The sequence below is a fragment of the Oryza brachyantha genome, chromosome 8 (genome assembly GCF_000231095.2).
Source record: "Oryza brachyantha chromosome 8, ObraRS2, whole genome shotgun sequence".
In the NCBI taxonomy this organism is placed as follows: Eukaryota; Viridiplantae; Streptophyta; class Magnoliopsida; order Poales; family Poaceae; genus Oryza; species Oryza brachyantha.
The window spans coordinates 350740-471646 of NC_023170.2; the positions used below are offsets into that span (position 1 = coordinate 350740).

At 39.8% G+C, this 120907-nt stretch overlaps 16 protein-coding genes and 1 long non-coding RNA gene across 22 annotated transcripts; 9 read left to right on the forward strand and 8 right to left on the reverse strand.

The window, feature by feature from the left end:
* The first annotated feature begins 4028 nt into the window (after window positions 1-4028).
* LOC102712653 (probable polygalacturonase) lies at window positions 4029-7658 on the forward strand. The gene is made up of 5 exons (XM_006659681.3): window positions 4029-4526; window positions 5943-6063; window positions 6360-6534; window positions 6625-6695; window positions 7003-7658. The coding sequence occupies exons 1-5, from the start codon at window positions 4074-4076 to the stop codon at window positions 7632-7634; spliced, it is 1452 nt and encodes a 483-aa protein (XP_006659744.2). The 5' UTR covers window positions 4029-4073; the 3' UTR covers window positions 7635-7658.
* Window positions 7659-7868: 210 nt separating this feature from the next.
* On the reverse strand, window positions 7869-13313 carry LOC102712926 (GDP-mannose transporter GONST1). Its single transcript, XM_006659682.3, has 10 exons — window positions 13282-13313; window positions 11672-11836; window positions 11137-11362; window positions 10862-11001; window positions 10169-10298; window positions 9881-9979; window positions 9580-9734; window positions 9011-9127; window positions 8819-8916; window positions 7869-8742 (listed from the first exon to the last, which is right to left on the reverse strand). The coding sequence occupies exons 1-10, from the start codon at window positions 13290-13292 to the stop codon at window positions 8684-8686; spliced, it is 1200 nt and encodes a 399-aa protein (XP_006659745.1). The 5' UTR covers window positions 13293-13313; the 3' UTR covers window positions 7869-8683.
* A 608-nt stretch (window positions 13314-13921) lies between these two features.
* LOC102713204 lies at window positions 13922-15550 on the forward strand. The gene is made up of 2 exons (XM_006659683.3): window positions 13922-13938; window positions 14308-15550. Exons 1-2 carry the CDS (start codon window positions 13922-13924, stop codon window positions 15518-15520), a joined length of 1230 nt encoding a protein of 409 aa, XP_006659746.1. The 3' UTR covers window positions 15521-15550.
* A 1557-nt stretch (window positions 15551-17107) lies between these two features.
* On the reverse strand, window positions 17108-19180 carry LOC107304848 (protein Rf1, mitochondrial-like). The gene is made up of 2 exons (XM_015840640.2): window positions 17272-19180; window positions 17108-17195 (listed from the first exon to the last, which is right to left on the reverse strand). The coding sequence occupies exons 1-2, from the start codon at window positions 18875-18877 to the stop codon at window positions 17191-17193; spliced, it is 1611 nt and encodes a 536-aa protein (XP_015696126.1). The 5' UTR covers window positions 18878-19180; the 3' UTR covers window positions 17108-17190.
* Window positions 19181-23547: 4367 nt separating this feature from the next.
* Window positions 23548-24632, reverse strand: LOC102713485 (pectinesterase inhibitor 28-like). Its single transcript, XM_006659684.3, has one exon. The coding sequence runs from the start codon at window positions 24492-24494 to the stop codon at window positions 23847-23849; it is 648 nt and encodes a 215-aa protein (XP_006659747.2). The 5' UTR covers window positions 24495-24632; the 3' UTR covers window positions 23548-23846.
* A 6401-nt stretch (window positions 24633-31033) lies between these two features.
* Window positions 31034-36375, forward strand: LOC102710426 (chromatin assembly factor 1 subunit FAS2 homolog). The gene is made up of 13 exons (XM_006658969.3): window positions 31034-31229; window positions 31501-31612; window positions 31862-31888; window positions 32137-32209; window positions 32301-32404; window positions 32481-32695; window positions 32772-32871; window positions 33086-33152; window positions 34268-34356; window positions 34456-34594; window positions 34671-34771; window positions 35517-35684; window positions 35911-36375. Exons 1-13 carry the CDS (start codon window positions 31116-31118, stop codon window positions 36105-36107), a joined length of 1506 nt encoding a protein of 501 aa, XP_006659032.1. The 5' UTR covers window positions 31034-31115; the 3' UTR covers window positions 36108-36375.
* On the reverse strand, window positions 36283-37716 carry LOC102710718 (leucine-rich repeat extensin-like protein 3). Its single transcript, XM_040526532.1, has one exon. The coding sequence runs from the start codon at window positions 37671-37673 to the stop codon at window positions 36624-36626; it is 1050 nt and encodes a 349-aa protein (XP_040382466.1). The 5' UTR covers window positions 37674-37716; the 3' UTR covers window positions 36283-36623.
* A 17326-nt stretch (window positions 37717-55042) lies between these two features.
* LOC102711004 (transcription factor HEC3-like) lies at window positions 55043-56177 on the reverse strand. The gene has a single exon (XM_015840436.2). The coding sequence runs from the start codon at window positions 56175-56177 to the stop codon at window positions 55257-55259; it is 921 nt and encodes a 306-aa protein (XP_015695922.2). The 3' UTR covers window positions 55043-55256.
* A 14198-nt stretch (window positions 56178-70375) lies between these two features.
* On the reverse strand, window positions 70376-72408 carry LOC102711281 (glycolipid transfer protein 2-like). Its single transcript, XM_006658971.3, has 6 exons — window positions 72098-72408; window positions 71450-71505; window positions 71205-71335; window positions 70969-71107; window positions 70721-70864; window positions 70376-70637 (listed from the first exon to the last, which is right to left on the reverse strand). The coding sequence occupies exons 1-6, from the start codon at window positions 72267-72269 to the stop codon at window positions 70602-70604; spliced, it is 678 nt and encodes a 225-aa protein (XP_006659034.1). The 5' UTR covers window positions 72270-72408; the 3' UTR covers window positions 70376-70601.
* Window positions 72409-72939: 531 nt separating this feature from the next.
* Window positions 72940-73809, reverse strand: LOC107304826. The gene is made up of 3 exons (XR_001550874.1): window positions 73724-73809; window positions 73186-73291; window positions 72940-73031 (listed from the first exon to the last, which is right to left on the reverse strand). It is a non-coding gene; the product is annotated as an uncharacterized LOC107304826 (long non-coding RNA).
* A 2538-nt stretch (window positions 73810-76347) lies between these two features.
* Window positions 76348-80736, forward strand: LOC102711551 (TOM1-like protein 5). Its single transcript, XM_006658972.3, has 10 exons — window positions 76348-76484; window positions 76683-76862; window positions 77177-77255; window positions 77640-77738; window positions 77814-77927; window positions 78446-78609; window positions 79440-79515; window positions 79707-79792; window positions 79949-80104; window positions 80177-80736. The coding sequence occupies exons 2-10, from the start codon at window positions 76762-76764 to the stop codon at window positions 80508-80510; spliced, it is 1209 nt and encodes a 402-aa protein (XP_006659035.1). The 5' UTR covers window positions 76348-76484; window positions 76683-76761; the 3' UTR covers window positions 80511-80736.
* A 1843-nt stretch (window positions 80737-82579) lies between these two features.
* Window positions 82580-89655, forward strand: LOC102711822 (phosphatidylinositol-3-phosphatase SAC1). Its single transcript, XM_006658973.3, has 16 exons — window positions 82580-82719; window positions 82838-83042; window positions 83351-83516; window positions 83649-83871; window positions 84565-84641; window positions 84950-85137; window positions 85386-85483; window positions 85736-85869; window positions 85954-86088; window positions 87018-87387; window positions 87662-87783; window positions 87912-88031; window positions 88168-88380; window positions 88460-88648; window positions 88743-88854; window positions 88960-89655. The coding sequence occupies exons 1-16, from the start codon at window positions 82648-82650 to the stop codon at window positions 89209-89211; spliced, it is 2676 nt and encodes an 891-aa protein (XP_006659036.2). The 5' UTR covers window positions 82580-82647; the 3' UTR covers window positions 89212-89655.
* A 1655-nt stretch (window positions 89656-91310) lies between these two features.
* Window positions 91311-93965, forward strand: LOC102712280 (alcohol dehydrogenase). Its single transcript, XM_006658975.3, has 8 exons — window positions 91311-91614; window positions 91763-91898; window positions 92058-92127; window positions 92217-92310; window positions 92401-92614; window positions 92728-92869; window positions 93055-93225; window positions 93618-93965. Exons 1-8 carry the CDS (start codon window positions 91368-91370, stop codon window positions 93807-93809), a joined length of 1266 nt encoding a protein of 421 aa, XP_006659038.3. The 5' UTR covers window positions 91311-91367; the 3' UTR covers window positions 93810-93965.
* A 288-nt stretch (window positions 93966-94253) lies between these two features.
* LOC102712558 (probable adenylate kinase 2, chloroplastic) lies at window positions 94254-97266 on the reverse strand. The gene is made up of 7 exons (XM_006658976.3): window positions 96937-97266; window positions 96466-96561; window positions 96097-96225; window positions 95877-96011; window positions 95313-95459; window positions 94720-94794; window positions 94254-94614 (listed from the first exon to the last, which is right to left on the reverse strand). Exons 1-7 carry the CDS (start codon window positions 97129-97131, stop codon window positions 94516-94518), a joined length of 876 nt encoding a protein of 291 aa, XP_006659039.1. The 5' UTR covers window positions 97132-97266; the 3' UTR covers window positions 94254-94515.
* Window positions 97267-100611: 3345 nt separating this feature from the next.
* Window positions 100612-106068, forward strand: LOC102712835 (auxin-responsive protein IAA25-like). Of its 4 annotated transcripts, none has more exons than XM_015840669.2 (10): window positions 100612-100703; window positions 100788-101199; window positions 101307-101498; window positions 102553-102641; window positions 103025-103134; window positions 103622-103919; window positions 104741-105039; window positions 105138-105264; window positions 105395-105472; window positions 105608-106068. In XM_015840669.2, the coding sequence occupies exons 3-9, from the start codon at window positions 101352-101354 to the stop codon at window positions 105465-105467; spliced, it is 1143 nt and encodes a 380-aa protein (XP_015696155.1). In that variant the 5' UTR covers window positions 100612-100703; window positions 100788-101199; window positions 101307-101351; the 3' UTR covers window positions 105468-105472; window positions 105608-106068. The 4 variants fall into 4 exon arrangements, with proteins under 4 accessions (XP_015696155.1, XP_006659040.1, XP_040382663.1 ...); XM_006658977.3 differs by having other exon boundaries at window positions 100788-101183; XM_040526729.1 differs by having other exon boundaries at window positions 100788-101498.
* Window positions 106069-106779: 711 nt separating this feature from the next.
* On the forward strand, window positions 106780-112534 carry LOC102713482 (bromodomain-containing factor 1). 3 transcript variants are annotated; one of them, XM_015840708.2, is made up of 8 exons: window positions 106780-106900; window positions 107281-108055; window positions 108169-108246; window positions 108786-109023; window positions 109868-109946; window positions 110625-110766; window positions 111185-111448; window positions 111934-112534. In XM_015840708.2, the coding sequence occupies exons 2-8, from the start codon at window positions 107330-107332 to the stop codon at window positions 112147-112149; spliced, it is 1743 nt and encodes a 580-aa protein (XP_015696194.1). In that variant the 5' UTR covers window positions 106780-106900; window positions 107281-107329; the 3' UTR covers window positions 112150-112534. The 3 variants fall into 3 exon arrangements, with proteins under 3 accessions (XP_015696194.1, XP_006659043.1, XP_015696195.1); XM_006658980.3 differs by lacking the exon at window positions 106780-106900 and adding an exon at window positions 106954-107193; XM_015840709.2 differs by lacking the exon at window positions 106780-106900 and adding an exon at window positions 106954-107151.
* A 4030-nt stretch (window positions 112535-116564) lies between these two features.
* Window positions 116565-119568, forward strand: LOC102713762 (serine/threonine-protein kinase-like protein CCR4). Its single transcript, XM_040526531.1, has one exon. The coding sequence runs from the start codon at window positions 116714-116716 to the stop codon at window positions 119228-119230; it is 2517 nt and encodes an 838-aa protein (XP_040382465.1). The 5' UTR covers window positions 116565-116713; the 3' UTR covers window positions 119231-119568.
* Window positions 119569-120907: the final 1339 nt, after the last annotated feature.

Sequence of the window (120907 nt, forward strand, 5' to 3'; positions counted from 1 at the left end):
CTTTTATCTGTTCACTTCTGCTTATACTTATAATGCTTGTACTTATAAGTCAAAAATTAAATTTGAATCACTAAGAATCTGTTAATTTTGAGGTTTTCATAGTTTACTTTTTAGCCTTGGTTTTCGGTATCACGTATTCGAATATAAAAGTTTTATTTATAAATTATTTTTTATTTATAAATATATCGACTTATTTCATACAGACATAAAAGATGGCCCCTAACACTCCTTCATTACATTTGTTAATGTTAAAATATTAGGTGGCGGTAGGCATGTTGCTATATTGTGATGTGCATCTAGTCGTGGCCCACGTTGGGTTTGCAATACAGAAAATGCTCAATTGGTCCCGATGGAGACACGCTGGATGACGGATTTGAGTATCCAACCAATCAAGGAGACTCGACAGAGAGAAACGTGTCTCTTACTCCGGCCCAACGGAACGGGACTTCAATTTCAATTTTGGACTCCCTTACCCACCCCCCCACCCCCCTCTCTCTCTATATATATCTATGTATATATATATATATACACTAGTAAAATGTCCGTGCGTTGCAACAGACTTAAACAAAAGTTGAAAAAAATGTAAAAATGCTCGATTTGACCAATGTTTGTTTAAAGATTACAGCTAACATGTAATGTCTCTTTTTGATTTTGTATTCGAGCTTGAATTTTTCAACATGAAAAATGGTCAGTTTCAAATATAGAGATAAAAAATATAAGAAGGTTGGGCTCTTATAGTGGCCATGTCCTCTCTCTCGCTCTCCTTGACGAGGAAAAACGGGAAACCTCATCCAAGAAAAATAAAAAAGGAAAGAACATTCTCATATTGTAATTCAAGCAAAAAGTATTCATCCCATATTTCCTATCTTAAGTGAATTTAAGCTAAAACTTACTCTCTCAATTTCTTTCAAAGAATTTAGTTCGAAGACATGGGAGCAACATGAATTTATAAAAAAATAGTTAATCTTTACTATTATAGAATAAGGATTCTACCGATCCATCGTCCGTCGTCCGTAGCTAGATAGGTCAGCCCACGATACAACGGCAACAACAAAATGAATTGACGTGCTCTTGCCCAAGTGGTAATCGGCAATGACTCCGAATACAGCCCACGCAAGTTCTATCTTTTCCGAGCACACATCTTTTTTCTTTTTTTTATGGTGCTTTAGTTTTTCTTGCTTTTTTACAGATATTTTTTTACAGTCCTGTGGTTTTTCATGTTGTTTTTTAAAGATAGTTGTTTTTTTTTACAGTACCATGCTATAGTTTTTCATAGTGTTTTCCAGTGATAGTTTTTTTAAAGTATCATACTATAGCTTTTCACTCTTTTTTTGCTTTTTGCATATGTTTATAAGAGAAAATTCACATCTTCAATCTTACATTTGGAGTTAATTTTGAGATTTTTTATCGTAGTTTATTTATTTTCTAGCCTTGTTTCTTAGATCGCTATGAACACTTTACTCGTAAATTATTTTCTTTTGTTTATTTTAATTTTTAAATTACCGTAATATAGTTTTTAAGTTTCCCAGTACAATACTATCGCCAATATATTCAAACAATTCTGGAAAAATGCTAAAAATTGTTATAAATTTTTAAAGATGTGTCTCAACATATCTATGGTATAAAATGCATCGCGGCTTTTACATGGACAATAAAGAAAAATAATCTACTAAAGTAAACTTAGCTCATCCGGTTAGGTTACTTTCGATCGATCTAGCCTATATGGCCCATCTGAGTTGACTATATTAGTTCGCAGAGCCATCCTTTTTGTCACACGAAGGAGTGCGTGGAATTCTTCGCTTGGTGATAATCGCTTTCATTATTATTTAAGCTGATGTTAAAATTATGAATTAATTTATATTTCTCCCGTTGCAACGCACATGCATTTTTCAACACGCCAAGAAGAAGAGTGTATTGTACTATACTGTTGCTGCTGTTGTAGTCCATAAAGAAGAAATAGCACTCGCCGTTATCATCGACAGTGCAACGTTGATGAGGTGAAAGGAAAGGAAGCAAAGAAAGAAAGAAAAAAGTTGTGTTGCATCCGTCACTCGCCCCGCTGTGTGGATGAGACGCAGAGGTCCACACGTGGCATGGTCGGACCACCCCCGCGCGCCTTCCGCTTCGTCCCACGCAGCAGCCAACGAGCGAGTGAGAGCGCGCGCCATTGGTCAGCCCAGCATGACGGCCCACACGCGGCCGCAGCCAGCCAGCGAGCAAGAGCGCCATTGGTCGGCCCATGACGACGGCCCACGCGCGGCCTGGTCGGCCCAAGGGACTGACGGACGAAAAACGCTGGTAGAATCCGTTTTTTATAATAGTATAGATATGACGATCTGATTAGTAATATTTTACCATAAAACCAGATATAATGATCACCTTAACTCATAAAATCATCTAAAATAATTCCTTCCCTGGACGATTTTCACTGACGTTAAAGTCAAGATGTCGCGTTGACAAAAAAAAACGCTCTTTTAAATAGTTGAGTAAGTTATTTTATATGGTTTTGATAGTTATTACATCTGTTTCGCATTATAAGATTTTTCTTTCATCCCTCCCTAAGAGAGTTATTATATCAAGTATGTGGTTAAGGGATATGTCTAGTCCTACCTATATGTGAGGGAGTTACATTGGACTTACTCCACCCAGACCCTACTATATATACTATGTGATAGGCCGGCCCATCACTAGAATTGCTAGAACCAGGCCAATATTTTTGTTGGGCTGAAGGCGAGTTGGGTGGGCCTGAAGGCGAGTTGGGTGGGCCTGAAGGCCGAGGAAGCCCACCCTGTCACTTGTTAATTAATTAATTTATCTTATTTTTGGTCTGCTTCTAACAAACTCAGACAATAACTGAAGTGAACACAATTAAGCACATGAATATACTGTATGTGATACACTTTGTTTTCTTCTCTTTTTCGTTCTCCTCCGTCTTTTTCAATCGCTTTCTTCTCCATCCTTTGATCGATGACTTCAGTTCTCTCGCAACACAAGGTGGTTGCTTGGTTACACACTACATACATACATACATACATACATATCATTATTTCAATAGAATATATTCAGTGATCTTTTTTCTGTTCTAACAAATGCCACCATATATATACTCATCCTTTGTTAATTTATGGACATATATCAATCCAGAGCTTAGGAATCTTGAAAGCAACTACCCACTGGCCGATTAATCAATTAATTATACTCATATCGTAGCAGCCCCACACACACACACGATCGAGCCGCGTGTCCAAGAATAAATAAGATGGCCACGATCGAGGAGCAGAGCATGGATCCCCATTCCAACCATACCCCTTTTTCTTTCTAATTGCAACTTCCTTCAATTTCTTCTCCTCTCGAGACACCGATCCAAAATGTGCTCCACGAGACATGAGGTTACCTTGAAGAATAATATAATATGAGGTTATCTTGCCCTAAAATCTTACAAAAACACCATAAATATAATCTAGTTCTAATTGTTTGACATAACAAAAGAAATATATAAAGTTTGTAATGCATATGTTTGTTTTTGTAAAATCCAAAAACAAAATCAATTCCATACACGCCTTATCCATGAAAAATGTCTCATGGTTCAATATGGTCCTTGGATCCACTAAAATCACCGCATAAACCTGCTATCGCATCATGCCATTCACAATGATTTTAATATGTTTTTCCATGCAATAATTTATGGCAAAATCTTTATTTATATATTATTTTTTATCCATGCAATAAAATCTTTATTTATATATTATTTTTTATTTATAAATATGTCGTTTGACTTTTCTAAAAAAAACTCAAATAATATCCCCTGTGTATGCTAGATCTTTCGTGTAAGAAAATTCTCCATGTGATTCAGATCCCGACAAATTCCTCTAAAAATTCAAAATAGCTTTGTTTCAAAATTCGACAGAAGGCAGAATCTTCCATTATGGCATAATCCATTTTACTTTTTTTTTTAAAAAAAAGATAGTTATTTTGGTATCCTTCCCCTTCCCCTACGATTAGCTTTCTCTCTCTCTCCGCCTCAGCGCGCGCGCTCGCGCTCACCACATGCGCGTCGCCATTGATGCGACGCGATGCTTCCTCGCGCCAACGCCAACGCCAACGCCCATGAACCCACGCCGCGCCCGTGCCGCGTCCCCGTCGCCGCCGCCGCCGCCCTCCTCATCGCGTCCTCCTACCTCGCCCTCACCTACCTCGCCGCCGCCGCGCCGCTCGCCGCGCTGATCGGCCATGGCGCCGCCCCTGCAAGCCGGGACAGCAGAAGCAGCTGCGCCGGGTTCTACCGCGGCGGGTCGTCGGGGCGGCGCGCGGTGTCGGCGTCGGTGGAGGAGTTCGGGGCCGTGGGGGATGGGGTCACGTCCAACACGGCGGCGTTCCGGCGCGCGGTGGCCGTGCTCGACGCGAGGGCCGCGGGCCGCGGCGCCAGGCTGGAGGTGCCGCCGGGGAGGTGGGTCACGGGGAGCTTTAACCTCACCAGCCGCTTCACGCTCTTCCTGCACCACGGTGCAATCCTCCTTGGCTCCCAGGTGAGGTGATCCATCAATTCACCCTCCCCTTTTTCTTTCTCTGATTTCTTGATTTTGATAATATATATTGTGCTATTTTGTTTATGATCCATGGCTTCTTGTTGCAACAAGAGTTCGTTAACTAAAGATAATAACATATATGAAAATCAAATCCTGATTTTTGTTCAGTTCATTGATAGTACTGTAAAAAGATGGAATTGCTTTGCGTTCATTCATCAAGAAAGTATTTTCTACTGTGGAAAAACCTGCACCTTAGTACTAGTAGTACAGAAATTAGGAATATCAGTTGCTGTTCTTGCTGGAAAGTATTCTTTGGCATTGTGAGACCGGCTTCAGCGGTTGTGTGTTGTCACATCTCACATGTCAATGGCTCATTCAAACACACGAGAGAGAGAAGAGCAGAGCAGAAGGGAACAGAGAGGGCATGGTGGGTTGGAATCACATGCTTGGACGGTCTGGTTTCTTGTGGCTTCTGCTACCACTACCAGGCAGCCTACCAAATGCTATTCTACTCTCATCATGTGCCTTTGCTTTGTCCTTACCGCTGCTTTGGACTGACCACACCTGATTCTGCTAATGTACTTTGCTTCTTCTGCCGTCTTATCTGCTTATGCTAAAAGATTAGTAGCACAGAAATCTGCAGTGCTAATCTGGAGCTTCCTACAGGAACTAATAGTTCCATTCAACCTCTTTTTGTTGGTGGCTGCAATGTTCATGCTATGTGTTGCTACAGTTATTCTGTAGATTTTGCTCCCCTCGTTGAGGGTACAGAGTGCTGCATTCATGTATGAGGTAGAAAGTTGTTGAGACAGAAGCCATAAATTAGTGACCGTAATTATGGGCTTTAATTAGATGCTACGCCTTTGACATGCCGCCACTTGCACTTACAATGGAATCACTTCAATATTCTAAGACAATCATGGCCAAGTATTCTTTTTTTTTTTGCATAAAAGAGTAAACAAACCATTCAATAGCTTGCTTTAGAATTAATAACAAACAATATGTCAAGAATTGGTCAGTTTCATTGTGTGAACCAACTGAAAATTGCAGACAGAAATTTATAGGGCTACTGAGCCACCTAGCATTTTACTTCACTCTAATGCCAGTTCCCAAACCACTGCATCATAGTTTGTTATGAGAGTTGGATGAAACCAAAGGGAAGAGGCAAACGAATGATCATCAATCAAACAGAAGACAGAGTTGCATGACTAAAAAAGTGGTGTACAACTTCTATCCATTATGGTACTAACATGACAACAGGGGGAAACAATCAATCTTCAAGGGGACCGCACCCAGATTCTTGATTAAATAATCTGTATTGGTATTTATGAAGAAGAGTCTACAGCACTTCATAGTTGTATATGTTGAATGGAAATCTGCATAGCATTGACTAGTGCTTTGGGCTGTAATGTGCAGGATCCAGAAGAATGGCCTCTCATAGCCCCGTTGCCATCGTATGGGCGTGGACGGGAAAGATTAGGACCACGCCACATCAGCCTAATCCATGGAGAGGGCCTAAATGATGTTGTTATTACTGGTACATAAGTTGTTTCAGCTATATATAATTCAATTTTGATCAATTAGTAAAATTGTGCATGGCTTGTGCTGAAGCAATTCTTTTTTAGGAATATGCAAAAGATTTATGTATTATTCCATTAAGACAAAGTATGATGCAATTTGTTATTAACAATTAAAAAACACTTCATTACTTTGTGGGGCAAATGATGACGAAAAACTTCGTGGGGTTCATATGAAGAACTAGCATTGACTTGTAACTTGCAAGTGTCCCCCTTTACATGTTAGGTAATCAGTTTTTCAAAAAACTCATGTTAGGTGACAATGGGACCATAGATGGCCAAGGCAGGATTTGGTGGGACCTATGGTGGAATCGAACGTTGAACCACACAAGAGGCCATCTTATTGAGCTAGTTAATTCAACCAACATCATGATCTCCAATATCACTCTACGAAACTCCCCATTTTGGACAGTGCACCCCGTCTACTGCAGGTCAGATTATAATATAGATGGACCTCTTTAGCTTCTTTATTTTAGAACCATATAAATTACTTTTCTCTTCCTAACTATTTGATTTATCAGGAACGTGGTGATAAGGAATTTAACTGTACTGGCCCCCTTGAACGCTCCAAACACTGATGGCATTGATCCAGGTTTGCGCTCTTAGACCCTTCCTCTTTTACAACATCATAGTTCCAACTCTGGACTATCACTGCTTTTTCATTTTTGTACATCATATGGTAAATAAGATAGTGGTCCTATTTTGTTAGTTCTTGAAGAGTTTACCTATTTAGATTCTACTGCTCTATCACCATTTTTAGCATAAGATATTTGAAATAGGATACATGATTCTGCGCTGGTGATGACCTTTTTTTACCCACTAATCTTAAACTTGCTCTGCGAGCAAGGAGCATACCTATCCAGTACCCATTACAGTTTCTATCGATAAAATAATGACAGACTCGAGCTCAGAAGTTTGTATTGAAGACTGTTACATTGAAAGTGGAGATGATCTAGTTGCTATCAAGAGTGGCTGGGATCAGTACGGCATCTCAGTAGGGAAACCCAGCTCAAACATCATCATCCAGAGGGTCTCAGGCACAACTCCAACATGCTCAGGCGTGGGTTTGGGGAGCGAGATGTCCGGTGGAATATCCAATGTCATTGTTCGCGACCTGCACATATGGAATTCCGCGCAAGCGGTGAGGATAAAATCCGACGTAGGGCGTGGTGGGTACATAACCAACATCACCATTGAGAATATCAGCATGGAGAAGGTCAAGGTACCCATAAGATTCAGCCGCGGTGCAGATGATCATTCAGACGACAGGTATGACCGAAGTGCGCTGCCAAGAATCAGCGACGTCCGCATCAGAAACGTCGTCGGTGTGGATCTGCAGCGCGCACCGATTCTGGAGGCGGTCCACGGTGCAGTGTATGAAGGAATCTGCTTCAGAAATGTTAGCTTGAGGGTGATAAGGCGTCAGGATAGATGGCAATGTGAGTCTGTGTATGGAGAGGCGCATGATGTTTTTCCAGCGCCGTGTGAAGAGTTCAGGAGAAATGGCTCGTCTTGGTGTGGCCATTCTTGAGAAAGTGTACAGAAGCCAGAAGTTTTTTTGTTGCTTAACACTGGAATTCTTGAGATGGGGTGTCTACTTTTTGCTTCTTTTTTTTTCTTAGGATTATAAGATAAGAGGATTTCAGGATCATACAGTCAGATTCAACAGCATAGTTGTATGCTTTAGTTTATCAGGGTATAGGTAGGCACTAATTTCAGATTTTGTCCATTGTAAAAGGAGATCACAGATTATAAAAAAAATGAGTTTACCGAATCATTTTCACTACATGTGAATTAGTGTTGTACATACGTGCTGCCGTGTATCCCGTAACCGACGAGTGTTAATTCTCTGTTTAAGCTTAAATCCTCTAGCTTTCTGTTCATTTCTGCAATTCTGCTTTAACTCCAGGGTCTTGAGATTTTCAAATGTAAGTAACAGTAAATTTGCAAAGCAGAAATACCAGGTCAATAATAGCATGGATCAGAGGAAATTCCTGACGAAGCAGATCAGTCCAAATTCTGCACTATCACTGTATTCCAAGAATTCTGCACATGTGGAGGTTGAGCATTTTCCTTCTAACAGGACCCAAAAACTGGAATGCCCTGAGTCCTACAGACTCAAGTGTGGAAGAAGAATACAAGACACAGAACACCACAAAATTAAACTGCACAAGTATATACAGTATGCCCAACACAGCAGCATCCGTGCAGCACTGAAAAACACCAGTCCCGTTTCCACGCAGCCGCCACAAATCACAAAAATTACAAATGTGTCGATCCACCATCGTTTTTCCTAAACTGCCTGCATTTGAGTAGTATCTGACTTTTGATCTTAAAGTGCAAGTGAGGACGTATACCACCACAAGAGCAACAAGGGGTCCATGCCGATTTCGACGAAAAAAATAACTGCAGCTCGATGGCCCCATAGTAACAACTGTGTTGTCAATCTCTTGCCTTGTTAACTGGAGGATCTTTACATCTGCACAAATTTCCCAGGAATTTCATCTGAGGGAGGGACCATCCTGTTCTGGTCGATTAGAACAAGTCTGCCGTGTGTAATCTATAAAGCTTGGCCTACGACTATGAGTGAGAGTTGTTGCGTAACTTGGCACTGGCGAAAAATACTCCTGCCAATAGACCTGCAGTACAAAGGCTATATTCTGTTAGTGAAATGTGATACCCACAGTACCTTTTTCCTTGTCATAAAAAACCTACCAAACAGAATGCTGAAAGAATTCTCCATGCTCGTCCGCACTTTGAAGAGAAGGATTCCAGCAATAGAGAGAGGGATCTTATTAAGGGAGCCCACAAGGCTGTATTAGGAACAATATTAGCATTAGAAGTTCATAAAGACAGAGCGCATGCAGAATAGAAATGTTTGAAAAGCCACCCTAATTCGCTCAATACCTATATGTTGTGGCACTTGTCTGGTGAAGAAACCACATAGAAGTAAAGCTGATAGCAAGGCCCAAAATTCCACTAGAAGTAATGACTATCCAAAACATGGGCATCCTTAGGAGAGGGCTGAAAATTTTCACATGTAAATGCATTATCCCACAATGCAGAATAAATACTTGTAAATACTAGTTTTATCAGGAGATATGGCTGCAACAATAAGATGGCTCAGTTTGCATGTAATTCAGAAGGAGTCTAAGTATTAATCCATTACTAGCTGATAACCTATTTAATCCTGTACATCACTTTTTGTTTTTTTATGCCCAGGACATGTTTTATTGGCATGTGTGGAGGCCAAGGCCATTACCATCATTGATTCTGTTAGACACCATTAATTTCCATTGACATGCCTGAAACTGACTCGTAAGCACAGAAAGAAAACTTTCATGAAAGATGGTTCTTGTTACAAATATGGAGGTTCCACAGCTCCTGTGTAGTCTATTAGGTTCATGATATGAACCTTGGCACACCAGTAAGTATATTAGGTTCACATCAGAACAAACGGGCTGAAGTTTGCTTACGTTTCCAAAAGGTAATCCACTTCATTAAAACCAAGCACAAGGATAATTCCCAGTGGCACTGAAAGAATATTATTCAGTAAAACCATTGATAACTCGTTCAAATTCCCGGATTTGGTGGCTTGCTTAGCACTGTCCATTACATGCCGCAATGTAAGCTGAAAAAACAGGTCATTTGTTAAAATAACTGTGGAGCACCTCAGAAACGAAGATACTGAATACTGGCCATATCATGGTTTAGGAATTCAAAACATTTGGGAGTAACAATTCAAACAGGTTTTATTAGGATGAACAAAAACAATACCGAATATGATGCCGTTAGAAAGCAGTTCAAGATCTGCCACGTATAACCAACCGCGTGAAAAGACAGATCTGTTATTCCTCCTGCAATTGCTGAAATTATCTACAAAAACAGATAGGTGAGTCAGCCCATGAAGGATAATACACTTACTTTAAACCAATGTTTCATGAACACCTATAGTTTAATATTATCAAACAAATCAACTAGGAGCTATTGGCAATGAAGTGAAAAATAATCCCAGAAAGCATTTAACTCAAGTCCAAACATTGTTGGCTTCTATAGGTGACATACCATCAATGTGAGAGAAATCCAAACTTGTCTATCATGCTGCTTTTTAAAGAAGTAGGTTTCCCCAGAAGCAGTGATCACATTGGCAACATTCTTCAATATAGTCAGCATTGCAACATTAATGTACTTCAAACTGAAAGGAGAGAAGGAAAGGGAAATGATTCTTTGTCAGAGACTGCCAGTTGCCCAGTTTCAATCCAGAAGATCCATATTAGAAGTTGAGCCATAATTATCATATGAAAAGCCTCAGTTCCAAATGTTCAGATAGCCTAGAAGATAATTAATTTGCCGCTTCCAAAACAACTAACTGACAAATAGAGATGACAAAAGGCAAGTGACAATAGATATTCATAACAAATTTTAACACCCACAAAATATCAGTACAAGCAAACAGTTTCCCTGAATTAACTTTTTAAACTGACAGTAAGTTTATGAAACATCGATACTTATTTTTATAATAAGCTTTAACATCTACTACTCCTCAGTCAAGTTCTCTTACTTTATGCATAGATCCTAGAGTGGGAAGCCAGGAATATACCAAGGTATTCATATATATGAATACACAGATAAATATAAAATATTTTTAATTTCAGTAAATGCTCCATGCTCATCTGCCAAAATGATCAATCTACAGAGCAACGTGAACTGCACCCAAAAAGTATTCAGATGAAAACAATCTGAATGTCTGGTACATACCTAAACATGCTTGTAATTAGCATTCCGACAAAGATGATATTCACAGGCAACCAAACTTTAATAAGCTTCCAAGTTAGTGGTTCAGTTGGGATAACACCAGAGAGGGATAGAGTGGACACAATGGTCACAGATACAATGTTCTGCAGAGAAAGGGTAAAAGACCATGAAGAGATTATAAATGGGTACAGAAAGTACCAGAACGGCAGAGCCAAGCCAACACAAAAATAAACATAATATGTTGCTTGAGAGGCAAACAATCAGAAAGTGAAATATACCTGGTAAAGCATCAGAAATATTCCAGCACCGAAACCATAGCCAGATAAGATATATTTATTAACTAGAATCATGCTGCAGGATGATATGCAGTAAGCAAGACCAGATACAAGTGCCTGATTCTGTATCTTTGGGAGACTGAGGAAGTGTGAAGGCCTATCTCTGTCTTTTGGCACCTTACCATCTTCCAAGTCAGCGTCATCAATGCAGAAGGATCTAGTAATAGATCTGGAGAAAATACAATCCAGAAGGCACAACGTAGTGTGTCAGATTCCACAATTCTTGCTTCCAAAACATTTTCATTCAAACAGACAAGAATAATGTTTTCACATGATATTTTCAGAATCTTTTTTTCCTTGCTGAATTGGCATGTCATATGATTATGTGAGGCAAACAAGAATAATTTCATTTGTATATGAAAAGATTACAAGTAATTTGGGGATGGCATAATTTCAATTGATGTAAAATCCACTTTATACTTCAAACCCTATGGTCACATGTGGATAAAAGAACACCAGTCAAGGGAAGCTTACATGCCTGTTCCCAACTTCTCTCCTCAAAGGACTTCCAAGTACACTGTATCCTCTAACCTGATCCTGGAATATACTCTTTTCACCATTTACAAGAGGACTTGTTGCAGCCTCTGATGTATTTTTCCTAGGAGAGGCATCTGACTCCACAGAAATGGCTAAGGGAGGAATTCTACAAGATAAAAGAGAATGTGGTTACAACAATCTAATTATCTAAGAGATAAATAGCATTTTTCCTTGTTTACATCATGCTATGTTCTATTGAGTTTCATCTTATGATACATCTCAAATTGAATTGAACCTAATGATCCAGCAAGCAAATGAAACATATGAAACAATAGGATAAATTGACAACCGCGTGTATTTCCCAAGGAGTCAAACTTCTGTTCTAGAAATAATACGAATAAGATCACTACTGACAATTGGCACAATTAAATTCTTATCACTGCATCACATATTTTTCCAAATTAATGGTTGAAACCAAGCCCAGTTCAGACATCAATCAGCTAAATTTTGAATCGCCAGTAAACGTTCACACAAATGGCTGTGGTATGAGATCTACTTGCTTGTGCCTCTTTGCTCTGAGCCAGAGAAATTCTCTATCACATTGAACTGTCATGATTTGGGAAGCAACTCAGAGTTACTGTGATAAAGTAAAACAGTCAAATAAAGTCTGGTTATCACATTCTTCTTACAGACTATGGCTACTTTGCTGAACATTCAATATGCTTAACTCTGCAGAAAGTGTACAACCAAAGTAATGCTACACTGTATAGCTAACAATTATGGATTACTAATTAATCAATCATGTGGGGATACACTGGGTAAATTAATGAGAACAAGCAAGTTCCGAAGAGACCACTGTTTCACTTTCAATCATTTCCTTCTATTCTGGCTAACAATGAACCTGCCCTCTAAACATTAATGAACTCTTGACAAGATAGGGAACCGAGGTCAGCAGAAGAATGTGAATCTAGCACTAGTAATATGGAAACAATTTCATTACATCAGGTATAAGTATTAATGAACCACACGCCCTGTTATTCACAAAAATAGTGACTCGACGCCATCAGCCAGATGACAACACTGTGCGATCAAACCATTAGACAACTGCAGGCACTATCAAAATTGGAAAATCTCAACACATTGCTCAGCTGCAAGCCATTCCTGTTTAGGTGGAACTTGGGAGGAGTTAAAAACTGCGCAGAAAGAAACTATTAACCAGCTGAGGCAGATGATTCCACATGCTTATATTACACGCCTCCAAATTACAGAAAATATTTTAAAAAAACTCCAGAGAGATGTAGCTATTGCACCGAGGCATTCCTGATGAAATCCGTAGCTCTCCACGCCGAAATGGATCAGCAAATGAAAAAAAATATATTTTTTTAAAAAAAACTTCCCAAAACGAAGCGAGGGGAACTCGAGAGCAATCGAGCCGCCTTCCCTAATAGGAATCCGAGCTAGCAATCAACCTCCGCCTTGTTCGAAGGGAGCTGACCGCTGCCGCCGCCACCGGAGCTGGAGCGCGGGGGGGGGGGGGGGGGCTGAAAAGCTGTTCCGTACGAGTGGAGGAGGAGGAGGAGGGAGGGAGGGAGAGCTCGATCGGAGGCTTACCTGGAGGCCATGTCGCCGCCGGCCCCGACGGAGACGCGCGGCGGAGGAATTCGGGAGGAAGCGAGGCGACGACGACTCGGGAGTAACGGAGGAGGAGGAGGAGGAGGGGGATTCGCTTTAAAATATCCGGCGGGCTCTCTCTCTCGCTGACGAGTGGGCCCCACCTGTCGGGGGCTGCTTCGCTGTGGCTTCCTTTCCTCGGCCGCGCCGAGCCGCCTGCCCTTCCAGACACTGGCCCGCCGGCCCCACAAGATCGCGGGCCCCACGTGGCGGTGACCGGAGACTCGACTCCGCGTGGGGCGTGGTGTTGACCAGGCAACGTCCACGTTGGTTCCCTTCTCTTCTCTATTGGCAGGCCAGCGGCCAGCCGGAGCCGGTTTCTGGGGTTTGACTTTGAATTTGTTAGCTTCAGATTTAGATCACCTACGGACATCTCTCGTCTACAATTATTATCTTGCGTCACATTATGAATTACTAATCCTGTATAATTTAGTTTTCGATCACTCTCAAGTTTAAAACAAGTGCAAATTTAGTTATTACTATAAACAGACAGGAATCTTTGGAGCTTGACTTAGGATTTGCATGCAAAGGACAAGATGAATAACCAGCCTACGGCCTACCACAGAGCAGAGAAGCTCCTATGCCGTGTGGAGCCAGGTACTCCAATCTTGAAAAAAAAAAAGAATAAGTCTACTTTGCCAATTTCACTATTGCAGATTCCGGACACCCCCTACCGGAGACGATGATTCCCCAAACGAAAGTGAGCCTATACGAGGAAGAGAGAGATTAACTAATTGTTGAGCAAACTGGAATAGTCGCGCGCAAAATTGAAACAAAAACTTTCGCGCGCTAAATTGCAAACGAAGAGCTCGCGCGGAACGGAAGGAAGAAACTCCCGCCTCCAAACCAAAAAAAAAAAGGCAAAACCTTCCGCCATCGCCGTCACCGGTCGAGACGATGCCGATCGAGCTGCCGCGGGGGCTGCCCTTCGCCGTGGACACGTGGACGCCGGCCTCCGCCCTGAAGCGGCACCGCTTCCTCACCCAAGAAGAAGCCGGCACTGACGGAGCCAATCCGCGACGAGTTCGGGGTGTGGCATGTCTGCTTCTCGATGCATTCGTCCCGCCATGAGCTGGAGCAGGCACTGCGGATCATCCACCCCAGATGGGTCATCTCCACAACCCCTCCTTCCATGGCACTGGAGCTCTCCTATGTCAAGAAGCACTGCCTCGCGTCCCGGTTACGCGCTGATGATCCCCTCTGGAAGCTGCTCAGGTTGGCTGATGGAAATCCTACAGTTTCTTCCGGATCGCCGCAGCCTGTAGCAGCTGTAGAAATAATCATCAAGAAAAGTGAGGAGGAAGAGGTCACCTATTCTGCTGATGGGTCTTTCGGTGACGATAGACTCAGGATGCAGGATAAAGAACCAACTCTGGAAGACTTTGAAATCAACGTGGAGCTGCCTGTGACGCTTTTTGGGATGGCAAGGTTTGGACTGCCACATGAACCTGAACTGTGGAAGGATGAAGGTGAGAGTGTCCAAGTCATTGAGGAAGATGAGCTTCAGGTGCAAGTGGAGAGTTCAGCTACAGAATGTGAGCAGCGGAAGGATGGGAAATCTGACATGCCCGCTGAAGCAATTGATTCAGTTGAAGTTTTGCCAGAAGAGCAGAACTCGGCAATAGAATCGGAACAGTCGAAAGATTGTGAACCTAAAGATGGCATCAAAGCAATCGATTTAACTGAAGTCGAAGTGAATGAGCAAACATCATGTACAGAATCTGTACTTTGGAAGAAGCACGGAGGTAATGAGTGTGTGTCAGCAACGGAGAGAGGTGATTTGGATGCTCAAGAACAAAAGTTCACGGCCAGATATCAGTTGTGGAAAGTACGCAAGCCCAAGGGGATGGAGAGTGTCGAATCGATTGTACAAGGTGAAAACAGGGCAGAAACAATTGATCAGGTTTTGGAAGTGGATCCTCTAGCCTCCTCACAAGAAAGAAATAAAGAGAGAACAAAAAAGGACACTGTTCCACAGGAAACTGATCACGAGAACTCTGAAGTTACTGACAATGCAAGCAGTGACTCGAATGCTATTGGATCATCAAAAGGTCTGAATGCTAACCTGAGGAAGCTGTACAGGTCGATGAACGTGCCGGTTCCTCGCCCCCTGCCCTCATTAGTTGAGCTCATGGCAACCTCAAAGCGACCAAGGGTTTCCCCTGCTGTGCAGCTATAGGATCATCCATAGTTTCATCTGTTTTTTCAACCTCAGTGCTTCTACTTTCAGTCATTATTTGAGTTAGACCTGTCATTCAGGAATTGATGCAAGGCTATATACTTCCATTGTAACAACTAACAACGATGCAATAGCATAATATTTCTCTGTTTTAGGTTATAAAATATGTTAACTTTAATTAAATTCATACATACATACATGCAATCTTATAATCTAGATATGGCTAAAATATCTTATAATCTAAAACAAAGAGAGTAATATATAACTGTTATTAATAGTTTGGAACAAAATACCAAGCTTACAAACTTGCAACCTTCAGTAACTCAGGCAGTAAACTCGCAATACCTTCGGACCTACCACTGAAAGAATTCAGGACCTTCTTCATCCTATGCTTCTGGAGAATTTGGTCTCATCGAGATGAAGTTATTTTCGACAGAATGCAACCATCTCCCAGCAGACTGTTGCGCCAATGAATCCAGGATATAACTCTTTGGTCCGAAAGATTTAGGCTAGATGACAGGGTCATCCCTAGTATTTGGAAGGAGGTTCTAAGTTCTAACCTCTGCCATCGCGCGCTTGTAAACGCCAACTTCCCTGGGCTTATTCTGTAACATGAACTGTACTACGTCTCGCTCTTTCAGTTTCTTCAAAGAAAGTATTCAGGTGGGGAAGCTCCTGATACATAATGTCCTAGTTGTGATACATAATGTCCTGGTCTGTGCCCCTGCAATGATTGAGCACGACTGGCATCAACTTGGCCAACGACAACAAAAAAAAAATCCCAGTTTTATTTATCTGCAAAACCACAATCAAGATGCATGTATCTAGATAGGTGAAATCATATTCAGTTGGCAACATAGTGTGGGAGAGAGCAATGGAAACTATATGAGTCATCAAAGGGTCTGTCCGAATGAAAACCTGAGGAGGTTATACAGGTCTATATATGAACGTGCTGGTTTCTTGCACTATGCGTTCATTAGTTGAGCTCATCAGAGCCTTAAAGAAACCAAGGATTTCCCCTGCTGTGAAGCTATAGGCTAATAATAGGTTCATCTATTATTTCCAGACTCTACTTCCAGTCACTATTTGAGTTAGATGACTTAGATCTGTCATTCAAGAACAAGATGCCAGGTGATCTACTTCTATTATAACAATGATGCTATAGCACAATGATATAGAAATGTTCTTATTACTAGTTATGAACAAAATACCATGATTGAAAACTTGCAACCTTCAGGAACACCAAGAAGTTCCTATTTCGAGCCTTCTGCCTTTTGGTAACATATAATGATTTCACAATATAGCAGCATCATGAATTATTTTCTTGACACAGAACTTGACTACGAGTAAATAATATTCAACAGGGAAGATGTTCTGGCATGCCAAGAGAGCAGAAAACAAATCCCATCTTCATCATTTCTAGTCTCAATCTGGAAATCCACCAAACATGGTTCTGAACCATTCAGAGGCCATCACTCGTGCAATTATTTTGGCAAAGTCCAAGAAGAATTATGTTGCATGTGCTAATTTCAAACTGTACCCCACTTAATCATCTTCTGTAGCTGCAGTTCTTCCAGCCTGAAATAACCCTTGCAGCATCATGTCATATGTAACAATGCCAGGATTCACACCCTTGCTCGCCATCTCTCTCAAAAGAGTTAACCCATCCTCTATCCTACCATTTTTAGAGTAACCATTAATAATGGTATTATAGGTAACATCACTAGGTTTTGCTCCATTAAACACCATACCTTCAAATAGTTTCATTGCTTCATCCATCTTACCATCTAAGCAATATCCATTGATGAGTGTATTGTATGTAATGACATTAGGCTCAATACCTATGTGCACCATCAAGTCAAATAAGTTTTTGGCTTCTATAACCTTTCCTTTTTTGCATAGGCTGTCCATTATTGCATTGAAGAAAACTGTGTCCAGGCAGATGCCACGATCGATCATTTCAAAAGCTAGCTCCTCAACCTTGTCCCATTTAGCACAGGTACACAGGCCATGAATTAGGGTGGTAAAAACAACAATGTTAGGTGCTAGTCCTTCAGATTTGAGCCTATCAAATTCGGACATAGCATCATCCATTCTGCCTACCGTACAAAGTATGTCTATTACTGTTCCATAGTTTACTATATCAGGCTTCAATCCTTGCTGCCTCATTTTGCTGAATACAAGCAAGGCCTCATCTACTTTTTCATATTTACCATATGTGCCTATTATCATGTTAACGATGTGATGATTAGGTTGCATACCTTTCTGTATCATCGAATCCAAAAGATCATGTATCTCAACAAGAGCTCCTTCAGTAGCATAACCATGAAGCAGAGTACCATAGGTAGTACTATCAGGCTTGTGTCCCCTCTTGACTAAAGAATCGAAAATCTTTCTACCTTCTGAGGATTTCCCATTCTTGCAGAGATAATCCATTAACGAGGTATATGTAACAACATCTGGTTCAACACCAGCTCCGCACATCTTTTTGAAAATCCCAATAGCCTCCATTGGCTTTCCTGAAGAGCAATATCCATGCACAAGACTAGTATACGTGATGCAATCAGGCATAACACCGTTCTTGATCATCCTAGTAAAGACCTCTGTGGCCTTGTCCATTGCTCGAGCCTTTGATAGGGCAGCGATAATCGAGCTGTAAGTCATAACATCTGGAGACGTCCCCCGATCCAGCATTGTATCAAGTAGGCAATAAGCTTTGTCCAGCTGACCCTCTCTGAGCAAGCCATTGATGACAGTGGTATACGACACCACGTCGGGTGGGCAGCTTCCTCTACGATCAGCCATGATATGGAGCAGGTCGAGAGCTTGTTGACTGTTTCTTTCATGGCAGAGACCCTTGAGAAGGATGGTGTAGGAGAAGACATCTGGCTTGCAACCTAGCTCGGGCATCCGTCGCAGCGCAATGTCCATTGCCTCGCTCGTCCTCTTGCGGTCACAGAGACCCTTGAGAAGAGGACTGAAGAGGATCGGGCACATCCTCAGTCCCGTCGTGATGAGACGGGCGAAGGTGGCGAAAGCAAGGTCCAAGCGGCCGACGCGGCGGCAGCAACCGATGACGATGCCGTAGGTCCATAAGTTGGCGTTGGCTCGGGGCATGCGGTTGAAGAGGGAGATGGCGACGGCGGGGCTGTGGGGCGCGACGTCGGAGAGGACGCGGTTGAGGCGGTAGGTGGAATTGCGGCCGCTTCTCTGAAGCAATCTGTCGAACGCTTGGTGGGCATCCTCGGGATTGGTGGCTGAACGCTTCGTACCACCTTGCTTCTTCTTCTTCTTGCGCTTCAAGCCGGAGGCCCCATCGCGTACCAGTGCGCTGCCGCCGCTGCGGCGGGACGACATGGCCGCCCCCCTCCTCTCCCTTTGCTCGCCTGAAGGACAGAGAGGGGAGGGGGGGGCTCCTGGGAGTCTGCGAGAGCGGAGAGAGCGTGCGCGTGGGGCGGAGGGAGAATGCGTGGGACGAGACAGGCAAGCTATCTCGGGTTTTCTGCGGCGGCGCCGGCGAATCCGGCGAGTGCGGCCGCCGCCGGCAGCCGCGTCTCGAGGGAGATAGAGAAGAATGGGTGGGGTCTTGTGTTGGGCCTAGCCTAGTCTGTCTTGTGTTGGGTCGAGAGCCTTGCCTTGCAATATGACTGGCTGGGCCTAGTGTTGTGTTGGGCCGGACAAAGATATCACTGTCATTTCCCTTCCTATTACTTACGGCCCAAGTAATTTTTGAGGGAATTATTATTATTGTTATTATTATTTGTGTTGTTGTTGTTGCTGTGGCGACGGCGGCGACTGCTCCGAAGAGTGAAAGGGGAAAGGAAAGTGAGATGGGGTATACTGTTAGATGGGTCATGGACTCATTTGAAAACAAAAGCTTGGATGTGATTCATTCTTGAAATATTTTGTATGCACAGGGGATCTACATGTTCATGTCTTGGATGTACATATGGTAAACTATTTGTTGGGTTGATAGAAAGGCATCTATATTTGATACATGTCTAAGTGACATTCTCTTAGTTCAGTTAGGTTAGGCATGTTTAAAGGTAAAGTCTAGCATTGACTTCTATCTCATCCAAGTCAACAATCCTAACTTATTTTATTACCTTTCTTCCTTTTAATCTATCACATAAGTCGTTGTCATGTATAACGATCATTTTTTTCTCTTCCCTCCATGCTATTATATTTGTTTGTATGAATAGAGAGACAGCTAATAATCACCTCGTACATGTCCTTATATAATCTATAGAGGAATAGCAGTAACACCTCTATCTGTGCTGGCAATGAGCCACGTTGCTGCCTGAACTCAATAATGAATTTTGTTTGTATTATCAAAGCAATCAATCTGAGAAAGCAAGGCAAATAAAGGCACATCTTGCCTTGCCTTGCCTGGCATTGTATCTTTTCTAAAAGTTGAATGGTCTCTTAAGATCAATGATGCCAGGATTTTCTGGAGGTATTGGGACCATCCCTCCCCCATTAACCAAAAGGATGACCAGGTTTTTACCAACCTCCTTTGCATCAATCACTGAAGCTTAATTAAATCCATCATACGAATTACTCTATCTGTGTGTCTTCAGGAATCAAATTATTGTTTAATAAAGACGCTAAATAACGCAGCCAGAAACTCAGATTTGGACAGGTAACACATAATGGTAGCCTCATAGTTATGATCCCAGTATCTGTTTGAGTCTATTTCTCTGCTTTCGATTGCGCAACAATCAAAATCTCTAGGGAAGGGCTGTAATCTGTAAGAACAAACTGTTTACGTGGAACAGCATGATTTAAACAATAATAAACTATTCCCAAATATCAGGTAGGTTCTCGGCAGCCATGCATCAGGTAGTTTTTTATCAGAACTAAACAGGAGCAGTTTTCAAAAAACATACTGCTGAAATGATCTCCTAATAATTGCAAAATAATATTAGGCACTGTTATTCAAGAAGCTATTGCAAAATAATCATTTATCTATAATGTCCTGACTATCTTAATAAATCAGCGTCAACACAGCTGAAGTCTTATTCTCAAATGTAAGTCTTATTCTCAAATGTACCTACCTGAGATAGTGCAATTAGATGTTTGAAATGTCTGAAAAGAATGATTACTTTCGTTCAGGTTAAGACTAACAGCAATTGCCCTTCTTCAATGGACTAATTTATTGATATTACCAACCTTATATAAATGACTCTGGATGACAACGCAACAATGTTCTATTGCTGTCAATTAGTAGAAATTGTGGGTTCACTGGAGTTCCATAGAGATACTACAAGATGCAGACTCACGACCTCTCATATGTCCTTAGCATGTCCAGTCACTTGTTTTAGGAAATAATTATGTTTTGTAAACATCTACTGAGGGAGTGATTGCTGCATCTGATTTTGTAAGATGTTTTAAAATAATTCTGCCCAACATCTGATGGCATTCATATTGTTCTCAATAATTACACACATTCATGATTTGATACCTGTAGCTAAAAAATGGAAAAAAAATACAAGCTGACAGCCTTAACTCTATGCCGGGTTTGCTAGGTGGCATTCTATGGTCCATCCTTAATTTTCTGTTGATCACTGGACATCTGTAAGACCATATTATGAACTGTACGTCACAGTTAAGGAACTGTTAGCAGTGACATCTGTAAGATGTAAGATGGTTTCTTCAAAAGCATGCAATGAGTTCGATCTTCTCGTGTCCTGGTTTGCTTTAACTTCGTATTTTCGTTTGGGTGTCTTTTCGGTGTGTTTTACTGGTAGTATTATACTAACAATAGAACTAATCTCAACCATTGATTAAAAAGAATATTATTGTACTTTGTTAATTAATTGATTAGTAGTATTTTGTAATTTTGTTTTTTCGTAATAAAGATCACAATAAAAAGAATGATATTGCTTCTTCGAATTTCTACTGCACCTAATATTGTTGGTACTATAATTTAATTACAATCGTCCAATAAAATAGATTAATGGTGTCGATTAAATTCTACGGTCAATAGAATGCACCGGAGATGGACCTTGCTTCGGCAAAGTATGGCAATCCACCAACTAAACCTATTCCTAACAACTTATAATATTTTTATCTGCAGGATCTGAAGTGCTTCATATTTTCACTCATCAATCTCCACTTCAAGATCAAGCCCATTCAATCTTGAGCTCCTTTCGGTTTCTTAATTGTGTTAATGGTCACTTTTACGTATTATCACCCTGTGAGTTAACCCTGATGACTTTTGGGTGGTTAATTTGTGGACACTGAGGGTGGAATCTTCAGACTTTTGTTACCTGGGGTTATTGGTGGGTAGTGCAAACTTGGGTGCTCATTACTCAAGTAGTGACACTTATGCTTATGTATTTCCCCCCTAATCCTAGGGTTATCCCTGAAGTAGCATTACTGTTTACATCCTTTTGTTCGTTTGAGCTGAACCTCCAGCGCCTTCGTGTCAGTATCTATCACTAGTAATTTTTATCCATAAGATTCAACGGTGATTGTTTTAATCTGGCCCAACTGCACTGCTGAGAATGGGAGGTATTGTGGCACAAAGTTGGGTGCTTTCAAGATGGAAAGTGCACTTTCATACTCTACTACTATTTGTTGTATTGCACACTTGCTCTTGGGGATAATATCTGATCTCCCTCCCCACACTTGATCCACTAGTAAAATCATCTCTTCCTAAACAAGAGGAGACCCTACAGTCTGAAGAACCCTTTTTTTTTTTAATCAGTGCAAAGCAGAACAGTGCGATTAAAGGCTCAAACTGGGCCTATGAAGTTGTAATCTTTAATCTGATGCCCATTGTCTGCTTAATGGCATCTCAGGAGTAATGTTGGTTGGGTAGGCAGCCTTATTTCTTCTCTTTTTGGTAGCTTTGTAGATTCCTGTACCCTAGCTTACACAGGAGGAGAGCTTTACTCCATGATAATCCATAGGAACCTGGTGACTTTGATGCAAAGAGAGAGGGAGAGGAAAAAAAAAAGTAAGGATCATGTGTAAACACATAAACATGATTATGCTCTCTTCCATCATTTCTCATGGAGCATGCTACTGTTTGCTATCCATCTCTGCTCTTGAACAAAACAGTAACCATGCTGCAATGGTCACAGATACAGCTAACAGCAGTTAAAACTTAAAAGTTAAAGGCAAAATCATAGGAACTTGAAAAAAAAAAAGAGCATCACAAAAGAAGACAAGGAAAAGAAAGAAGAAGTTGACACTGTATTACCAAAAGGTGATCAGGCCAGACATTCATGGAGGGACAAAGGCAAGAACAGGATGATGAAATCTGGGGCTCAGGTGCACCCAGGAATACAATCAAGGGAAAACAAAGCCCAGGAAAACATGCAAACATGCCTGTTTTTTTTTCTAAGTATAACCCCACATGAACTGGTCAGGAGGACATGACCATGTTACCTGGGCAATTCATCAGCTAAAGCTTTACCCTTCTTTTCTTCAATTCCAATCTCACATAGCACAGGATGGTCCATGGCATGGACTCAGCCAAGCAACTGTTGATGAAAGAACACAATATGCCAATTATCTCAAAAGGATACAAGATGCCGAGGTAGGGCTTTCTTTCATGTGCTATACATGCATCATCTTTACTAACTTTATAACAACCTTAACTAGTACTAGTAGCATCATTTTTGGACCACTAAAGTTGTCTTCCAAACTTCCCCAAGTGAAATTGAAAAGGGGAACAAGGTAGTAATTCCTGTGTGATTGCATTACAAAACTAATTGCCTAAACATTGATAGAAAGCAAAGTTGGGTATATGCAGGGGATTACATCAAGCCACTTGAGCACTTCTCACTTTATGGGATTGTAAAAATTAATTAATACAGTTGTCAGGGGTTTAAACTGTTTGATTTCCAACATAAACACAAGAAAAAAAAGTGAGATGATGATCTTCGTTGAATAGTCCCACATTAGTTGTGGAGGGGCAATGAATCTAGGATATAAATGAAGGAGTCCCTCACCTTATTGGCTAGCTTTTGAAGTGAGAAAGACTCTTTCCGATCCTACAATCTTAATTCAACAAATATGAATAGTCACTATTATTAATTACTGAAACCAAAGTGAAGTACAAGTTGCAGCATGCTAAGCTTCTCCAGCTGCAGTAACTCCTCTATTCTTAATACTAATATAATAATACAATTAATACAACAAAATACCAAGTGGATCCTCCTCAGGTACACAGGGTGCATGATAATAAATAAGTAGAGCACACGGATGGAATTAATTAAACTAAATACATGTCATTACACGTATTTAGCACGAACTGTACGCAGCACTAGTAATATTGGAGTATACATATATTTATTTATACGATTAAATTAAATTAGCTGTTGTTGGATGGAGAGCTGAGGAGGGCGATGATGTCGAGCGCGACGGAGCAGAGCTTGCCGAGCGCGTCCTCCTTGGCGGCGAGCTCCGGCGGGTAGTCGTTGGGCCTCTGCCGCCGGAACAGCGCCTTGCACACCTGCGGGTACTCGGCGGCGGCGCTCACGTGGACGGACGCGAAGTCGTAGTCCTGCTGCGCGATCGACTCCTTGGCGGCGGCGAGCGCGTCGCGGGCGTCGCCGTACTTGGCGGCGCAGGTGCGGAGCAGCCCCTGGACGGTGCCGTCGGCGAGGGCCGCCGTGCCGGTCGAGTTGGCCAGCGCCGCGGCCGCCTGCGCGGCGCCGGACGCGTTGGCGGCGGCGACGGAGACAGCGATGGCGGACAGGCCGCGCACGTCGGCGGTGCTGCTCGACGGGTCGGCGGCGAGCGCCGCGACGCAGACGTCGTAGTAGGCGGTGGAGTTGCACGTGGCGCGCACCAGCGCCGCGGGCGGCGGAGACGCCGGCGACGGCGGCGGCGCGCGCTTGGCGTGGCCGCCGTGGCCGTGCTTGGAGGAGGGCCCTGAGCGGGAGCACAGAGCGGTGGGCATCATGACAAGCGCCAGGAGGAGGATCAGGGTCACCGCTGCTGGCGCCATTGATGCCATTGCAGTTCTTGATCCAGCTACTTCTTGTGGCTCTCTCTTTCTCTCGTGAATGAAGAGAGAGATTGATGGTGAGTGAAGTGATGAGCTTGATCTGGTTTTAGTTTGTTGGAGTGATGGATGGATGAGAAGGCAGGAAGCCATTGGGCATGTATATATAGAGCTGAGCTGAGCTGAGCCGAGCAATGGATCAGTGAAGTGGCTGAGAAATTTGACTAGCTGGTCAAGTGGAGAGGAGAGGATTAGCTACCTAATAATAAGCTACTATTCCACTACTAGTACTAAGCATGCATGCAATTATCGTCTTATATATCTTTTCGCTTCTATTTATATTTATAAGCTAAAATTTAATTTTTGATTTTAGTTTAGTTTTTTAACGTAGTTTATTTTTTAGTATTTGTTTTTAGATTGCTAATAACACGTATGTAAAAAGTTATTTACGAATTATTTTTTATTTGCAAATATATCATTACAACTATAACGATCCTGTATATCTTGTATTTATTTAACGGTTAGTGCGTTGTTAATTACTAGAAGCTAGCTACTCATAGGAATAGAATAGTAGATACAGCTTTAGTTTAGGCGAAATCAACTTACTTGGATACTCCATTATTTTTGTTGCTTCTCTCGATCTCTCCCGCGTACGTACGTTTTCCTTCCTCCTCCCTTCCTTCTGCTGCCTGCCGACTTAATTTTGGCAGATTCGATTAATTAATTAATTAGTTCGTCAATTTTCATCGTATGAATTTCAATTTATGAGTGTACGTTAACACTTACATTTCTTACAAATATACTGTACCTCCATGTATAATTGCCGCGCAGTGAATATATAAATTGTAGAGTTAATTAATTGGCTTCTATTTTGATTAAGAGATTCAGAACACTGTAAGTGCGCGCACCTTTCTTGCCTAGATAGCTTTCCTGTTTGTTTTCTTAACATTGATCGATTAGATCGCCTCATGTTTCTCGTGCGGATACATGTATTTTTTTTCTTTAAAAAACTAGTCTCTCTACGTCTACCAAATATATAGTCACTGATAGGATACTCGGGGTTTATGATTAATTACTTATAGTTGCTAAGGGCTAGCTGTGTTTAGCCGCCGGTGTCGTCACCTTTGGAGACCTGTTAGGAGCGTAGAGTGGTCTTTCCTCTTCCCTCTCCTAGTGTTGCGCTTTGTTCTTAGTCACGCGTATGGTTTAGTCGCTCTGTTTTTTTTCCCGGGTCTGAGCCTACAGTCTATCAGGTTTCTAGGCGTGTTATACCAAAACTCTTTTCTACTAATATATCGACGTATAAATCTTATGCGCGCTCGAGAACGATTGCTTGTAATCGACGCTTAGTTTCCAATGTGGATACATGTCTCCACTATTATCGTCTCTGCTTATAAAGAATTTTTGATACTTGTGTAGGAAAATAAGTTTTTCAGAGACACAGTGAAAGTCTTGATAAATACGTAACTCAGTGAGTTAATTAATTAGCAGGAGAGTACTACTATTTGTCTGTGCGTGAGATGTTGTCGGTTTTAGTTATGTAGTAATTAAATTACTTTTTTGGCATCTAACATAGCAAAAAAAATTCTGCCGAACTGGTCAATGCTAAGAAGTAATTAAGGACCTAATTAGTTATAGTCGCAGAACAGACGTTGACGAAATTTTAGTCAGTGTGTTGGCTGCTGTTTGCGACGGACGACCTAGCTGAGAATATGCAATAATAATATATATATAATCTTGCAGCAATCTGACAAGAAACACTCGTAGCTTTACAGCTCCAAAGAAGAAACAGCACCTAATTAATTGAGTTTGATCTCCTTAATTTAATCTTGTTTAATTCTTCGCCTGTCCATGCATTGACCGGCGCCGTGCTGACGCCTCCATGAAAGTATATGCACTGGCGACCGCGTGTATACGACGTGTGGAATGAACTAATAAAGCATGCATCATCAGCTAGCTAGTTAATTAGTCAGCAGAATTTAATTCAGAGCAAGCAGCTACTCTAGGGAGCTTAGCTTGCATTACATGGTTGCTTCCGACCCGCTTCACTGAATGGAGCACTAGCTAAACAAGTGTTTGACTACTGCTAGCTGCTTGATTATTCCATCAGTTGTTGCTTCCTTCTATTGCAATTTAATATTTGCAAGTGGTCTCTGTCTGTATAGCTATTCAGAAGGAAAGGAGGAAGGCAGCTTGAGGCTTCAGATAGTGGAATCCGATCCGACAAAACGCGTCCTGTTGCCGGACAAGACCTGCCTGCTGCTAACTCTGAATTTCTGAACGAGTTGTTGCTGCTGCTGCAAGTCCATGTGTGTCTGGCAAATTCCGGTAGCTCTCCTCAAGCATGCAACGGCGACGGATCCCCATTATATATCTAAAAGAAATCAACAACGACTTCTGAATTTCTGTCAACCAGCAGCTGTTTGTGCACATACATATCATATGCTAGAACAAGGACCACCAAAATCGATGCCTCTGTGGCTTCTCCTTCGTCGCTCCATCGCCGTCGTCTTCGACAGTAACAGTAGCATCATCATCATGGTGTCCTACAACCATTCTGACTTTTATTAGCTTTGCATAAAGAAAGACAGAAACAAAGAAAGAAGGAAAACGATGTCTAAAAGCTAGCGAGCACAAATGACCATGATTTATCAAAATTTCCGGCAGAGATGAGTCGATTTGTTGGGTACATTTCCTCGATCAGACCAGGGATAGGCCGCAAGAAACGAATTGAAATCTCTGGAGCTGACTGACGTACGTGCGTGCATATGCATGTGCTAAGAAAGCTAAGCTAGCTAAATGACTGATTAATTAGTCGATCTGATGCTTAAACTATTAGGTTAGGCGCCACTTAGCAGCATCAACAACTTCTCGATCGAACACTTTTGACTCCATATATATCGATCGATTAAATACGTAGATGCCTAGCTGTACGTGCTCTCTATGATCGATCTTTTAGTTTGCTTTCCAACTGCAGATAGACAGAAGGATTGAGATGCATGCGTGGAGATGCTACTAAGTACGTCGATTCGTTCAACCAACGGCTGTATCTGTTCATCAAAACATGCAGCAGCAGCTGGAATCGATCCATGGCCTGATCAATGATCAATCGCACGTTCGATCCATCGTGTACGAACGCTATTGTTTTGTCTGAACTAACTAATAATTAATCAAAATCGAAGGAATTCAGTGACTAGTTAATCGAGAAAAGAATGTAAGCTTGTTTTCTATTCAGAGCTGCCTAAAGGCTAGTTGCAGGTGAGAGTAGCTTCATGGAGGGCTGAATTAACATATCGATCAACGTGTACATTAATTTATCACACAATCTTGGTCTTCGTAGTGTTAATGTTTCGGCTATTAATAAGTGCTCTCCGTGGTGTTAATGTTTCGACTTAGGTTTTCAACCTATTATGGATATAGTAGTGATGTTATATATTAATTATCATACGTGGCATTGTATATTAACTTAAGAAAAACATAGTCGATATTTCTTCGTTCGTGTACTACTCACACATGTGCTCCCAAGCTACATGATATTTTTTAGAAAAAAAACTCTTTTCATTGATTGCATACAACAAATACAAAACATAAAAAATATATTAAATATGGTACAGACAACTAAATAGATAATTTATTGTATATCTTATCTGTTTAGCTATCTGTATTATTATGTTAAATAGACAATACTGGTCTACATCGCTGTAGGTGCCCCGTTTTTATGGCTGTTTCTTTCGATCCAAATGGTGTCAAAGCCTATCATTCGGGGACTGATGCTCAGGCGCTCAGCCACTGGCACTGAGACCCTAGAATTGGTGCGACTTCAGTCTCCAGGCAACCGATGATGAGGTGATTTATTGTCTCATCCGGGTGATAGCGTAGGACGCACTAATCTAGATGCAAAAAGACCTTGTCTAAGTCTTTCCATGGTCCAACATCTGTTAGTGGGCAACCAGCCATAAGAAGTACACGTGGGGTGATATTTCATCACATATAAAATAGATGTTTCATTGTCCAGTCAAAAGTATTTCAACTATAAAAATAATAAAACACAATTAAATCACACTTTGAAATATTTTTGTTTGATGATATGAAAGATTTAGTTTCCAGAGATGAAACATCGAATCTAGTTAAACCAGGAATTGAATCATTTGGCTTTCACCTATGATAAATCGTTCCCTAACCGATTGAAATATCAATATATTTGTATGAATTTAAAGACAAAGCTATGAAACAATGCCAAAAAACCCCGTACAATATTTTGAAATAACCTAGTGAAACATTAAAATGCTTATCAAAACATTTGTATGAATCACTAAAAAATCCCTTGCAAAAAAACACTAGAATATAATAGTTTTATAAGAACCTAACCATATAAGATTTTGTTGTAAAGAATTAATAATAACAAACATGAAAACACGATAATATAATTGGATCAGGATACATACATAGTTTATTAGAAAATTATGTTTAAAAATTTACTGATATGTTGTGTATGGTTGCTAGAGCAGAGAAGCGTAAGGGTGTAGCCTATGCATGCACTTCACACTTATCAACGTGTACAGGATTGGCGACATGGAGAGTAGGACTTTTGTGTGAAAGCATTCTGGGCGTCACAGTTCTTTCAACAACACTGCATATGCTGCCTTAATGGGATGTTGCCTTGACCCTCGAAAATAAACGTTTCATACCTTTAACTACTTATATAATCCCTACATCACATAACGTTTATGGTTTGTTCTAAGTTTTTCTTTTACAAATTTATTAAAAAACCCCCAAAAAATAAATTTTCAGAACAAAACAATATATGCTATAAAATATATTTAACAGTGGATTCAGTGAACCTAATTGATGTATTAGGTGTTGCTATATATGTTTTTCTTTTTATAAATTTGGTCAGTACCTAAGTAAGTTTAATTTAGAATAAACTGAAAGCGTGTTATATGAGATCGAGGGGGTAATTAAATCACAGATAATCTGCACGTGTGATCGATGTTAATGATTAAACTAGTGAGTGGATGTGTGAGTATGTACTGACGAGTTAATGCAGCCGCGTTTTGCACTGAAGATTTCTTTTATTAATCGATCGTTAACTCATAGCATCTGTTTTATTTCCAGGTGATCACCTATATAGATTTCCATAATAATGTGCGATATATAGATGCTATGGTTATTAGTGGGTGCATTTTGGAGCCGCTTGAAGTGTGTTGTTATCCATTGTTCCCCCACTTAATTTCACTTTGCCTCACTTTCTGCCTATTTTATTACGCTTTTTCTTCATCCTACTGTTGTAGACCAAATATATACATTAGCCGCTATCTTAGCCATTTTCCAGCGTGCAAAGATTTGCAGGTCTTAATGCATGCATAAAGATTATCTCTCTCATCTTTTCGCCTTTGCTTATGCTTATAAACTAAAATTTTGATTGTTCAAACTTACGTTTAGATTTGATTTTAAAGTTTTTTTATCATATTTTATTTTATAGCCTTTGCTTGTAAACCGTTAAGAATATATATATATAAATTTTATTTGTAAAATAGTTTTTCGTTTACAAATATACCCTTTGTTTTTCTAAAAAAATCGAAAGATGGCAGCCTAATTAACCTGATATCACAATGTTACAAGTGCTATTGATCATTATCCAAAACATCTCACTACACAGGATTAAGCCAATATACGAATAACAGCAACATTATTACACCTTATCCTATAATCAGCCCACTTGCAGGCACCACTATGGGTCCTCTAGCTGTAGCCGATATCACGAGCCACTATCTAAAAATCCATCTATACTCTACTAGTGCCTGCACATTTCATAATCTTCTCACAAATGTACTATATTTTTTTAAGACAAAAGAATCTAACCTAGCATAACATCTGTCTCCCATTTATTTCTTTTTAGATGGATGTATATCTACCACTGTCTGCACATTTGATCGTAATATCTCGAAAAGTATTTTTTAGGAACAAAAAAAACAATTATGTCTAAATTAAATGTTACCGGTCTCGTGGACCGAGCGTAGCTGGGTTGGTTAGAGGTTGGCTGTGTTCTTATAAAATGTATTTTTATGTAAAGTTTATGTGTATAATTTTTTTCTATGTACAAAGTTGAAGACATTTATTTTTTATGTATAGAGTTTGTTTGTATAAAGATTGCATATTTTATATACAAAGTTTAAATTTTATATGTAGAAAGATGTTATTTTTCATGTACAAAGTTTATATGCATAAATATTTTAGTTTTCATGTATCAAGTTTGTGTGACTACAATTTTCCTACAGTAATATAAAGTTATTGTGGACTACGTTAATTGTAGTTACAAAGCTTTTTAAATGCACGAACAATAACTAATAATACTACATTTTCAACCCCCCAAACCTATTATTTTAATCTTGTTTTTGGATGATGCTTCGTGGGTTGATTTTGGGCCGTATATAGCAAAGCCCATAATTTGTGGGCCGTATTTTGGGCCGATATAGCAAAGCCCATAATTGGCTCCCTCCACCTCCACCGACCTGGCCATCGTCTTCTTCAGTCGACGCGCGCGCGCGCCCATTCCCCCTCCCATTTCCCGCCTTCCCCAAAATCTCCCAAACCCTAGTCGACTCCGGAGGCGGAGGCGGAGCCGGAGTTGAGATGCGGGGCGGGACGGTGCAGATCAACTGGCACGACCAGCAGCCGGTGCTCACCCTCGACTTCCACCCCGTCTCCCGCCGCCTCGCTACCGGCGGCAGCGACCACGATATCAAGGTTTGTGCTTTCCCCCCTCTCTTTCCATGTCCTCCCTTCACCCCTGCCGATGCGTCCGGAGGCCTCTCGATTTGGTGCTGATGCTTCAGATTCTTCTGGTCCGGTTTGTGTGTTTCTGCTCCTATTCCCAAAAAAAAACAGTTCATTTTTTTGCTTTTCCGGAGGGGAGGGCGATGGATTTGTGCGTTTTGAGATCTCGATTTCTCGTTTTGGTTTCGATGGTTTGCTGTTTTTCGCTGGCATTTCATCATCATCGACTATTGGCTTGCAGATCTGGGTGATAGCGTCGGATGATTCGAACAAGAAGCTCCCTACTGCCACCTACCACAGCAGCCTCTCCTCCCACAGCTCCGCGGTGAACGTTCTTCGCTTCTCGCCTTCTGGTAAGCGCCAGCACAGCTCGAAATCTATTCTATGATAGACTTTAACACTGTCAAATGCTATCTATATGTTGAGAGTTTATACATACCTAACCATGCACATCTTTCTATGTTATGATATAGTTTAGCACTGCCAAATTTGTGAAAGAAATACTCAAAATACAGAGATCATTTCTTTGTTTAATACGTAATGATATGTTGAGCATTTTGACACACCTAACTAAGAACATCTTTCCATTTGGTTGTTTGCAGGTGAAAATCTAGCGTCCGGTGCCGATGGTACGTTTAGTTTGCTAGTTAGTATCTAAATCATTTTTAAAATCATACCGAAAGCAGGAACACTGAATTCAATTAAGGAAATGATTTAGTAGTACTACCACAGTGTTTGAATGTCACTAAACTAACCGATAGAAAAGGCTAACCGTGCTAAACTATCATGGCCCGCAAAACCTTCTTAATTTTATATAGAAAATCAAGTAGATTTGTTGTGTCCTGGCTATGAACTTTGGCTACTATGTAATTGACAGGTGGTGGTATTATCCTCTGGAAGTTGCATTCCACCGAGGATGGCGAGGCTTGGAAAGTACACAAGACATTATTGTAAGATCTACCTCTGGAAAATGGAATTATTTGAAACAGCACATAAATTGTTGACACTTGCTTAGTTTTAATCTCATGTCTTATTGTATAGGTTCCATCACAAGGATGTTCTTGACCTGCAATGGTCCCAAGATGGTGCATTCCTTGTTTCTGCTTCGGTTGATAACAGTTGCATTATATGGGACGCTATTAAAGGTAACCCTTAAAACACTGATCCTACATATGCAGCCATGTTCCTCCCTATGTGGTTTATATGCAATGCATTTCTCAGGTTCAGTGCAACAAAAGTTGGAGGGTCATTTGCATTATGTTCAAGGTGTGGCGTGGGATCCTCTGGGTCAATATGTTGCTTCACTGAGCTCTGACAGAACCTGTAGAATATATGCAAATAAGCCCCAAGGCAAGTCAAAGAACGTAGAGAAGATGAACTTTGTTTGCCAGCATACGCTGGTGAAGGCAGAACATCAAAGTCCTGATGAGTCCAAGGTCTGTTTAATCTACTCTAACTGTGGCATTCTTTCCATTATGCATTGTTTGAAATTAGCTAACCTTTATCTTGCAGCCACCAACTAGAGTTCATTTGTTTCATGACGAAACATTACCATCTTTCTTCCGAAGATTAGCGTGGTCGCCTGATGGATCTTTTCTGGTATTGCCAGCAGGTATAGAAATTTTCTACTAGTGCTAGACTTCTATTTTGCAATAGCTAGTGCTCTCTTATTTCTATTACTCCGTACATGAAATAGATTGCTATAAAGTGCAACATTTATATGCTCTTTCTGCATGTAATGTTTATCTGAAGTCAGTCTCTGTCATCGTTACTCACTCTTATCCCATTAACAGATCTGTTTCCCTAATTCACCTTTTATTGACCAGGTTTATGCAAATATTCTTCTGAAGTGATCAATACTGCTTATATTATGTCAAGGAGAGACCTATCAAGGTAGCAGTGCATTTAATGCTTGCAATAACAATTACCTTGCTTTATAAAAGAATGGCTCCATCCCAAAGATAATATGAAAACGAAGCATCAGATAATATTTGAATCACTCTTTTTACATTTCAACCATCATTAGAGGCAACACTTGAAGTTTTTCGGATGTTTCGCAATTTAGAAACTCGAGGTATTCTCTGAAAGTTAAATCAGAGAACTTCAGCCAGAAGATACTTGTAAGAGCTAACCTAAGCTCTAACCTTCTTCAAAACACATGTAGACACAACAAACTTTATTGCTACTTTTATTTTTATAAGAGGGTACTATAGAAAAACCATGGCACAAGAAGCAGGAACCAGCAACCTCAGTGGTTCAGTTTGCTTCGAGGACCATTCACACAATTAGACTGTGAAACATGGGTGAACCGAATGGTTCCTTGTGAAACCGGTGAAACAGGATATCCTAAGCTGGGCCGCTGTTGCGCAGCAGCAGAAGATATTGGTCGCTAAAGGCCCAAATGGTTGAACTCTTGTTTTAACGCCCATTTGCTTCAGTTGTACATGAAAAATGGCTGGAGTGCGTGATCGTCTGTGGCTGGCAGGGGCGAAATCTCTGTTCAGTGACCATCCACATAGATAGGTTATTCTGTCAGAATAGGAATATTAAGCATAATTTAGAATCGTTTTGCTGCAGTTTAACATGGCCCACCTGACTGGTAAACTGCAAACTCGAGCATTCAATGGCCAGTCCAACATTTTTCTACTATAATAAATACATGCTTTTTCCTGCACTGTTCCACAGGAACTTAGGATATTTGTTTTATGCCTCTTTATTTTCAGCATTGCCTTAGCTATATGTTAGACATAACATATTCTAAAAAAATGTCAATCAAAGGGGAAGGACGTCCCCCTAGCTTTAAGGATCAACGAGACCTTGCACAGGGAGGTAGGCACAAATGCTGCACCAGGATTCGAGCCCTGGGTGGGTGGCACCTCTACTGGGTGCTCTACCACTGAGCTACATGTTTATCTGCAGAAATCATATATTCTTCAGAATATAACTTGTAGTACCATATATATATTATGCGGTTATTTTAGGATACCAACCTTGTTTTGGTGCTACAGGCCTGCAATACAACTCCCTGGTGCAAGTAAAGCAATAGTGGCAGTGCGCTTTTGCCCTGTTCTCTTTAGGCTGCGTGGTTCTCAATCAGGTAGCTCATTTTCTTTTCAGCTTTGCCTCACTTCAAACTTCTCACGGTTTACTCTTTACCGATCTCTTAAAATGATGCCAAACTATTGAACTGTTGCAGATGGTTTCTTCAAGCTTCCTTACAGAGTTATTTTTGCTGTTGCTACTTTGAACTCCCTGTATGTTTATGACACTGAGAGTGTTGCTCCTATACTAATACATGCTGGTCTTCACTATGCTGCCATTACTGATATTGCATGGTGAGTACTGGAAGTCTGGAACTAAAATTTCACCTTTTCTGCTTAAACAATAAATTCACTTTTTCATTTTTTTTAGGTCTTCTGATGCCAAGAACCTGGCAGTGTCATCACGAGATTGTTTCTGTACTATCATTGAGTTTGAGAAGGAGGAATTGGGGCAGCCCTATAGTCTCTCTGGTATCTCTTTTTATTCTCATTTTTCTTTTGTTGTGTGTAACATACATGTTAGTTTCCAAAAAACTGAATCAAGATAATACTAAGTTGAAGGAGGCTGCATGCTATTGCTAAGTACTATCAAATAATATTGGTGCCTGTGTTGTCTGGAGCAGATGGATGGTTTTCCAATTTGTTTTTCTTACCATGTTTTGTGAAGATGCTCTATGCCAGTCAGCATATAAATTGTTTTCATTATATATCTTAAATGGACTCGCCTGTTAATATCAAATTGATATTTGGTACTATGTTCACCTCATGAAATATTGTTAATATCTTTAGTCAGGCTATTAGAGCAGACTTCTTTACGAGCCTGGCCACTATTTTCACCATTCTGCCGTTGACTTCTAGTGGCATTTTCAATTGCTGTGATGCAACCTCCTGGGTTTCTTTGTTTTCTGATGTAACTCAAAGCAAGCAATGCGTTGCTAAGTAGGATGATCTCTTTGAATGCATTAGGATATGATAGTTTTCTGTTCCTGGTACTAATTCAAAGCTACAATTGTAGTATGCATACCGAATCTTGAACCTGCATATTAGATCAATTGCCTGTATTGTCCTGCTCCTTTCAGATATATGCTTTTTCAAGACATTTTTTTTTTCAATTAATAGCCGAAGGCTGTTTGCCAGCTATCACCATTTTTTTTTCTATTTTATTGTTTTATTACATGACACAGCTTTAACATGGTTCAATTCTTGAAATCTCTAGGAACAAAGGAACTTGCTGAAAGGAATGCTAATTGTGAGAACACGAAGCAATTAAAGGTGGACAGTATGGAAGTTGATGCTGGTGCCAGCAAAGCTAAGGCGGAAGCCAGTTCTGCCGCAGCCGTTGAAGTGACACCACCACCAGTGGTGGCCCAGAACAATATATTGAGTAAGCCTAAGAGTATTAAGAAATTAGTTACTCCTGGCCTCCTGCATTAATTTTGACATCTGCAGTGATCCACAAGTAGTGAAAGGTGCTTTTAAGTCACTCAGTAGATAAATTTAGTTTTTGGCATAATCTGCTTCTTGGATGTGCTCGCAATCTTTGTTTACTTACAGCATACAATTTCCTCAAGACATTTCCCTTACATGGTTTATTATTCGGAAACTCCCAGTGACAAAGAACTCTGCTGAAGGAAATGTGACATGTGAAAACAAGGTGGACGGCATGGAAGTTGATGTTGCCGCAAGCGAAGCTAAAACGGAGGCCACTCCTGTGGTTGTACAAGTGACAACGCCACCAGTATCGACCAAGAACAGTGCATCAAGTAAGCCTACTAAGAAGCGAATTACTCCTATTGCAATTAACTAAATAATTCAAGTAGTTAGGACCTAGAATTATGAAATCTGCTGTAGTGATAGCAAGTACAAGAATCTACACTTAGGCCACCCTGTAAAGAAACTTATTTTGCAACCTGTGTTCAACTTCTGGCCTACCCCCCAGAAATTCCGGTTATGCTAATAGCACATAGTGAAGCATTTATATGAACAGAAATCTTGTGTCAGTGAGTACATTTGGTTATGACTTGACTTGCAGCCGCCAGATGCCTATTTGACAGTCGTTTCTTTTTACCAATTCCATTAAAGAATTCCATTTCATTTACATATGCTGATAGCAATAGTTACACTTTCCATTCAACCAAATGGTGTCTCTGACTCCCTTATTTCGTTCACACCAAAGAACATACAATCTTATCAAAATAATCAAATAACACAAGTGTAGGTATACCGTTACTGTCTCAGCTGAAGGCTCTTTCCGTAGAGCTGTAGTAACACTTGGGCATGCAGAGATTGCAGACTGTGGGGCATCTCATGTTAGCTTGTCAGGTCAGGTCTTGATGATGCGAGTATTTGATCTTTCAGCTCCTTTTTCCTTCCTGCCTGCCTCTTCAAACCTGATATCTTCATCTTCTGAAAGGATCTCAATCTTCTGGCCGTGAGGCCCTGCCACTATCTTCTCGTCGGCATGGATGTGCTCCGTGACATTGATGACCTCTGCCTTGTGCTCTGTTCTGCCTTCCTGCTTCCTGTGCCATGACCAAGGGGCATGATGGCTCCCTGCTCCGGCGGCGCTTGACGCCTCGCCGGCGACCTCCTGGAATTTGAGGTCCTCGTCGACTGACAGCACGGTGGCCTTGGCACCGTCGGGGCCTGTCGCTGTTGCCTTGTTGACATGGACATGGCCGCTCAAGTTGTGGATCTCCGCTTTCCTCTCCGTCTTCCTCCCCCTCTTCTTGTGCCAGCAGAAGAGTGCGAGACATGCTAGTAACAGGAGGCCACCGAATGAGATGAAGACGACGATGATGACAATGTGGTGTGGCGGGCCAGGTGGCGGCGGCACGGGTGTGGGCGGGCTGATGTGAGGAGGTGGCGGGGCCAGTGGGCGAGGCGGCGGCGGCGCGTGGGGGTGAGGAGTTGGTGGTGGTGGCGGTCGGATGGGTGGTGATGGTGGGGGTGGAGCGCGCCGAGGTGATGGTGGGGGTGTCGCCGGTGGGGGTGGGGCACGGCGGGGAGGTGGCGGTGGTAGCGTGGGTGGTGGTGGAGCACGACGAGGAGGTGGCGGTGGTAGTGTGGGTGGTGGTGGAGCACGGCGGGGTGGCGGTGGGGCTTGGGCAGGTGGTGGTGGAGCGCGGCTTGGAGGCGGTGGGGGACGGATTGGTGGTGAAGGTGGTGGCGGAGCGCGGCCTGGAGGTGGTGGGGGTCGGATGGGAGGGGAAGGTGGTGGTGGGAAGCGTTGCGGAGGTGGTGGGGCTTGAGGGCGCGGTGGCATTGATGACGGTTTTGGGGCATAGGGGTTTAGGGGAGCATAAGGGTTAGGGTTAGGAGGATTGAAGGGGAATGGGAAGCCAAAGCCCGGAGAACCAGGGTTGAAAGCCATTGCTGCTGCTGCTGCTGCTGTAGTGAGAGGAGTGAAGAGCTGTGGTGGTGAGCATGCAGGACTATGGTGGTGTTATATATATATGGTATGGAAGGAAGGTTGCGTTTGTAAGGGAAGCAAGTGATGGAGTTGGCTCATATGCTACGGTTTGGTCTTGTCTGGAGCTTGGGGAAGAAGAGCTCCATGTTGCTTCCAATCAATGTGTTCCTTGGCATCAAAGCCCTTGCTAGCTAGCTACTCCCATTTCTCTTGCTCTTTTGTGTTACTTGGGATGGATGCATTGCCAACAATGCCCGCCAGCTCTTCTTCTGTTGCAGATGGATGCCATGCATCTCCTGTAGCAGTATTAGCTTAGCTGCGACAGGTAGCTAGTACTGGCTTGTAAGCGATCGATCGAGTAGCCTGGTGAGCAGCTGCATCCACACTTGGTGTTTCTTTTCTTTCTTTTTGTGTGTTGCAAGGCCATTCTCTGGCTAATAGCTCTCCTGTGTGTGTGTCACTAATCTCGGTGAAAAATCCCATGGATGGATCCAATCTCTAGAAAGATTTCATTAATCATTTGCACCAACTTTTTTCTGAGCAACCATTTACACTAACTTGATGTATGTTTACACTAGACACATGTATAATAAGAAGATGAATCAATCGAGAGAGGATCCATCTCCAACGTAGGAGTAGCTCGTAAGATAAGCAAGTGCACGCACGCTAACTTGCGAACAACATACATGCTGGACCTCCTCCATCCATCTCCGTCTCTCCCACTTTTTTTTTTTGTCCTTTTCATCTATTACTATGGCCGTGGTTTTCTGGCTGATGAAAGATTATTTAATTTTTAATAACTATTTAATTATATAAACGGAAAAAAAATTAACAATCTACTCTACAAGACGATGGGTTTATATATATATATATATTAAAAAATACATCATTTAATAGCTTGAGAAATACATGTACAAAAGCCGAGTAATAATCTGGTACAAAAGAACATAATGTAGGGATAACCAAACCAATCGATTCTCATGAAACTGAACTGGCTTGTTTTTGTAAAATCGGCTATTGGTAGTTTACAAAAAACTGGTCGGTTTTAGCTGTTTTTTTATACAAAGTTGACCGAAACCTTTTTGCTCGGTATTTATTTTGGGGGAAAGAGGTTTTCACTCAAAAAAGTGAAAAGGTAAACCCTAACAATCGAACAATTTTGTCTGGCCGGCCCGGCCCGGCCCGACCCAACCAAAGAGGCCTATTATGAAAGGGCCGAGGCCGGAAAATGAGACAGATCCAACTACCCTCAACCGCGATTATCATCTCTGAATGTTTCGCTATTTTCGATTTAATGTTTCTGATCTTCAATACATACTATCATTGCATTCTCTAGCTACAGCTCTTCAAATCTAGCGATCACCTCTGCACAAAGAGAGATAGATACTCAGCAAATCGTATTATAGGAAAAAGGAAAAAAACACACACAGTCTAGATTTATTAGTGTCAATATGAATCTAAACAAGACTAGAAAATCTTAAATTATGAAACGGAGGGAGTAGTCAACAGTAAAAAATAAACCATGGAAAATCAACTATTTAAAATTTAAATTTGGCAGCTCAAACGTCGATTAGCCAAAAATAAAAGGAATGCCAAAAAAGGTATAAATTCCACATGACCAACGGGAACACCCCTGACTAAGACTGATCCCTTTATCCAAAAAAATATATAGTCACTCCTATCTTTTAGCTATGTATCCGGAGTTCTGGACCATATATAGCAAGAAAAGAAATTGTCATACACTACTAGTACATATATATTGCCAGTTGTGTGGTGCAGCACAGTGCTAGGAAAGGAGAAATATTAATTGAATGGCCTATGAGTGTATATAAATACATATGGATTGATTGGTACAAATTAAGCGGCAGGCATGTACATTGTTCTTCTTCAGCTAGCTTCATGTGTGGCAGCACTACTGTGGAGCACTTTCCAAGCTCACTATCTACAGTCGACTGATTGAACAACGGTATGCTATGTATGTACCTTGTTCTATCAATGCAAAAGCAGGCATGCATTTTTGGACTCTCCCAAAGTTAAGGCCACAAAAGGTACATGTACACTTCTCTCTCAACTTGGCTACATACATGGATGCATAGTCCTATATATATTCTATGTATATATGGGCACAGTGGTATGGGCTGATGCAGGAAATTATGCCAATCTACCGGTCTAGGAAAAGTGAGAGAGCACATCCAGAAAATGTGTGAGAGAGAATACGTAGTTAGGCCATGTTTGATGAGCTTTTGGTAGCACACCCAGCTTCCTCAAACAGTCAATATATATTCTCGCTCCGTTTTAAAATATAGAAACATAGTATTAGATGACATCCAGTATATTTTATAATATTATATTTAGATTCATAGTACTATTATATATACGTCACATCCAATCATTTTTGTAGTTCTATATATTGGCACAGATTGGGAGAGAGAGAGTACATTCCAAAAATTAGTAACTACAAAATGTTCATCTCCAATCAACAAATAGCAAGAAATTAGAAAACCCATTTTTTAGATTTTCACTATAGGCATGCTATTTCTCAAAATATATGTTTATATATACTAATAAAAAATTACACGATGATTATATTTTAGAGTGGGTACCTAGCTAGCAAAGCTTGTGATCGAGTACACTATGAATATTGAAATGGAATGATCGGTTGCTAGCGGTGGCAGCCGGCCTGCAGGGAAATTAAGTGCTCAGTGCCATTGCCACATCATGCAGATATATAGGTGTATAGACCCCATTTTTTTTATTGTGCTTATTCTTATAATCTAAAATTTAAATTTTTAACCCTAAATTTGGATTTTGTTTAGGGGTTCACCAAAGTTTATTTTTTAGTCTTGACTTTTCAATCGCTAAAAATACATATATAACAATTCACAAATCATTTTTTATTTGCAAATATGCCGTTTGGCTTTTTCCAAGAAAAACAAAACAATCACCTCATATATATATATATATATATATATATATATATATATATATATATATATATATATATATATTCTCTTGTTAGTTGCTCGATCTCTTGCCTTCCTTTTCTGCCCAAACCATGCGTGCCACGCTATATATAGCTGCTACTACCACACATCGGCCTTCTCTTCCGGGAGCATCGTATTGCCCTTTAATTTGCTAGCTTAATTTACAGGTTTCACTGCATAAACCAATTGATCATTTTTTTTCTTCTCTAGCTTCCTCCTTGCTATATAACTATAGTACTGTGTACTCCCTTCGTTAATTTTTTTTAATTATAGCTATATATGAATATAAACAAGTGTAAGGTTCTAACGATAAACTTATGCTCCCAACGACATTTATATCATGTATTAATGCTATATGGATCACAGGAAGGATGAACACATCTTATATATATGTATAATGGCTGGATTAAATTGCATTATCGTAAATAAAAAAAACTGGAGGAGTCAACATAAAGCATAGGAGGTTTATCACCAACATGTCTACTTCAATTAACATTATGAAAAGAAAGGTTAGTTCAATTAATTAATTAATACTACTACTATATATCATATATACATGTTTCTCATGCATAAAGTCAGATAGATCAGGAGCATATTTTACATGTATGTATATGCATGGCTGGTACGGTGTAATGTAGACACAGATCGAGAGCCGAATTGAAACTGGACGATCGGAGGCAGGGCAGGGCAGGACATGGCGACATTAATTAATTAATGGATGAGAGCTATATCGCTAGAATATCCAATAAAGTACGTGCTCTGCATGCTGACCTCCATCGATATATCCATGATGGATGCATTGCAGCCGTATATATATATATGTCTGCTCGCTCGCCCCATACACCTACCTTACGTACGTACATATATCACCACTGTCGTTTATATATGTCCACGAGATATCGTCCAACACCATATATATTTATATATAGGGTTAATTAGATCTATGCCATCATAAATTTGCTAGTTTTAAAATATATCATTATAATTTGACTAATTGTAAGGATGCTATTATAATTTCAGAACTATTAGAAATAAGCCATTCCATATCCTTTCGGTGTATTTTTTTTAAAAAATAAGACCATATTACCCATGTGCTGTTTACTACGTCATTAGCATGTGCAAAGGGCAATTTGGTCTAAAAATAATATATCTAAAATAGTTTTAAAATTATAGTGACGTCTTTACAATTAGTCAAATTGTAATGTTATATTTCAAAACTGGCAAATTTATAATTGCAGGATCTAATTAACCCTTATATATATGTCTCAGGTGTACATCTTATATACATGTCGAAGTAAAATTTAAACATAGCTAAAACATTTTACATTATGAACTGGAGAGAGTATATATATGATAGATCTCGATCACTACACTCTTAAAGTCTATAAATTAATTAAATAATCCTTCAGAATGAAGGGTGTACAAAGATACACGCGCCGCAGCGAGGAAAATACGCAGTACGTGGTATTATATACTTATACGGATGCTGCATGCGCGCGCGTGACACAGACAGGACCACACACACACATGCATATATATTCTTACGTTACGTATAAACATACACATGAGTGGGTGATCGACGCCCATGCCTAGCATTCAAAGTTTTTTTACTGAGAAAGTGAACTAATTTTTATTTGTTATGAACTTAAATCTCGTTTATGCGTTGCAATATAATTTTATTTAAAAAAATCATTAGCATGTTATTAAAATAGAGTTAATAAAAGTTGTTTGATATATACGTCCTCAGTTATTTTTCCTTTTGAAAAATAGGAGGGAGTTGGTGGTAGGATAGATGACAGATTCAACGCCAACCACCATCACTAGTCCTCTTTATAGGAGTATAGATACTCTTTTTGATGAACTAAGTCTAGCTAGTTAGGTTTTATGTGTTACTATCCTAGATTCTTACATCTGTAACAAATCATCTGTAACAAATCAAAGAAAACCATTACAGATAATCGAAGCTGTAATAGGTGAGCTTGGCAACCATTAGAGATAACCAAAGTGGGTAACACCCTTAACTGATATGCACATCATATAAAAACAGCTCATAAGGAGTCATGATAGATGCTCATCTAGTTATCCGTAATGGCTCCCTACCCATTTTCGTCTTTGATGCTTTCTCTTTCTCACCAACCCCATCATGATAGATGCTCATCTAGTTATTCATAACGGCTTCCTACCATTTTCGTCGTTGATGCTTCCCCTTTCTCACCAACCCCGTCACCGATACTTTCATTGTCCCCTCCTTCAAGAGCCCTGCCATCGGCCGCCTAAACATTTTCGACAATGTGGCGTGGGTGTACGAGCAGGTGCGACTTCAACGATGATAAGATGTGGCATGTTGATTGTGCCACAAGGATAAGCACACGTTTTCTACACAAATATAGAAAGTAAATGTGGAGAGTCTGTTAAAGATGTTGGAGTTTTCAAATTTTGGATAGTGGCAACTAGACATTAGTCATGCTCTTGAAGATACTCTTATCTACTCGTATCCCCGGGTACGGGTCCATATTTAGGTGTTTAATTATTTGAATCCATAGGGTGTAGATGAGCTTGTTGGAAAAAGTTTTAGTAGTTTGTGTTGATTTCTGTAACTTTGCAACACCGCATGTCGTTACAAAATTCTTTTCATGTTGGAAAACTGAGCGTAAACGACTGTTCAAGTTTGCAAGACAACAACAGCTAGGAACAGCGAGCACATCAACGACACCGTTAATGTAACGATGGGCAAATTAAAGAGCCGTGTTATATATACTCATTTATGACGGGTCGTCATTTCGATCCTTTACAGATGATTTAGTATTGTTACACGAGCCTTTATTTAGTTTTTAGCAAATTACACCTGGTCCATATTTTATCAATCAAGTTTATTTCATTTTGAACGACCCTTAAACCTGTCTTTTAATTTAGTATTGTTGCGGTTTGGACTATCCCAAACTATTTTTTCAATAGACATCAATAACTCAAACACATCGTCTTTCATACACCACAACCTTAAATCTATATGCACTTCACATATTTATTAAAGAAAGGTTAGAGAAGGCGTACGTTCAAGGTGGTCCAATCTACAACAATTATAAATTTAAAGTTGGTTTAAAGTGAAACATGGTAAGAAAAGGTCGCATAAAAGTGCAAAGTGATGTCTCAATTGATGACAAGACAACTAAGACGACTTCATCGATCTTATCTACATCTTTTCGTTTTAACTTATACTTATAAGCCAAAATTTCAATTTCAACTTTAAATTTAGAGTTGACTTTAGGGGGTTTTTATTGAAGTTTATTTGGTAGTATTGGCTTTTAGATCGCAAAGAATACATATATAAAATTTTCATTCATAAATTATTTTTTATTTATAAATATATCGTTTGGCTTTTTTCGTGAAAAAACTAAACAATCACCTCTTAGGAGGGTGGTCGTGTTTCTTAAATAATCCAACAACTTTTCTTGTTTTAAATGTAAATATTTTTCCTTTAATTACGTATAAATGTAGAACACATATTTATTTGAGGGAAAAAAAACAATGGCTACAAAGTCAAAAGGAAGGATGCAGTTAAGGGTAGTTTAGGTGTTCAGTGATCGTCCCCAATTTTGCTCCACAGGCCCTCTACGTTAGTTTTATATTTGTATTTACTTTAAACTATATAAGTGTATACTCTTATAGTTTAACTATTTTGATATGTAATATCTAATTGTGGCATATAAAAGTTTTCGTTAAGTTATATGCCAAGATTAGATGTTACATATCAAAATAGCTGGAGAAAGAGCCGTGCATAGCATATATAACAGCCAACACGTAGGCTTGACGATATTAACGAATAAACGAGGATCATATATATCAGATCTGACTAGCTAGAGAAACATACAAACATCCTAGTTCCACGGGGCCCCACCCTGCCTGCCAGTGTGGGCCCACCTTGATTAATTATATTGTAACACTACATGTATGCACACAATAGTTTATATATTGCACTTTTTGCCAGATGCTGGGCTACTTCGGCCCCATCTCGACCGTCTCCATGCATGCTTGGTGATTTTTCTTTTACACACTGCAAAATTTAAATTATTTTTAATATCTGAATCGGCTTTATCCTATATTCCTATGTGGTATGATCAAATATACTACTATCGTGTGGTACTAATCAGTTATTAGACTGACATGCCCAAAATAATTACACATATGAAAATAGAATTTATTGAACTATTGTTTTAAAATTAAAAGTAGTAAAATGTTTAAAAAATTCACATATTTCAAACAGTGTGCATATTCTGTACTTGTCCATATTTCATGCAAGCACTTAATTAATTTAAATTATATGTGCAGACAATTTCATTTTGATCACCCATCTTGTATATATATACTCCTAACCATCTGCGTAATAATCAAATTGAGGGTGGGTATAGTTCACGAAAAGAAAATTTTTTGAGTGTCACGTTGAATATTTGATTGTTATCGGAGGGGGTTTTCATACACGGTTATACGAATAAAAAATCAAATTTCATAGCTCGACTGGAAACTGCGAGACAAATTTTTTGAGGCTAATTAATCCGTCATTAGTATATATAGGTTACTGTAGCACCTATGACTAATCATAGACTAATTAGGATCAAAAGATTCGTCTAATAATTTCTCCCATAACTATATAATTAGTTTTTCAACTATGTTTAAATCTTCATTTAGGTGTCCAGACATTCATGTTTTTGAGAAAAACTCCTGATTACACGAGTGCAAAGAAGACTAATAACATCCTAGCTAGCTGGAGTAGCTGGCCGATCTCTCTCTCCCGCCTTTAATTAATTTAGTATTATCTAATTGCTCAAAGTCCCTTGGCCAGCTGGCCCTCTCCTGCATCATGCATGCATGACACATGGCAGCTTGTCTTTTATCTCATTTCACCTTCTTTTCTCATCCTTAAAATTAAATATTCGTATATCATAGCATAATCTGCTAGCACGTCCTCGATCGAGAAAAAAAGTTAGGAGTGAAAAAAAATACTTTTATATAATATCATTGATTAAATTAATGCTATTTACTGTATTTTAGGCTCTATTTAAATATGCATTTAGTTTGATATATAGGCTGTAAAAACCCTAGTCAAATATTTATGGGATAAATTTTAAAGGTAAAATAAAACAAAATATTCCTGAATGGATACAGTAATCGACGTGGATATCATGATTGAACTAAAATAAAGGATTATTTATAATTAATTAATAATACATATAATACGTCCCAAAGACAAGAAAAATGTATTCCACATCACTAAAACCAGACTTAATATATACTCCCTATCCAGTAAAAAATATTTAAAGATTTGGCGCTGGGAGAGATAAAACCAATTCTTCCACGGACAAATAAATTTAAATAAATATAATATTAATTCATAAATTGTTAATTTCTCAGTCTTAAACATAGCACTTCTATGATTCAAAGTTGTTTCAAAATGCAACTTTTCAATTACCTTCTCACCTCAACCAATTACGATCTTCTTACATATAATTTCTTTACATACTCTTTTATTTCAACCTTTTACTATTATTTTTTGTTTTAATTTTAGTAAAAAATAATTATATGTTTGATAGATGGAGTATATGTACGAATAATCCATACGGATGATGCCGGGCTAGATCTGTACCGTCAGTACGTACCTATGACAATACTCTTAATTTATACATATATCTATCGATTGCTAGCTCCTGTACGTTTTGTGTACAGATGAAAATAAACAATTAAACATGCATGCCCGGTATTGGCACTACGGAAGGTGACTGCTCAACGGTATAGTACTGTTTAATTAGCTAAGCTTACACACATGTATAATGTATATTCATGTACATTTATATATTTAATAATTATATTAATGCGACATGCTTCGCCAATAATGGAATGATCGATCGAGATGTGGACCAGCTTGCATTTTGCATTGCTGTAAAGTTGCTTCTGCAGCTTACATGCATCTGCGAAACATATACTACTCAACATGTTTTATATTGCAAGATTTATTAGCTATAACTGGATTTATCTATTAACTAATATATATTGTTTATACATATATTAGATTCATTAGCACTTATACAAATATAAGGAATTTCAGAAAGTCTCATGAATGTGTAAGACTTTCTAGCATTAATTGACTAGATTTATCTATTAATAAATATATATACTAATTTACATATATGCTACTAATGAATCTAGCCGAGATAAGAAAGTCTCGCATTATCAAACCGATAGAGTGCTAAACTATACTCCCTAAAAAGCTTGGGCATATATTATTAATTAGAGCTTAGCTTTGTTTGCAGGCCGTACAATACACTGTTCTCAGATCGATCAATCGCCATCGGTATACCTATTTGCCACCGTAGGATCGAACGAAATCTAGCTAGCAAGCAAGCTGGTCCGACAATGCCAAATTGCCAATTATATTGCCAGTTGATCAGCCCGGCCCTCTGATCCATATATATTTCAAAACTATAGGTATACTCCTTCAAAAAAAGAAGTTGCAATGAATCTGTCAATCCACTGATATCGTATTCATTCTACAAATTATCACTCGAGTTTGTTAATATTAAAAACAATCAAATAGTTATATATGCATGTTTAAAATAAAATTAAGAAATGAATATTATATATACAGCAAAATGTGGGTAAATATTTTTTTATCATAATATATTATAGTATTTCCTTTTATCCATATGAAAGAATGGACATTTACCTAGCATGAGTGATGGTAATATTCACTGGCAAATCCTTGCTTATGCCATCAATAAATTAAATCCATTTTAAGAATATACCATTATGCATGTATCGATCTTCCAACTGTTTTTAAGCATAAAACGTTGTTGGTGTGTGGACATGATGTTTGACCATTTATATTAATTATTTTTTTTGAAAAACTACATAAGTATATCATTTTTCTATGACTACTTTAAACCTCACATATGCTTTTGTATATGTACAATAAATTTTTGAAATACTCATGGTCAAATGTACATATATATAATTAATAGTCACCAACATCATGTACTTACTCTGTTTCAAAATGTAACCATTTTTATGATTTGAATCTTGTATTAAAACATAAACATTTATGATATTATTCACGTTAGTACTTGTCCTATTGATCATTTTTTTATTCAGAGTTTCTCTCATTTTATCCTCAACTACTCTCTTATCCTCATTCATTTCTCATTTATTAAGGGACACACCATAGTCTTTTCTTCTTAATCTTAATTACTTCATACTAAACAACATCGATATTCTTGCATTTTAGGATGAAGATAATATTCAAGAGTGAAGGGAGTATAAAATACCATACATTTACGTACATGGCCCCTAAAGATGAGTTTATGTGATTTGATGTGGTGGCCGCAGGGGTGGATTTAGCACGAGGGCGGTGGGGCTCGAGCTCCCGTTACTCCCGTTTAAGCCATTGGAGCCCTCACGAAGACCTTCCTAAAATTTTATAGCAAAAATCAATGGAAAGATGAACTAAAACTCTATCTAATTTGTTCAGACCCCTCTAAACTTATTGGCAAGATCCGCCGCTGGGTGGCCGAGCTATCTAATATCTAAAATACATGCATGGTCTATGTATAAGTTTAATTTGACCCCATCCAATCTGCATGCTGTATATTATGCATTTTTAAAAGATAATGGAAGTACGGTAGTCTTCTAAACCAACGTAATGGTACATACAGCTATATTTATGGAGAACAAAGTTTTAATCGATCCCAATAAATGGACACCATATCAATGCTGCTTCCTAAAAGGAAGCGATCACATGACATGATGACACAATAGGCTGATGACCAGAGCAAAGTTTTCCAAGAGCAAAGTGAATGAATTGATCTATTAAATTGTATTAATCCATGGGTAGAGATAGATGCTCGATTCTTTTGTGCAACTTACTTTTGGTGCTACATATCTGACATGCATATATATAATTGATCATAAGGCCCCAGCAGTTAACTACTAAATTCTAACGATACAGTACTTTGAAGTTGTCAAGAAGCTACGTATCCAATAAGTTTATTAATTCGTTGGTGCATGCGACGAATATATATGCACTGCTAGTACATGTCCAGCTGTGAAGAATTGGGGACGATCGATATGAATTGAACCGTAGCTGCATGCATGATTGGCTGGACCGATCGTGCATGTATTCGATCGTGTCAGTTGCATGAGGAGTCAGTGCTCCCCACCCAGGCCGGCCACCGTAGATCAGAGATAACCTTTTCTATTCAGCTATATAGATCATATATACATGCCCTTCCAGCTTCCTTTAATAAGTACTTTGTTTCCTTCTCTCTAATCAATTAACTTCTTCTTTTCTAGTCGTCACGTAATAGCATCTTCAATAAGTTGGTCATTTAGCTTCCCAAGTTAACATTTGTTAATTTTGATAAAAATCCGTCTGTCAACCGGATGGCAAGCCATTTGATTGGTCAAACTAGTCCTCCGTACTTACCAAGTCAACCCAAACTTATCACATATAGTCCCCACACTGCATCTCTCCCATCCTCCTCCTCCCAGCCGCTCCTAGAGCCTGCTCGTCCTGCTCCACGCGCGTGCCGTGAAGGCCGTCACTGCAGCCGTCCGCGCCATGGATCCAAGAGAGGAAGAGGAGGGGAAAAAGAAAGAAGAATGTGTATAGATGCTGATATATAAGTCTCGCTATTTTTATGACTCAAAATAGAGATATGGATATAGAGATTATTAGAGTAAACAATGAATTTGACTTGACAAATAAAATAAAGAGTTGGTTAAATAAATATTTAGAGAGTCGACTTTAGAAAGCCTGTTAGAGATGGTTCAAATATTAAATCAAACAAGCTAGCTAGCTTAATTTGAATATAACTATATAAGGGCATGTACTACGACCTACGTTCTGCAATATAAGAAATTTTAACTAAGTATGCTGATTACAGAGGCTTACTGCTGGCCTTTTCAAGTACCCAAAAAAGGCAAAGCAAAAGCTAGATCGCTCAACCTACCCACAGCATTTGCACCATTTTGTTTTTAATCTCTCTCTCTCTCTCTCTTTCTCTCTCTCTAAACGATTTGAACACATGCATGCATGTACGGCACACCTGTATGCATATATGGATCCCTTTGTTTTCTTGGTCATACACTGTAGATGAACAGTCTTCTAACAATTAATTAATCACCATGTACAACATATTTCGATTGATCATGACACTGGCCAGCTTGCTGAGCAGTGAGCAAAATTTTAAATGATTGAGCATGCATAGACCTTTTTTTTTCTTTTTTGCTTTTGACGCATCTGCTAACCTAACAAATCTAATAGACAAGGGCCTATACAAATCTTTTGCTGAGAGGCCACATAATGCACACTTTGCATGTGTATAGATTGTAGCCAATAAAAATCGTGCTAATTACTACCAAGGTTCTTGCTCAACGTTAACACATGTGCGATCGATCTTCAGGCTAAGGCATATATACAAAGTTTTTTTAGATAATAGAAATCGGCTATATCTTTAATTGGTTTCTGTCTTTATACTCTTGTGAGGTAATCCTTGTTGATTTTTGCAATATATATTTGTATCTGTTTTTGGCCATAAAGAAAGAGATGGATCCTGGAGTGTTAGGCACACATTCATACATATTACCATTTAGCTTGACGCATTTATTGGAACCATAAATTATCATATATATACACATCCATTGATGTGACCGGCTAACTTTGCTGAAAAATGCATGCCTGGTATTCTATCATGAAAAAATTTATGGTACTCCATATTCATACTAGAATCAGTCTAGACGTGCGTATTTTTCCCCAAAATTGAATGGACCATATATATCTATTAATATTTATAATACCACCTCAATTCTTTTCTATTGTTGGTGGAACTTAATTATAAATAAACGGCTTATATCGCTTATATTGGTGTACTCATATTATATGTTGATGCATGCACTATGTATGAAGCGAAATTATTGCTTCGTGGCGTTCTTGGGAAATTAAGAAAATAGATTTTTGAAGTGCACGCATGCGATATGAAATTGAAGAAAATCATTGCTTTATGGCACGCGACATATGTACGTAGCACAACAGAGCGAGGAATCCCTTGCAGTACACACACTTGTATTTTATTGTTGGATACTGCAGTATGCATGCGTATATATATAGTATGCATATAAGGAGACTGAAACACTGTGCGAATACTGCCGTGCTGAGGGAGCACAAAGATAAATTTCATAACATATTTGAGGGTATACATATATACATACATACATACATACATACATACATATATGTGTATATATATATATATGTATATATGTATGTATATGTATATACATGCATGCTCCCTCTATTCTACCATGTAAGACTTTTTAACATGTCTATATATATAAATTTCGATATATGTATATACAAGCCATATACATTGATCGAAGGCGATTTTTTAACATGTCTAAATTTGATCATATAAATATTAATTAATTTAGATCTATGTATATATAAACCATATACATGGATCGAAGGCTAGCTGAATTAATCTAGACAATGGGAGAGGGAGTATATTGTTTTGGTGATGAGATATATATACTTATATACATATACATATGGTATCAAAAATTCAGAAGTGTGATACCGTGCCTGACTCGATCAATTATATAAGATGCATAGGTGTAGTGCATAGTTTAGAAAAAAAAACTGTTACGCATGCGACATAAACATGTATAAATTTATATATAACCAAAGCATTTATTAATCCATCTTATATACACCTTTATTATTTTAATTATATATAAATGGTGAGAGTTATAATTGTAAGAGTTTTCTTTTAGAATTTCTGTATTTGAAATTAGAGGTGTCAGCAGAATTAGGAATGTGATATAACTGGTTTATGGTAGCCAAGGTTTCATATCAAAGTTTGCTATGCTTGATCTAATGCTACTGTGATTTACTGAATTTTATATTTTTAAGTGGAAAACATTCTTGATACTATAGTAATTATTTAATACTTCATCCATATTGAATACTAGAGGACGTACGCCATTGACCCTCTTCCAATTTTGATTATTCATCTTATTCAAAAAAATATGCAAATATATGAAAAATGTAGGCAATAATTAAAATATATTTAGTAATAAATCCAAGCAAAACCAGTAAATAATAATTACACAAGTTTTTTTAATAAAATAAATACTCAAACATGTGACAAAAAAGTCGATGATGATACCTATTAAAATACGAGGAGTTGTGTAAATATGCAAGTTCTATAGCGAAGTGTTTCATTCTTCTTCTTTTTTTTTACTTTTATGCCGGACTCCTGGATTAAGTCCATGAGTTAATTAACTAAAATAAAGGCATGGGAACGAATTGGTAAAACCATGCAAGAAGAGTCGTAGACAGTTACTAATATCTTCTGATGAGGATTATTTGAGAACAAACTAGTTCTAATTCACCTGATAGAAAATAATTAAGGATTTACATGAAAAAATAAAACTAATGTGTAGTCCCATGTGGAACATGGAACATGTGAATTTTGAAATAGTTTTGGCAAGAACAGGGAAAATTCCGTGACTCTCATCGTCTGCTTGTTAGATCATTAATTAGCTGAAGCTAAAATTATAATTTGAACCTTAATTTAATTGAGAGATTTTAGAAATCTTTTACTCTACTCTATTTTATGAAATTGGCTTTCTAAATCAATAATAACAAAAATATAAAAGTTGTGTCCATAAATTGTTTTTTACTTCATTTATTTTTCTACAGCTTATATATAAGGCGCCGCTCAATCAAACTATCAGAACCTAAACGTACTCTGGAGCCTTATCGAATTTATTTCTTCTGGTTGGTGCCGTACTTAATGGTTTCCCTGAAGTTCAATTTCATGATTCATGAATGAAAGTGCTCAAATAAATGTAGATCCACTGTTATACTGTAGCTAGCTTTAATTTGAACTGAACTTTTCACATGTACAACAAGCGAAGGTTATTATAATTAAATGTTCTAACATATATGTACTCCATTAACTTCCGCATGTCGATCCATTCTGGATGTTACTAAATTTTTTTTACTTGGTGAGGTCAGATGCGTGTGTGTCTATATATATACACACTTTTGATTAATTATAAATCATGGGAGTTTTAGAGAGGAAAATTTTGGTTATCATAACCATAATATTTAGTAATTTGAGACCAACTCCTCCTGAGCAATGGCTACCGAGATTGACTTATACACATACCACCAATTAATCCTCTCTGGAGATATAACATTAATTCACAATAAACAGTAAATTAAGTACTTTGAACCATAGTTTAACATTAAAAAATGACCAAGCATAGCACGCTTGAATGGTCTGGTTACAATGTAACATTTTCTTCAGAACATAATTTTGCAATATCCTTCTCCTTTAGCCATAATATGCTTATATGCATATGCTGATTCATTATAAGTTTGAATATCAAATTTATTATATGGTATACCAAATTTTGTTGATATCTTACTATTTAATTTTATTTATAAAAAAGGGGGTCGGCATACAAGTCTGGCATCAGGGAGCATGGTTATTATTTAAGCTAAATTAATTTAACAACATATGGCTCAAGATTCACCCAAAATACAATGTCTCTTGCCTCCATATGTTTTTTGCACATCAATTAGGCTTTCGTCCTTCCTTTGCCAAAAGGTTTAGCTTAAGAAATTAAAGGAAACATATATTTTAAGTCAACAAGGATCAAACACTACTAAAAATCAATGTAAATTGATATTGTTATTAAAGAGGTGGTGGTACAATTAAGTACCTAAAGGGGCAAAAAATTGTAAGAAATATTTGATAATAGCTATTTGCAGTCAATTATTTATATGAAAACAAGAATCACAAATTTCCGACATAGCTTGAGCAAACACTATAAAAAAGAAAAGAAAAGCAGAATTGACTTAATTAATATAACTTATTTACCAGTATGCATGTTCAAGTCCAAGAAAACAAATGCTTAATTCATGCGTAAGCATATTGTGTTAAGCATGGACTTAACTGTATGTTAAAAATTAATCAAAATTGGGGGGAGTACGGCGAGAGTATATTGATCCTCAAAATAGTAACAGAAATGACAAGGGGAGAAACCACATTTTCCTCGACAACAAAAACATGCATTTAGTAAACACTCAAATTGTAGTACAAAGCAGCAATTCCATCAACAGTTCTGCATCACAATTAATTAATTTACATAAAATACCATTCACTGCGGCTAATGGAATTTTTTGGAGGAGTTAAGTTCGTGCACGACAAAAAAAAAGAATATATCTTTCAGTAATCCCGAATTATCACACATCCATCAATTACTAGCTTAGAGTGAATATGAAATTTTGCCAGGAAGGACGAATTAATTATAAAACCTCTGGTCCAATAATACAAGGAAACAAAACATAAGAGATCGAAAAACCAGGAGCCGTACACCACTGCAGGTCATATGCAGGTAAGCTAGAAATGCTCATGCGTGTATCGATCAAGTGAAAAATAGCTAGCAATATATAGGTAGGAGAACGTAAGCAATATGTAAGCTAGAAAAGACGCTATATACTCCAGCTTTCCAATGGCTGTCCTCCCTGGGAACTCTCCAACTGAAATCCAACCTCTCCTTTCTCTAGATGCATGGAATTCAGCACCTCTCCACTCATCACTGATCATGGCACTGAATACCTTGCACCAATAATTCCCACCTTTTTCTAGCTAGCAAGGATATATTTGTAGTATCTCATCAAGACAAAAATATAAAGTGAAGCAAAAGATTTACTACTAAATCTTTTCTCTAGTTAGCTCTTTGGATCTCCAAACAAACAAAAAGAAGAGAGTGAAATTTAGCAGTGGTGGTTTATTAACTGATTAAGGTTGCATGATCGATCTTGTAATGACAAGCTAGCTAGCTGCAAAGAAAACAATGTGTTAAATAAACAAATGTATCCGGTCTCTGATCCTCTCTTGTGATGCCATGCTCAACCAGTCATAGTCATAGTCAACATGCATGCATGCTACTACTAGCTTCCATCGGCTGCCACCATGACACAACACGCAAGTTAGCTACCAGAACATCATGGACAATTATTCTATTGCAGCATCCAGATTTTGTTAGTTAGTTACTACTCAATTTGGTCCCTTGAACTTTTTTTCCTCAATCAGTTAATGAAAACACAGCGAGATTATTAAAAATTCTATGCAGATTTTGGTAATTTGGTCCCTAGCTTCATTGGAATCAATATCCCACAAAAGAAAATTCAGAAAGAGGAGAGATTAATTAATTACCAGATGAGTTGGAGGAAGGGTAATCACATGCATGGAAAATCGGCAGATGGTGATAGAATGCAAACCCTAGCTAATCTTATTAATTAATTGTACTTTGAGAAACATCAAGGGAAGCAGCTGGCTAGCTATACTATAGTAGAGTAGCTTAGCCTGAGCCAACAAACAAGAGCAAATTAATTAATAAAAACCAAAACCAAAATTACCTCTCTAGTCCACCAATCCATGCTTCCCTAGCTTAGTTAATCTCAGCTATATAGCCCCATCTCAATTTCATCATCCATCGATCAGTGCATCCCATGGCTGCTCTGGCCGCCGCCGCCGCCGAAGCCGAACCCTAGGGCGCCGCCCATCGACGACGAGGACGACGACGAGGTCGGCCCGTGGATGTCCACCGGCCTGGTGAGGCCGACCCAGTCGATCATGGGCCCGGCGCCGCCCAGCGGCATGAATGGCCGGCCCGGTGGGCCGACGGCGGAGGTGCTTGGTCCGGCGGTGTACTGTGGCGGCGGCGGCAGCTGTGTCGGGCCGCCCGGCTGGTGCTGGAGCTCCTGCACCTGGCGCTTGAGGAACTTGATGTAGCGGATGGCCTCGTCGAGCATGGAGGCGGTGTCCATCTTGGTGCCCCCCGGGACGAGGCGCTGCAGGATGCGGATGCGCTCGCTGATCCGCTCCCGGCGGTGGCGGGCGGCCACGCTCTGGGGGTCGTCGCTGATGCGGACGTTGCGGCGGCGGGGCTTCTTGATGGTGGCCGGGTCGATGTCCACCGGCTGCATGGCGGCGATCCGGTACATCATCTCCTTCATGGCGCCCAGTTCCTCGTCGGCTTCCTCCCCGCCGACGTCCTGCCCCCCACCTCCGGCCGCCTCCTGCTGCAGCCGCAGCTCCTCCTGCTCCCCTTGCTCATGGCCGCCGCCGCCGCCACCACCATACTCATGGGCACCACGCCGCTGGTCTAAGTCGAGAGGATGAAGGCCATGGTGATGATGGTGGTGGTGGTGGTGCGGCGGAGGAGGGAAGAGAGAAGAAGAAGGAGAAGGATCTAGCGGGTGGTGGTGGAGGTCGAAGGGTAATGGCGGCGGCGGCGGAGGGGGCGGCGGAGGAGGCTGTGCAGGGTGGTCGAAGAGGAGGGGATGGTGGTGGCTGCCGAGGCTCATGTCCAAATCCCATGAGCTGCTGCTGCTCGAGTTGTGGGTCATGTTGTCCATGGTATGTCGTCGTCGATGCCACCACCTCGACCGATCTGCACTGACGACAAACACAGATCGATCAATCACCAGCTGATCGATCGATGACGATGCCAGCTAGATCGATCGATTCATCAGCTGATTGCTAGCTGCTAGCTCGATCAGCTCCACTCTCCGGCCGGCTGGCCACTCCCAAGCGCATGCAGTAACTGGCGACCTAGCTAGCATACATGCATGCAGCAACTTAGCTGCTAGAAGGGAGATGGAGATGGAGATGGAGATGGAGATGGGGAGAGGGAGAGGGAGAGGGAGAGGGAGAGCCCATGAGTGGTCACATAAAAGATGGCTTTATAGGGGAATGGAGGAGAAGGGGAAGGTGAAGGAGTATAGCTTAACTTAGCTTGAGGTGTACTACTGTGTGTCTAGATGTGTATTATTATTCCTATTAGTATGTTGGTGTGTAAGTGTGAGGTAAGCAGATAGTTAGCTTAGGATTAAGCAAGGACAGATACCTAGTCAAAAGACTGGATGAGGAAACCGTAAACTATAATACTTGTCAAGTTGTCACGATAATTTTATAGTTCTTAAGATGATATCTAAAGATAGAGTCCATAAAATTACCTATTTGTCAACCCTCTTTGAAGAGTTTTACTCCTGTAACTGGTACTCTGTAATGAATCAAAATTTGGAATCTCAGTGTGTCGTCTGTTTCGATCTCCTCTTGCCTCATCCCTCTCTTTTGTTTGTCTTGGCTCCTCTGTGCTCTCTTTAGACTTTAGTCGCAAATATGGCTAATTTGGTATTTTCGGCATTGACACACATGTCCTCCAGAATTCAACTTTCACTAGTACTTTTATTATCATATTTACCAAATGATAGCTTCCACTGGTATTTTCGTCGTTGACATGCATTAATTTTTCACAGAAAATTCATATATGTATAATAGTAGAGTATTTTTTTAGAAGTACATGCACATGATGTTATTGAATCTAATATATATATATATATATATATATATATATATATATATATATATATATATATATATATATATATATATATAAAAGAAAGCTAGCATAGTCAAAAGGTTGGACTTTCATAATCATAAAACCTAATCCCAAAACATCACCTTTAGTTGTCGCCTAGTAGTCTATTTATTCTAAAATAATTAAGTCCAAAATGATACTGATATTGAAATATTTATCGTATGCTCAATTAATCTTTGAAAAATATCATTTTGCTGACAAACCTTGCTTTTGGTGTGACTAGCAAATTTTTAGCCATACTTGTGCATAAGATTTGTCAAAGAGAAAAAAAAAACATGGCTATGTGTAGATATTATCCAAATATGCCTCGAACTGAATCATTAATTAGTCGAATATCCGATATTAAGAATTGATTTTTTTGATCCATGTGTTAACGTCTTAGTTCTCGATTATTACTGATGAAATAACTGGATTGTGTAAAATGCACCGCGTATATTCTTTTACCAATGACATATACATGTATTCCCCTGGTCGTTCGCTGTGTTTTAAATTATAAATACTTTTATCATATTTTATGTCGAAAATACAAATATTTCTGATGGTATAGCTTGGTCATGCCTAGCAAGGTTGTTGCTGCTGGGAGAAGAGAGACGAGATCTGGTAGAATTTATTGCAGAATCGGTAGATGATGGGATGAGGTGGCAATAAGGAGTAAGGTGTAACCACGCGCGGGGATGTGTGGGGTCAACTCATGATGGCCACCGGGGTTACTAAATCCGGCAACGATGATCGATGAGAGAGCAGCGGCAGGCATGCAGGTAGCTACAGCAGCATGATGAACAAGCTAGCTAGCTGAGGAAGAAGAAGGAGAAGGAGAAGGAGAAGAAGGAGGCAGTATTCATGATATATGATGCCCCTCATGCGTATGCAAGAGATCGGCCACAGTCATCCTCCATTGATGATGTTCTCTCTACTCTCCTCTCCTACTATGCAAATATTTGTGTATGTGTATGTGTACTAGTATACTCTTGCTTCTCTCTCCTGCAGCTTCCTGCTCTGCTCTCCTCTCCTCTGCTCTAGTAGTGTCCAGGGGAAAGAAAGAAAGAGAGGAGAGAGAGATACTGCAGCTAGCAAGCTGTGCCACCCCTCGTGAAGGCCCTGCAGCCTTTAATTTCACACATCCCTAGGCTCAATCTATCTCTCTCCTAATTCTCCTTCCTTTAATGGTCGTCTCTCTCCTTCTGTTATAATTTCTTATTATTTATAATAAGTACTGCATGTAACTTATTATTAGATGTAATCGGTTATTGCTCAATCTTACTATAGTTATTACCCATTGTTAATATATAATAGAGATCTAAATATTATGTTCAGAGATAGAGCCAGCAACAACGTCACTCAAGCAACTAATAGAGTTTTTCGATGATCAGCATTCTTGGGACCTCGACAGTGGATTTTAGTGAAGACGACAAGAATTAACGGAGCCTGGGTAGCCATCTGACCTACCCAAGAGCTTGGCGCCACCATTGATTGTGTTCTTTTATCTTTACTCCTATAAACATTTCCAATACTAATGGCTAATAGCAGTGAATCTGTCAACCCATCAACTCTAAAAGTTGACTTTAGACCTACCATTAACTCTATTTTTTCATGTGAAGAAAAAAATATGTGATGAATAGAGCCAAATATCAGTACCAAATGTATGCAGTAATTAAGAGATAATATATGAAAAAATAATATTAATAACATAACATGCTAATAATATGTTTTAATAGAATTACATTGCAATGCATATGCAATATGCTAGTAAATCATAAAGCATTCTGGGTTACCCAAGTATTCGGTCAAAATCTTACATTTTTGTTTGATCCTATACAGATATTAATCAAAAGATTCCCACTTGTAATTCTAGAAGTTTAGATATTCAATATGCTAGAAGTTCATATTTCTACTCGTAACTCATGTTGCAACGCATGTGCAATATGCTAGAAGCTCATATTCCCACTTGTAATTCGCCATAGCATCCTTTGCGTGAAAATGGTTTATCAATTGCTCCATTTATACAATTTTGCATGCCCTTATGTATACCCCGGCCCCTCCTTAGCTCCTCTCCCATCATGAAGGAATGCCATATATATTTTGATTAGAAAGCGTGCAACCAACTCTCGAAATCTTCACTCTCTAATATATATAAAAGATCGATTTAATTAGTACATGAAGAAATACACTTCATTTGTTGATGCAACAAGTTTTTTTTAAAAAAATACATGAGTACATTTACAGTTGCATGTGTATACTGAATCCTTGTGTCCCCCTTAATTCTTCCTAATTATCTCACCCCTTCTCCTCCAAACCCAGTAACCATGATCTTGCAAGAGGGAGTAGGCATGCATCACTACATATAGTGGCCATTACCGGCAGGAAGGAGGAAGAGAAGAGGATCTTGGTTATATATATCTTTGGAGAGAAGGAGGAAGGAGAAGAAGTAAAATTAAGGAGGGGTAATATGGGACATGTTAGCTCATGCATGCTCCCTCCTCGATCATGGGACACATAAACATGCATGTTAGCTTTGATTAATTACTAATAGCTCATTATTTACAAAGGTGAACTAACTACCAGTAGGACATGGAGTCCAACTTGACTGATATCTTGTCAGAATTTAATAGGAACTTGAGCTCCCATAGTCCCATGGATGTTTCTTCTCTAGACATGCTAGATGAGGTGATGCACCTGATCTCTCTCTCTCTCTCTCTCTCTCTCTGGACCTGTGTGTGTGTTGTACATTGTAGGTTTGTATGTGTGATGAGTTGTGTGACGAATGCAAGCATTGAATTCCTAGGTTTCCTGCTGCAGCCAATGTATACCTTCCCTCCCCGAGTGGACAAGAAGGACTTGTTGCCTATACATAGCCCTCCTGTCCTGCATGCAGCTCATCTGTCTTAATATAATTAATATGTCTTCCATGCGTGCATTATATATTAATTAATCTTAGTACTGGCCACAATCTTGCTATATAGATTCTGTTCATGGACACTGTTGTTGTGTGACTTAGGGGTTGTTTAGATGAGGCTAAAGTTTTTAGTGACATGATGTTTGGACACTAATTTGAAGTATTAAATATAGATTAATAAAAAAACTAATTTCATAAATGAGTGGTAATCCACGAGACGAAATTTTTAAGCCTAATTAATCCATAATTAGAGCATGTTTACTGTAGCATCACATAGGCTAATCGTGGATTAATTAGGCTCAATAGATTCGTCTCGCGAATTAGCCTAAGATTATAAATGGATTTTATTAATAGTTAACGTTTACTATTTATAATAAGCGTCCAAATATTCGATGGGACAAAGGAATAAAAATAAGACCCTTGTCTCAAACATCACCTTAGATTCTTCCCCATTCCCCTGTAGCATTCATATTGCTGCTTCTGCATCGATCTCAAGTGTGTTCTCAATCCAACGCTGATCGTCCGACAAGAACCTATGTCATCGCTTTGCTTTCCACATATATGCTGCTGCTTCGATCAGTGTTTCCTCAGCTGAAAACAAGGATTAGATCATTATTGATTAAATATAAAACTTTAAGATATAGTAGTAGATAGATACTCCAGGCTGTTGTTAAGGTGTGAAAAGAAATGAAAAGATATATATGCTTTTGATAAACTGAATGATCCCCTTTAGCTAGCTACTTGGCCTTTGAGCCAAGATGCAGTATATTAAATTAATTGCTAGTAGCGTATATTGCAGCACGATGCAGGTATAGCAATAGTAACTTACAAACATGTAGTTTCAAAGTGTTGGAGCAATTTGGAATCAAGACAAACATGTCCATCACACCTCACTTCTCTAAGCTGATCAGAGACAATGCATGCGTATATATACTAATTAATCGATCCTGGCATATGCATGCATGCATGCCTGCCATATAGGAGTAGAAAATTAGTTACCACACTGCCCCTGCTGCATCGTTGCATTAGTTTAATCTTCTTGAAACCTGTATGCACTGGTCTGTACGAAGGTGTATGGTCAAGTCAACAGGGACAGCGCGCATGTCGTTGGATTAATTCACGGCTCTTAATAACCAAAAATACAATTCAGGTTAATTATTTACTGTGTTTTAGTTAGTTTTGCTATAGCATGAAGCAGGCCTTAAACATACATATGCTTTCTCGCATGAAAGCTCTTTCTCTGTATATACTTTTACTTTGACATTGCAAATGATCGAGCTTTCTCTAAAAGAAGGGTTCCTAAAAATTCTTATTTAAATTTACCTCTTTTAAGGCGAGTAGTAGTAGTAGTGTTCTTTAATTTGAGCAAAGTAGTCCGGCCGGTGTGGAACCCTAGCTAGTTGCATGCATATGCCCTAGGACTTCCCTTTTCTTAATTTCCTCTCTTCTTCTTTTTTACTTTCTCAGTTTCAGCTTGTAGAAAGCAGCTGGATCTGAACAGCTCCATTTATGATCACACTAAATTGCTTCATTCAATTTTGCCGATGCAGAGGTATCTATCATGCATGGTATACATAGCAAAAATGTTGCTACATGTCCATACCTAGATAGAAGTATACATGCACATACAGAATAAAATTTGTATCCAATTGTGATTGTACATGTTACACACCCAAATGTGTGGATCGATGGTATATTCCTTTTTTTTTTCTCCTTTTTGTTGATCTGATGAATTAGTATAAATATTGCTTTTAAAAACTAGCGGCCGAATTGCGATGCAAGTTGGAATCTAGGAAACACAATTCCAATCAAGTTAAGGCATCACATGGCACCCAGCATGTAGTATTATATGTACTGTCCAGCTAGATATAAGCTGCTGCTAGATTGTGCATGCAAGACTGTATACATGTCTATACATGGGCAGCTTGCTCAGATTTGTGTGGATATCTCTGCACATGCATGTATAAAATACAGAGAGGGGAAGCAGAAAGACAGTATATATAATTTACTTTAGTACAGAAGAAGATATATAAGATATTGATAATATATTCAGCTGGGGATGCAAAATTTTAATTAAGAGGACATGCATCTATCATCGAGTTGGCTGCCATGCATGCACTAATAAGAGGATATTGATAACATATGAAGCTAGGTAGCTTGCCTTACCTCCTGACATGGATGCATCCTTGCCAACCAACTCGCCCTACAGATGCCACTTGCTATGCATTCTGCTGCTTCTCAATTAATTTAACTACTAGCTATTAGGCTAGTCTCAATGCTCAGTTTTACTGTATAATTTTTAAAATAGCTAACTCGATAAAACGATGCATGAAACAGCTACTCACAGTGCAACATTTCATTATACCATTTCCAAAGCTAAATAAATCATTTAATTACTGCTAATAGTTTGATTGTATAGAGAGTGTTTGATTGCATGAAATACATCAAGCCCCTCAATATAAGTTTCACTTCATTACCGAGGATTTGGTAACAATGCCCAAAGAGATTTCATGGTCATTAACTAATTCCCTCTGCCTTCTCATAGTTTCATACTAATATTTTCTTTTGTGCTGATATGTCACCTAATTAATATGCATGACCGACCTTTCCATGAAACCCCATTGAGATTGCCTTAGCACAAGCACAAGGTAAAATTAATTAATCAATTAAAGTACTAATTAAGCATGCATACATTATATTGTGCAGCAACTTTTCCATAGGTCAAACATGCTGCTTGAAAGCTAATAGTTTAATTCTTTAATTAATCAATCCCTGCTAACTTTATTATGAATCATTGCCTGAAGTGGAAGTTGAATTAAGCCATAAAATAATACATGGAACATCACACCAATGCGTCACCTGATGATCATGCATGAGTAGTTATAATTTAGTAAGCAGGGAACTTTTTTTTTGCCACACATCAACAGCTAAATGAAATAGAGTATGTAGGCTCGTGACGAATTTAATTCTATATTTATAGTTTATGATAATATCCGTGATTTTATCAACATATATGTAGTTCATTCTATGAAATTTATATATAGTGTGTATAGATGCATTGTTTCATATTTTGTGCAGATTACGGATTATGTCATGTTGTGACAATTAATTATCTAAGAGTACATACGAATGAATTAACTAATCCAAAGTTAAAATAATGTTCTAATTAAAAAAATATTTGAAGAAACTTTTATATAGATTTATTTTTACGAAACTCTCGTTTACCGTTTATAGGAGCTTGCAAACAGGCACACAAGAATTCACAACCCATAAATGAAAAAGAACAAGGGCCTAAGGTTTCTACTTCCAGATATGCATGCATCCATGTATGCACATATATTCCTAAAACCACTTTAATTAAGTTGAAATTAATTTAGAATGCAGGTATATATATATTACACGTAATTATGAAAGTTGCACACCGGGTACATACATATACATATAGGGGCAGATCTACCATGGGTATGGTGGTTGGGGGGGCTCGAGTCCCTATTACTACATTAGGATATGCATGCGAGTTCCCATTGAGACTTTTCTAAGATTTTATGTCAAAGCTCAATAAAAAGGAGGGACAGAGCTAAATATAGATTGTTCAGAATTGAGACGTTTAATATTTGGTGCTAGATGTGCCACTGTATATATACATGTATTAGTTACTGCAGACTAACTGCCATGCGTATATATGCACATGAATACAAGAGAATGTTAATAAAGCTGCTGCTGCCTACAGAGAAACCTCCAAAGTTTCTCATCACAAAGCTAACTCCACCATGCGTGTGTATATAGCCCTGCCTGCCTCCTGACTGACAGTAGTAGCCACATTGCAATTAGGACAGCCATGAAACAACAAACCATAAAAATGCCATCTTTAATTCTTTAACTTCTGGCTGGACTGCTATATATATAAATATATCTCTCTCTTTTCATGCCGATCCAAAATCAAGACATATTTTTTATATATGTATCACAGAGAGAGCATATATATATACAGAAGAAATTAATATAGGCAGATGCAGATGCCCGGTAGAGAAGGCAAAGCCTGCAAGGATCAATATATGTGGACAAGTCACATTTATATATGTAGCAGAGATGAAATAACTGAATCCATCCATCCATCGATCTGCATGCATAAAGGAAAGGATGAGATGATCAGATAAGGGGCGCCGGCCATCATGGACAGATCGAGACTTGCCAAGAAAATAGCATGTTCTCTACTCACACACATACATCTAGGGTCCATGCCCAGCTACCCGAAAGGTGCCTTTCGGCTTTTCAAATCAATTAAGTTAAAAGAGCAAAAGAGGGTGCTAATTTCCCTGGTATTTCAGATAAAAAGGAGTAAAAGTTAATCAATGCATGCAGTTATAATGCAATAAAACGTTGGAATTGCAATATATATCAAGGTGAAGTATACCTAAAACGCACTCCTCAACCCTTCCCCATATGGATTCACATCCTCTACCATTGGTAAGTAACCAATGACAGAGGTGTGTAGTGGCGCATAATGAGGCATAATGGCAGAAAATTGTTGGGATGTCTTGTGCATTGCTATAGCAAATCACTGTAGCTATTAAAAATATTATTTCTATTGTATCTTGTAACTGTAACGGTAATCTAGAGTTGTACATCTTACAACGAACGGTTGATGTTCATCCAATGTCACAACACTATTCACCCCTGCCATTATTGCCTAATGACAGAGGATACAAATCCTCCCCGCATTTTAAATTACTCCGGAGTAACTAAAATAAGTTGCATAATTTATTTACTAAAAGAAGAGAAAAAAAAAGGAAGCAACACATGTGCAAAAGTACATTTTTGTGTCTAGATCAATACTTCATAAACTATTTATTTACTTACTAAGTATTTTGAGTAATCATTTACTAAGAGAAGAGAAAAAGGGAGAGAAACCACATATTTGGAAGGGAGGCGGGAGGGAACAGAATAAACAAGAAAGGCACACTTGTGAGAGGCCAATTAAATTAGTGATCTAAAAGCAAAGTCTAAAAAATAAATTACAATGCCCTAATTTAAAATTAAAAATTTCAATTTTGACTTATAAGCATAAGCCAAAAAAATGTGGGTGAAGAGTTCCCTAGCTAGGTTTTCAAAGTATACCTACTGCCTCCGTCCCAGAAAGAGTGCAATTTTGCATTATTTATGTTCAAGTTTGACCATAAGTCTTATTTATACAATATTTTATGATTAGTATTTTTTTTATTGTTATTAGATGATGAAACATGAATAATACTTTAGGTATGATTTTTTTAATTTTTTTAAATAAGTCAAACAATCAAATGTTAGATATGAAGAATTCACAACTGCATTTAAATTGGGACGAAGGCACTACTAGATAGGTTTCCTAAGGCTTGTCCCAATTCAACCCGATGTAAAATCTGACCACAACATAATTGGCCAATTCCAAGATGTCCTCCAGCAAGTAAAGGGGTTGTAATATATATTGGTTGTGCTTAGAAGGCCGTTATGGATTGATTGGCTATCCTCCTTAGAAAAGTTCATGACTGTCGATCAAAGAGAAGCTACTTAATTATTAACAAATAAGGGTACTAGAGCTAGCTGAAAATCGATTAGGAAAAAAAGCAAGAAATTAACAAATTTGTATAGAAATTTTTGTTATAGAATATTAGCACCAACTTTTAACTGTCAATCTCTAGCCTAGAACTAGCTAACTATCCCAGTTTTAATCAAGATGCTCCCAGTACCATAGAACACTTGACCAGTGTCGATTCTACATGCATGGTCATCGGTGATGATTTTGGATCCAACATTGTTAAACCGGCACTGACCTGATAGGGCAATTAACACATAGTAAGTAGGGACCCTGGTAACACCGTTCGTCAAGGTTAATTGTCAATTTTCCAGCATATAGCAGCAAAAAGATCTATCATTTTTGTGTGTAGCAAGTGGCAGCTGCTAGCTTAGCTATATATCATCCATGCATGCCTGGACAAAATCTCTTATTAAGAGGCGTAGGGGCTCCCATGTTTAAAGATATCAATTTCAGGTGCATATGACGATATTCTAGTTAGCTAGTATATGTAGCCTTTCCCTCTCCCCATCTATCTATACATCGAAAACAACCAAACATCACTAAAAGTGCAAAAGGAGAACAACAAGAGAGATGTGACAAATTTCCAGAGGCGGATCTAGTGTGGGTGCTAGGGGGCTTAAGAACCCCTACCCGATGGATCCCCTTGGAAGATAAGAGGATGGGAAGAAGGAAAAATAAGAAGAGTAGGGGACTGAAGGAGGGAGAAGACAATCAGCGCCTCTCTCTCACTCGGCTGGATTCGCCCCAGCAAATTTCAGTTTTTCTTCAATTTGGTCAATACATGCATGGCTAGCTGCTATGTTCAGAACAATCGAATTCACTGTAAGTGCATACATATACATGTGAATATCTCTTTTGTACAAGTACAACGTACGAACAAACAACGGATGATCATCATCAGCCCCATCTTTTAGCTATTTAGAAGCATAAGCGAAATTGCTTATTAGTGATTAAAAATAATTTATCGATAAAACTTTTATATATGTGTTTTTTTAATCTAAAAGCAATTGCTGAAAATAATATTCTACGATGAAAAGACCCTAAGTTTTAAATTTTAATTTTGTCCTATAATCATAAGTATAAGAAAAGGAGGTGCAAAGTACTCCCTCCGTTCATAAACATTCAAATTTTAGGTTCATACTCCATTAATAATTTCTTAAACTTCTAAAGGTCAAATTTTTAAAAGCTCTACTGTCTTGTCATGAGATGTCAAATTAAGAGGCTAATTGATCGAACAAGTCATTGATTAATGGACAATATCATTTATCACGAGCAAGGTATTTGTACTAACCAGTATATTGCTCGTACTTTGCAACGAAAAATTTAGTTATAATATTATTAATTATTTGATGAGCCCATTGAAATTGTGTTCCATAGATAGACAAAGTAGAGAACAAAAATTGATTATTTGTACGGTTTATCTCAGGAACATGATGTGCTGTACGTAGGGAAGCGGTTGGTTTTTTCGGTTTTCTCAAAGTGGGGGAGTGTTTTTTGTATTTCTCAGTGTGGGAATGCGCTACATGTGAATGAGGGAAGAGGGAGGACGTACTCTGCACTTGCGCTTTTTAAATACTACCTCTATTCTGTAATAAACTGCAGCATTGTAATTTAAAACCATAGAACTAGAGTTGTTATGGAAGGAAGTTAATAATTAGAGAGTAATGATAATGGATATACTCCTCTCGTTCCAAAATAAGTTATTTTTTTTTAGTTTTTGATACAATGATTAATTATTTATCTTATTTGTTTTTTGTGATTAATATTTTATTATCATTAGATAATAAAACATGAAGTACTTTACAAGTGACTATTTTTTTAGTTTTTTTATAAATTTTTAAATAAGATAGATAGTCAAACATTAAGAAAAAACAATTTTTTTGAAGTATTTAAACATGAAGTACTATATGGACGGACGGTAGCTCCAAGTGGGCTACCTGCAGAACGCAGTGTACTTTGAGCAGGAGTACTCTTTCCTTGTTCAGGGAAAGCAGCAGCGAGGCAAGCTAGTCCCAAGGCAATGTAGTACAGTACTATACTGCTTGTTGTGCAGCAGTACATGGATCGATCGATCGATCGATGACTCAGGCAGGCAGGCATGCAAATGAGGCAGCTCAGAATGCAGAATCTGCTGCTGCTCAGAGCAGCACAGCATGTTTGAGTGAAATTATTTCAAAGCTTAAAGCTGCATGCATGAATGAATGAATGAATGGAGAATGGGTAGAAGAGAGAGCTGTACGTAAATTGTAAATTGTAGAGAGAGAGAGAGAGAGTAATCACTACACTGCTGCTGCTGTGTGTGTAGAGAGAGAGAGAGAGTATTAACTACTCGTAGTACTCTCTCTCTTGAAGTTTCAGAAAGAAAGAAGATCTTGAAATTCAGAGAGAAAAAGGCTGTGGCGTTTTCGAGCGCGACAGCGATGTATCTTCTCAAGATAGATCGATATATGGATGGATCGATCCAGTGGTGGTAGAGGCAGGTAGCTACAGTGCAATGATCGATCAAGGATTGCATTTGCATCTGCATCTGCAGCAGAGCAGAAGGAAGAGCTAGCAGGCCAGGAGGGCACTGAATCGTATGCATCATCAGAATGCGCGAGCTCCAAAGGAAACAAAAGCGTGCGCTTTCCTTGCATCTCTGCGCACCTCAGCATATGCATGCATGCAACAAATCGATCGCTTTTCATCGGCTATCTCTCCTGCAGGGATTCAGTTCAGTGACCATGCATCATTCAATTCTCTTCCAGTACGTCCCTGGTTGTTAATTCTGTCATTAAATTTGGCAGACTAGTTTAATTAACTGAGCAATTAACCTTGCTTAATTTTCTGAACCAAACCAAGCAGCAGCAAGCAACAGATGCAATGTTCAGTTTCAGTGTGCACATATGCTAATCAGGCATGAGGTCAGCACATCAAGCAGAGTGAAACTGAAATGTCGAGCAGCACTGTAGTAGGTAGCCATGGCATGGCATGGCTAGCTAGTTGCTAGGTGGTCAGAGAAAGAGAAAGGGAGAGAGAGAGAGAGGTTGAAGAAAGGTCGCATGCATATGCAGCAATGGCATGCAGAAAACCAAAGGGGATATTGAGTTTCCCAAGGTTGAAGACGTCGTAGCGGTCGAGCGAGCAGGCTAAGCAAGCTACAGTGGTGGTCTGATCGAGTGAGTGAGGAGCTAGGTGGTGATGGTGACGAGCCAGCCGGGACCCTGAATCTGATCAAACTGATGAGAGTGGACAAATTGGTTAAGCAAAGCGCAAATAGGAGTACTCCTACATGCATGCCTTCGATCTCTTCAGCTGGAGCTGGACTGCCTAACAACTAACTGCTTTTTGGACCCCAAGAATCTACTACACTTTGAAACTGCAGGGCAGGCCTAGCTAGCTATTGTGTCATCGTATATCTATCCTACTACTCCCTACCTACAGCATAGTACCATATCATTATGGCTTCTTTCTGCAGGTCTGTGGTGTAGTAGAGCTCTCTGTGTGTGTGTGATCTTCTCTTCTCGTATCATGCCATGACTTCTCAAGAGGAGGGAGAGCTAAGCTGCTGGATGCAAACCAACACTAGTGGTAGATCTCATCCATCAGAGTCTTCAGACATCCCAGTGTCCATTATTCCATAGCGTACACTACTCAAGGTACAACAACGAAAACCATATGGGATCGGTGCTTGTCAATTATGCGCCGAGGATTGGACATATCAAGCTAGCTATTAGCTTGCAGTCTTCAGTCTTCAGTCTTGGCAACGCCCTCATTACAATTGTTTTATTTTAACAAATAATTCCAGCGTGAGTGTGATCGGAACTATGGGTTTTAGGAGGGGGTGTGTAGGCCACTGCATAACTGCTCAAGCAATCTACTACTAACTGAAATTAACAACTTCATTCAGAGGATGTTGGATGGGCCTACAACAAAAGGAGGCACAGCCCATTTCTTACCTATTAAATTTGGGCCTCAGAAGTTATGGGACCAACTAATTAATCTTGGCACTGCTAGTTGGTCATTTTTTTAGCATGATACTGTGTATGTTCAAGTTTGTAGCCTAGGAAAGTATACATGGTATGAATCCTTTGCATGATACTGTATATATTCAGGTTGCAGCCTAGGAAAGTATAGATGATATGAATCCTTTATTATTTAGCCGTCCTCTTGCAAGTGCAAGTAGTTTACTCTTCTTAATCAGTGGTAGTAATCTGCAGCTTGTATTCCCTATTTTATTTGATTATTTCTATTGCTTCCTTTCCACATTCAAATCCAAGTTGCACAATATATACTACTAATGTGATGCTCAGATGGAGAAAGACATGCCATTTTGTGTACAGATGCTGCTGCTAGTTTTCGTCAGCAAGACAAAAGATAAAGCAAACCAGGTTCAACCTCTTGTTCTGTCATCTTTTCTTTTTCCTTTTTTTTTAGTTGATCATCATCCTTTCCGGTGGTTAGGAGCAGCGTGAGCTCATGCTTTCTTCAGTTTGTATCTATATGTGTGACCATAAATAGCAGGAGATAAGATAAATTATACAGCAATTTTCTTCTTCCATTGGTGCAGTGGTTGCAGGAGTTGCCAAGCTTAGCATGCATGCCACATTTTCTTTTGAGTATCAGCTTTGGTTTCTCTGAGCAAATTATGGACAAGAAAAGGCCACACTCTTAATATATAACATCTTCAAGGAGCAGGGGAAAGAAAACAACATGAATAGTGATCAGATTGAGTAGATTCTTTCAGAACCAGCTTTCTCTGAAAAGTGAAAAATGTCCACTAAGGCTACCAGGGTGATCGAGAGCACGCACAGCAACTTTGTTTTACTTTACATTTGCCACTTCAAATCTACAGATTATTTTTCACAAGGCAAGGCTAACTAATGTAGCTATTATGTACATTAATCATGATCAGGTGATTGTAGGCTATGCACATCCTTTTTTTTTTTTTTGTTCTAGGTGGATTTCAGCTTGTCCAAGTTATGCTTGACCTGCAAAACATCGACAGATATGAACATGAACTTTCCTTCAAACTCAAATATTTACTGAAAGGTGTGGTATTAGGAGCTCTGACCAAAATTGCATTGGCCTCATCTAGGAGTGGCTGGACAATGGTGAGAAGGACCTTCACGTCCTCTGCAAAATCCTCAATTTCCTGACAGTTCCCCATCAGCAATGCTATGAAGATCTCCCTTTCTGGAATGAGCTTCTGTGCCACCTGACAATTTTGCAGGTAATGCTCAGGAGATTGGTGAACAGAGATGACTCTGCAGGTGTGATGACAAATGTGATACTATTCAGACAATTGTAATTGTTCTATACCCTATAAGCAGCTGATGCAATCCAACCATGCCATGGCTTCAAAGTAGTTGCATATGTTTTCTCGACGATCTCTTCGAGGCTCGACTGATCGCGGGTGTTCAGCAACCCCTCCAGTAAATGTTTTGAGAAATTAATCGACCTAGTTGTAAGAATTCGCAACACGGCTCGATAAAGATTTCCAACAGAGTTGAAATTATAGACATGATTATGTGTCAGATTAGGAAAATTCAGTTTACCTAGCCAGCCAGACAATAGCTCTGGTGCAGCTGTTGACCTTCTTTGAGGTCCCTTCCTCCACTTCCTCTGTTACTATTGCTGTCAGGCTTGCATACTTGCAAGGGTCCCTTGCAAGCACATCCTGTAATCTCTGCAAATAACACATAATGATTCAGCATTTTCTGTTTAAGTGATTAGTGGTATGTCAAGCACATGACAATTTAATAATTATTATGTAGTTTGCAGACAAAAACAGAGTGTTTACCTGAACATTCTGCTGAATGTCTTGCCTCAGGACTAGTAACGTTGGTCCAACATTATCTTCAATGGCAACAAGGTAGCGTGTGTCAATTCAGCATGATTTGATTTCTCAAATGCGACTTAGGAGGGAAAGAACAACACCAAATTGATCATATTGCTCTTGTTTTTTTTCAGAGCATTAAAAATGCTGCAGAAAAGGTACTTGCTGTTTTTTCTCCTTTTCATCGATTGATATGGCCACACGACAGAGAAGTGGTAAGGCCTATGTGCCACATGCTGTGTTGATAAGTTCATCCCCTCTTATGAAAAAAACAAGGTGTATGCATGCATGGCTTATAAGCCAAATTCCCCAATCACATATGACTACAGAACAAAGCCAATACTAGAATAATCCACTGCCAGTGCACATGCCAATGCAACACATTGATACTGTAAAAGAAAATCCTTCTCTTCCTAAAATTCCACATGAGCATGTATCACTCTAGTCCACCACTGAAAATTCCTCCCAACAACATGTGCACAAAGAAATCAAGTGTAAACAGCAGTGCAGAACAGCACTAGAAACCTGCTAAATTTCCATCCATGGTGTGTCAAAAGGGATATCAGGATTTGAATTTCATCTGAAAGAAAGAACATGAACATGACTACTAACCAAGGACATGGATGAGGTGCTTGGAGACCCAGAGGAGGTCCATGGTGGATGACCTTTTCTGCCTCTGCTGCTGCTGCTCATCCTCATCTCCTGGACATGGCAAGGACAGCTCCTCCATGGCTATCCTCAGCTCAGACTTTCCCTTCCCCATCTCCTCCCTTCTCACCTCCATCTCCCCTATTGCTAGCTGCTCATGTCTACTACTATCCCCATACTTATATGCAAGCAAGCATCATTTCTTGGGACAAATGTTGGGGTCAACTTCTTGCTGATGTTTTAAATTACTATATATCTCTTCTTCTTCTTCTTGATACCATCCTATGTGAAGTCAGACGCAACAAATGGCGAATTATTGGGAGTTAAATAGGGTGGGTGGTTCTTGTCTTTACTTCCTTGGGATGATTTAATTATCCTGATGATGCAACTATCCTGGACTTGTTTAACAGGCTTAGAGCCATTGCCGTATACTTCCTACAATAGAGAATGGTTGACAGTTTTGTAGAGCATTGTTGGTTCTTATTCCAAGAAAAATGTTGTATAAACTAATAGAACTGACGTTTTCTAGACAGCAAGTTGAACTAGATCATCTTATTTTGATAGTTGTTTGAGATAATAATTAAGGAGATAGAGAAAGAACACAGAATTTTTTTTAGAGGAAGATAAGACCTTGTGTAGCTTGATCCAATGGATGAGGCTTCTTGATTCTTAAAGGCAACAATTGGATTTCTTGAACCCTCACTAAACTTCCTCTAAAAAAGGAAATTGTACAGGTCAATGTGGAAAGAAAATCTGAAATAAACAGTTCAGTTTTTGTTCACACAATTTATGAAAGTGTTGCTTGTCTTCCCTATTTTATATTTTAGTGCAAAAAGAAATCATTGATCCAGTTGTTCTTGGATAACTACTGCTGAGAAGCCGCTGCTGCTGATGCAATCTGCTGATCCATGGACATCATCAATATGTGACATTTATACATATACACATCCAGTAATTCTGATCATATTGGCCATTCAAATCTGTGGGCTACTGCAGGGTTCATATGAGAACTTGACTAAAGTAGTGTGATAGTGAAGCCAGTGATGATTTACCTAAGCATGGCTATCAAAGCAAATTCTTGGCCGGTTGAATTCCTCTAAATGTCAGTATCAAGAATATCACTGTCCGTTTATTCTTCTGACCAGATATGTTACATATCTGAACAAGCAGAACAAGAGAATGTGAGATAGTTGTTAAAGAGTAACATTATTCTGAAACTGATAGTAGCATGCATGAAACCAAACTGCAATGGAACTGGCAGAACCCACACATTTCATTGCAGAAGTTACAACACTCAATAAAAGTTGATGAGATAAAAATCCAAGTACAATTAGCACAGTACTTGGTTTGACCTGAACATTGACAATAAGTAATTGCAGCATCGAACTGATTAGCAACATCTTAGATCAAATCCTTACTAAACAAGGTCAAAGGAATTATCTAAAAGATTCTTTTTCAGATTAACTAGTAGTAGTAGTACTTAATGCTACTGCAGCAATGACCTAAACCAGAGTGAAGCAATGAACTGCATTTTTTTGATAGACAAAATAATTGAACAAACAATGTGGCAACGTCTGAGATTCTGAATACCTGATCACCCCCATCGTCAGTCCTGATGAGAATTCACAAACGAAGAACTTGTTTTGAATTGAGGATTAATCACGGATGGAGCAATGCATCCCGATCCTAATTTCAAGAGGAAAAACAAAACGACGAGATCGACCTGTTGATCATGGGCCTTTGTTGCGATTTTGGGCCTGTGATGATAAGTCCACTCCGAGGCCTTTGTTCTGCTAATGAGCCCATTATTACTCCACTCATTGGGCTACCAAATTGGCATTTCACATTATCACCTCTAGATTCTTTTATTTTTAGTTTCATTTAATAGATCATTTACAAAACTATATTTTTATTTTAAAAATCTACAAATCTAACCTCCTCACGTCCTTCTAGTGGGCGGAATATATAAAACACCCTCTACAAGGGTACGGAAGTTGACATGACAGACGACTGGGAGGCCTCAGGAAACGGCCGATGATGGTGCGGTGACAGGTGACAGTTGCACGGTTTAGCATGGCCCTCTTCTTTTTTGCCCAAAACATATGATTTTCTACTTATTCTACCATCTTAATCCCAACATATGTATCACTCTCCCAACAAGCAGGCAGGTGGACAGAAGATTAATGCAAATGCAATGACAAAATACACTCCTAGAGTCCTAGCTAAGCTCTCAAAGTAGTTATTGGGCTCAACTGCATGCATGCCACCTAGGTGAGTAATTAAGCCGGCTGTCTGTCTGTCTTGCGGTCCAACTATCTGAAAGCGAATCATCATCACTGATTCGATCTCCTCTCTCTCTTGTCGTGTCACCAATGCCATCAACCAATCTAACAGCAAGGTTAACGGTACAGACCTGCTAATCTCTGAAATCTACACGTCACCTTTATATTACTAGCTAATTACACATGTATACTGTACCAATAATAATACATGATCAATTGCTCATATAGCTTATCAATGTTCGTGCAACAGCTGAGGACTTACAAATCTAATGTGTTAAATCTTAAAGCTTGTTTGTACCATCTCATTGCACCAACTGTTCTGGTAATTTTACTCTACACCTCACAATGTACCCATCTTTTTCGAATAAGCGAAACACCATATCGGCAAACGAAAATAAACTGTGAATAAAAATTTTATATACATGCTTTTATCGATTTAAAAGTGAAGATCGAAAAATTTTATACGTAAAATAGAGTATTAAATTGGTTACAGGTAATGTACCAATTTCTTTTGGAGCTATTAGTTGACGGTACCATTAAGAAAATTGCTCTTATATTAATACACTCTTCCTCACTTTTGTGTGTGTCTACATAGTTAAACAGCGCCACGTCACCACCTCTATCCTCTAAAAATCAGAGGGAGCGAGCAGAACAGAAGAGAAGAGTCTGACAGAGCGGGCCCACCGGGCAGTGAATGAGAGAGCACGGAAAGCGCGCGACCGCTGTATCCAGCCAGGGGCGGGGTGGGGTGGGGCCCACGCGGGCATGTGACGGCCTGCGAGGGGCGGGTCCCACGTGTCGGGCTCCCCGTGCGTGGCGGTTCGCGTTGGACGGCGTGGGCCCCACCCCCCCCCCCCCCCCCCCCCCCCGCCGCGCCACACGCCAACCGAAGCTCTCTGTCGGCCGGCCCCCTCTCTCTGCCTTTTTGCGAAAGGCCCCCTCGACTTCCCTTGTATTTCTGTTTCGTCCAAACTTTTACAGTAGAGTCAGCATTTTCTGCCATATCTCAAGATAGTCAACTTCTCTTCAAACTTTTGAAGCATGGTGTTCTCCGTTAAAAATGTCATCTTTTGACCGGCTTTAGAGTGTTTAAATACCTACTTAAGGGTTTGTTTGACGTGCCTGCCTGCAGCTTCAGCTTCGTCTCTTGTGGAGCTGAAGCCAGCTAAATATAGTTTTTGAAATTTATCATTTTTCTTATATGCGTTGTGCTTATATAATGTAAATGATACTATTCGTACGTACAAATTAGGATATCTTTAAATGTATTATCACAGTTGAACGCATAAAACTAGGTTATTTTTATCTTAGAGGTATAGTAATAACAAATATTCCCTACTCCCTCCTACTCCCCTATCTTAAGATATAACACGGTAACATTTTATAATATTATGAATTTAAACAAAATAATAGTACTAGATATGCTATCTCCGATACTAGATAGTTATATTTTAGTATAGATCAAGTACTATCTCAAATGAAAATATATGAACTAAGGTGTTCATCTAGTAGAGAGGGGATACACTTCCAAACGACATGTCCTTTAAAATAATCTAAAATTTAATATAAAAATCATATATTTATTTTTTAAGTTTTAAAATACCTAATACTTAATTTATCATTCACTAACATAGGTTCATGTCGTAGTCTCTTCTTCTTTTTTCCTTGCTCGCTCCCAAGCTCACTCTGATTATTCAAAGATGGGTAAATAAAAAGAAACATATGTGCTCCGATACATGGACCACCCAACAAGTGTGAAAACAAGATAAAAAACACTGTGGAAGTTTCTAGCCAGGCTGCAGCAGCAGGGCCTCTGATGGAGATACCTGAAAAATGCAGGGTGCAATCTGTAGAAAAGCCAGTCTCCATTCTTTAATTTCTTGTTGAAAAATTTCCGTAATCTTAGCTTCTTCCTTCCTGCTTCTCTCTCCTCCTCCTCCTCTTCTCCTCCCCACTGAGATCCCGCCATCGCCATGGCTCCTCCGCCGCCGCCGCGCTCGCCGCCGGAGACGATGCACTAGGAGCGGCGATTCTACACCGAGATTGGTGGCCGATCCGGGCCCGTGCATGTATGCGATGTTCCTCTCTCGGTGCTCCTCGATGATCTATCTTTCTTGTTATTCTCTGGCTGTAGATTGGGGCTTCTCTTCTCGTTTTTGTCATGAAAGAATGTTCTTTTCGTGTTTGTGAGTCCGGTGCCTTCGGAAAATAGGGATTTTTTATTTTTTTTTTGCGTTGGCTATTTACTCATCTTGTGTGGATTCTAGGCTTTGGATTTGCGGTAAAGGAAGGATTTTTTTTCTTTGGGGGCTAATTGAGTGAAGGCAGCGAGGCGAGGGAGAAGGTATGGCCTTGGAAATGGTAAAGGCGGCGACGAGTGAGAAGCTCAAAGAGATGGACTGGGCCAAGAACATCGAAATCTGCGAGCTCGTCGCTCAGGATCCTGGGTATTTCTTCTGATTCCCCTTGCCACACTGCCTTTTGACTAGATTTTCATGTGCGGGATTTCGAGTTATCCCATTTAGCATTGCAGGTTTTCTACTAGTGGAAGTTTTGGTTAGTTAATCACTTTGCAACAGTGGTTCTCCCTGATATTTTAGTGTAAAAATTAATTGTACTGAAGGGGCTACCAAATCTCCATTGCCAGCTGGCCTCAGTATTTTCTTTTCACAAGTTATGGCTCATCGTTTGCCATATGGAAAGATTGCTTTTATGTCCTTGAATGGCACATTGATGTTTATCTACCTGTTACTGTCAACAGGAAAGCGAAGGATGTGATCAAGCCTATAAAGAAGTATTTAGGAAGCAGGAGCAAGAATACTCAACTTTATGCTGTAATGGTAAGTTATATTTGCGCAAGAAGCTTCCTTTGTGCCTTGGCCGGTGGCCCCAGGATGAACTACAATATTTTTGCGATTATAGAATTGTCACAGGGACATTCTCGCTAGATCATGGCCATGTAAGAAGTCGCGCTCTAACCCTTTCTTTTATTTAGAAGCCAGCATAGAAGTACCTAAGATGTTTGCTTGACTGTGGAGTTAATTCTGTGCTTTTTTTGATCGCTTAGTCTTAGGTCATATTAGGTTTGTTGGTGCAAATTATTATCTTTCTATCACTACAATTAATATCCCATCTTCCATAGTGAATCTAATTAAAGTTATAATTATGTGAATGTCTTTTCTTTCCACGCCTTTAATCTTGGTTTATTGTGCTATTTGTTATAGCTGTTAGAGATGCTCATGAATAACTGCGGAGAGCCTATCCACAGGCAGGTCATTGATAACGGTCTTCTCCCAATACTTGTGAAGATTGTGAAGAAAAAGGTGACCTGTTCTCCTTTCTTTTTGTGTGAAAGTTGGAGGAAAGTTGTTGAGATGTTGACATAATTACCAGTTCAGACAGAATTACCAGTTCGTGAAAAGATATTTCTTTTGCTGGACGCGACCCAAACATCCCTTGGTGGAGCTAAAGGGAAATTCCCTCAGTACTATGGTGCATATTATGAGTTGGTGGTATGTATCATTTTTTAGTATTCCATCTTCAATTCTTCATTGTAATACTGTGTTAAGGGGTGATAATGGGCCAAGTCCCTTGGATCCTTTCATAACCCTACTAAACCCTTAAATATATTTTTGCTTAAAAAACTATAAAATTTCAGCCCGCCCCATTTTGGACCCCAACCCATAAATTTTGTATAGAAGAACCTGGGCCCATTACCACCCCTAACTGTGTTTGAGAATTTGGACACCTCTACGCCAAGTGAATCTGTATAGTTTACGGTTTTTCTTCAATATAATCTTTTCCCCCACAAAAATAATCCATGCGCTCATCCTGATCAATTGATCACTCTGTGAGAGCCCTGAGGTCTTGTGTACTTGTATTATGGATCGTTCCATGATTTATGATTTAACCACCTCCACAACTCTGAGAGGTTTGGCAATTATTTGCATATTGCTTTAGTGTTACCTTAAGACAGGAAAGAGCTACTTTTTGTATACATCTGAAGTGATTATCATCTTCTCTTTCACAGTCTGCTGGCGTTCAGTTTTCAAACCGTCCAAATGTTGTTGTTACACAAGCACAAGCCCCAGTCCCAGTCCCAGAACCAACAATTGAACCAAATAATAACAGTTTATCTAGGAGATTGGATGAAGGCCAGAAGGAAGTGCATGCACAGCCTGTTTCAGAGTCGAGGTGTGTTCTAGTTTCTACTTTAATTTGGAGATTATGTTGTATGCATATGAAGCTTGCTTGTTTTAGTCCAATCTCACAGTGCAGTCAATACTCAATACTTGATCAAAATTCTATGTGCCAGTAATTGAAATTGATTATTGCTCGAGTACCTCAGTTCTTTTCTGCTGAATGGTGAAACTGATAATTGCATTAAATTACTTTGATCAAATGTTCCATGGCCTAAACAGGTTATTCCTAGAACATTCAACATACTTATTCAATCCTCACAGCAAATGAACTGACAGCTGCGACCCATTATCTTTTCTAATCGTCTCAATGTCATTTAAGCAACAGTACCATAACCTTGATGCTTTTGACATATTACTGTGGGTAAATAAATGGTACTAACTCTGGTAGGAGTGATATATCACACTCACGTCTTGTTGATTTCAATTTTCAAGAATTGATGCAGCATTTCATATTGAAAGGTGTCTGTTTGTATCACTTGTTAATTGCTATTAATTTTATCTATGTGCATCTTTGATTGATGTACCATAGTAGTGCAAGTAGCATGGTGCTCATAGAAGAACTGGATGGTTCTTGAATGGAATATCCAATATCAAAGCACTTTTTTCTGTATGGTATGATTCCATATTTGTAGCATACATTTCCTCTTGATCATTGCTGCAGTTGTCCATATGGTGTTAGGACTAACATATATGTATTTTGTGTTGTTTATTAACACTTGAACAAGATAATTGTTTGATGATGTGAGAATTATTACATTTTTGTGTTAACCATTGAACTGCCTTTTGGCTTTTCAATCATTTTGACAGTACACTTTGGTGCAGTATAATCCGGAAAGCTTCTAGTGTCATGGAAGTTCTAAAGGATGTGCTTAATTCCATGGATCCTAGACTCCCTGAGGTATATATATGGTGTTGTGTATCCTCATTTATCTGACATGTTCTTTTTTTTTCCATTTTTTGATCATCGTTTGTAGATTTATCATTTTTGCTTCCATATACCTTTTCCCAGGAAAGTAACTTAAGAGGTACTTTATTTTTCTCAAGTACCGCGAACTCTTACATGTTTACACCTACAAATGTATCTTATAGGGAGCAACGGATGAGTTTGTATTGGATCTTGTGGAGCAATGTACATTTCAAAAACAGCGAATCATGCACCTGGTTATGACGTCGAGGTAATTGTCAAAATGTTTGGTGCTCTTCAATATTTCCATTGATTTCCATGCAAATGGGAACACTTCTTTGACATTGCTCGTTCAGTCCTGAGAATCCTGATCTTGTATAAGCTCTATTTTTATGTTGATATGTGAGTTGCTATCTTTTGTTGCTAGGGATGAACTGGTGGTATCACAAGCAATAGAACTGAATGAAGAGCTTCACAAGGTCCTTGTACGGCATGATGCATTGCTTTCAGTTGAACCAACTACAACAGTAGCTTCTACTCTCAAGGAAGAAGAGGAAGAAGATGCTGAAAGTCTTTACCGGAGGTATGTGCATTCATTCTCTATTCCTTCAGTGGTGGAAGGTGTCTGATCACATTATTTTCCTCGCCAACACAGGCTTCGAAAGGGTAAAGCATTATCGGAAGATTACACACATGATTCCATACCATCATTTAGATCTATACCTGAAGACAAGATGCGCCGCCCGCTCACCATTGAGCCATCCCATACTGATAAGAAACTGGGGGCACTGAATATTCGCTCTCCAGATCCTGAGGTGAGGCCTGAAGCCGTGCTGATTCCACCACCGCCTGCCAAGCACGCCGAGAGGGAGAGGTTCTTCCGGGAGAAGAGCATGGATGCCAACTTGCTCGGCCATCTTGCAGGCCTATCGGTGCACAGCCGGGATGGCAGTAGTTCGTGTAGTGGCAGCACCGATTATGGTGACTGAGGTGTAGTACATGTGGTATATACAGTTTCTTTTTTTTTGTTCTTCAGGATGATCTTCTGCTTGCCCGCCAATTGATGTTGAGAGAGAGGCAGCCTCAGCCTCATCGTCGCTGACCATTGTACACTTGGTTTTCTAATTCTTTTACAATTCTTCCCCTTCTCCTTACCTGACATTATTGGGAGACATGCTGTGTTGTGATCATTCAGTTCTATAGAGATGCTTGCGTTCCAAGCTGTGTGACCATCTGCAATGGTTTGCTTGAAATTTTACTTTTAGTTTCATCTCCTTTTTGCTTTGTGGTGTGTAGTGGACTAGTGGTGTGGGTATGCTTGTGTCAGAAGCGTGCCATTCAGCTTTTGGCCAGCAGCTAATGGATCAGTTGAGCCCCATGATGTGTTGTCGTGGGTCACTAGCATTGTAAAAGATTATGCCCATGACTATGAAACCTCTTTCTGGCAAGACCAGGGATCCAATAGTATCCTCCTATCTTGGAGCCAGCCTTGAATGGTTTAGGGCTGACTTGCCAAAGTTGTTTCACAGCAGGCAATGATCTGTTCAGTAGACTTAAACAATTCATTCATTCCATCCATGTTATCCTTATCAAGCACAGGTTTATATGATGCCAATGACTGTAAACATTTGAACTGAGCAAATTCCTGTGTAAATTCCTTGCGAATCCTTGTGTAAATTTTCATTCCTATCGAATTATAATAGAAACACATCAGCATTACTCTGAATAATTCATATATATTCTGACTTATACATACGGAACTAAAATTTTGTATTTTCCATGCTACAAAAGTGGAGTTGTGCTGGTTCCCCCTGTTTCTTTCTACGTTGCATCTGCAACCACTGCATCCTCGAAAAAAGACCCAATCGAAAAAAAAAAAACACTACCGTATGGAACTAGTACATACTCTTACCGTTTTTTATTTAATACTATTGATTTTTAAATTTATATTTGACCTTAGATGCTACTAAGCCACTTGTAACCACTAGGCTACAGGTCCTTTCACGATATCCATTTAGCAACCTAGTCATAACATAAATAACAAATAGAGCATTGGCCATACATCATTCCTATCTCTTACTCTATTTGTTTTCTCTTGGCACTTACCCCGTCCACACCACGCTCGCCTTTATGTCTGCTCCTTAAATCTGTTGGGAGGAGCTTGTCAGCGTGGGAGGAGAACAATGATGATCTGACGTCCATATTGTCTCTCTTGAGCTTGAGCAGAGAAAGGTGGAAGACAAATTGGTAGCGATAAGGCAAGACAAAGAGGAAGGAGATGTGCGGCTGATGGCGACGATGGCGGTGTGTGTGGTGGGGGAGGGGGGTAGGCAGAGGAGGTTGAGTTATAGTGAGGCGATACGGAGAGGAAGGACAACCTACTGAGACAACAAGCATGATATGGTCCCAACCACTCAGCAAACCAAGGGGTGGCTCAATGAGGATGTTGGTCACCAATCAACTCTGCTCTCTATACTCAGGTTGTCCTCGCATGGTGCTGACTTCATATCGTGGTCAATAACATCCACCACCATGTCATCGTTGACTTTCTCAGGGTCATCTACTACCTTACCTCCCACACAACTATATTTAGTGGCTTGCTAGGACAGGAAAGAGGGGAGGGAAGGGGAGGCAACAAAGCTGAGGCAGAGCAAGACCGCCTAGGGAGGGTGAGAACGAACAACTTCTTTCGTTTTTTTATTTGATACTGTTGACTTTTAGATCTACGTTTAATTATTTATCTTTATTTTTTGTGCAAATATGCAAAATAATATGCTTAGAGCATCTTCAGTAATAAATTAAATCATAGCAAAATAATAAATAATTATATAAATTTTTAAATAATACAAATGATCCAACATAAATACAAAATTCAAAGGCATCATCGAATAGAAAAAATGTGGAGAAAGTAATTAAATCCAATCAAAACATAAAGGAGTCAAAGTGAACTTATTCCTTTCGAAGAAAGGCTTCCTAGATGGGCCGTTTTTGACATTAAAATTCCCGTAAGAAGTGAAAAGAAGGAGGCCCACGGACGTCGTCGTCTTCACTGCGTCCTCCTCTCCTCTCCTCTCTTCTCGCATCGCCTCCTCTGGTTGCATTGCCAATTCCCCTCGCTGGGTCGCCATGACGGCGGAGGCGGACGACCCGACGGCGGCGGAGACGCTCGAGAAGTTCCGCCTCTACGAGACGCGCGCGGTATCTCTATCCTTCTCGATTTCTATCTTTTATTATCTATCCAGTAGTGGTAGTAGAAGTAATAGGAGGAGGAGGAGGAGGAGGAGGAGGAATGGTCGATTCACCGTCTGCTCTGCAGAGGTTCTACCTGATCGGGACATCGCGGGAGAAGCGGTGGTTCCAGGTGCTCAAGATCGACCGCTCCGAGCGCTCCGACCTCACCATCAGCGAGGACCCCGTCTGGTACTCCCAGCAGGAGGTCAAGAACCTCCTGCACCGCATCTCCGAGGGCAACCGCTCCACCGGCGGCCTCACCTTCGTCACCAAGGCCTACGGCATCGCTGGTTCGTTGTTCTTTATTTTTTTTTCAAAAAAGTATTATTTTGGAACCTCCCAGTATGGAGGATGGATTAGTTATCTCAGGTAGGATACATTGCGTGACTGCTTGCTAAATGCTGAGCGAAAAATTACAATTGATGCTTACCGTATTAAATCTGTCATAGGAAACCCGACCAGATGTTTGTAATGGTTCCAAACTGAATTGCTTTGATAAAATTGATATGAATGGGAGATACTTTAGTAACCCTAGGTTGTCAGTTGTCAGTTCCTCCTCGCCATTCTGACTGAACCTATTTTCTTTCTTGTTATGTAGGTTGCATCAAGTTCTTAGAGTCATATTATCTGATTTTGGTCACCAAGCGCCGCCAAATTGGTTGCATTTGCGGGCATCCTATTTACTGTATAGATGAGAGCCAAATGATAACCATTCCACACTCATCTGTGCAGACAGATGTTGCAACCTCTAAGAATGAGCTACGGTGATTCTTCCTTTGCCTTCTTTAGTGTTTCTTTCTTCATTCTATTCATCATCTTTTCTATACTGCTCTACAGTATCAGCTTCCAACTTGTGGATACTTGTATATTCATTGAACTTACGGAAATATTAACAGGTACAAGAAACTTTTGGCTAGTCTTGATCTCACCAAGGATTTCTTCTATAGCTACACATACCCCATCATGCAGAGTCTTCAGCAGAATGTCACTTCTTCAAGGATGAAGGAAATGCCTTATGAAAATTTATTTGTCTGGAATACTTTCCTGACACAGCCAATTCGTTCAAGGTGCCGCAATACTCTCTGGACGGTAGCTCTGGTCCATGGCCATTTCAAGCAGGTTATGTCTAACAAACAATCAACAAGTTGGTTTTGCCACTATTCTTGTTTCTGGTGTATACTTCTGCAAAACAGATATACCTTTCTATTTGGAGCCGTACTTCTATCCTTGGATCATTCTAAGAATATGTTTGCCAGCTAGGGATCTATCTGTAGAGTCATGCTAACTGTAATGTGAACCCCAAATACCAAACACATACTTCTTATTTACCAGAGTAGATTGCATTCAGGCTTGGAGCATTGTCTGTGTAGTCCTATTAACTAATATTCCTACTTCTCATTTGTTGGAGTAGAACACTAAGTGAGTCGTGATATAAGAAAAAAGTACTATGATTTCAATTCCGAAGTTTATTTTTACTAAAAAATAAAATTTTGAAAAATCCATGTTCCATCAATAAGGAGGGCAACTAGTATGATATTGGACCAGGTCTTTAAGTTGTCATCTGTCTGTCCCTTACTAACTGTAAATGTTATCACTACAAAAACTGTAAGTCTTTGGAAATTGGAATTTGCTGTTTGGTTGATAAATGATGACTGCCGAGTGCTGATACTGTAGAGTACTTATTTAGCTTATATGTATCTCTGTAACAATTATGCCTTCCAACTTTCATCTGATCTTTGCAAATATGCATAAATAAATGTGCTGCAACTGATTTTGAAACTAACATAACATATTGTCCTTTTGATTTTCCAGGCCAAGTTGTCAATATTTGGCAGGGAGTTAAATGTTGTTCTCATTTCTAGAAGATCACGGCATTTTGCAGGGACACGGTAAGTTGCATGTGCTTTAAGATTTCTGGAAGCCCTTCTATTTTATGTATGCTGAAGCCAATCCATTATTCATACTTACACTCTTGTCCATTGACCCTATTTATTTGATTGCTGTTGGCTAATCACACCTTGTGTAATTCTTGTTTGGGTGAATTCATGCATTACATCTAAACCAACAGTTGGGGCTCCTGTACTATTTGTTTCCTCTACTTTTCTGACTGAGACCAAGCATATTATCTATGCTTTGTTAGTAGTATCTTAGTTTTATTCAATTTGAAAATTTACTACCTTCCCAATGATATCTGTAGGTTTCTGAAAAGGGGTGTGAATGACCATGGAAAAGTCGCTAACGATGTTGAAACAGAGCAAATAGTCTTTGAAGAGGAAGCTGGTTCCTGGAAGGGAAGAATGAGTGCAGTAGTACAGATGCGAGGATCAATCCCTCTCTTTTGGTCACAAGAGGCTGGACGACTTAGTCCTAAGCCTGATATTATTGGTAAATATATTTCTTAAAGAATTACCTTGCGATATCTAACATGAAGTCAACTTACATAGTTTTATCAGAGGAAATTCATATATAAAAACCAAATTTCTATCTGATCATACTTCTATTAGAGCACTATACCCAACAAACACTTGAGTTTTAACTGTTAGGCACCTGTCGAATCTCCTTTCTGATATGTTTCTAGAATCTCGGAATACATGAAATTTCTTGAGAAATCTTAAATTTGTATCTTTCTGCAGTGCAGAGATATGATCCTACATATGAAGCAACTAAGTTACATTTTGATGATCTTGCACAGCGCTATGGACATCCTATCATAATACTAAATTTAACAAAGGTATGTGGCTTCTTCTTGATTTTGGGATCTCAGTGTGAGTATGCCCTTACTCCATCTTAAAGCTGAAACTGATGAGCTGAACTGAAAATTTGCTTATTTTACATTTTAATCATTCCATTTCCCTGAATAAGCCTCATTTGGTCATGATCAATCTGTGAAGCTGCAGTACTGTTCAATCAGTTCTTTGTACATCCAACGTATTGATTTTATGTCCAATATATTGCTCATCAAGTTTTTGTGCTATCTGTGTAGACTTTTGAGAAAAGGCCTCGAGAGATGATGCTCAGGCGTGAATATTTTAATGCAGTTGGATATCTTAATCAGAATGTCCCAGAGGAGAAGAAATTGAGATTTATCCACTGGGATTTCCATAAATTTGCAAAAAGGTTTACACTTGTTTTTGATAAATTTCAGATATGCTTGAGTTAGCACGTGTTCATGTGCTAATGGTTCTTCATCTGCTATGTCAGCAAGTCTGCAAATGTTCTGGGTGTTTTAGGAGGTTTTGCTAGTGAAGCACTGGATCTTACCGGATTCTACTACAGTGGAAAGCCAAAAGTTCCAAAAAAAAGGTCGACTCAGCTTAGTAGAACTAGCACCGCAAGGTACTTAATCAATTTTCCATTAAGCTTACGAATTCATGAAAAAATGAATATACCTCTCTTTTACAAAGCACGCTTATTGCCTCCCATATTCTGTCAGTAGAGCTGACAGGTAAAATAAGAAGTGATATCTAACCCATTTTTTAAAAAAATAATTAGTCCATTACTGCCTCATTTGATTTTCTTTCAACCAAGGATATCCACACTGATCATGGGAAAAATCATTGACCACAGCCAGCTGGTTTTTACCTAAGTGATTTGGATGGCCAATTATTCTACCAAATTCCAGTTGGTTAATGCCAGGTCGGTCTGTTTTTGGCTGAACTGTTGTTCGCCAATTGATAAAAACTGCACTTAATTTAAATTTGAAAATTTATGGATTGAGATCGTCCCTCACTCCCCAATTGTTACCAGTGATCTGGTTACTGCTTGGATTTTATCCTGGCATTCAACACTCTGGTGCCATACTTTTGTAACAATGTATCAAGTAGTAATAAGGCCAACATCAGTAGCTCACAACCAGCAGCGTTAGCTAGTACCTTGCGCCTTACAAGCATTACAAATCCAGCCAGTTGATGGTATTGCTGCATGGCCCAACTGTACTTGCTTGATGTGTTAGTTTTTACATTGCTTGTATAAAGTGAGTTGTGCAATGGTGCTAATGTATAATTCTTATTGGCCCAAATATTTTTTTAATTAAAAGGGGAGTTCAGAAAACTAGCACTGGTAATCCTTTTACATTGTGAGAACTGAAGTTTAAGCTTGCCCCATAGAGACTAGGTATAGAGCAAACCCTGGGGCTCAGGGTGTCAGATAATGCCATACTCGCTGTTGTGTCCTGTCCAAATTATGTTCAAAACCAGAAGTGCACATTTTGTGTTCAAAATTAATATGCTCTGAGCTGACAATATTTACCTCATTTATTTTCACAGGGATGGTTCCATTGATATAAGAGCTAGTTCTGGAGACCTTTCAAGGCTTTCCAGTAATGCAGATTCGTTAGGTTCCACTGCTTCTCAAGATATAAGAAATGATGATAGCAAACAAGAGCTTATTGGTGATGCTCCTTGTTATCAGACTGGAGTTCTTCGTACGAATTGCATGGATTGCCTGGATCGTACAAATGTTGCTCAGTATGCTTATGGGCTTGCTGCTTTGGGAAGGCAGCTTCATGCAATGGGAGCGACAGATGTTCCAAAAATCCACCAAGATAGTAGCATTGCTTCAGCTTTAATGGAAATGTACCAGAGCATGGGTGATGCACTTGCTCATCAGTATGGAGGCTCAGCGGCACATAACACAGTAAGTATTTTTTTCTTCTCTTGCTTTTATGAATCATTTGTAATGGCCATAAGGTCCTTATAGTAAACCTCCCACTGGTAGTTCTTAGTTGATATAGTAAACACATATCTTTAACTTCGGGATGAAGTGTGGGTCAATCTGTCTGACCTTTTTCTCTTCTATTTGTGTCTACTAGTGCTCGTGGCATTAGTAGATTTAAACAGAAGTTGATCCTCTTCCTATAGTTTCACTACTTTCCAGTGAACTAAAGTTTAGTCTACTTGTTTCTTTTCAGGTTTTCCCTGAGAGGCAAGGGAAGTGGAAGGCTACCACGCAGTCTCGGGAGTTCCTCAAATCAATTAAACGGTATTACAGCAATGCCTATACTGATGGTGAGAAACAAGATGCTATAAATCTGTAAGTCTCTCATTTTGGCTTATAATCATAAATATCTTAAACCAGCAGAATAGTGGATTAGCTACCAGGATGTTTACTACTGGTAAGTAAATTATCTCCACTGATGTTTTTTTTGGTGATATTACCAGATTTTTGGGTTATTTCCAACCTCAAGATGGAAAGCCTGCTCTCTGGGAGTTAGACACTGATTACTATCTTCATGTAACAACATATGGTGATGATCTTACATCTGATAGCTACCATATGACGTAAGTTGAAATTTGGTTCTATGCTTCAATTTCCATAATTATTTTTTTGGTTCCTTTGTTACCAGATGCAGCCCTTATTTTATGCCGTGAATATTATTTTTATTCATGTAACTGATAGCTCCACAACTGGAAATAGTGCACCTGTGGAATCTGGAGCTGAATTGACCCCTGGAGAAACATGGAGCCCTGTTCCAGCATGTAAAGAAGACTTCTCAAGGATGAAACTTACTTCATTTGACAAACTTATTGAAAGGACCTGCAGTTTAGTAAGGAATGTGCGGCTTCACTGTGATGCTGATCTGAAACAGAGTGGAACTGTTGGAACTTCTGGAATGGCCCCAGATGCGGTGTATGCATTTTTTTTTATTCGGCAGTCTTGTTTGAAATTATCTTATTGGTGTTGTCCTTACAGTTTGCCTGTGATTCAGGGAGATACAGCTTAGAACCCCAAACTGGTTGTTTGGTCAAAGGAAACATGTGGAGACTGTTCCAACAGCAAAAGTTATTCCAGTGGAAAATGCAAATGAAGGTAACAGGGAGGACTTGCATATTTCTCTATGTGGGGAACTGAATTGGCTTTCCTCGGCAGACACATGCGAGGAGGATACCTTCAGAAGGTTGTCCCAGTTTTATTTCAACTATATCTCTTGTTGGTCATTTTGATGTCCAGCATGCCCGCCTATAATCTGATTTCTCTGAACTCTTATGCAGATATCTTGCATTCACAACAGCGGATGTAGATAATGGCTGGTATGGTGGAACACTGATATATGACCAAGATGAAAATAGCGGGGCTTATAGACATTACTCTGAACTTTGCCAGGTAAGCAACTTACAGGGTTCACAGATCATTGTGAAAAGATAGATTCTCATGATTTGCTTCTTCTTCAACTCATAAGCTCACCTGTTTATGGTCCTGACAATGTAGGGATCAGTCATGGATCCCTTCGAGCATGATTCCGAGAAAGAAAGCCATTATGCAGAGGCCCTCAGCATGGATATTGACATTACTGATGATTCAAGGGTAGAAGCAGAAATGCAAGCCGCGCTGGACGAGTACCAGATAATAGGGTCGGATCTCAGCATCATTCCATCATGTGGATCGCTCGCTGAAGACCCTAGCCAGCTGACTAGGTGGATTATTGGTGATGATAAGTTGCGAGTCGGCGCAACACAGTAGCCCCCCCTCACCCCCTCATTTTTTGTATGTTTTGTTTCTTTTTTTGCCAAAGGGCTGTACATATTTCTGCAGCAACCTTGTCATTCATAAAGCTCTTACCTTTACAAAGGAGCTGCCCAGCCTGTGTTTTTATCCAGTTTGCTGGGAGCAACCATGCATTTCAGTAGGCGTTGCTGGATGTAAGTTTGGCCGACTAGGCCTTTGTTTGTAGTAGGTTTTATTTTAGATTGAAGAGCATAGAAGTAGATATGGCCAGTAAATCTTGGAGGATAGTAGTATAGCGCTACTTGGCAGTATGAGTGTATGATTGAATAATGCACACCCAGTTTGAAACAGATAAAAAGAGGGACAATGTATTTTCTTTCCTTGAGTAACCTGTATCTGTAGATTGATGCCTTCATATGTTAAGATTTCTGGCCTGTATTTTCTTCGCTTGGAAAATGAAATGCATTCATAAGTGGGTGTTTTATGGAAAAAAACTAAATGGGACTTGTAAATAAAAAATAATTTATGAATAAAATTTTTATATACGTATTTTTAGTGATCTAAAGGTCAAATCTGAAAAATAAACTTAACATCTTAAAATTAAATCTAAATTTAAGATTAAAAATTTAAATTTTGGTTTATAAGAATAAGCATCAACGAAAAAGAGTGGAGGGAATCGAGGGATATGTGATGATGTGAATTGTGATTGGTGCATAGCTCACGGGTTCGCTGTGCCATTGGCCAGAGCTTGTCCTTTTTACTCTGGTCCATCCTATTCCTGCCATTCTGCTCTCTCCACGATATAAGACTTATTTGATTTATATGAACACTAATAAATCTAGACACATATATAAATTATATATATTAATAAATGAATTTAGACAAAATTAGAAAGTATTACAATATGAAACTGTCATATTTTCTGCTCTCTCCGCAATATAAGACTTTTTAGTATTGACTTGATTTATACGAATGCTAATAAATCTAGACACATATATAAATTATATATATTAATAAATAAATTTAGACAAAACTAGAAAATATTACATGTGGTATTCAGCATGCATATGATACAAATTATTTAGTACAACGTTCTACCGGGTTGTTGGCTTGTTGCTTACTGATGCATCTCTTGCAAGTTGCAAGATTAAATAATTAATCACTGGTTCGCTGTTAGTGAATGATACTACAATAAACAATGCATACGGCGGCTATACTCTGATTTTTTTTATTGTATAGTAGTTGTATCTGACGCAGGCAGTGACCGAGTGAAGTGGATATGATTTTATCTGTTTTGTTAATGTTTTTTCTAAGTAGAAGTCCAAATCAAACTCTCCAAGTTACATGTAGGCGTAGGGAGTTTTTTTTTTAAAAAATACTACCTCAATATTTAAATAGATTACATCGTGGTTTCTTCGACACGCATTCAATTATTCGTCTTATTAAAAAAACATATCTAATTATTATTTATTTTGTTGTGATTGAATTTATAGCTAAATATATTTTAAGTATACTAAATTTTTAAATATTTTTAATAAAACAAATAGTGAAACGTGTTATAAAATACTAATGACGTCATCTATTAAAATATGGAAAATATGGAGGGAGCATTAAACCACCCTAGGTAAAATATATCATATTTTATTTTACACCAGGTTTAGTAAATACTTACCATATATCACTTTGCAACAGGTTTAGCACAACTTTTTATATCGCACCAGATTGTATTAAAATAATTTTCACTTAATACTATGATACATCCTAGAAATTACAAAAATATAATAAAACTCTATAAAATCCGAATGAAACCTGGTAAAGAACGGTATAAAGTCAAAACGAAGTTTAATAAGTTATTTTACAAGATTTCCCTTTTAATTATACGATGAAACAAAGGTTATTATGATGCCCTAGCGTAAAATTAAAAAAAAACATGTCAAACCGAATGCAAAGCGAAGCAGGATGCCATAATTACTTTGTGCAAAGTACAATTTACTCATTTGCTAAAAAAAAGTACAATTTACTTATAAAAAATATTTTTGGAAGAAGTTCCTTTGGAAGTCGTACAAATAATCACCAGTCTGATGATCTATTATATGCATACATTAGTTGAAGAGTTGAACACTTTGACTTGTTTAGTTCAATTGAGTTGCTGACAAAGCCGGCGGCTTTCCATGTCTATCTCCTCCGCTTCCCGCCGCGCCGGCGCCGGCGCTCTCCCCCTGCTCCGCCGGATCGGCGCCGCGCTCCGCCGCCCCTTCTCGTCGGAGCCGGACCCCGCCTCCGCCCCAGGGTACCACGTCGCCGGCGGTCCCAGCTTCATGCGAGGCACGGTGTTCTGGGAGACCGGCCGGCCGCTCACCATCGAGGAGTTCCGCATGCCGCGCCCCAAGGCCGGCGAGGTCCTCATTAAGACCAAAGGTCGCGCCTTTTTCTTCCCTCTTCTCCCTTCAGATGCACCATTGCAGCTAGCTATCGCCTACTCCTGCGTCTGTTCGTTTGTTTGTTTGTTTCCCCGATCGATCGAGATGGGTTCTCTTCCTTCTGACGCAGGGCTCAATCTGTGCAGCTTGTGGGGTTTGCCACTCCGATCTCCATGTTCTCAAGGGTGAGCTCCCATTCTCAAGCCCTTGCGTTGTTGGACATGAGATCACTGGGGAGGTTGTTGACCATGGTTCTCACACTCCTGCTGAGATCATCAACAGGTATACTTAATGTGACCAAGATGATGTTGTCAAGAGACAACTTATGTTTTCTTGCTTAGGATGGTGAATGTATCAGCATGTGTGTTAGTGTAAACTTGAGCTGTGGACTATGGAGTTGGAATTGATGGCTTCTTTCCACCCAAATAATAATAATTTTAGGTTCCCAGTTGGCAGTCATGTTGTTGGTGCGTTTATAATGCCCTGTGGGAATTGCTTCTACTGTGTTAAGGTAACTTATACCTCCTTTGCCATTATCTGCAAGAAAAAAAAGGTTACTTTGCTTTCTTGATTGAATCCATGTACATGAATTTGGTATAGGGTCAAGAAGATCTATGTGAGTCTTTCTTTGCATACAACCGTGCTAAAGGAACACTGTACGATGGTGAAACCCGATTATTTCTTCGGAGTAATGGTAATTTTCAGTACAATTCTTCATACAGTATGTTGGTGATGCTATGGTATAGCTGGGCCTTGCTTACAGCATTTATTTATGTATTTCTAGGAAAGCCAGTGTACATGTACAGTATGGGTGGGCTTGCAGAATATTGCGTTGTCCCGGCCAATGCACTAGCAGTTCTTCCCAATTCGCTGCCATACACAGAGTCTGCGATTCTAGGATGTGCCGTGTTCACTGCATATGGTGCCCTGAGGCATGCTGCTGAAATGCGTGCTGGTGATTCAGTAGCCGTGATTGGAGTCGGAGGGGTTGGGTCAAGGTTAGCTGATATGAGACGTCTTCATCCTTGCCTCTGTTTATATTTTTTTTACCTTTCAAAATAGCAGAGTGAAATTTTTACCTTTCTATGTCCTTATAATTGGAAAATTGCAGCTGTTTACAGATAGCAAAAGCCTTTGGAGCTTCTGAAGTCATTGCAGTGGATGTTCTTGATGAGAAACTCCAGAATGCTAGAACACTTGGAGCAACCCATACTGTAAATGCAGCAAAAGAAGATGCTGTTGAAAGGATTAAGGTATTTGTTAGCCACGTAGCCACCTGCAGTTCAAAAACTGCTCCAATTCAGCTTTTTAATGTTATAGTTGCTGATATTGATATGTTGTTTCTTCTGTAGTGGGGATGTCTTCAAATGTTCATATTGAACATCTCAGCTCGTGTTCCAATTGAAATATGATGTTTTGAATATCTTACTGTTTGCAGGAAATTACTGATGGGAGGGGTGTGGATGTAGCTGTGGAGGCACTTGGCAAGGCATTGACGTTTTCTCAGTGTGCCAAAAGTGTACGAGATGGAGGCAAAGCTGTGATGATTGGGCTTGCTGCAACAAATGTTATGGGAGAAGTGGATATAACCCGTCTTGTTCGCCGACAGGTACACAAACTAGCTCTAATGGAGTAATCTTGGCCTTGGTTTTCTAAGAAAAAGAAAAAAAAGCAAAAGGCCATTTGCTCTACTCATTCAGTCTAAATATAGCCACCTTCTTGATCGTCTTGAACTTATGAATTAGCTGCAACCTATTGCTATGCTCATACCGTGATACACAATGGTCATATGTCATCTTAAATAGGATCATTATTGTGTTCATTTACCATAAGTTTGTGATAGTGCCACAGAAACAGAGTATCAACTGAAATACTTTCTTCGATTCTTCTTCTATAAATGAAATGATACGTAACTCTCCTGCGTATTTGAGGAAAAAAAAAAGGTTTACTTTCTTGGATTGTATTATGGTTCTTGCTTCCTTACATGTTTACTGGAAGCAGGTGAAGATCATTGGGTCGTATGGTGCGAGGGCCAGGCAAGATCTTCCTCAGATAGTCAAGCTAGCTGAAAGTGGGGCCTTCAATCTTAAGAACACTATATCAAGGAAATGCAAGTTTGAAGAGGCGAACAGCGCCTACGAGGACCTTGACCATGGCAAGATCGTTGGGCGAGCTGTAGTTGAGATCATGTAGTGATGACATAATTCTGTGGTTCACAGTCTGGAACTCTTGGTCAGACAAATAAGTAGGCTGTGACACCACATATTCCATGAACACCCCACTCCCTGATTTGTGTAAGAAGCCAGCATGTCTGAAATTGTTTATGGTAAACTAACAGGGAGATCTTTATCTCAATTCCATCATCTTCCTGTTTTAATGTGTCCCTTCAAACTGACATGTTTCTTCTCCTTTCAGTAAATGTTCATTTCTATGATCTCAGGCTTCCCATATGCTCCTTTGCTTGGTCTGGGTTGAGTGCTTCATATCAGATCATCTAATTTACAGCAACACAGAACAACCACAAATCTTGTTTCAGCTTAGCATCAGAAACATTTACATGCTCGATTGATACTATCAGAAGCAGTAGAAACAAACAAGCCGCTAGGGCTCTGCAAATAACAACTGTGCAGTGCAAACTGAAGTCAAACCTTTTATCAGGGTTGTAAATGAATGCATTCCTAACCATTTTTCTTCGTTAGAGTTGTTTACATGACAGCAGCTATGCATGTACATCAGGGGCATGATAGACCTCTAACATTATCATGTCGATGCTTTGTCACTTACATTCGTCTACAATAATACATGGGATTCTTCAAACCAAAATTCCCATATTTCCAAGTTCCCAACTACATGGAGAAGTATAAATCAGGAGCATATTCAGTCGGCACATCTCTTCTGCTCATGCGCTAGCCACCACTTCTGTTTTCTTATCAAGGCTAGAAGTCAGCTCCTTGTCGATATCAGCAAATACATCATCCACCAAAGCATCCCCTTTTACCTAAATTACAGGACATTGAAGGCAATATGTCAAATGTTAGTGGCCTCAGCCTTGGTCCAACTAGTGAGGGAGAGTTTTCAACTCAGAAGGAGATAAATTGGCTACCTTAACTATCACATCTTCATATATTGATAGCAAGGATTCTACATTTTGATAATGAGTCTGCAACCTCAGCTTAACCTGTAAAGCCCCATAAAAAAGGTGTGAATTTGACCATGATGACATCAAGTTATTTAATTTTCAAAATCCACGTAAATAGATAAGCAGGTGATGAGAAATATCAAAATGGAAATGTGCAAAGTTCTATCATTGTAATGTGCAATGCAAGGAATAGCATCCTAAGCTAGATAAATTCACGTTTATCCTTCACCACCACAAGAATCACAGCGCACTTTCAGCTCAGCAGCTGCTGATTATCAGTGCAAGACCTTGGACACAAGCACACCACAAATTTATGACTTTACAAAATAAATGTTGAACGTTTTGTGGATGTGAATATACAAACAGACATGATAAGAATGATCCATGGGCGGATGACTAATAATTTTGTCAAGTTGATTTGAATCATAAGAGACCACGAATAGGTTGCTGCAGTAATGCATGATAAGCACCAAATGGAAAATGAGTCCACCACGGCAATGGTAGATGCACAGCTATATTGGCCTTTTTTTTAATTTGGAACTTTTAGAGACATGTACCTTTTCTTCCGTATCATCAAATCTCTGTGTAAGCCTTGAAGCAATTTCTTCATTCTCTGGTGGGGAATACTTTAGATGGTATATTTTTCCAGTTACAGGATCAAGACGCCTCCCAACTACCCTTTCAACAAGAATTTCATCTGGAACCTACATTAACAAAGAATGAACTAAATTAAATGTCTATTCTCCATTTATGTAGTCACTGAATCCCACTTCATTCCACTGAGAAATAGAAAGAACATGCCTGGCGAATATGTTGAATGCATGATAAGATTCAGGTCCTTACGGTTAATACAAATAATGCTTCAAAGTGAAGTTGTAAATCTCCTTTTCTTTCTTAAACTAAATTAATGTCATTATTTTTAAATAAAAAGGATAATATCAGTCACAACTGGCTGCACTGCTGTTCAAGATATTCATTAGCTTAACCCTATTGATCAAGAGTGTCTCAAGGGCCAGAAGGAGTTTTTAGATAATGTCCAAAATGAAAGCCCTTAGTCTAAAGGTAAAAATGACAAACGATTTGGATTAATAATTGAGTGATTCAGTCTAGTAAACACTTACATCCAATAGAATGAAAATGTCAGGCCGGATTCCAAGAGTTTCCAGTGCCATTGCTTGTGAATAGCTTCTTGGGTACCCGTCCAGCAACCAACCCTTTTCCTGAGCATCTGGTTGCAGAAGGCGTCCCTTCACCATCTGGCAGTAAACCAAAATTATGTTTTCAGCACCACTGTGAACAATTCTATGACATCAGTACAAATAACAAAAAAAAGACACCCACATTAACAACAATCTCATCTGGAACCAGCTGACCCTTCTCCATGAATTCCTTAGCTCGCTTCCCATTCTCACTGCCTGCAGCAATTTCCGCCCTTAGCAAATCTCCAGCAGAAATGTGCACCAGATCATACTGCAAATTACACTTCCCATTACTTAAATACAACGAAAAAAACCAGTCTGTTGTTAAGTTCTCACATAGATGTTTTTACCAAACTTTGACATTTAACTTCATTGCCTCATTACATAATATATACATATATGACATAGCACATGAGTATCATACATTTTTACCAAGGGTTAATTAACCCTTTTACAAAGCATTATGAAGAAAATAAAAAATGATATAGCATGCAATTCCCAACAAACTTACTTTGGTCTTGATGAGCTCACACTGCGTTCCCTTTCCAGATGCAGGAGCCCCTGCTATCATTACCTTCAGGGGATCATCCTTCACAGCCACAACAGCCTAAAATCAAGTTCGCACGGATGTGTTAACACACAGGGCAGCGAAGAATATGATTATTAGGATCACAGGATTGAAACAGACTTCGATCCATGAATACTCCTGGCTTAGCCCAAAACCAACATTCTGTGCTAAACCTAAACTGATAAGAACTTCAGTACTCCGATGTCTAGACTTGAAGAACTAACTAGCACATCTAATCTATTCAATAATGGAGTAAATAAAGCTTCGAAATTCCGTAGTTCCGCGGCCAAATTACGAGACAAACAACGTGACTAGAAACTATCGGCACTCGGCACCGTAAAAATCCAGACTTTACTAGCTAGCTATACTCAATACTACACGGAGCAAGTCCTCAAACCCAAAGCGCAAGCAGACCTTGGTCGCTCGAGGCAAGGAGCGTGGCTTCCTGGTCGCCGGCGAGAACCCGCTGCGGCGGGCGGATTTGAGACAGAGGGTGCGGGAGCTTGCCGGAGAACCAGGGAAAAAGAGCCCGCCGCGGGCAGCTGGCCTTTCGGCGGATAAAACCGGCGGCGAGAGGGAGGCGGCGGCGGTGGCCATGGAAGAGGCCATGGGCGGCGGTGCCGGCGGAGCGAAGCGAAAGCAGAACACCACGAACGCACAACTACTACTAGTCTGCTACTCCAAATGCCTCTCCTTCTTGAGGGAAAAAAGACATTTTTTTTGACAAGTTCGTGGACGAAAAACACGAGGAGATGTTTCTTTCTGTTTTTCTTTCCCTTTCGATTTGGGAGCTGATTTTCTTGGTTTTTTTTTTCTAGATGCGTGTTGGCTTGAGTAATACATATTTTCATTTTTGAGGCCAAAGATTCCTACTTTCCTATGGGCGCCCTGTCCAGTTAATTTTCCTCTTTTTCATTTTTTTCTTTTGTGTGTGTGATAACTGATGGGCTAGTGGCTCTTTTTTTTTTTTTATATACTTGCACTCTCGTCTTTTTATTATCTTTATGCTTATACTTATAAACTAAAATTTTAATTTTTAATATTACATTTAGAGTTGATTTTAGAGTTTTTTATTGCAAATTTATTTTTCAACCTATATTTAGATGTTAAAAATATGTATATAAAAGTTATACACCAACTATTTTTTATTTATAAATATATTGTTCCTCTTAATCGTGAAATAAGCGAAAAGATGAACAACTTGAGTGACAATGCTTGTAAGAAAAAGAATGTGTTTTGTTTCAAGCTATTGAGTATTGATGCGTCCGACAATGCACGTTAATCTCGATAAAGTATTTTTTTAAAGGACTTTTGGTGATTCAGAAGGTTCATTTGCAGCTCATTTATCTAAACTACTAGAAATCGCAACCGTTCATCCGTCCATCCACTTCTCTATCACGTGTAGCAAATGCCTCACTCTTTTTCCACATTATATTAACAACAGTAGGATATTAATTTATCCTTTCAGCCCATCTTAGCCAATCCCTTAGACATGGGTCTGTCATGTGTAAATTCCTCCAACCATCCTCCTTAGACTCACCCTCTACGTATTGAATCTAATCCATTACATGTCACGGATATATTACTAGTTTTTAAGTAAAATTAATTATTTTATTCTATTATTATTTCTATTTTTCTTCTCTATTTGTTGTAGCACCTTGAAAATTGTTTTCAAAACGAAATGATTTTTGCCACGTTGGTACAATTTGGGTTGTGGCGAAGCCATTGGTAAAGGTTTAAAACTTAAGGATATTATACATGTAGATCTATTTTTAATAGATTTTTAAGGTAAGGGTAGGGAGTTGACATTGGTGTTTAGAGGATATATTTGGGGGTGTGAGTATAATGTTACTGTCGTATGTGTAGTATTGTGTATATGTATTTTTTTTGTCATTGAAAAACATATATTTGATGATTGCGTCGCCAAAAGCATTTCCTTTTTTCAAGGAAAATTGCTAGTTTAAAATATTGTCAGCAGTAAAAATGAAAATACTAGCTGGGCTCAGCAAACAGCTGATTTGATTCTGTCAGATCGTTAGAACTCGTGGTCGTCGTTTGGAAAGGACCGATTTTTGCATGGGTACACAGGAGTCAAAGGTCTTTGTGCGTGCTATAATAGATTTTCTAAAGTGATGCACCTCAAGTTTGGATAGACTCCACATTTGCTTTGGTTTGTTTGGTCAAACAGCACATGCTATGTTATGTTTTGAAAAACCAGCACATGTTAATGAATAATGATGTTTATCCTTTCTCACCCGATAAATGGTGGGGTTTTTAACTTTTGGCCATTCTTTACGGTAGAAATTTAATCTCTCTCGCAAGGCTTATGATGGAGAGTGACAAATTTATTATCATTGGATATGTAAGAGTCACAAAAAATTAAATTTTACGTCAACGTCCATTTCTAGTGTTGATTCATTCTGGTGTTCAAGGTCATAAAAACAGAAACACAATTTCTGGTGTTGATTTTACCTGCATGGCTGTCATTTGTCATGTTATTTTATATTATTGGTTACGGATTTTTTGACATGCTTTCTAAATTTCTAAATAATACGTTTTGTGAAAACAATTAATATAAATTTTTCTTATCTTACATTTCTAAATTTTGACTTTGTAGTTGTTAATTTCTAAAATTTCTTACGCCCTTAAATAGCTATATGAAAAAAAAAAGATAATCTAGAAATCTAAAAGTATCCTGGTAAAAGAAGCGTGAATATGAAGAACTGACTGAGAGAATGTGACAGAAGCAGTAGCCAGCAGACTCCTTTCGGTTCCAGAGCTACAAAACAGTGCAGCTAATACTGTCTGACAATCAACAAGTACAATGACTTTCAGTTCTTTACAGGTGTTTGATGTTCTTCCCCCTTTCCAATACAGCTGCTGCAGTGTCTAAGCATCGTGGAAGCTGGATATCAACCCTTGCTGTACACTCTTTTCTTTTTTCCTGTCCCCTTCTTGAGGCCTGTTGCCTGCAAATGATGCAGGTGGTTGAACACGCTGCGTGCATTGCATTAGACATGAGCAGTTGACACTTGAAATTTTTTTTGCAAAGTCACTGCCGCCTTTAAGAAAGAAAAAGATGAGCAGCTAGCTGAGAAAGTTGGAGATCTTGGTTAGATTGTCCATCATCCATCGGCACTATCTCTGGATGGCAAACCACGCAATTCCCTCCTTTTCAGTTACTCACCAATGATCTTTTAGTTACTGTCACTTTTTTCAACAGTTTCTGGTTTCAAAACAATTGCTCAAACCATTGACGATGATCTATAAAACGAAGCTAATCAAGGGGAAATTGATCAGAATCAAGTGTCCCTTCACCATTGATGCAAAGCATGCCACAGATTAAAAACGTTATTTTTTATTCGTTGGATTATATTCGTAGGCACTATGGGTTTGAATCCTATGGGTGGAGTCATGTACTTAGGAGTTAGGACTCCATCACCACACCTCTGATGCTCCCTCGGATCCATTGCATTTTATCTTCTTCTTTTTCCCAGATAAGCTTTTTTTCTGCACAGATAAAAGTTAAAAATTGCAACTTTAACAATGTGCGATACTAGAGAACTGAAAAAGATTAAACTTTTTTATTCAACAGAAATATAGCAAATCTATACTATTTTAAAACGTGCAATGATAGTGGTGAATGGTGAATATGTTACCCACCACTCTATTATCAGATCTGCTAAATTATGAAATATAGGACCATTAGGGGTGATTGTTTGATTTTTTCATAAAAAAAAATCCAAAAAACATGTTTGTAAATAAAAAATAATATGTGAATAAAATTTAAATCTTGCATATAAATATAAGCAGAAGCGAAAAGACGCGGTGATTGTTTGTATCCAAATCAAACTTGACAATTAAGAACCCTCTAGTTACTCTAAAATATTTCTCCTCTTTACAAGGTGCCAAAGTGATTTTTTTTTAATTTACAAACAACGGACACATAACTTTGCTAGTACAAGAAAACAAAGGAATAAGAAATGTGGTTGACATCTGAAATTCTGAAAGGCAGTATCGGTATCCAGCACTAATCAGGGGGCCGGCATGCACATACTGGCAAGTGCAAACCAAAGTGTTTCAGCACTAGCAAAAAAAGAAGAGCAAATTAAGCTGCAGAATGTGTCCTTTTCCAAGATTTTGATGGCCAAGAACTGAGCTGTGGATGGATTGGATGGATGGTGGGTCTTGGGTTCTCTGCTCCCTAACAGAAAGAAACACTGCGAGTGAAGTGAAGTGACCCATCTTTTTTCTTCCCCTTTCAGCAGAAAACCCACCGGTGGACAAGAGGAATTCAACTATTGGAGATAGGGCGACATGGACAGCGATGTCAAACGCTAGTGGCAGTCACTCCATCTATCCAGCCAGCTCGGCTCATTTCATCAGAGAGAGAGAGAGAGAGAGAGAGAGAGAGAGATAGAGAAAGGACGAAAGGAAGGAATTTTGCATGGATCAGTGGAGCAGAGAATTCGGTGTTTATTTGATTGTTTGAGCAGAGCAGAGCAATTCTTGGTTCATGTAGTGTATGCATCTTGCCCACAGTGGAGTGAAGTATCGTTCTGTAGTAGTAGTAGTGTGATCCGCAAGGCTCAGGTAGAGGGAGTGCCCTCCAGGTGTTCGATCATTTGCCTGAAAGAATCCATATCCTCTTCTGTGCTACTGTGAGATGTTTGTGTGGTGATTTTGGATGCCAAGATAACTTCTTTCTTGTGTATGTCGCAAGAGAAGTGAGGAACCTGAACTCTTCTGACCGGATTTAATTGTTCGTCTTGATCGACATGCAGGAATAATAACAGAAAGAAAACTACAAGAGCGGGGGCAACTAGGAGATGCAGACATGCAGTTCCTCGATGGGTGATTCCTGGTGTCCTTGTACTCAGCCAACCATTTGGCACAAGGGGAATGCTTTGCCGGTATTCTCCATCATCAGGAACATTTCTTTCAGAAGAGCTGCTGACCTGCAAGATATGTATGAGGTATCTATCTCCTGCCAATCACTCAGCTTTTCCCATGTTCCAATAATTACCCGTTTCTGTGTTCCTGTAGTTCAAAAACAAAAAAAATATGCTATAAATCAAAGCAGTAGCAGAAGCAATTAGAGTGGCCTAACTCATCATTGTGAGCTTGAACATTATGCAGTGTTAAAGATAAGTCAACAAAGCTTCATGTCTGAGTCCACTTATGTTCTGAAAATGGCATAGCATGCAGATCAGACTGGACATGTTGCTACAGCACCTATTAACTTCCTACTCCTTAAGCACTAAGAAACAAATATATACTAAAGTGTTATTCCTGTTATTTTTAGGTGGGACAAGATACTCCTGAGTAAACAACCCATCATTATACGCTGCTTACTTTGCCATACAATTAGGCAGGCCAATCATGGAGCTAAATGGAATAGAACTTGCTTAGGGATAGCTAATAGGTTTGTGCTTTGCACCTTAGTAGATCTTCACATCCTTGTTAAGAGATGTGCCTTTAAATGATTAAATTAAGAAAGTACATGCAAGTGGTAAAGCTGATAGGTGAAAAGATGAGTGTCTTTCCAGTAAAGCTTCTCACCTTACATGTAAAGAATAGATACTAAATATTATGTTAACATGGAATGTAGATCTGTCGCTGTATAAAGAGGATAAACAGCAAAGCAATATTTCTTTTCTAGGTTATATAATAAATTCTGTACAATTCGATAGATTCTTAGGAGCCAATTTTTCTTCAAGTGAAGATTTTGATGCATATATGTAGGCATTATGGAATCATATTCCTTGCTTCCACATTAATGTAAAGCTGTCTGAATAAGCATAGGTAATCCAACTTGTCGGGTTTAATCGATTTTGGTTAGAAAAGCAAGATATATCTGTAGTAATGCAGAAGGGACCAAATGCCCATGTTGAGTTACTTTACCAAGGTCCCATGTGGGCAGAAAAGGCAGAGGTATTTTTGGTTTAGTGAAAAGCACTGGTGTTGTAGACCTCAATAAAACTACTTAGTTTATTTGTTCTTGTTCGCAAGTTAACAAATTTTCCTCAGTTTGTGGTAAAATGGGCAGAGAGAAACGCGCTTATCAGTGTGTCACCACAAGGACTAAGGAACTATCTGATGGTCAGAAAATGTCACAGGTAAAATCTAGCTCTTTCTTCTCTTATGAAGCTGAAAATCGCTTTGCTTGCCGTCAGATAACCACTTACAAGGTAACATCAACGTCTATGTCAATACCTACCGTAGCTGAAATAATTACCATCTAATCTTAAGATTTTTCTTTCTGATGAGTGTACATGCAGCACTATAAACTACTTAGGCAGGAACCTTAGAAGAAGATCCCAGGTTCATCACAATAGAAGCTGGTAACATGTTTCATGGACCACTTTTAAAACTGAAAACAGACAACACCTAATTTTTAGCTCAGTAGCTCCTTTAAAATTTTGCATAATGCAAGAGGGCATCTTGAGAAATATGTTCAAGTTCTAACTGTTACCCAAAAGTACCTGCCAATTTTCTGCAGAACAAAGAAAAGCAGAGAAGGGAGCAAACTCACTTTCAGGAAAAGACTGAAGCGGACTGAGGTTTCAACTGGAGCTCCAATAGCTACTAAATTCCCCACCAAGACACAAGGTCAGACAAAACCACACAGAAAACTCTTGCAAACGACAAGACATTGCCATCCACATGTCCACTTGTATCTTGTTGAGTTTGGTGCTCTTATACTCTCAGAGTATATCAAACTCTAAGACGGTTTACGTAACACATTCTACTTCAAATTTTCTATTGTCCATCAACTTAATCCTACGCATTTCAAATTTACATGGATTCAGTGTGATTCAGATTTTTGTTTACCAATGTGTTGTAGTTGTAGTCACATTTTTTTACTGGACACTCAGCAACCTCAAAGGATTACATTTACAGGTCTATCATTACTTCATACTTTTAGTTAGACCCCACTAGTGCACTTTAGTACTCACCAAAGGTCTCCCCACAAAGAGACCTGCCTTTCTCGTCATCTGCCTCCTCAGTTCCCTTTAATTATTCCCTTGCAACTACCTCAACACCATAAAGACCTACAAAGCCCTTCCCTCAAACACTCTCACCATTGCACACACAGAAACTACCTTAGTAGTATGCACTAGAGGTAGCTACAGCTTGGGAGGATCCATGAAGAACTCTTCAGTTGCACCAAGGCTGAAACAGGAGAAACAAGATGACTGTAAGTTTCAGGAAGGTGATCTGAACAGCCTTGAGCTTAGGCTTGGCATCTCTTCAGACAATTGCCCGAGTGGTGATGCTGCTAGTCCATGGCTTGGTGTGGGAGTGCACCCTTGGAGCCTGGCTTCCAGGCAAGCAAAGTCAGCCTTGGAGTTGGAGCAAGCTTACCACAGGCCTAATGAATGTGCTGTCCAAAGGTTTGGTTGCCACTTACAATCTAATAGCAGTTTCTTAGAAATTTCTGTCATGAAAACATTGATGCTGTCTTAGGTTGAGATGAAATCTAGTTCTGACAGTAATACAACACAACCTTCATATGCGTTTTGAATGTAAGAAATGCTATGGTTCAGTCTGGGTTCATGTATATTTAAGTTGGCCCTAGTTTTGATGTAATCACAACTTATTCTGGGATAGCATAAAGATACATAACAACAAACAAGAGTAACAAAATACTGCCTGAATGTTCAAAGACATAATTCGCGCGTAAAGGGAGGAAAAGGAGGAAAACAGAAAGAGAAAAGGGAAGCAGAAAGATGTTCTTTATTTTTCTTTTTACAAAAAGGAAGCAGAAGGGGCCAGTAGAGCCATCATCATGTAGAAGTAGAACCTCCATGGCTTTAAAGGTGGATGGAGAAAAGGACCTTCCCATTAGTTTCAGCCTGCAGAGTTGCTCTCATGAAATTCTCATCATCAGTTTGGAATCTATGCAGCAAGGAGGAACAATAACAGCTGGTTTATGGTAGCACCTATCATGTGTCAAAGCTTCCTTCTTGTTTTTTTTTTTTTTTTTTTTTTTTTTTTTTTTTTTTTTTTTTTTTTTTGCTGGGAAGGCCGAAAGGGCGACCATCCAATTTCATTAAGGGTAGAATAAACAAGTATACAGAGTATGGTTCTAACCACTAAGCTTCCTTCTTGTTTGCTGCCATGAACACATTTATTTATTTACTAACAATGTTTGCACAAGGTTTAGCCGCATCATCTCACCAGATTTATTTTGTTTACTGTCAATAATGTTCAGAGAAAACCGCCCTGCTGCATCAGCTCAGCTGGTGGGATGGCCACCGGTGCGCGCATTCCGCAAGAACCTGTCCACCCCCAAAACTGCAGATGCAGAGGACCCGAGCAAGGTGAAGCTCTGCTCTGATGAAGGCCATGGCTCCATAGATGCAACACAGGAGAGGAGGCCATTATCGACCATGTTTGTGAAGGTGAACCTGGAGGGCTACGCTGTCGGAAGGAAGATCGACCTGAAGGCGCACCGCAGCTATGACTCGCTGTCCCGGGCTCTGCAGAGCATGTTCCATGGCTTCCTGTCAGGTCAGCTTTGAGTACTGGATCACACCCATGGGAGCGAGCTGACTGAGCTCCATGTATCTTGCTCAGGTGACTGATTCGATGTGATGGCTAATTTTCAGATGGCATTGCAACTAGAGACGATGAGCAGCAGCAGCAGCTGGAGAAGGGCACCAAGAAGAAGAGGTACGTTCTTGTGTACGAGGACAACGAGGGTGACCGGATGCTCGTCGGCGACGTCCCATGGGAGTACGTTTGCTTCCAGAAACCTCTCATATCTGACTCTTTTTTTTCATCCAACGAAGAATCTGAAATGCAGACCCTGCAACTGATCACTGATCGATCTTGATTCTTGCACATGCATATATTTATTTTGCAGGCTGTTCATTGCTTCAGTGAAGAGGCTCTACATTGCACAGGATCCTAGAACGCCTGCAAAGCTACGACAATAGCAACGGTGTGTTCCAGGCCAGAAACGAGCCACACTGACGCTGCAGTCTGCATCTGCAAGAACTTGCAGTTAATTTCTTTCGAGTAGAACATATACTGGTATGATACACACAACTGACAAATCCACTGCTTAATTTTGCAGTTGCAAGCTGACCCTGAAGGCCTAAACTGCAGTACCGCAACTGAGAGGTCGAGAAAGATTACTGTTTTTATCACGAGGAAATGGAAGGGAAACATATGGCACATGATGGATGACAGGGAACATCATATTCAGAGAGGCGAAGAAGCAAGAGACAATATGTCATATGTGCTAGTAGTTTTTAGCATGATTTTTAGTTATTTACCCTGGCGTGTTTGAGCTAGTGCTCATATTAGACTACTAATTCCCTCCCCCCCCCCCACTCCAAAAAAAAAAATGAAAAAAATATCTAGACTACTAATGTGGCTAATGTAGAAAGTTTTGCTTGTGTAATTGAATAGTACTAGTATCTTTTTTGACCTGTTGTATAATTGAATAGATGGTGCAGTAGATAGTGCTTGTATGTGTGTGCGGTGGGTTGTAAATGACACTGGTTGCAATAAATTGAATATCTGTTTCTGAAACCTTTGATATTAGTTTGCAAATTCGTTTAAATCGCAGAAGCTATACATCCAAATCTCACCCTGAACTGATGTACTTCCGAGTCCAAAAATCTCTGCTACTTTAAAAACAAAGCCGTTCGTCTCTCAAGAAAACTAGAGAACAAACCACGTGGGCTTTTTTTTTAAAAAAAAAAAACACTTCCTTTCTCCTATTGACCCATGTTAAAAGCGATCTTTCTCCTATGAGCTCATGTAGTCCATCTATAGATGGTCTGTTACAATACACGGACATGTTGCTTGTCCTATGACCCTGTTTGGAGAGCTTTTGGCAGCTGCACCTTGTCACGTAATCTCCTGAAGTCAAAGGCTTTCCCAAACAGCCCAGCTTCTAAGAATCTTGAGTTGTAAAATCCAAAATATAAACTAGAAGCCAGAAGATAAAAAAATAACTTTTCCAGATTCTAAGAATCTAACTTTTCACCGACTACTTCTCGGACTCTTAAGTTCCCCCAACAAACACTTATTAGTGTTTTATTAGTGTTTAGGCCGTTGAGTGGGCCGCTTCCCCCGCTGTCCGTATGTTGGGCCTAAATGTTGTCCAACGTGGGCCTTAAACGGGCCTAGCCTACGGACTATTGGGCTGAATTGTGTTTCGAAACGGCCCATGAAGCCCAGCTATAAGGCTACTAAGACGGCCCGCTACTCCCCCCGTCTTCGTCTTCGTCTCCGTCTCCGACCGCGCACGCCGCCTCGCCCTCGCCGGCGCAGCCGTGTCTCGTCTCCCGCCGCCGACCAGCGCGGCCGCGTGTTCCTCGAGCTCCGCGCCAGGGCGCGACTAGAGGAACTGAGGGAGGTATCCTATTCCAACCCTAGAAAAAAAATTTGATTTGAAAAATCCCAGCAAAGGATCGGTGAAGCTCCGGAGCGCCGAGAGGGTGGGTGGGGGATGTTGCGTTGCGATTCCGAGCTCGAACCGGAGAGAATTGACCGCTTTGTTTCGGCTTCTATCCCCAAAATACTCTCGGTGAATCCTAATGTGTCGCTCTCCCAGTCCAATCCGTCCAGTTGAGTTCATTGGGGATAGTTCAATTACTGCGTTATAGAGTGCGTATTGGAATTTATTTTCAAGAAATTAATTTTTGGGAGGTTAGATCCACTCCCTTCTTGGTTTGTTTATACTTGGCCAAGGTTTTACTTACTCCTGAAATCGCTCTGCTTGTTGAACAATTGCAGTGTGTTCTTCTGCTGTGCTGGCCTGTGTGGTGGTTGCTAGATTTGGAAGATGAAGCGCAAGCGCGCGCGTAAGGTGGGAAAGAAAGCCAAGTCGAAAACCGCCACCGCGGATGCTTCCCCAAATTCCCTCTCCAGCCCAAGCACCATAGATGCTTCCCCAAAGTCCCCTTCCAGCCCAAGCACAGAGGAGAATGACATCAGCCCAGCACATCAGGCAGATGATCCACCTGTTATTGCTCCACCGGGGCCTGAACCAGCACCTCCTGAGCCAGAGAAGCCAGCTGCGCCTGCTGATGTACAGAGTGCTAAGCCGAAAGTCTATAGCAGAGTCAGGTTGAAGTTCAAATCTGCCAAAGTGTTGGAGACGCACCAGAGTTCTTCAGAAGCAAAAGCACCTGCTGACGCCACTGGTAAACCTGCTAGTGCTGCGCCTGTGCCTGAAGCAAACAAAGAAGTTGCAGAGAAGGCCACTGTCTCACCGGATGGACAGAAAGATGTGCAGACATCAGACTTGAGTAGTTCTGATAAGGATAAGGTGGCAAGAAAAATATCAAGCATCAAGATCAAGTCTGCAGGATTATCTTCCATGGAAGATAAAAATCAGGACAGAAAAACTGATTCAGTCATTGAGACTCTTCCAAGCAAGCAGGAAACTGTATTGGAAAATGGGGAAAGCGAGACTGCTTTGGAGCCGAGAAGCCCACAAGAGTTGGAGGTAAAGGAGGCCACACCAGAACGTCAGCGAGATGACAAAGAGCTAACTGCTGCACTTGAAGTGAGTATAAATTTGGCACATATCTATATTTGGTCTTTTTATTGTGCAACATAACATGGTAGAGATCGACAAATACATGAAAGTTACACAGTTAATTTGCTTGATCTTCCCAGGCTATTAAGAAAGTCATGAAGATGGATGCAGCTGAGCCATTCAACACACCGGTGGATCCTGTTGCTTTAGGAATACCTGTGAGTGTTCTTGGTATCATTAGGCATAATGGGTTTCTTTCCTTAATGTGATAAACTTTTGGTATCTCCATCCAGATCCTTATCAATGATCTTGAAAACTTGCCTCTCATTAATTTTGTTGTATTATTGATAGCTTCCAATGAACAGGTTCAGATATGTATATGTTATTATCCACTAGATATGTAAATTTTGATTACCCTTATTCTAGGATAGGGTATGTATATCTAGCTAAATTTACGACTCTTGGGCTAATACCTTAACAAATGGGCCATCTTGCCTGCAAAATCAGTTCCGCACTCCAGTGTTGTTTCATGGACATAATTAAGAGAGTAAGAAACAATCATCACAAATAAATATCACTTTGCTTGCAAGTTCTGTAGATTTCTTTGAAAGCATGTATCATGTTGTTTGTCCTAATTACCCTAGTAAATATATGCTCTTAAATCTACTGCTACTGGAGAAAAATTCTTTGCTTTTTTTCACTTTATCAATGTTCCACATTTTGTTTGTTTGCCATTGACAGTTAGCAAAATTTGCAGGATTATTTTGATATTATTGATACTCCTATGGATTTTGGCACAATATGTAAAAATCTAGAACGTGGTGATAAGTATATGAACTCGGAGGATGTGTATAAGGACGTGCAATTTATATGGGATAATTGTACCAAGTACAACAGTAAGGGTGATTATATTATAGAGCTTATGAAACGAGTGAAGAAGGGATTCATGAAAAATTGGCTGGCAGCAGACTTGTATTCTGACTTCCAGGAAAATGGTAAGTATTGGACGGGTGACTTGTCCAAAGTTCGTTCTTTTGATCAATAGTTATGCTTTTAGTTTCTTTTTTTTTCCTTGACATCCTATAATCTCCGCTGTCAAACTTCCTAAGGTTTGATCACCGGTTGGTTTAAAACTGCCCCAAGTTAGCTACGAGATCACTGAAAATTCCTTCATATAATTCTAATTTTGTTTGGACATATTATTGTGAAGTTCTGAAGTAATGGCTAACCTCTTACCATGGAAACCAGAAAAAGTCTAAACCATGAAGTGAAAAAGAGCGAGGGAGTAACTTGACTATCAGTTCTTCTGTTCTTGTCATTAGTACCTGTTTTAATTAGTAAGCTTCGCGTTCTGCAATTATTCAACTCCAAGGGGACAGGAGGAAATCTTCTGTACACTGCTTTGATCATTGATTTATTCAGTTTGTACAGAGGAAAGACCTTCTTTGTAGAAAAGAACATTTCTCCCTTTTCTGCAGTGAATTTATCCACCAGCATTGCACTGACTTCATTCTTACCTATGATATTATAAATCACTGATTCAACGGCAAGAGGAAAGAGAACATCATATTCTTTTTAAGAGCCTAAAGGGGCCGGAAAAGTCTACAAATTTGGTTTATTGTTCTACAATGGACTCATTTACTACATAATACAGTCAAATAAAAAAAATCTTAAAAGTACAACAATGCCATTGTGCCACCAAGTTTTCACTAGTCGTGGTGGTGGGTGCTTAACAGTAATGTACACTAACAAGATGTCCATTTTGAGAGTTATAGTTCACTCCCTGAATGAATGCATTCCTTCATATTTATGACGTGTTTTACTCAAACAAAAACATAGGTGGCAATGACAACACAGGTGATGAGGATGTGAAAGGTAATTCGAAAGGCAAGTCTAAGCAAAAACGGCGACGCCTAGGGTATGTAATTGATCTTCTGACATCTACATGCAATTTTCTTTTCTGGTTTGCTCTATTCAAGAAGATAAAACATCATCTGTTCTCAAATTTGGTGGGACATGCACTTCAGCAATCATATCTATAAAAAATTTAGAATATTGTGAAGTACTGTGTAGATTGGAAGCAAGTTAAAATCAATGACTTGGGATAAAAATGATAGTATTAAGACTTGCTCGTGTGCGTAGTATGTACTATGTACTACGATTAGAGTTATTTGAGTGCCAGTATTGACTTTTTGGTTTGTTCTTTAATTCTTGTTATCAGAGCTTATGCCTGTTTTGTTTTTTTTTGGAAACTGTCAGTCTTCTGAGATCATAGCAGAAGCATGCATCTTTCCTTGTAATTTTTTACAGCTCTTGAGGAGCTATATATGCTTCATTTGCACTTCAGAGTATTGCTTGCTTAATGCCTTAACTTATCGTGCAACATACGAGTGGGGGCATTGGATCATGTTCCTCGAAATGAATACATGCATCGTAACTAAGTGGTAGATACACATTTCCCCCTTAATAATTCTTGTCAGGTTAAGGTTATTCTACAAAATTATTTTCCCACTGACTTTAGTGAATACAAAGCACAGTAGCCTAATCTGCCGAATATGTGGTTCTCTCGTTTCTTACATGATATGTTTAATTACAGGAATGATCGACACAAAAATGACTGTGCATGTGCTGTTTGCCAAGTTACACGCCGCAAAAAGGAAAAGGACGAAATATTGGCTGTCATTGAAAATGAAACTGCTGCAATGAATAGTAACATTTCTGACCAGCAAATCATGGAGGTTAGAATTGACATCCAAATCCTAGGTTGTACTGCTCATTGCATCTATGTATCTTGTCTATTTGAAATATTTAGTGTATATCGACTTTATTTCTCCTTCTTGATGTTCCATTTTCTATTGAAGTGGTATCTGACTACATTCAATAAATTACCAGGAAAGGTTTATCTCATTTGTCTGCATGTGAAGTATTGCTCATTACAATGAGCAGATGCCTGCTACATAGCACATTTATATTAAGTTTTCCAATGTTACATTTAAATTGAATAATCATATGTTTTTTTCTCACCATTCATTTAGCCATGGTAGCGGCAAATGTATTCCGTGCTTTTTAGGTAGTTTGAACATTTTTCATTCTCCGAATGGAAGTTGTCAGCAACATGGATCTTCACCCTGGACTAACCTATGCTTCTCCTGATAGGTAGACTCAGGCAATAATAACCCTGGTAGTCATGACACTACCTCTAGTCAGGAGCAACTGCTACAAACTGATTCAGGGATTCAGATAGAAAATCCTGTGAAATTCTTCAACAGCCAGACATTGCGACCTGATTATGAGGATGAAGGCTCCAGACAATATTTTGAGGAAAAAGAAGAGGTAGATTATACAGATTTGATCAGTCAGGAGGAACATACATCCAGTCAGCCCAATGATGGCTCCGAAGTTGCACAGCACCAACATAAGGTAATTTTGGCAAGACTATCAGAGCTGTTTCAATTTTTCCATGTTTGGTAGGACAGTATATTTAACAACGAGACTAGCATCAACAGTGACAAAAGGTTACTAATAGGTCTTGTTATTCAGTGTTTTATTCAGCATGCTCTTTATTCTTGAAAACTCATGCATAAGCATCTTTTTTGTAATGAGTAATTGTATTGGAGTGTTGCACGAACTGATGCATAATTTGAGTCCATTTCATCATCAACTCATATTGATTGCTTTTCTGTTACCTGTGCACTCTGCTTTCAGTCACATTCACAGGCCCTCCTGGTATGCCTATCAGTGCACATCGTGTTTTTTTTTTTTTTTTTTTGCGACTTTACCCACATGTCATCTCAACACCTAGACCACTAGGCGTCATAGAAGGCTGAAAAGTGAAAACCCTTGGTGCATGGCTATGTATTTTTGTGAGAAATTCTAAACTCTGATTATATTGCATTTCATCACAGGAGACAACAGAAACCAGCCAAGAGATTGAAATGGAAGATTATCCTATTCAGCAGCAGAACAACTCATTCTTGCAGCTCTGCGCACAGCTTTTCCCTAGCAACAGCCAGAGTTCTGTTTTCAGGGGACGCCATTCTCTGTTCCGTCAACAACAGCGGCAGGTTTCAATTAAGGAAAGCCCCCTGCATGCGGCCATAACATCGATAATGAAACGATAGGAATTATGTCGATCCAGTGTCTGCTTAGCAGCAAGTGGTTTCGTGTAAAGGAAGCTCAAGGCAGCAGCGTTGTGACTTTGGGAAGGAAAGCTGTACCCTGAAGTCATGGGAGCTGGTTGGAATGAATCAGGTTAGTTGAAACATTTCTTTGAGCTTTCAGAGGGCTCTTGCATGATTTAGGTACGAAATTAGTTGGGAGATACCTGTCTATTGTATGGGAATTCTCTTTATGTACACTACAATTTTGTATCAGTCAATCTAATCGTGATAATCACATGTCGATGGCCACATTGCTTGCCGCCCTGGCGTAGGGGTTGTACTGAACCCTTATAATTGTATTGGTGTCAAGGATTTAATTAGTATTTGAGCTGATTCTTCTTCTGTCCATCCAACCGTCACCTTACCTGAATGGACCTGTTTGGTTCTTGCTCTAATCTTTTTGGCATGGCAGGATTTGGTCATCATCGCCTTGGCAAAGTGCTTGTTTGGATCGTTACCATAATTTAATTTTTGGTAAGATTGGTTGGTTTGCTACCAAAGAGATGCTAAAGTTTTTGGCAAAGGTTGTGTTTGATTTGCTACCATGGAGATAATTTGTTTTTATCAAATTTTTTTGTTGCAAACCGAATTGCTGCTAATTTTTGGGTGATGCCAATTATTTGGCATGGTTAAGTTTTGCATACAGATAATGATCCCTAACAATATGCGCAAATGGTATCGCGTTCGAAAGAAAATTTAAAACAATTATTTTGTATTGGTTTTATGAGTATATATACACCTAGAAAAAAGTTAAAAAATATATATAATATGTATGTACCATGCCTCGGAAATGCAGTACTGTCTTGTATGCAAATTCGGTGATATTACCCCATGATATTCTTGGTGATATTGAGTCACTGACACGTGGTTCTACTGTCTTACCAATGATGCTCCCATCATGTTGACGTTGGGATAAACGAATGTGGTGCCACATGATGGGAACACTGTTGTAGAGTGGGGAAGTGTACTAAACATATTGTATCACATTCTTATTCCACATAATAAGTATATTTGTTAGGCATATATACGTATACATACAAAATGAGAAAAAAAATTTGTACATCTTCAAAATTTTTTAGTCGTATGTAGGATTTGAAGTACGTCAGTACATGACAGACTATAATTCTGTTGTTCATAAAATCTGCTCCTTGTATATATCATCATTCACCAGTATTGCGATAATTCTACCGTTGATAAAATTTGCTCTATTTATGTAGTATATTTGTCACATCACCGATTAGGTATCTGCAGTTGCGGCGTTGTGGCCACTGTGACAAACGCTAGATTCAGGACGCTTAAACGCATGTTCCAACTTTAAAATAGTTGAAGGTTCCAATATCAACAATAATAATTAACGTTGCTTTTTAAAACCAAACAACTAAACAAAGGGACGTCAGCCAGAAAATTTATTTGAATATAGTGGAGTTCAAACATGGCAAACCACGAGAAAATTTATTTCACCCCATCTTTCCGCTTCTTTTTTTTCACCAAAATTTATTTTTCAGTAAATAGATTTTAGATCGCCTAAAATACATGTATAAAGATTTTATTTACAAATTATTTTTCGTTTATAAATATATCGTCATAGTTATCTAAAAGTTAAGATTAAAAAATAAATCACGATGAAAAAATCCAAAACTTAACTCTAAATTTAAGATTTAAAATTTAAATTTTGACTTGTAAACATAAGCCAAAAAAAAGACAGGGTGTGAAACATTTTCTTGAGCTCTCGCAGGGCCATCTCTTGCATGATTTGGGTTCGAAATTAGTAGTGAGAAGATACCTGTCTAGTTGCGATGATAATCGATCACACATGTCGATCGCCACATTGCTTGCCGCCCTGGCGTAGGGTTGCCCTTATAATTGTATTAATTGTTGGTGTCAAGGATTTTAATTAGTATTTTTGCTGATTCTTCTTCTGTCTGTGCCTGTCCATCCAACTGCCCACCTTACCTGAACTTTCCTGCTCAAACTGAAACAGCAATTCGATTGGGCAGCATGATTGAGGATTGAATATTGTCAGTGACTGTTCATACATTCTCCAAACAATTGGTCCTAAAACCTCTCTACCTGCTCCCCATGACTTGTTTTGAAGATTATGGAGTAGTTTATCATAAGAATGACAAATGGACAAACGGCACGTACTGTATGGTTTTGTCAACTCTGATTATCATCTGATGCATTTCGATTATATCCAAGATGTACACGTACGTGCATTATCGCGTGTGCACTCGTGTCTTTTCGTTTCTTATACTTATAAAACAGTGTATTTTTTAAAAAACTTATTGTAGTTTATGTCACAACTTTGGCTTTTAGATCACTAAAACCACACGTATAAAAAATTTATTTAGTGTAAGATGTCAAGCAATCACCATAATTGATATCCAAACTTAGCACACCCTCGCCTCGCGAGAGAGAGAGAGAGAGATTAGCCGCATCCACGACCTCACTGAATTTTACTGAAAAGCGCGTATGCATATTATGAGTAACAGCATGAACACCACCAAACTCTTGCTGAAAACGTGTATCCATCAGCGTAATTATGAGTAACAACGTAAAACACCACTTAATTCTTATTGAAAGCGCGTATGCATCAGCTTAATTAATTGTGGATAATAACATGAAGCATCACCAAGTTTTACTGAAAGTGAGTGTGCATCAGCGTAGTTATGGGTTATTACGCGAAGGATTAGGTAGCTTGTTTCCTTGCGGAGCCTCGTTTCTTCGCTTTTGCTTTTAATTTTTAACTTTATATTTAAAGTTGATTTTGAGTTTTTTATTGTATTTTATTCTTAACATTTGCTTTTAGATGATTAAGAACACACATTTAAGTAGTTTTATTCCTAGAGTATTTTTTATTTGCAAAAATATCGCTATTTTAGACAAAAAGCTAAAGGAGGAGGGCTTTGGTTTTTTGTTTTGGTAAAGAGAAATTGTACCAGTAAATGATGCTCAACATTTATTCCTTAATCCCAATAAAATTACCTTTTACCAGCACTAGGGTAATACTTTACGTTATTTTCTTAATCAACAAATGTAATATATAGCTTTAGGCTGTACATGTGACACGTGTACGTAATTACCGAGGAAAGTGATGGTGACGTGAGGATGAAAAATGAAGGATAAAAAGAGCAGCTCATCCTCCAGAATTGCAGTAGCAATAATAAATATCTAAAAAGCTTGAAAATTACAGCTGCTCACCAAACCAAACGAAAAGGAAGCAAAATCGCAAATCCATGGAATGGAACACTCTATTGACACTTGAATTTCAACGGACCTAGTCAAGTCTACCAAACCAAACCTCGACCTCAACCTCACCCTCACCTCATCATCATCTCATCATCATTATAAATAACTTAATTATTATTACTTTTAGGGCTTATTTGAGAGGCTCCAATTCTCATATTGATCTTTTTTTTTAAAAGTTGGAGCAAAGAACCAAACAGTCCAAATCAATAAAAAATAGAGTAGAGCTAGCTGAAATGCTTTGAGAAAACAAATTAGAGAGGTAGAAAGTATTGTTATTTTTACGAGTTATTATTTTTTTACGAGTTAGAGTCCTATCAAACAAACTTAAGCATTTCACTTATAACCATGGCGTACAGTGCCATTCACTAAGATAGAAATTCTAATACCCATAAATATAATGCACACTCGAATTCACTTGTCAACACGATTTCTTTTAGTAAGTCCAAAAAGGTTTGTCACTAATCTCTGTCTCTCTAAACGTGTAGAAGAGAACATACCGTGGATCGGAGTGAGTGCGCGTGTGCCGTGGTGTGTTTAAGTACGTGTATTTGGTATAATTGTAAAAGAAAAAGGAAAAACAATAGTGGTGAAAGTAAACAATATATTTACAAACGAATAATAATTTATAAATTATATATATAAGAAAATCTGACGAATGTTATTGAAAAATACTTAATTGTAATAAATGTCAAGTGTGAGTTCTACGAAATATCATTGCACAAACGAATTTATCTAAAAAAATGATATTGGCGTTAGGATCCGTCATAATTTCTTTGTTAAGTGATACAGTATGGATAGTGTATTTAATGATAAAATGGACGGAGTTCTAACGATGATAGTATTTCTCTTACAAAGTTGTTTGTATGATAACATTTCATACAACTCGCACTTGCACTTGTCAATTATATTTTTTAGATTATATATATATATATTCTATAACTTTATATTTTTTAGATTATATATATATATATATATTCTATAGATTTTCTATATATTTTAGTGAATAAAGTTTAAAGTTGAAAATATAAATGTTGGCATGCAAGTCTAAGCCGAAGCGAAAAAAGAGAAAAGAAGAAAGTACTTATACTAGTATTAGCACTTGCTAGTTGGTAGGTAGTATTAGTAAAGCCAAGCCAACGCGTTGTCTTGGACTTGGCTCATCTCCTTCTCCTTCTCCTTCTTCTCCTTCCTCGCTTGCTTTGCTTCGCTTCCCTCCATTTCACCACCAAACCCAAGAAGGCCTCTCCCCCATGTCGTCTCCTCTCCTCTCGTCCCAATGCCAATGTCTCGCCATGTCCTGACCTCTACAGCTGCGGTGTTCTCCTTCTTCGCCGTCGTCTTCTTTCTCCCTGCCTTGTCGGCGGCGCGGCAGTTCTCCACCGTCGCCATCTCCAACTCCCCCAACGCCACCCTCGTGTGCGCCCTTGTGCGGCCCAAGGGCTCGCCGAATGACGTCCCGGGCGCCAAGCTCTTCTGCACCTCGATGCCCACCGGCGAGGTCATGTCATACCCGTCGGCCGACGTCCCCTACAACGCCATCGCCGCCGGCACCGACTTCTTGTGCGGCCTCATGGCGCCCAACGGCGGCCACGCGGCCATGCGGTGGTGGTCCTTCTCTCAGGAGGCTGTCGCCAACCGCTCCCGCCCCGTCGGCCGCCGGCTCTACTGGGGCCCCTCCCTCCGCGCGCTCTCCGCCGGCGGCCCTCACGTCTGCGGCCTCTCCGACGCCCATGACCCGACCTGCTGGGAGTGGCCGGCCCTCACGCTGCCCAAGGGCCTCGACTTCTCCCGCATCGCCCTCGGCCGCGACTTCCTCTGCGGCGTCGTCAAGGGCAACGACTCCGACATGAACTGCTACGGCGGCGGCATCGCCACCCCGACGACGCTCGCCGGTGCTGCCATCAAGGCCGTCGCCGCCGGCCACCGCCACGCCTGCACCGTCGACGCGGAGGGCGGCCTCTCGTGCTGGGGCGAAGGGTACCCGGACATGCGCGCCAGCGACCTCCCCGCCGACATGAAGGCCATGGCGCTGGGGCGCAACACCACGTGCATCCTCGACGGCGACGACATGGTGCGCTGCTGGGGCGTGCAGGTGCCGAACGAGTACAAGCGCGCGTCGTTCGTCTCCATCGAGGCCGACGGCGATACCGTCTGCGGCGTCCTCACCACCAACTTCTCCGTCGTGTGCTGGGGCAACGAGCGCTTCGCCAAGAGGCACCTCATCTACAACGACACCATGCCCGGCGCTTGCACCACCAAGGGGAACTGCTCCAACTGCGGCTTCATCGCCGGCTCGGGCGCGTTCTGCGGCAACGGGGGCGGCGAGGGCGGCGAGGAGCTCGTCGTGTGCCAGCCGTGCAAGCTACCGCTCAACGCGTCCAGGCTCGCCGTGGGGAACGGGATCAGCAAGAATGCGCCGGCGCCGGGCGCCGATGATTCCGCGAAGAGGAGGAAGAAGGCGATGGAGGTCGCGGTCGGCGTGGTCGGCGTCGGCGTCGCCGTTCTCGCGGTAGCTGGGGTGGTGTTCTACCTCGCCGTCGTCAGGAGGCGTGGCGGGAAGACGCACGCCGCCATCGTTCAGCTCGGCGAGTCGTCGACGCTGGGCCTCTGCCGCGACGTGGAGGCCGTGGTCATGCCGGCGCCGGAGTCCTCGCCGCTGCCTCCGCCGGCGCGGCCGCTCGGTTGTGAGGAGTTCACGGTGAAGGAGCTGTCGCGGCTGACGAACGGGTTCGCCGAGGAGAGGAAGATCGGGAGCGGCAGCTTCGGGTCGGTGTACCGCGCGAAACTCCCCGACGGCCGCGAGGTCGCCATCAAGCGGGCGGAGCGCGCGCCGTCGTCGCGGGGACGGCGGCGGCGGCGGTACGACGCGGAGCGCGCGTTTCGGGCGGAGCTGCGGCTGCTCTCCCGCGTCAACCACCGCAACCTGGTGCAGCTTCTCGGCTTCTGCGAGGAGCGCGGCGAGCGCATCCTGGTGTTCGAGTTCATGCCGCACGGCGCGCTCCACGACCACCTCCACGGCCACGTCGACGGCCACTCGCCGCTGTTCGCGTCGTGGGAGGCGCGGCTCCGGGTGGCGCTCGACGCGGCGCGGGGTGTCGAGTACCTGCATTGCTACGCCGTGCCGCCGATCATCCACCGCGACATCAAGCCGTCGAACATCCTTCTCGACGGCGAGTGGACGGCCAAGGTGTCCGACTTCGGGCTCTCGCTGGCGTCGACCGGCCCGGCGGCGGCGGCGGCGGCGTGCTCGACGTCGTCCACGGCCGGGACGGTGGGGTACATCGACCCGGAGTACTACCGGCTGCAGGAGCTGACGCAGCGGAGCGACGTGTATAGCTTCGGCGTCGTGCTGCTCGAGCTGGTCACCGGGAGGAAGGCCATCCACCGGACGAGCCAGCAGGACGGCGGCAGCGGCTCGCCGCGGAACGTGATCGAGTTCGCCGTGCCGGCCGTGGAGACCGGCAACATCGCAAGGATCCTCGACGGGCGCGTGCCGCCGCCGCGGGGCCACGAGACGGAGGCGGTGTCGCGCGTCGCCAAGATCGCCGGCGAGTGCGTGCGGCCGCGGGGGCGCGCGCGGCCGGTGATGTCGGAGGTGGTCGCCGAGCTGGAGTGGGCGGTGACGCTCTGCGAGGAGTCGCTCCTCCGGTCCGGCCCGCAGCTGCACAGCTCCCGCCACGGAGGCTCCGACGTGTCGCGCTCGGAGTCCGACGACCCGAGCCCGTTCCACACGCGCGAGTTCGCCGTCGGCTCCGGCCGCCTCGGCCATGGCAGGTCCAACTCAGCAATGTAATTAAAAAAACATTTCTTTTTTATTTCTTTTTTTTTGTCTTAGTTTCCACGGTTGCTGGCATAGGCTGAATTAGTTGTTGTGCATAAACATTTTTCAAAGAGAGAAAACAGATACAGAGAGGAAGAAAAAAATCATTCCTTTGTCCAAGTTGATCCCATTTTGATGTTGATTGTTACTAGCTTGAATTTATAATTTAGTAGAGTTTGATTTTGCTCTGTGAACAAAATTCATAAGAGTTTGACAAAAAAAAATCTAGCATGTAGATCAAGGTTTACTGACACAAAATAATAGGCATGATAATTACTAATTGGAAAGTAGTGGGTGGTTTGTAAGTACAATCTTGTTTTTTCTTCAGTTTTGATTTTGTTTGGTTAGAAATTTTCTTGAGGGTTGGTAGGTTAGATTAGACAAATTATTATTTGTGGCCTTTGTAAGAGTGTGAAGATGCAACAACTGTACTTCCTCCAACAAACTGCTTTTATTATTATATATAATACTTGGAGTGCAATCATGGGTCACCACAATGATTTGATTGATATCTTTTGCCTTGCATCACAGTATCCATAAATATTTATCTTCCATGTTGTTCTTTGTCAATTTCTGCAAGAAGCCTTTAATTCCTAAGAATTTATTTATTGAAAAAATTGTTGATTAATTTCCAGATGAAGATGGGCAACCTAGAAATGGTAGGGGCATATATTCCTATAATTCTCTTAATTTCCTCTTTAATCACCCTAAATTAGCAATACCTTTATAATCTAATTCTATATTGGATATTCTTTATAGCTTAAGTGAGGAATATAGTAGATACTCTAAATTATCAGTTCAAAGAATAATTTTCTCCAAACCTCCATGAGACCAATTTTTATTGGCAAGGGATTGTGCTATCAATATGTAAGCATTTGATGAAGGTTCCAACTGCTTACCAAACCAAGGGGAGAGAATTCATCAAACAAAACCATAATTTTACCAAATCCCTTAGAATAAAGTTTTGTTGAAATGCCAATGTACGAAATGGTCTATCCCTGTATACATACAGAGCATGCAAGTCCAATATTTTTTCCAAAAAAAAAAAAACAAATGACGTCGAATGCTCCCGTTTGCGAAGCAGCCTCCCTCGATCTTATTTATACTCAGTAAAACATGACGTTAATATTTTTCTTTCAGCCCAATTGGTAAAAGAAATCCTGTTATGAGGCATGATATGGTGTAGGTTGCTGTATCCAAAACAAGATCTATCTTAAATACCAGTTTCTTAAAAATCATATTAAAAAAGCTTAATTGTCAATTTGTTAATTTTTTTAAAAGAAAAACTTGATAGTAATAATTACTATATGTAAAAGAATGGCTTGAATCAATTTAGAAAAGTGAAAAATGAGCTAGGTGAATTAGCTAGGCAGTCCATTTGTGGCTGCATCTTGCTGGGGGATCTGACCTGTGGTTACAGTATGAAAGGGGGTTGGGCATCAGGGCAGGTTCTTGATTCCATCCATACTCTTTCAGTCTCTGACCAATTCCACCAATCAATTTATTATTTACAAAGAGAAGCATGGGAACTGAAGAGAACAAAAGGGATCATCATCTATCTATAAAACAAAACAATTTGTCAGGGTCAACTCGTTTCCAGAGAATTGTGGGCTTTCAATTTGCAGATGGGAGGAGGATTCTCATCACCAT

Bases quoted from the DNA above. Each gene is read 5' to 3' on its own strand.
- LOC102712653 (XM_006659681.3), top strand. From the start codon at position 4,074: ATGCTTCCTCGCGCCAACGCCAACGCCAACGCCCATGAACCCACGCCG. The intron at 4,527-5,942 runs GTGAGGTGATCC...TGTAATGTGCAG, and splicing joins CAATCCTCCTTGGCTCCCAG to GATCCAGAAGAATGGCCTCT. The intron at 6,696-7,002 runs GTTTGCGCTCTT...AAATAATGACAG, and splicing joins CACTGATGGCATTGATCCAG to ACTCGAGCTCAGAAGTTTGT.
- LOC102712926 (XM_006659682.3), bottom strand. The intron at 8,917-9,010 runs GTATTGAGCGAA...TTCCTAATACAG, and splicing joins ACAAGTGCCACAACATATAG to CCTTGTGGGCTCCCTTAATA. The intron at 8,743-8,818 runs GTAGGTTTTTTA...TTTGTACTGCAG, and splicing joins TTCTTTCAGCATTCTGTTTG to GTCTATTGGCAGGAGTATTT.
- LOC107304848 (XM_015840640.2), bottom strand. From the start codon at position 18,877: ATGTCGTCCCGCCGCAGCGGCGGCAGCGCACTGGTACGCGATGGGGCC.
- LOC102713485 (XM_006659684.3), bottom strand. From the start codon at position 24,494: ATGGCATCAATGGCGCCAGCAGCGGTGACCCTGATCCTCCTCCTGGCG.
- LOC102710426 (XM_006658969.3), top strand. From the start codon at position 31,116: ATGCGGGGCGGGACGGTGCAGATCAACTGGCACGACCAGCAGCCGGTG. The intron at 31,230-31,500 runs GTTTGTGCTTTC...ATTGGCTTGCAG, and splicing joins GCAGCGACCACGATATCAAG to ATCTGGGTGATAGCGTCGGA. The intron at 33,153-34,267 runs GTAGCAGTGCAT...TTGGTGCTACAG, and splicing joins TCAAGGAGAGACCTATCAAG to GCCTGCAATACAACTCCCTG.
- LOC102710718 (XM_040526532.1), bottom strand. From the start codon at position 37,673: ATGGCTTTCAACCCTGGTTCTCCGGGCTTTGGCTTCCCATTCCCCTTC.
- LOC102711004 (XM_015840436.2), bottom strand. From the start codon at position 56,177: ATGGACAACATGACCCACAACTCGAGCAGCAGCAGCTCATGGGATTTG.
- LOC102711281 (XM_006658971.3), bottom strand. From the start codon at position 72,269: ATGGAGGTGAGAAGGGAGGAGATGGGGAAGGGAAAGTCTGAGCTGAGG. The intron at 70,865-70,968 runs GTATAGAACAAT...CAAAATTGTCAG, and splicing joins TTGCATCAGCTGCTTATAGG to GTGGCACAGAAGCTCATTCC. The intron at 70,638-70,720 runs GTCAGAGCTCCT...GATGTTTTGCAG, and splicing joins ATGAGGCCAATGCAATTTTG to GTCAAGCATAACTTGGACAA.
- LOC102711551 (XM_006658972.3), top strand. From the start codon at position 76,762: ATGGCCTTGGAAATGGTAAAGGCGGCGACGAGTGAGAAGCTCAAAGAG. The intron at 77,739-77,813 runs GTGACCTGTTCT...TTACCAGTTCAG, and splicing joins TGAAGATTGTGAAGAAAAAG to ACAGAATTACCAGTTCGTGA. The intron at 79,793-79,948 runs GTAATTGTCAAA...TTTTGTTGCTAG, and splicing joins CACCTGGTTATGACGTCGAG to GGATGAACTGGTGGTATCAC.
- LOC102711822 (XM_006658973.3), top strand. From the start codon at position 82,648: ATGACGGCGGAGGCGGACGACCCGACGGCGGCGGAGACGCTCGAGAAG. The intron at 83,043-83,350 runs GTTCGTTGTTCT...CTTGTTATGTAG, and splicing joins CAAGGCCTACGGCATCGCTG to GTTGCATCAAGTTCTTAGAG. The intron at 84,642-84,949 runs GTAAGTTGCATG...TGATATCTGTAG, and splicing joins CGGCATTTTGCAGGGACACG to GTTTCTGAAAAGGGGTGTGA.
- LOC102712280 (XM_006658975.3), top strand. From the start codon at position 91,368: ATGTCTATCTCCTCCGCTTCCCGCCGCGCCGGCGCCGGCGCTCTCCCC. The intron at 92,128-92,216 runs GTAACTTATACC...AATTTGGTATAG, and splicing joins ATTGCTTCTACTGTGTTAAG to GGTCAAGAAGATCTATGTGA. The intron at 92,870-93,054 runs GTATTTGTTAGC...TACTGTTTGCAG, and splicing joins ATGCTGTTGAAAGGATTAAG to GAAATTACTGATGGGAGGGG.
- LOC102712558 (XM_006658976.3), bottom strand. From the start codon at position 97,131: ATGGCCTCTTCCATGGCCACCGCCGCCGCCTCCCTCTCGCCGCCGGTT. The intron at 96,226-96,465 runs GTAAGTTTGTTG...TGTAATTTGCAG, and splicing joins GTGAGCTCATCAAGACCAAA to TATGATCTGGTGCACATTTC. The intron at 94,615-94,719 runs GTAGCCAATTTA...CCTGTAATTTAG, and splicing joins ATGAAGATGTGATAGTTAAG to GTAAAAGGGGATGCTTTGGT.
- LOC102712835 (XM_040526729.1), top strand. From the start codon at position 101,352: ATGCAGACATGCAGTTCCTCGATGGGTGATTCCTGGTGTCCTTGTACT. The intron at 101,499-102,552 runs GTATCTATCTCC...AATTTTCCTCAG, and splicing joins ACCTGCAAGATATGTATGAG to TTTGTGGTAAAATGGGCAGA. The intron at 105,265-105,394 runs GTACGTTTGCTT...TTTATTTTGCAG, and splicing joins GTCGGCGACGTCCCATGGGA to GCTGTTCATTGCTTCAGTGA.
- LOC102713482 (XM_015840708.2), top strand. From the start codon at position 107,330: ATGAAGCGCAAGCGCGCGCGTAAGGTGGGAAAGAAAGCCAAGTCGAAA. The intron at 109,024-109,867 runs GTAAGTATTGGA...ACAAAAACATAG, and splicing joins TTCTGACTTCCAGGAAAATG to GTGGCAATGACAACACAGGT. The intron at 111,449-111,933 runs GTAATTTTGGCA...ATTTCATCACAG, and splicing joins TTGCACAGCACCAACATAAG to GAGACAACAGAAACCAGCCA.
- LOC102713762 (XM_040526531.1), top strand. From the start codon at position 116,714: ATGCCAATGTCTCGCCATGTCCTGACCTCTACAGCTGCGGTGTTCTCC.